At 39.7% G+C, this 144,179-nt stretch overlaps 3 protein-coding genes across 7 annotated transcripts; 2 read left to right on the forward strand and 1 right to left on the reverse strand.

The window, feature by feature from the left end:
* Window positions 1-20,198: 20,198 nt before the first annotated feature.
* On the forward strand, window positions 20,199-37,646 carry LOC115036166 (mitogen-activated protein kinase kinase kinase 7-like). 5 transcript variants are annotated; one of them, XM_029494303.1, is made up of 15 exons: window positions 20,281-20,408; window positions 21,176-21,296; window positions 22,718-22,828; window positions 24,257-24,322; window positions 24,585-24,630; window positions 24,798-24,936; window positions 25,601-25,725; window positions 25,926-26,054; window positions 31,538-31,668; window positions 33,243-33,327; window positions 33,427-33,557; window positions 33,663-33,801; window positions 34,196-34,257; window positions 34,772-34,887; window positions 36,578-37,646. In XM_029494303.1, exons 2-15 carry the CDS (start codon window positions 21,294-21,296, stop codon window positions 36,747-36,749), a joined length of 1,455 nt encoding a protein of 484 aa, XP_029350163.1. In that variant the 5' UTR covers window positions 20,281-20,408; window positions 21,176-21,293; the 3' UTR covers window positions 36,750-37,646. The 5 variants fall into 5 exon arrangements, 4 of the variants coding, with proteins under 4 accessions (XP_029350162.1, XP_029350163.1, XP_029350164.1 ...); XM_029494304.1 differs by having other exon boundaries at window positions 20,330-20,408; window positions 21,241-21,296; XM_029494302.1 differs by lacking the exon at window positions 21,176-21,296 and having other exon boundaries at window positions 20,199-20,408.
* Window positions 37,647-42,346: 4,700 nt separating this feature from the next.
* Window positions 42,347-107,011, forward strand: LOC115036111 (transcription regulator protein BACH2-like). The gene is made up of 5 exons (XM_029494238.1): window positions 42,347-42,477; window positions 94,503-94,785; window positions 97,823-99,220; window positions 105,142-105,348; window positions 106,591-107,011. Exons 2-5 carry the CDS (start codon window positions 94,519-94,521, stop codon window positions 107,005-107,007), a joined length of 2,289 nt encoding a protein of 762 aa, XP_029350098.1. The 5' UTR covers window positions 42,347-42,477; window positions 94,503-94,518; the 3' UTR covers window positions 107,008-107,011.
* Window positions 107,012-114,516: 7,505 nt separating this feature from the next.
* On the reverse strand, window positions 114,517-116,639 carry LOC115035724 (gap junction alpha-10 protein-like). Its single transcript, XM_029493696.1, has 2 exons — window positions 115,272-116,639; window positions 114,517-114,555 (listed from the first exon to the last, which is right to left on the reverse strand). The coding sequence occupies exons 1-2, from the start codon at window positions 116,637-116,639 to the stop codon at window positions 114,517-114,519; spliced, it is 1,407 nt and encodes a 468-aa protein (XP_029349556.1).
* Between the last annotated feature and the right edge of the window lie 27,540 nt (window positions 116,640-144,179).

A 144,179-nucleotide genomic window follows, 5' to 3' on the forward strand; every position in this document is an offset into this window, starting at 1 on the left:
AAAAGCATTGTGGCAAGAAGGAGGCATAAGTGCAATGATAGACAACAGAGAAAGATAATCTTCCGTGCGCATCAACGTATTTGGTCTATCAGAAATAAAGATGGTAGAAAGATATCGTCTATCCAGCAATGCCATTTTTGAACTGCTGCATGACCTGATTTGGAGTCACTCACAAAAAGGAGCCATGTATATCTCCAATGGTAAAACTCCTTGCAACACTGCATTTCTTGCGCCTGCATCAATAAATGTAATTTTAATGGACCATTGTGCCAAACTCCATGATGAAAGCCGGTAGCACACGCATACTCATTTAAATAGGGCAGTCCACACCACTTTTGCACCATCAATTGCGCACATAATCATAAAAGTTTACCGCAAAGGGCCCACTAATAGCACATGCATTTTTTTTTTTGTTTGCGCAAGCAGTTTAGCGCTTGTTATATGGGATGTTAGTAGGTCAGGCCCTTAATGGCTGAAAATATTACAGTGTTATTGTTATTATTTATTTATAATACGAAAGTGTCATTGATCTGAGAAAAAAACAAAACAGTTGACAGAAAAAACAGAAAAAATTAATAACTTGCATTATTTATTATCAGAATACGAGTGCACAGCAGATTCACGTTTATTATGATACTTAGAAAATAGCACAGTTTTTATGCCGATGGTATAATTTTAGTTTGTTGCATTTATCTGCCACACCTTTAAGGCCAGCCCGTGGAAATATTGTCTGACATTAAACCGGTCCGTGGAAAAAAATGGTTGGGGACCACTGGCTTCGTGTATATTCTTTATTTTAGTTGTCTGATGTTTTCTGCTTTAAATGGAGAATGTCCACCGAGAGAAATATTGTTATTTTCAGGTAAACATGAAACATTAAGTGATTAACAAGTTTAAATTAAGAATTGATGTTATACTGTTCTAGTTAAAATGTGAACCTACCTTTTTGAAACACTGGTCTTTGAGTGAGGCTATATTGTGTAGGCAGTCATTTAAGCACAACAGTAGTTTTCTGGTCAAATGCTAAGAGCAGGTTTACTTGGAGGCCCTACAAATCAAGATGGAGGTTATGAATACCTTTAGGTATTGCATAGACCACCCACAAATCCACTCCAATACAGTAAATCATCTACTTATTCCAAAATTTCCTGGGGGAGGTCCTTTAGTCATGTCTTTGCACAAAATGTAACAAATTGTCCATCTCCAATAGGCAGCCCCACAAACCAACACGATATAGGGTAAAACATGTAACAAATCAAATTTATTACAATCCTCCAATGTAAGACTAACCAAGTTGTAGCTGCATGTGTGGCAAAGTTTTGGTCACCTCCACCAAATCTGACTCCAAGGTTAGCAAAGTGTTGTAAATGATCACAGAGACTTCTAGATTTATTTTCACAATTTAAGCGTTGATTTGTAGATATGGGCAAATGCCATTATTTTGAAAGCATGAGACCAACAGAAAAAGGAAGTTGTGTGAGAGAGTAATATGTACACCTTCTCGTCAAACTTGACAGGTCCTTTGATCTTAGTTGAACTTTTGACCCCTCCGGTCTCGACCAATGAGAGCGTTTCCTGCGCGTAACCACTCCCCTGGTGTTTTCCACGCCCCTGGCGATGAGGTCACAACCAATCAGTTCATTTGAGGGCGGGGCCGAGCAGAATGGCAGCAAATTAATTTCCAGGTTGACGGGCTAAGAGGGAGGACGTGTTTTGCCAGAGTGAAAGGAGTAGATTGAGTATGTATTTAAAAGTGTTTCTCTCTCTCTCTACGAAGAGGGAGTACAAAACAATGGTTTTAAATCATCTGAAAGTTGTGTTTTCTCCCTGTGAAGGGGTTACTTACTAGGGTCTTTTGTAATTTTCGTCCGTTGTTCAAACCTCTGTTGTAATGAGAGGAGAGGATATTGACGGTGATATTCACATGACACATAGCGTTTTTGTCTTGATGCAAACCTTACAAAGAACAAGTCCATCTTCTCATTCCAAGAAAGGACAAGACCCTGACTCTGATGTGTTTATTACACTGGGTAAAAAGTTTTGTTTATATATGGAGGGTTAAAAAACTATCAGGGTGAGTATGGAGGGACTCTAACGTGTTTATTACATATCGTAAAAAACAGTGTGAATGAAAGGTTAAGGGACTCTGTCTTCACATTACAAGATAGACAGAGTGTGTTAAATCATCTGAAATTTGTGTTTCTCTGTAGGCAAAACTTTCAAAAACAAAAAAGTAAGAATCAAAGGTCTGAAGAAGCTGCCTTCACATTACAAGATAGACAGAGTGTGTTGAATAAGAGTCATTTTTAGACTAATCTGAAAGTTGTTATTCTCTTTATGCAAACCTTACAAAGAACTAGTCCATCTTCTCATTCCAAGAAAGGACAAGACCCTGACTCTGCTGTGTTTATTACATATGGTAAAAAGTTTTGTTTATCTATGAAGGGTAAAAAAAAAAAAATCAGGGTGTGTCTGGAGGGACAAAATCTCGGACTCTGCGTTTACCAGAAAAAACACTCAATTGATCGTCAATCACAGATGAGTTACACCGACGTGACAGGGAGGGGTTTAAAAAACCAAGAAGCACACAGAGGGCCACAGCGAGCACAGCCTGTGTATTGACAAAGCGATCGATTGACAAGTTGTGATCAGTTGACCACTCGGAGTGACGGAAGAAAGAAATGAACAACAGTAAGTCATTTTAAGATTACGCAGTTAATTGATTGTTTCTGAATAATTTTTTTTTTGTGATGTGTATATTTTCTTAAAAGACTTGTTTTTACAGGCGGTCTTTTAGAGGGTGAGTTGGAGTGTCTGACTTTTGATGATTTTCCTGATGGTAAGTGTTGCGTCTTTATCGAGATTATATTCATATTATTATTTTTATTTTTTACGGTATTTTTTTGAAGCTCTAACGAATGCTGTAAATGAACTTTGTTCTGTAATAAACGATTTAACTATAGAAAATGATTCTGCGACTGAGCCCCCCGTCTCTCCTCATTTCTTTCGGCTTGATTCACCTTCTCCACCGGTTGTTTCACACACAGAGTGTTTGAATGCCATAGACAGGGTCGTACACCTGTTAGAAATTCAAGAGGGGGGAAACGCGGGTGTAGTTTCAGAGGCTGAGGAGAGGGAGGGGGACAGAGGGGTAGAGCTGGAGGAGGAGGAGGGCCGAGGGGCAGAGCTTGTGGAGGATGAGAGGGAGGGGGGCAGAGGGGGAGAGGGGGTTGTGATTAGAAATAGATTCAATAATATAGAAATCAGGCAAATTTTAAATTTCCCGACTCCGACGGGCATAGCCAATTATGGAGAATTTTACGGCTCTGTGATGGGAGCCGCTCATGACCTGTTTGAAGGAGCATTCTCACAAGCACAGCCTCGTGACGTTGTACAGATGGAGCTGAGAGGGGACAGACTGAGTAAGAGCATGTCCTCCATAGTCAGAGCTGAGAACGCTGACGGGGGTCTCTCCGCCTTTCGGAGTCTCCTGGACGAACTGGTTCAGTCCAACATATCTGTCATGACGGACGCCGATCTTGAATTAGTGGTGCAGTTGATTCGATACCCTCGCGGCGGAGTGAAAAGAAGTGTAGATAAAATGTTGGACGAAGAGGTTTTGAAAAAGAGGAGAAGATTTTTGTACGTGGTGGAAAATCTCCACAACAAAATGTGCTTTGCTATTAATTTGGCACACCTGCTGCATCCCCATCTCTGCGATAGAGAGGCTGAGAGAAAGGCCAGAGAGTTTCAGACGGCTGTAGGTTTCGATGATCAGACGGAGGTGACGTTTGATGATGTTTCAAAGTTTGAGAGGGTCTTGGATTGTAAAATTGTAGTTTTTTATAGAAACAAAGGCACACGAGCCCTCTCCAAATTCCTCACCCCTAACCCTAGAAACGACAAAACTGTGTTTATGTTTTTACACCAGAATCACTATTATGGCATAAAAAATTTACAATCTTTTCTAGGAGCCCGTCACGTGTGTGAGTACTGTTACATGGGGTATGACAGCGTTTGCAGCCACCGCTGTCCAGGGCGGTGCTCCATGTGTTTGGACGGCTCCTGTTATAAAGTCAGGTTCAAGCCCGTCCTTTGTGTAGATTGTAACAGAACGTGTCGGTCTGCCTACTGTCTGAGTAAACACAAGGAGCCTACTGAGAGAATAGGGTTTGGGTCGTATGCCAGTCAATGTGAGATGTACAAACAGTGTGAAAAATGTCACAGACTGTGGTACGTCGCAATGAACGGCAAGAGCAAACCTCACGTGTGTCCAAAATTCAAATGCAACATATGCAGGGAGGTCACCGGGAAGGAGGAGTCAGGGAGCGAGGAGCATCTCTGTTACATGCAGCCTTTACAGGCAGACACGGATCATAACCAGAAAATAGTCTTATGATTTTGAAACCTTCACAAACGACCAGGACGTGCACGTGCCATATCTGGTGTGCACAAAAACCTTAGACGGCGTCAGATGGAACGCCCACGGCGTGACAGAGTTTGTCAGACATTTCAGAAAGGCCTCTTATCAGAAAGCCTTGGTCATGCAGGGTAGTAAAGTGATTTGTTTTTCAGAAAGGGATTACGGTCATAAATACATAGATTCCCTGAGTTTTCTGCCCATGTCTCTCTCCGCCATGCCCAAAGCTTTAGGTTTTGCTGATAAAACCAAAGGCTATTTAGCTGGTTTTAGTTCTGAGCAGCGTTTGAAGTATGAAGGCGTGGTACGAAACGGTCAGGGGCGGAGTCTTTAACTTTGAAAAAGAAGCGCTGTTTTATTGTCAAAACGGTGTTGACATTCTCTCTGAGGCTTGTGCCGTTTTCAGAAATGGTTACATCCAGGAAACGGTTCTGGATAGTTTCAGCAGGTCGATCATAGCCTCGGCCGGCATGAAAGTATTTCTTACTAATTTTTCTCAGGCCCAGAACCTTAGCCATTCCTCCGAGAGCTCCACTCTAGCATAGTGAGGAGACTAGAGAGGTTGCGTTCGGAGCACGGCGTCACACCTGTCGTCATGACGGAGCACAGGTGGGCAGAGATGAAAAAAAACTCACAACGGGGTGAAAGATTTTCTCAGACGTTATGACGCTCCTCAGCCTCTGTCACCCCGCTAGGCTTTGTACGGAGGCAGGACGTGTGCAGCTGAGCCTGACGAGACCGTCCGTTACGTAGACGTGACCTCCCTGTATCCCTATGTAAATTGCAGTTTCCCTTATCCTCTGGGTCACCCTGAAATAATCCTTAAAGATTTTGAACACCCCAGCAGCTACTTTGGGCTAATCAAAGCCGTAGTGTATCCGCCCAGAGGTTTGCTATTTCTCGTACTACCGTACAGAACTCTTTCCGGTAAACTGGTGTTTACTCTGTGCCGCGCCTGCGCAGAGATGAATTTTCAGCAGGGGGCGTGCACTCACAGTGACGAGGCCAGGGCTTTAAAGGGGGTCTGGGTCACACCAGAGTTTAACAAGGCTTTGGAGATGGGCTATCGTTTGGCCAAGATCACAGAAGTGTGGCATTTCGATCGCAGGGACGACACCGTCTTTCTAAACTACATGCAGACATTTTTGAAAGGTAAACAGGAGGCTTCGGGTTACTCGCCCGAGGTCGTAGATGAGTAGAGCAGGGAAATATATATCGGGGACTATCAGATACACCCTCATCAGAGGAGGACAAGAGGAAGAAGGGGAGAGAGAAAAAGGTCAAGAAGTCAAAGAAAATGGAAACAAAAACACATAAGAGATAACATAAAGATGCTACATGTACTTAAATCACTTTCTACTCATTGGGGAAGTAATTATTGAGTGGAGAAATGTAGCAGACAAATAAATTGTGTTATTTTTCACTGTTGTGCACACAAACTTGCATTTAAACTCTAATTTATTTAAATAATTTCCTTGGATTTCAAGGAATGAATGGGGCTTTGTTTTGCCTGCCCATTGTATTGTATTCTTTGCTATCATTACTTGTCTAAAGACTATGTCTTTAATTATATATTCAAAATACTATTTCTTTTTCTTGTTATTTGATTTAGCAAATTAGCTCCCTAATTTGCAATATATTTGGCGGATTTTAAGCCATACAGATAAGCTATTAATTTTGCTTGTTTACGCTCATGCATCCTTCAACTCTTCATCTAATCATGGTGTGCTTGCATTTTTATTGTGTATTTCTTTAATTGTGCAATTTTTTATACTATTGACTATTACTATCTTGCTCTGGCATTTTTTGAACCAATTTATGTCTTCAACAAATTAATCTTGGTGAAATGCTTGCCGCATTCAAGATTGTTGGGGTGGACCGGAACATGGTTGCTGCTAGTGCTCCAATCGCGGAGCTGTTCATTGCTGCACCCAGTAAATATAAGGAACTCCTTGAAAACTACTACAGTCAGGTAGAACTCTATCTAGGTATAGCAGGAACACTTAAAGTCTACAAGGTTTCTGGCAAACAGCTTCCCCTAAAAAAAGTAAGCTATAGTACTAAATCAACACAGATAGTGTTAAATGTAGAATTTTCGAAAGTTCACTGTTGAATTTGACATTTCTTAAGATTTTCTTCTGCTTTTTCACAAGTTTTATTTGTATTATTATTTTATAAGGTGTTGAATATATTTTATCTTCCTGAATCATTTTTGAGACTTTTCTCTGAGATAGGATTTAAAATTACACTAAATAAGGACAGTGAAACCCTTTTATTTTTGATACTGGAAGAATATATTTTTTTTTAAATCAAAGATTTAATTTGTGTACTTGAATTTTCTGTGATGCACAGTTGGTGTTGGCAAGGTTTTATACAGCTATGTTTACCTTGTTCATGTTTTCCAGGCACAATATGCTGATAAACTGCAATAAATATGAATGCAATACATTCTATATCCTTTTGTGTTGTGTCTTCACTTCAACTCTTAAGATGACTGGGACTTTTGTGTGTCTGAAGGCATTCCCAGCTTTGAAATCACATTTATAAATGTTTTATGCATGATGCTCACTTTAAATCAAATCAAATCTGATTTATTTGTATAGCGCCAAATCATAACAAAGTTACATCAAGGCATTTTACATATAGACCAGGTCTAGAACAAGTTAGTTTCAGAGAACTAAAACATGATGGACCGCAGTTGAGTTGCCCAATAGTACCACTTGATGTTTGGGCACTGAAGGCCCTCACGATCATATGGTAGATAATAATAATAAAGATAAACGTAGTCTTGGACGTTTTTTCCAAAGCTAGTAAACAGAGACAAGAGAGGGGGCAGAGGAATCTTAAAATAAATAAAGGAGTCTAGGAAGGATGTTAATTTTTAGGATATTCATCCTGCCAATTAATGAGATTGGTAGTGATGTCCAGTGTTCTAAAGATGAGGTTATAGTTTCCTGGAGTGAGTCATATTTTTTTTCACTTCAAACAGATATGACCATTCAACGCAGTCAAAGGCTTTCTCCATGTCGAGTGAAAGCAAGGTTATGTTCTTCACTGCTCTTTGGCTTTGTAGGATATTCAGTACTCGCCTAACATTGTGAAACCCTTGTCTACCTATGATAAATTCATTTTGATCTCCTCCCACCAGCTGGGGCAGCTAGCCCTCCATTCTTCTTGCAAGAATTGTACATAGTATTTTTGTATCTGCGTTTAGGAAACTAATTAGCCTCATATTTTCACATTTTGTGTTTGGTTTACCAGGTTTCGGGAGTAATGTAATTAGGGCAGCTCTCATAGAAGTAGGACGAATGCCATTCTTGAAAGATTCCTGAAACATCTCCTACGGTGTCAGTAGTTTGGACTGGAATGATTTATGGGGATGCTGTCACAGCCTGCTGCTTTCCCAGTCTGCACAGAGCTTATCGCATCTGCTATCTCCTGTTTTGTTAATACTTCATCTCATGTTCTACTCTCTTCTTCAGAGAGTTTGGGAATATTGAGGTCATTTAAAAATGTTGTCTGTTCGCCCAGGTTAGAAGAGCATTCAGAGGGTTAGGATTCACAATAATTTTCCCATTTGGAGCTTCTATGTAGTTAATTGACCTTTCTGTTTGTTGTTGCCTAATGAACCACTTTCCCAGACCTTTCCCCATGTTCAGAGTACAATTGTTTGAGTTTCAATAAGTTAGTAGCTACTTTGTTGGCTGAAAGTTCATTATACTGAGATCGAAGTGCAAGAAGTTCTGTATGCTTTTCTGGTGAGCTTGATTTTTTGATAGAGATCTGTTTCAAGTTTTTTAATTTTCCCTTCTAGCGTCTTCATTTCAAGTTGTGCTCTCTTTTTTTTTGAGATTGTGAATAATAAAAGTATAATAATAAAAAAAATGAAATATTGAGAACCCCCCCCCCCCCGAGCTGTGTTGCCATGTTGCCATGTTGCCATGTTGCTATTGAAACTTTCCCTCCCTTTCTTCATAAACCACCGCTTTTGAACTGCTGGTCCGAACACGCGACCGCCTATCGCTAACCAGCTCAGCTCTAACTGCTGATAGCTGCAATACTACTCTAACCATTTTAACTCTAGATCTTACTCTGAACACTGACAAAATGTGCATATCAGTGTAACCTGTCACATAACCTTTATAAATTTATAAAGAGTTTGGTCTAGACCTGCTCTATATGTAAAGTGCCTTGATATAACTTTGTTATGATTTGGCACTGTACAAATAAATCTGATTTGATAATCGTCAATGAGGATGGGTAAGTTTCTCAAGTTACTAAATACTTAGCTGTTGTTGGTATTTTCCTCCCTCTCTCTCCCCCCTTCCAGTCCTAGTCCTTAAGTACAGTTCGTTTTTAATCGAGTCTTCACGATGTGGATAAACAAAAGCCTTGGCCATAGTATAGAAAAAGGAGAGAAAGAAAGCAGGAAAAGGGAAAAAATCAAACATGACCTTCTTTCCTCTCGTTCTTTCTAATACCTCAGAGACTGGAGAAAGTTGTCTGCTTCAGCCAGAGTTTGGATGTTAGATCAGTCATCATATGTCACCAGGAGCTGTGCTGGGATCCTTTGTTTGCTGATTCCCTTGTCACGCAGCTTCTTTTGCACCTCATCATAACTGCGCTGCATTTTTTGAACTCCAGCTGTAAGATCTGGGTGGAAGAAGACTTGCTCGTTGTCATATAGGATTTTCCCTTTGATACGTGCTGCATTTAGCACTCGCTCCTTGTCCCTGAAATTCAAGAATTTCATTATGAGAGTCCTTGGATGTCCTGTGCTTGAGTTGGAGGAAGGAGTGCCAAGTCTGTGCACCCATTTGATTACCGGTGCCCCCCACGGCTCCAGCCCCAGGGCTCCCGGCAACCACCTTTCCAGAAATGCTGTGGTGTCTTGGCCCTCTGTTTGCTCTGTGAGACTTTTCACAGTCTTTTCAAGTGTGTCGACTTTGGTTAATAGTTAATTAATGTTATCTTCTACATCTGAAATGCGTTGCTCAGCATGTGCAATTCCCCCCCAATGCATTCCTGCACTTGATTTTTTACATCAGATAGTTGCACATTGTTGATTTTCTTGTAAAGACCACTTTTCAGTGACATTATTGCTTTCATGATATCTTAATTTGTTTTCTCATCGGATTTGGATGCTTTGCTGGCGTCTTCTTCCACAACGTCATCCACCATGAGCGACATGGCGTCGATTTCTTCTCCCTTGGAGTGTTCATCTTCTTGTTGAGGCCTTTGTCTATCTTTTTTCTTGCCCTTTAGTGACATTTTTACATCCAAATGCTCTGATATTCTCGTTTAACTCAATTTTCGGTTAGTTTTGTCGGATTAATTACAAGCTAGCAGCAGAGCTCAAAAAGTTGTGACTGCCTAGCTCCTTGAGGTCAGGGCTTTGTGAAGGCCACTCCTTGTTCTGCTGAAACCATTTTGAAACATCTCTTCAGGTAGTTGATCTTTTTTTCTTCCTCCTCCACCAACAGAAGCACCAGCAACAGCGTTTGTTTTCCTAGTGGTAAGTATCTTTTTTTTTTTTTTTCTTTTTAGCTCTGGTTGTTATCAAATCTATAAAACATCCACCATTACTTCAAACTGCGTACCTGCATTAATCGCCCGAAACAGAGTGGAGCTGATGTCATATCTGTTATGACTAAGCGGGTCTAGGGTATTAAACACTCAACTGATGGCAGTCCTAACCTGGAGTGTATATGAAAAGAAATAAAACAGAGGGGAACGGAAAGAAAGACTGGTCTGCAAGGAGTGCGAGTGGAGTGAGGTGGGTTATTTTACCGGGCCACGGGGGATTGGAGGACTTGCCTCGACTGCAGGTCTCTGTTCCGGGATGAGCGGACAGCTCCGCCTGGATTTGTTGTTCAGTTGATGTTTTTTTTTTTTTTTTCAAAGAAGAGGGATCAGGGACTGGTTTAACCTAACTTATCAAGCATAACCTCCTGTTGCCTAGCTAAATCAAGGAAAGTTTCACTTGATTTGCATTGCAGAGACCAGAACCTCTGATGGTAGGCTTCAGGCACCACCTCATAAGCTGCCAAAACCGCCCTCCTAACCATATCATACTCTCTGCTGTCTGGCGCATTTATTGCGGCGTAAGCCTCCTGGGCTCTACCCTCAAGCACACTCTGAATGAGCAATAACCAATTATCCTCAGGCCAATCGAGCTCTTTAGCAAAAAAAGACAGAGCCCATGTCATCACGGTTAAATTTTGGCATGAGTCTCAGACAACTGGAAACATCAAAATGAGCTTCATGCTTACGTTGTGCTGTTGTTATGCTGAATGTTGAGCTTTTCTTGCTCAAGTGCCAACTTTGCCAACTCAAGCTTCTTCTCTTGCTCCACTGCAGCCACTTTTGCTAACTCTCTCTCTTGCATAGGGTCCTGCAGGTGCAGCTCTGAGATAAGGATTTCTATAATGTCTGGCTTTTTAGTCTCCAGAGTGACATCTACCTCGAAATACTGAGCTACTGCAAGAAACTCTTCCTTCTTAGGCTTGTGCAGCTCACTGCACCCAAATTCACTTCCGCAAAACTCCTCTACCATGAAGATTGCCATGGTTACTGTAACCATGTAAAACCGTAAAAAAGAGGAATTTTCACAAAATTACCCTAAAGGTAATTAACCCCAAAAGCCTGAACAAAACGGATAACCAATGAAGGAGTAAGCTACTGTCCAAAAAGTGTACAAACACAAGCCTCACACAGCACGTTCATAAACAAAAATGTTTGGATGTAACTCACTGACTATATTGCAATATAATCAGTAACCGGCTTTATCGAATGTTAGAGCTCAAGTAAATCCCGGACGAGTGTCCAAATTATGTTATGGAGTAAGCAGGTCTAGAGTATTAAACGCTCAACTGATGGTAGTCCTAATCTGGAGTGTGTATGAAAAGAAATAAAACAAATGGAAAGAAAGACTGGTCTGCTAGGAGTGCGAGTGGAGTGAGGTGGGTTATTTTACCGGGCCACGGGGGATTGGAGGACTTGCCTCGACTGTAGGTCTCTGTTCCAGGATGAGCGGACAGCTCCGCCTGGATTTGTTGTTCAGTTGATGTTTTTTTTTTTTTTATTTATTTTTTTTTTCAAAGAAGAGGGATCAGGGACTGGTTTAACCAAAGAGGAGGTTCTTCTCCAAAAGCCTGTGGTGTGTTGCGTGGCTCTCATGTTCATCATGGTGGCGTCTCCAATCCCAGTCCACACCTGAGCCTCATCAAGCCACTGGCGGAGAGATGCACCTCACAGACACCCTGCCCACAACTCAACCACACCTCCTTATCTCCATGGCAACCATTCAAAACTAAAATTTAAGAGAAGGGAGAGGAGAGAAAAGGGAACTACAAACCCCCTATCATTCCTAACATTATCTGCCATTGCTTCAGCTGTGTATAGCTCAGAGGGAAATAAAATAAAAATTAAAAAGTAAAAATTATTTGCATAAACAGATATTTCTTGTAATATTTTTCAGACTATAGGAAGGGGAAGAGGAGGAATTTGCGCCACAGAAGAGGTAGATCACCATCCAGAAGAGACAGATCAAAATCCAAAAGACCCAGATCGCCCCACAGAACCCAATCACCCTACAGAGGAGCCAGCTTGTCCCACAGAAGGGAGGAACGAATACCTAGATTAGATGATAGAGCTGGGCATAAAGCCGTCTCTGGTCATGCAGGGCAGCAAAGTCATTTGTTTTTCAGAAAGGGATTACGGTCATAAATACATAGATTCCGTGAGTTTTCTGACCATGCCTCTCTCCGCCATGCCCAAAGCTTTAGGTTTTTCAGATAAAAGCAAAGGCTATTTTCCTCACGGTTTTAGCTCTGAGCAGCACTTGAACTACGTAGGTCCTTACCCTTGGGCTGAGGCCTACTGCACAGAGTGCATGACCGCTGCGGGCAAGCAAGAACAAGAAGCTCTGTTTTACTGTCAAAACGATGTGGACATTCTCTCTGAGGCTTGTACTGTTTTCAGAAACGGTTACATTCAGGAAATGGGTGTGGATCCTTTCAGACGGTCAACCACAGCCTCAGCCTGCATGCAAGTATGCAAGTCTCACCATTTTTCTCAGGCCCAAAACCTTTGACATTCCTCCTCCCGACCTTTACAAACTTCAGTTTAAATCTTATTTGCACGACAACAAACAGTGGTTAGAATGGGTTTCTAGCACCTGAGGCATATTTATACAGCATGCCGTTGAAAAATAGCTGGGAAACTACTTTGTAGACGGTTACGCTGAAGCAGGAGGTGTGAAGTATGTCTCAAGAACGCTTTCCTCTAATGGGGACAACATTTGAGGAGCTCCATTCTAGAACCATGAGAAGAATAGAGAGGTTACGATCGGTTCACGGCGTAACACTGGTTGTCATGGTGGAGCACAGGTGGGTGGAGATGAAAAAAACACGAGGGGGTTAAAGATTTCCTCAGACGTTACGATGCTCCTCAGCTTCTGTCACCCTGTGAGGATTTGTAAGAAGGCAGGACGTGCGCCGTGAAGCTGAGGCACACAGCAGAGCCTGACGAGACGCTACGTGGACTTCTCCCTGTATGCCTGTGTGAATTGCAGTTACCCTTATCCTCTGGATCACCCTAAATAAATAATCCTGAAAGATTTTGAACATCCCAGCAGCTACTTTAATCAAGGCTGTAGTGTACCCACCCAGAGGTTTATTTTTCCTCGTTTTACCTTACAGAACTCTCTCCGGTAAACTGGTGTTTACGCTGTGCCGCACCTGCGCTGAGATGAATTTTCAACAGGAGTCGTGCACGCACGGCAACGAGGCCAAAGATTTTAAGGGGGTTTGGGTCACACGAGTTTAACAAGGCTTTGGAGATGGGTTATCGTTTGGCCAAGATCACAGAAGTGTGGCATTTTGATCGCGAGGACGACACCGTCTTTCTAAAGTACATGCAAACCTTTTTGAAAGGTAAACAGGAAGCTTCGGGCTACCCTCCCAAGGCCGTAGACGAGAAGAGCAGGGAAAGATACATCAGGGACTATCAGACTCATCAGGGTATTTTGCTGGATGTCTCTCAAATTAAACTGAATTCCGCAAAAAGACAAATCTCTAAACTGTGTCTCAACAGCTTCTGGGGAACGTTTACTCAGAGAATCACAGAACCCGAAGAGTTTTTCTCTTTTATGTTTTCAGAGAAACACAAGGTCAAATACTTTAACTTCATCAATGACAGAGTGGCTCTGATCCAGTGGGTGCACGCCTTGTTGAAGAAATTGATTTTGATCCTAGATTGGTCTTGCCTTTTTCATGCCAGATTGTGGGACCCAGCAGATGTGGAAAACTTTTTTTGTAAAAAATGTATTGGAACATTTTCAACATGTTATGAATCGTGTACCTGGGAATATTGTATGGATTTATACTTCTTTTCAAAACATGTACGAAGAACTGCAAAAGAAAAATAAAAATATTAAATTTGTCGAAGGACTGCTGGATTCTTTTGAACATGTTCACCAAAGCCATCTCATTATATTGGACGTTATATTGGATGACGCAAACAAGGGGATTTGATGAAACAGTCTGGAGGTTTTCTTTTACCTCTGCTCTCCGCTGTGGTGCCCATGTTTGGTCGGCTTCTCGGCAGTCTGATTCACAATCACGGTCATGATGTTTCTACTGAATCCTCGGCAGCTGACCCGACTGATGCAGATGTCAAGCCCGGTCAACTCGCGCTCAAACCAGGATACGTGCGGCCGAAACTGATTTGGATGAAAAAATGAGGGCTGTATTAAACGAGTCGGGACTAAGCCCCTATGAGAAAATTAAAAAATACAACACCCTATTGCAAAGATATCTCACCCTCGTCAAACAAGATGACAGAGAGGCGGCAGCGGTGAAGAGACAACCTACACCTGCTGCTGAAGAAGAAGAGGTGGAACCACTGCAGCAACAGGGTGAGACAGTCTCTGAAGTACTGCAAAACCTTGCTCCTTGCCACCGTAAAAATGTCCCCTATATCATGAAGAAATTAAGCAAGAGCAACGGTGAATGGACTTCAAAGGTTGAATTTTTTTATAAGGGAAAGACTGAGAGGTTCTCATATAGTGGACCTGTTTAAACATTTGTCCACATCTTTAATAAAAAATTCCCAGAGACCGATAGTTTATAGTTTTTGGGGGTTTTTTTCTGTGTGCGTCTTTCTTTTTTTTATTGTCCAACTTGTAACAATCTTTAAACATTTGTAAAGAACAGAACAGTGTGGTGAGAGTCTTTATGACTCCTTGTATAGCTTTGATATTTTTTCACAAAACGAGTTGGTTTTATAACACGGTTTTGCAACGTTTTTCTAAAAATGTTAAAATGTGTTTAGGTTAGTATATAAAATTGGGAGGGAATCCAAAAGAGTCGAAAAAAGTCCCTGTTCCATCTTCTTTCAGAATAAGAGTCAGCCAGTGTTCTCTGGGCTCGTGTCCTGGATGCGTGTTCACAATCATGTACTCTACTATAGTTTTGCAATCATGTAGGCTGGAAATCTGAAAGATGACGTCAGTAAAGGCAACTGGCACAGGCCTTTGTTGGGCCAGTTGGTGACAGCCACAGAGTCCATAACTCCCGCCGTACCTTTGTAGAATGGTCTGGCGCTGAACTGACTTTTTAAGGCGTCTTCTGAAAAGTTGAGTAATGTTTCTATCATGGCCCTGTACAGGTGTTCAACCTGTACATACATCTCTTTTGAACTACAAGAAGAAACTGAAGTAGCAGGAGGGGACCCACACAGAGAGAACAGAACATTATTAAACTAAGCAATGTTGATTGTTTGGTTCATCTACTATAGTTTTGACAGTTTTTCTTCTTTCTCACTCACTTCCCTTGTTATTTCTGTGCAATTTGAACCAGACCTAGTCTGTACTGGATCAGCCTCCACTCCACTTACCAAGACCCTCTTTCCAATTTTTCATCCATTATATTTCATTATAAACTATAGAGATTTCTCAGAGCTAAAGTACTGGTTTTGGAGCCAACTATTGCATTGACCAAATTGCAAGATTTAGTTAAAGATAGATACAAACCTCACAAGTTTCACTAAATATAATCACAAAATAATAATTACTCTCCTTTTTTAAATTTGACTTTGAAGCAGTCCTGCCATTTAGGGCCTGCACAGGATTAAATTTGCTTTTCTTTTCCTTTGCTTTCTTTTCTCAATGTTCAACAAAAATACAAAACAATCAAACTTGCTGGAAATAGAGGGTTAGACACTGCATGTCTATTAAATCAGTTAAAGAATGTTTTGCACTGGCTGTTCCATGGCAGCTTGGAAGGCCTCAGAGCTGGTAGCCTGCCTGTAGCCTAACTGGCCTTGGGGATCCATGATGGACACCTCACTCAGAACACAGCCTCTGGTGCGCATGATGAATCTGAACATTTGGGGGATTTCAATCTCTACCTGAAGGTAGGTAACAGTCAATAGAGAGGTAGCCTAGATATGTATCAAGGAAACAGACAGAATGGCACACATATCAGTCGCTTGCCTGGCAAGAAACTTTAAGGCCATTCCTGAGGTTTGCATTGTCCACCACACCATTTCTGTTCTCTGTTGTATACTGATTTACATATTTCTTATAAACCTTGAAACCTGATGCCACTGTAATAAGATAATTGTATCACATGGTTATAATGATTCTCACAATCCACAAAAAAACAACAACAAATCTCACTCTTCTCTCACCCATGACCATTACTAAATACATTTATCCCTACTATTCTACTATAAACTACATTCTTATGAAGTACTGGTTACTTTGACCAGAAGTTAGTAGAAGGAAATTATGCAAGAAATTACCTTATCTCCAGACATTTTGGAAAGCAAGAAAGATAATTTGTGTTTTAAAAATCAATCAACCCAACTTCATCACCGCCTAAAGAGAAAGAAACATAAATATTACTACATATGTTTAGCAATTTTCAAGACCAGGCTTAAAACTTTCCTGTATGACAGAGCTTATAGTTAAAAAGTTAGTCCTCTACTCTTTAGCTATACTGCTGTAGGCCTAGGCTACTGAGGGAAGGACTGAGCTTCTCTCTCTTGCTCTCTCTGTCTGTCTCTCCCTGTCACCCTCTCTCCCCCTCTCCGTCTTTCTCTCTCCCTCCCTCACGCTCGCTCTCCCTTTCTCCCCCCTTGCAAGCACTGATAAGAACCATCCTTCTTAAAAAACACAGTTTCACCCAGTTCTACGCATTTATACTGCATTTACAAACCATGTTCTGCCAAAGTCTCTGTCTCTCCCAGTTCCTCTTCTCTCTCTCCCTGTCCTCATCCTGCAGGTGGTGACTCATCGGCATCCCATGTTCCTGCAACACCTGCTGGTCCCATATCTTCATGAATTACTACTACAGCTTACTACAGCTCAACTCCATGAACTTTATGCAGCCACATGTTCCTGCCTATACCGCACCCCCCCCCCCCCCCCCCCCCCCCCCCATGCCTATCTCACTCTCTCTCTCCCACTCTCAACCCAACCGGTCGAGGCAGATGGCCGCCCCCCCTGAGCCTGGTTCTGCCCGAGGTTTCTGCCTCTTAAAGGAAGTTTTTACTTGCCACTGTTGCCAAGTGCGGGTTAGGGCTATATTTCTTATAAGTAGCTCCTGATGCTATCTCCAGACAACAAGTTATGTGTTCATCAGTTTCATCATAGCGCTGCAAGTAAATCAATGAGTCTGCATTATGGATCAGTCTTTACCCTCTACCTTCTGTCATATGTACAGACAATTCTGACCAGGTACACAGAGTATCATTCCCCTTATTAGGACTGACAAAGTCTGAAGTTTTTTGAAATCTGAATAATTCAAATCCATTGGAAAAGTGCAATATAAAATTTTGCAATAATATGATATGCTATGAAACTAAAATAAAATAAAGAAATCAACTTACACAGGCATGTTGAAGCTTGTCCATTGTTATCAGTGGTTTAATCTGGAGAGCACAAAGAGTGAATGTTCATATATTTATGACTGATTTCTAATATTCATGTAGTGAACTAAATAATTATCAAACTGCCAACTGTCTTGAGAGGACATGACCAGAAAGAGACACTCAGTTACATGAGACCTGGCAAAAGCATATTAATCGATTACAAATTTACAAACTTACTGAACAACGTCCAACAATGAAAACACAGACTATTAAGACTTTTTAGGCGAATTTTAATTGTGTAACTGCTCAGCAGCAGTAACAGACACAGATTCCTGTAACCCATTATAGGCTAATTGTTTCCCTTGTTTTCTTCAAACGCTCTTGACAACCAACTTCAGCCAAATCTTTTATAAAGCCTGTTCCTGTCCTTCCATATCCCAGTCCTGCTGATACCTGAGCTACACAAATAGTAAAGCCTTGGAGATTGTCCAAAGTTCAAACTGGTTTTGGGGCAAAAAGAGAACTATTCAATACCATAAAAAGTAGTTGGTTTGTTTATTCCAACAAGGTCGTTAAATTCCTGAATAAGATCTAATAACCTGAAAATAAAAGCACGTGTTAAAATATATCATGTTTAATGTAACCTTACATTGTAAGTTGCATACTATCATATGCTCAGTAAACCCACACACTGAGCCTTCACATACTTCACATACATAAACATCACTACTTTGCGAGGGAAAGTCATTAATTACATTACATTACATTAATGTCCCAGTATTTGAAAAAATATTAATTATTAATATTGAAAAACTGATTTATTTTATATCATATATTAACACATTACATAATAATGTCTGTGCTTCCAATTTGTAAATGCTACCTTTGAATTGTGTGTTCATGGGGTTTGTGGTCCATGTGTTAACCTCTGTCCACTTGTGCTTCTGTTTGACTTACCAAGAAATTTAACTGAGCAAAAAAGAGTTTGTGGTGACAAGAGTTCAATAAACTCAGTTACTGTAATGCTTCCCTTATAATTGTTAGTAACAGTAATAACATTGTAACGACAGAAACCCAGATTACCCATTACTCAAAAAAAGTTAAGATGTTATTCTCATCTGTGTTATGAACTGGGCATCCCCATGGCTCACAAAAAAATTTAAATTGATTAGATTCAAGATAGTTTGTGGTTAAATATGGTTAACATATTTTCTCTTGAAATTAAGATTGACCAACTTTATTATTTATTGTTAGCAATACAGTGTATGTTTCTACTCTGTCTTTCACTGCAACTTGATTTTGTAATTTGAATACATTTTTAGTCAATGCACACAAACAACTGAATAAAGCAATTCTTGGTCATTCTCACCTAAAACATATTCCAGTATAATTAGGGGGCTAAACTGGATTACGTGATCTTGCTGGTTTTGATATTTCTTTACCCCTTGAAATATAGCCATAACTATTATGGCCTGAGAAGCATATGATTGTTTAATAGTATCTGTGCTTTCGAAGCGCACAACTGGGTAACGTTGCTGTCCAAGCCTTCACAAAAATTGAGATGATGACACAACATGTACAAAAGCTTAGTATTTTTACCTGCTGTACTTAACTAAAACTTGTAATTGGCCAAAATGTGATAGTCCCAACAAACATATCAGTCTGGTTTTAGAAGAAGCCTTTGGCACTGATGAAAGAAAATATTTGTACAGTACAAATTGCAGGATTGTCAACATCAATTTTGATTCACTGTTTGTCCAATCTAAAGAAAAACTAAACATTAAACATTATGTTTATGATCTAGAGAATGTTTATCAGTTTGAATTGCAGTTAGTGGATTTGTTCAACAGCAGGTGATATCGGCTCTTAAGCCGTCTTCACTTGTAACACAAAAATAATGCAACTGTGCCAAGGTTGATCCTCAAACGTCCCCTGGTTTCAGACATGATAAATCCACCAAAAGTTGGAACTTATGTGAGTGTCTGGCTAAGGAGTGGGTTGGCTGCATGTGATCTCACTCCAGCTACTGCGCTCCTGCACGGAGGGTTTTTTCCTTCATAAAAACACTGAAAACAAATCAAATATAGGGGCAAACATTGTTTTACATCAGTTTTTATTATTATTGCTACTTTTTTTAATTACACAACAAATATTCATTTTAAAGTTAGAGTTTTTAATCATTCCCTCAGAATGCTCATTTTAGGCTGAGTATACCAGCCACCTAATTTCTGTCATTCATATGTTACATATGTCAAATTCAATTACAACCCTGGCCTCCTTTTACCTAGTTCCCGGTTCAACATATTTCCATTACAGGGCTGCGAGAACCAAATAATATGATGCCAACACCGAAAACTCCGAGTTTCTCTAAGTATTTGCTTGTCATAATCTTCACATTCACTCAACTCATCTCAGTTGGACCTGGTTCCCCCAAAGTAGCTAAACTTCAGGACAAAAGAAAGAAATTTGCGATTAATATGGCAAAGAATGTGTGTGTGTGTGTGTGTGTGTGTCAGTGAAGTGTATTAGGCATGGAAACAGTGTGTCGCCCCTGGTGGAAACTCTGCAGAAACAAAACAAAGCTGCATTCAAGAGCGTGAAACAGGCAGAACACTAGTGATGTGACGAGGTCTTTGAAAAAAAAAAAAAAAAAAAAAAAAAAGTCTTGGTTAAGGATTTGAGTCACAGGCACCTTTACTGTACATATAATACCTGCTCTATACAGTTCGATCAAAGTGTCACATACTCCGTCGTGTAACCACATCATGAACCGTAGAGGAGTTGGTTGCGTCCCTGCCGGTGCTCCGCTCTGTCTTTCGCGCAGAACGGGTGGGATGTTCAAGAGCGCGACGCCCCACTGCGTAATTAATAGCCCTGCTGCTGCTGGTTCCTACTTCCTGAATTCACAGCAACAGATGAAAAACGGTGTTAGAAGCGAACATCCAAACATCGAAGCGGGTCGTTCTCCCAGAAAACCACGGGCTCATCTTCGTGTTTCAGAAGTAGCGTCTCCTGCCTTGAGGAGAGTTGCCGCTCCGCTGACATGGTGGAGGCTCCCGCTGGCTGTCTGTTCGAAGACATCCAGTACGAGGACATTCAAGTTGAAGCGGTAAACTTACTGACCAGCAACAGAACCTCTGATGTCAGCGTTGTGTTTGTGAGGGAACTTGCCACTGTTGACATTTTCTCTCTATTCAAGAGATTTAAAAAGAAAAAAATAGAAGCTCCGGACTGCTGTTCTACCTGAACAGCGTACTGTCCTGTGATGAGACAGAGTTTATTACAGACAGGCCTAATCAAAACATCAAACATGACAGCGTTTACTGCTGGAAACCCTTCAGGCATTTTTACAAGCAGAACAAGGCCCAGAGCCGTAGACGTGTCGTTAAAAGCCTGGAACTTAGATGAAGGGCTGTGACTATGATTGCTAACTCTGTAGTAGTTTGCATTATGAGCTTTTTTGATACTGCCGGCGGTGTCCTGATTTCCATAGACATGTGAACCTCTTTGGGGGTCTTGGGCAAATAACGAGTGGGCCCGCCCCTAATTAACCCCAACACCACCCTGGAGTTTCCTGATCTGTTGTGTGTTGCTGGGTACTTGCACCCAACTATACTTAGGACACAGCAGCCTACATGTGGCTTCTCTGACCTTCTTGCTGTTAGAAATATGTTGTGTCTGAAGCTGTTGGCTGTAGTTTTTGTCTGGTTGCATTGAAACCTGAGTTTTCCAGTCATGTTATGAATCCAGTTCAGGGTCAATGTCAAGCACTGGGTTAGACCAAATGACTATATCTTTTTATGTTTAGTTGTGTCTGAAATATAATTCTGCCAGTTGTGATTCACATCCCATGGTCTTGTTAAATTTCTCCCTCAGATTTCCCAGCTTGATCTCATAGTGCGAGTTACAGAATGTGTATCTCTTATGGGGCTCACCTTCAGGTTGAGACTGGCATCAAACCCATAGTTCCAAGCCCGTGAGGATGCATTGAGCCATGGTAAAAATTATGCTCCAAATCATATCAGGGCACTTGTGAGGTTTTTCTTTCTTTCTTTCTTTCTTTCTCTCTTTTTTTTTTAAACAAACGATTCTTGTAGTACTGCACATTGAGGTTGAGTGAATCTGCCCACTGCCATGGCAGGGATGCCAAGAGCTTGCGGTGGAACATGGCCTGGGTTCCTCATGCAGATTGCATACTGTTTTGATGAGCCTCTCATTAGACAGTTCACAGAAATACAATTGACAAAGCCACAGTGCTGGGTTACTTAGAATATATCTTTTCTCCTAAGAGCTGATTTCACTGTGGCCCTCTCTTGTTTTTGGTGAGTCCCAAATTTCAAGAGTTGAGCGACACAAACAATGGGGCACTTCATGCCTTTGGTTTAGAGAACTTGGAAAGCGTTTCCTTTTTTGCAAAGCCAGTTGTCTGAGCCATGGGCAACATTGACACTGATGTAAGTAGGAAGTAGCCAAACCACAAATATTTGTGTCTCAGTAAAGGTAATATCCAATGGAAAATATTAATCATGCCATTAAGTGAGTAATTGTGCCAGGCAAGGAGAGGCAAACCATTATCCCCATTTAGATTGAGGAAAGAACAACTTCACAGCAATGGAGAGACTCTGTCAAAGTATGTTCCAACCTAAGTTTATGTCATGCTACAATGGATGTGGACACATCCTGGCAGCAATGAAGGGGAGATAAGTGGTCCTGAACATATCTTTGAGATTCAGAAAACCATGAGAGGTTAGATTGTGATCTATCAGGACTGTGCTAGCTTCAGGTACTGAATTAGATTGGTTCCTTAACACTAATAAGTAATCCCTAACCCCTAACCCTAAACCACTTGATGCAAAGAAGAAATGAAGCTCAATGGACATAACAGCGATAACTATAGCTCTGTCATTTCCTTGATGACTGCCTGTGTTGATGGTCAGTCGAAATCTTTCAGGGCAGTATCCTGATTGACTGAACCTAGGTTACCAAATACTATTTGCAATTACCCATGCACGTAAGTGTTAGATTTTATGGAAGTATTAGATTTTATTTGTGGAAGTGGTCAATTTTATTTGTTTATTTTTATTTTATTTATATTGTAGTTTTATCTCTATTTATTCTACAATTTAGCATCTTCTGATGCTCATGCATCTGAATTACTTAATTACTGTTCTTTTCCCTTGTCAAGCTGCTCTAAATGTGAATTTCTCTTGGAGATTAATCAAAGTAGTAAGTAGTAATAAATCAAAGTATCTATCTTTCTATCTTTCTATCTATCTATCTATCTATCTATCTATCTATCTATCTAATCTATCTAATCTATCTACCCTACAAGTCCCACACATGACTGTTTCTGAATGTGAGAGGAATTCACAAAACTATAATTACCTTTGTAAATGCTGTTATATTGTCTTTTTTCAGGCTGTTGGCAGAGGGACGTTTGGAGTTGTCTTTAAGGCCATATGGAAAGGAAAGGATGTAGCAATCAAGACCATTGAGAGTGAAAATGAAAGGAATGCTTTCCTTGTTGAGGTATGACTCACCTTTTGTTGCTCTGCTGAGAGTGTATCTGCACTGTACTCCAAAACAAACAAACAAAAAAAAATGTGAAGGAGAAGATGAATTTCACCAGGCATAAAGGACATTCTTGGACATTTTTTTAAATTATTTTTTAACTACTTTTTTCCCAATGTGAACTAAAGACAATACAACCTCTGAGGCAAAATAGAAACTACAACTGATCAAAGTAATAAGTAGTAATAGATCAAAGTATCTATTTATCTATTTAACTATCTATCATCTATCTATCTATCTATCTATCTATCTAGCTATCTATCTATCTATCTATCTATCTGATCAACAACTGATCCAAACTTTAGATGTGAATGCACAGCTAATTACCATTTTATTAATTAAGGAAATTGAAAAATATTAAATTGTGGAAAAAATAAAGGCCTTAGCATTTTTTAAGTGAGTGCTGAAAAGGATACCCCCTCCCGTGGCAGATATGATAACTTAGATATACTTTTCATAGCGGCTCATTCAGTATAGTTAATGATTCAGGGTTTTTTAGTGAATGAAATGTGTTTGAATTTATAGAAGCGGTTCACAGTTCATTTTGCTTTGGATTCTTGTCCAATAGAAGGCAACCTATTTTCAAGAATCTGCCATATTTAGTGTGTTGTATTATTCCCTCTGTCATTGCAGTGTTCCCTACATCACTAACAACCACAAAACAATAATGCCCCCATGTTTAACAATTAAATAGGTATTCTTTTTTTATCAATTACTGCACCTTTTCCTCGAACTTGTGGCGGCTGAGTCCAAAGAGCTTTAATACAACTGGAATTATCCACAGCCATTGGTTGCAAAACATCTATTAATTATCCAGATGCTGCTCTGTAGACCTCAGCTTTTGATTTCTTTGATGTAGTGGTAAAAACAGTTCCCTTCTCATGTCTCCATGTGTGGCTTTTGCTTTTCCTTGTCAATTAAAATTTTGCAGATGGCACAATTATTGTTGAATACATTTTTTACAACCATGATTTACAGTACCACAGAACATGAAAATTTTGCTGCACGGCTGTATTTTGTTGTCTTCAAAAATCATCCAAATGTGGAGTTTGTCCAGAAGTGAGAGTCTTCAAATCTTAGTCCTAAAACTCATGTTAAAACTGTTGTATAAACGGTTGTACCAGGTGATGACTGATTGAATGAGAACTGATGGAAAAGTTTAATCCAGAATGACTCCACCATAATTGAACAGTGAAACATGATATCATAGGCTCTCATCTGAAATCTGTAACAGAGAAATTCCTTCTAAGTTATAGGTTCTCACCACTGGTTTTATCCATTTGGACCGCCTTGTTGTTGGGAATTTTGTCATGTGGATCAGTTCACATTTGTGTCTTGAAATCATGGTAATATGTGTTTTTCCTACCTATTCGCTCTGTCCCACAGCTCCGTCAGCTCTCCCGAGTAAATCACCCCAACATTGTGAAGCTCTATGGCTCCTGTGAAAATCCAGTAAGCAAACAAAGGTTAATTACTTAAAGATATCCGAACCTTTCTCTTATGATTTTGGTAAAGGCCAAACCTCTTTTTCAGAACTCTCCCAACGTTGTTCTTATTCAGGACCTTTAGAACATGAAATCTATTCAGTTTCTAACAAAACTGTCATCTTTGCCTTGTGACTCAGTACCAACCCTTGCATGATGTTGGGTTTGTGGTGGTGGGTCAGTGTTTATGTGTGGAGAAAGTTACAGATAACCAAGGTCTGTATTCTCAGGTGTGTCTGGTGATGGAGTACGCGGAATGTGGATCCTTGTATAACCGTAAGTTGTGCCAGTATGATATAGTGTCATCATCAAGCAATATCAGCAGTCTAGATCTGGCCAGAACACTTTTCATTCACAGCCTGAATGTGTTTGTGTGTGTGTGTGCGTGCGTGCATCCATGCTTGTGTGTCTCTCTCTTTTTTCCCCTCTGCTCAACCCTCCAGTCCTGCACAGTGCAGACCCACAGCCCCACTACACAGCTTCCCACGCTATGAGCTGGTGTCTGCAGTGTGCCCAGGGAGTCGCTTACCTTCATGCCATGAAGCCGAAAGCCTTAATTCATCGGGACCTCAAACCGCCAAAGTAAGATATCACTGTCAATAGAGTCAGGGTTCAGGTTCTCTGTTCCACATTTACCAATTAGACACGAATCTTCTCTGACCTGGTTCCCATTCTTTAGTGTTTTTATAAATTAAAGATTGTCTGACCCACAACTTCCAGTGGACCAATTGTGTGCTTGTGAATGATCTGCATTTTTACTGTGAATAATGCTGGTTTTTGCATCATGACAAATGTGATAATTTTTACCTCTGGGGCCTCATATGCCAGGGGCCTTGAATTGAATGAATTCCATTTTAATCTAGCAAAATATTGCTCTGTTGAACAGTCTTAAAATACCTCATTACTCTGTATAAATGTCAATGCAACATTTGAGATTCTACTTGAAATCCAGAATTTAGTTTTTTAAGATCACAATTACAAAATTGCAGGTTAAAGGAAACACACCTAATAATTCTTAAAAAAAAAAAAAAAAAAAGGTGCTACAGCTTTGTTTTTCTTATCTGTATTCTATGAGATTGATTCATGCTCTATCTCAACTTGAGCCAAGTGCTGAAAAAGGTTCCCTCTGGATTTGAGGGAAAATTAAATTAAGGTGTCTCTGTGCTCAGCCACTTCCTTTAGATAGTGTTTGTCATCACTGGTATCCCTACTTTCGTAAGTGTCAGGTCCCTGTCCTGTTTTGCAGTCTGCTCCTTGTGGCTCGTGGCACGGTGCTGAAGATATGTGATTTTGGCACAGCCTGTGATATTCAGACCTACATGACGAACAATAAAGGCAGCGCAGCCTGGATGGCACCAGAAGTGTTTGAAGGTGAGAGTCTGCTCTTATTTCTCCCTCTGAGTTAATATCATCCTCTTTTGGGATGGCTTTCACAGACTATACGTCACTCGATATGAGAGTGGTGGTGGTTTCAGTGGCTTGCTACATAGATTTCATCCCAATTTTCATTTAGCAAGTAGATAATGTGAAACTTTGGACTCAATCTCATGTTGCTCTGTGTCCCGGCTCAGGCAGTAACTACAGTGAGAAGTGTGACGTGTTCAGTTGGGGAATCATCCTTTGGGAGGTCATCACTCGCAAGAAACCCTTTGATGAAATTGGTGGCTCAGCGTTCTGTATTATGTGGGCGGTCCATAGAGGTAAGCCACAGCAGTTGTCAATTGTAAAGGCATAGTCTGTTGTACCTGTTGTCTGTTGTGCCTAGGGTTGTATATTGTATTTGCCTCTTATCAAGTCTCAATCTGGAAGTGATGTTCTTTACTGTGGATTGACTTAAGAACAATTACTGAAGGAAGAAGTATACCAATGCCTTAATTTATTAAGGCATATATATATATATTCAGAACTTCCCCCAGAACTCCACCAAATTCAAGGCCGCCTAAAATTTCATTTTGACAACTTTTATTTTGGGGCCGACCCATGGGTGGTCCAATCGAATTTCTCCCTTCAGCTTCATGGCATAGCCAGGGCGGTGTTTGGATTGTAACTACGCCTTTCATTCACTCTATATATATATATATATATATATATATATAAACAAAGATAAATGTATCATTTGGTTAAGTACAGTTTTCTCTGCTTGTTGTGGTTACTTTGGTGGACAAGGTTTTATCTGATTCACTGTAAAGCACAATTAAATGGTTATTAGGTAATCACGACATCAGAGACCACACAAACAAATGAACGAAGAGAAGAACATGTTAATGCATGTCTGGTCTGGCTGTAGAAAATCAGAAACGTATGATTACGGACTGTGTATGAAGTTTCTTTTTTTACAGAACAGTTATAGGCAACAACCAAGCACATAGATTACGCTGCTCAGACAATATGCCACCGGTTCTGGTGGTTTGTCATTCAGGTGGCGCTATTGTTACATAATTGGAATAGTTCCTTGTCCGGTGCAAATTCTATCTCAGCCAAACTATCTTGTAGAAAAATGGTTTGAACAGTGGTGAAGTCCTCTTCTCACGGGGGAATCAGTTTGGCATTTTTGCAGTCTCCTATTTGATCGGAATATCCAATTTCTTATTATATCAAATTTTGTGTCCTTGTTGGCCTGTATGCATTCCAGAGTGGCAATTTGCATCCGTTGCCTGATAATGTTATCAGGCCGACCCGAGTGGAGGGTCAGAGAAGGGGTACCTCTCTGCGGGGTTAGTCAGGTTTATGCTGATTTATGGCATGGACTGCAATTTATTATTTGATAAAGGTCCAGGATGGCACTTAGCAGAGATCTGGGAAATCTCTGTGGAGGCAACAGTCTCTTCAGAGATCGGAATCTCCACCCCCCCCTTTCCAGACCTCACCACAAGGTCATAAGGGAGGGCCATTTTAAATCAGTTCTTAAAACTAATTTTATATACTAGATATGATGGCAAATTCTTAGACTTTTTTACTTATATATATTTTTTATATAATAATTTTTTATAATATTTTTTACTTTTTATACTGTTATCCTTTTGATAATCATTTATTGTATTTTTATTGGTTATGTATATCAAAGTAGTGTTGCGATCGCCTCCTACGTGCTTTAAAAAGAACAATAGAGAGGTCTACATGCCCCTCCTGAAGCCTGAGCCAGAGTTGTCTGCCTGTTTGAAAATGGCGCCACGACCCCAGGATCCACCCCTACAGTGTTCTGAGTTTGAACAGGAGGGCAATGGCTGGACACCAGCGCCCTGGTCACCAACCCGGTGACGTTTTTTCTCCTGCCCCAGTTGCAGTAGAGAGCTGTCCCAGCTTTCGTCTCAACCGGATCGCCGAAGCGAGCAATGCTAAACATTTGGATCCTGCCACCACAAAATCCTGGGTCACAGTCTTCAACTCGCGGGACGAGCGCAGACTGCTGTTTTTCCTTTTTGTTTTTTTCCCCCTCCTCAAACTCAGTGTGGACTGCCGCGCGACCAGCTGGTCTACGCGCTGAGAGGACCAGCACGCCAACTTTGTTACCAGAAGCTAACAAAGAACAATCATCTTCAGTGATTTTCCCCACTGCCGCTGAGGGATTCATCACATCGCCGTTGTCTGAGGAAAACACGGACAGCTCGACCGAGCTGAAGAATGCATTGTGGACACTCAGAGTGGATCTCTCTCTCTTTATCTCCCTCAACTCCACCATCTGGCTGGTGCTGAAGCCCACAAAAAAATGGCGCTTGACTATTGACTACAGGCCATTAAACAAATAGGTTCCACTTTCTCGCTGGCCCATGATCCACCTAGACCAGGAACTGTCTAAGGTAAAAGGGGCCTGCTTCTTCTCCACGGTGGACATCTCCAACGGTTTCTGGACCAAGAAAGTCGATACAGCAGGCCAATACAAATTGGCCTTCTCCTTTGACAACCACCAGTACACTTGGAACCGCTGCCCATTTGGGTATGCTAACTCGCCAGCAGAGTTCAACGTCTTTCTCCACAAGACGATGAGCGATGGACCGATGAGGTGGGTCGTCTCAGCCAACCATAGCGGTCACCGTGGCTACAAAGCCACCCTCGTGACACTACAGCAGGTTGCGTACCGGCTGTCAATGGCTCTTGATACTAAGGCATACATTTAGGGATGCCTCACTTGCTGTCAATTCCAGCTGACCCAACCTGGGCCCGCTCCAGGTAAGGGGGGTCGCCTTTCCATGGTCCCACCTCCAAGTTGATTGGATTGGCCCAGTCCCCAAATCTTCTCGAAGTAACAAGTGCCTCCTCACAGTTACCTGTGCATTACTGCACCAAACGACATAGCCGTCATGACTGCAGTCTTGCTGCTGAAACACGTTTTCAGCCGAAATGTGAGCAGAATGTTGGATGGGTTATCTGTGGACAACCGCACCGTTCTTCACATACAAGAAGTATGTGAGCAACAATGGTAAGGATTGAGACGTGAAACTTCCATTGGTTTTGATGGCTATCAGGGCCACTTCACACTGCACCACAGGGGTCACGCCCTTTGAGATGATGACTGGGCGACAGATGACACTTCTACTGCACCTCTTGTACCATCCTGAGGATGCCAGTGTGGCCACTGCCTATACTGTCCACCAGTATGTAGCTGACCTGCACAAATACCTTCGGGCCACGTTCGTATTTGCCTAGAAAACCTTGAGGCCGGTGCAAAGGGTTCTAAATCACACTATGACAGAAATGCATCCAACTGTGAATATGAAGTAGCTGAAAAGGTCTTCTATTTCTAGTTCACCCGACCAGCAGGAATGTCACAGAAATTCCTTCCCAGCTGAACATGTCACGTGCCAGTCAAAGGGGGGACCCCGAAATGCAGAGGCAGCGGCAACAAAGTCTTTTCAAAAAAATTTTATTTAACCCACATTGGGTGCAAAAATCAACAAAAGGTGCAGCACTGGAGGAATAGGCTGAAGCCACACTGGCGTGGTTGGCGGCGTAGACCGAAGCTGAGCACAAGAAACGCTGATCGCAGAAGCAGAGTCCACAGGAGACCAGAGAACACACCGGCAACGCGTATCATGGGGTGAACCAGCACTGGAGTGAAGACTGCGCAGCTATTTATGGCACTGGATTATTGGTGTGATGAGGAACAGGTGAGTGTAGAGTGCGCAGCCAGCCAGCTCCACCCACTCGCACTGCCAGGAGAAAAAACCAGAGGACGGAAGAACGAAAGGAGAGGAGGGGGAGGGAAGTAGAAAACAAACACAAGAAAAAATACAACAAAACCAGAATAACAACTAAACATGACAGAACAGGCCCCTTTGAGGTGGTAGCGAAACTGTCGCCAGTAGCCTATTAAAGAATTTCAAAAACGAGACTGCCTCCAACATATAAATGGGTCTATGTCAATCAGATCAAATCCTACAAGCCGTCCACAATCTTGGGAGTTGCAGCAGTCCCTGCACCAACGAGGGGAGTACTGCCCCAAACCCAGAGAAATAAAGACGCTGATTATATTATACATAGTAGGGGCATGCCCTCAACTCACCCATTGGCATGCGCTAACACCCCTCTAACACACCACACTCCAACAAAAGACCCAACCACTGATTCACTATACCTCTCTTCTGTCCTCCTTTTTCTCCCTCTCTACGCGTTGTACTTATGTTAATGTTTGATGTGTATGTTGTTTTTCTTTTTTTCTTGGTGAAATAATGTATTACAGTAGGTTGGGATGTCATATTCATTTTGACGTCTCTGCCTAGGCCTTGCCTCAACTCTGCCCAGACATGATAGCCTCTATGAACGTGAAACTTTGAACTGTTTAACCTGTGCCTATCCACTAGACAGGATAGGAAGGATATACTAAGGATTATCACCCCTTGCGCATGAACTGTTCGACCCTAGAGTTGCTTCGAAGACTGTGGCCAGCACCCCACTCTTCAGGGGTGCTGGCCACAGTCACAGGGGTGATGAGGGATTCATCACGTCGCCGTTGTCGGAGGATAACACTGACAGCTCGACTGAGCTGAAGAATGTGTTGCGGACATTCAGAGTGGATCTCTCTCTCTATATCCCCCTCACTCCGGCGGAGCAGAGCAACCAAAATAAGAGGCTCGTATGGGCAGAGACAATTAGAATAGTGTGCATTGCATTTTGTTTTCCCATGTCTTTTGTTTATTTGGGATTCAGTTTATCTGTTTGCTTTGTTTATTTTTCTAAATTGCAAGAGTGCTACAGACCTCGTGTTAGCCATCACGTGACCGGTGATTGCGCAATCTCTCTAGTTGAACAACCAATACCCGACCCATGAACTCCGTTCGCCGGCTCAGCTATTGTGTAGTAATATTGTAACAATCAACTGTGGTGACGTCGTCTGCGATCTCTTTCTCCGTCCTTCCCCTCACACACATTCACACGCAGTGATCAGCCGCCATCTTGGCTCCGATGGGTGCATAATCGATGTCACCCCATTGCTATCTTGGCTCCGACGAGTGTGTAGCCAATGCCACTCCGCCGCCATCTTGGCCATTGCAGTGGTCACTCACGTGATTCTCTTATGCTCACACACACACACACACCCACCATCACCCTCACCCTCACCCTCACCCTCAAGATCCATAGATGGACTGGTGCAATTGCGATTGCTGTTGCTGTGCTATTGTGATTGTCATTGCTATCACTATAGCTATCATCATCGCTAAGGCTATCCATATTATTAACCCATTCTTATTACATGTGTGTTATCTGTTGTAGATTAGTTGCTGATGTGTGTCATTGAATAATCAAACTACAACAGCCTATTTATCCAGAGTGATCTTATTTTGAATTATTGCTGTGAATAAATTTTGTTATATGTTAAACCGTCATTGTTTGTGATTATTGTGGCTATAATTGTGACAATTGCTGGATTTATAACAGCAAGTGCCCGGATTTACTCTTTCTGTTAACCCTTTTGAGACTTGATATTGATTTTGCTAATTTGGACATTGGTCCCTGGTAACAGGGTGGTGCCCGAAATGTACTACTTATAGTAAATATTTTTAGATATCAATAATCTGCTTCATAATCATTGATATTAATTGCCAATCTCCAAATTACTCCTACTAGTGTACAACAATAGCAATGTGTTTGTGCTTGTCTGTTTCTATTTACATTAGGCCTGACAACTAGGGCTCATTCCATTTACATGTTCCAGGTTTCCAACTGACTGAGTGTTTCTGTGATGCAGGTACACGGCCCCCTATGATCAAAGACCTCCCAGAACCTATAGAGACTCTGATGACTCGCTGCTGGGACAAGGAGCCCAGTCAGAGACCGTCAATGGAGGAGGTCAAGAACACCATGAACCACCTCATGAAGGTACTCGCCTTTCATTTAATAATTTTAGTTTTAAAGTCTCTTCTTCTACGTTTCCCCTTATTTCTACATTCTGGAGTTTTTAGCCCCTAAAACAAAGACTCTCAGAAACACTACACAACCTTTGTCATTTTGAAACGTCCATGGCTGTGCTGTCGTCTGTACAGAAATAGAACCTTTGGAAACTGTGAGGTAGGTCCTATTAGCTTGTACGACCACTTGAGAAAAATCATTAAATTTAGTAGATAATCAGGAAATTGAAGTGTTACTGACCTTTTCATTTTTGTAGCTGTTGTACATTGTCATTCTGTTCTTTAGTGTTATAACGGTCTGTACTGTTCCTGTGAATCTACAACTGCAGTTTGCAGTTTTACACCAGCTTGCACATGCCTAGAATATGTGAATGGCCATGTGATGTGCTAGTTTGGACAGAAATACTTATCTGGATGGAGATTTTTTTTTTCTCTGAAATGTAGCATATTGGTCAAAAGTGAATTCACAAACTAAATTCTTCACACAGTCAGTAAAACAGAAGTCCATGTGGACCAAACGGTTGTCTATTTTCAGTGCTTTAATCAAAAATGCATTTAAAGATCACATTTTCCAAAATCCATGAATTTCATACTGCATTGCCAAATCACTTCATTTTCAGCACACTTTAGAATGGTTCTGTATGAATATACTCAGGACAAGAACAACAAAGAAAGACAAAATAAGGATCAATGACCAGCCATCCATACTGGATGCCATGAGCGTGAGATGCGGAGACTGTTCACCATCAAGGATTTTCTTTTTCTCAAGTTACTCTGTGGTGAATTTACTTCGATGTTTAGCATCATTGTTTTGGGTGTATCAACAGCTTCTACTAAGTTTCAGCTGAGGAATAGAGATTCTTTCATTTTCTTGGAGGATTCCTTAAACTTGAGAATTAATTATCCCCTACATAGTGGTTAGCTGTCCAGACCCTGAGGGATCAATGCTGTTTTTATAGTTTTGCTAAATGTACTCACACACAAACATTGTAAGTGTGTGATACTGATATATTTTTTTATTTACTGACATGGCAGCACTACGCTTCCGTATCATTTAATTAAATTTATAATTTTACATTTTACAAGCCCAAATAAGCAACCACGCTTTAAAAAACAAGCCCAAAAACCAGCGACTGACAATATTTGCAAGCAACTTTACAGAACAACAAGTCCAAAGTCGCTTATAACAAGCGGACCTGACAACACTGTACCTGGGTGCCTGACGTGATGTCACTTTCAAGACCGTGCTGTCGCGAGTAAATAACGTTGTATCAACTCCAACAGACTTGTGAGCTCATCACCAGGCTGTGCTGTGAAGGTGGAGAAATGCGGCAGTGGTGCACTTGCGGAAAAAAAAAAAAAATGTAATTAAGGAACATAGAGGAATCACTGAATAATAATGAGGAGAAGAAGAAGAAAAATAAATGCGTAGGATAACAATAGTGACTCTGTGCAGGGCCCTGAGGCACTAACAAGGTTTTATGAATTACGTGGAACTGTGGTGATGCTTATTAAAGATCGGGGTGGTGTGTTTGGGTCTTTCAGTACTTTCCAGGTTCAGATGACCCACTCAAACTTCCTCACCAGTCCTCAGCCAACAGAAGTGGCTCCTCATTAGCCGCAAGCACTGGTGAATATCATTTTTTTAGCTTTTTATTAGTAATACATAATTGTTGCTTTTGTCAACAGTTCAGTGTTCAGTGTATGCATGTGTCTTTGCTGGCTACAGGGTTGCACGTTGATTACACAAACAACAGTAACAGAAGTGATGACAACACAGAACACAGAAACTCAGTGGGTAGAGAAGAAACATTGAAGAGCTTCGAGGCTAAGATTCCTCTGCAATTCAAGCCTGTAAAGGTAAAGCAGAACACAATATGGTCAGATTACATTGGAGGAAGAAACTGTTAAGACTCTGTTTACTTCATGATTCTAACCATTCCTTTTTCATTATTATACCTTTAGACTGCCACATTGCGTACAGGTCTGTCTAGAGTGTCCAGCATGGACAGTCAACCAGGACGCTCACAAAGCCCAACTTACTGTACCAGCCCTTTGACCACAACTGGCCAATCAGAACTACGAATGACATTCAGTCCTCCTGGTAAGCAATCATAGGCGAAGGGAAAGATTATTCAATAAGAGGGAGAAGAATTTAGCCTGACTGAAATTTACGTAGAGCTGGAGCACTCTGTGAATAAGGTCAGGTACCAGAGAGTCGCTGGTTCAGTTGAGCCAATAACTTAATTTCATAGTATTTAGTATGAACAAATCAAGGTCTTCAGAGATGAGAGAGTGGTTTTTGTTGCATCTGTGTGTTTGACAGTGAAGGGAGAAGGTCCTTATTAGTCCTCATATTTAAACAACATATTCTGTATTCTGGTATATTAATATATCAATGGTAGGTCAGCAGTTTGTGTTTGACCAGACCAACACACTTAATCACATCTCTGAATTGAGCTACACTGACAGTGATGTGTGTTTTTGTGTGTTTTCAGCCACCAATGGTTTAGACAGCTCCATTCCCATGGCCTACCTAAAACTAGACCATCAGTTACAGGTAAATTGGAAGATGGATTAACCTTTCTTTGACTTTGTTATGTTACTCTTCCTCTTCTTCAGTAGGAGATCAATGCATATGATAAAAAACATTGAGCCCATATTTAGTATCTTCATATTTGTAGCGGTCAGTACTGTCACCTCACAGGATGAATCCCAATGGTTTGAACCTGGGCCTGGGGCCTTTCTGTCTGGAGCTTTCCCTGTGTCAGATGAGATTAATTTGGTACAGATTATGGAAGGAGATAGCAAGTTTTTGATCACACTCAGGCCAAATATTATTGATTCACATTCTGATTGGATTGTTACATCAGTGCATTTAACTTGTGTTTTTTCAGTTGTGAAAATATTCTTGATCATTCTAAATGACAAATGGGCACAGTTTGATGGATAATTCCTGTCTCGGACATGGTTGCAGTTTGAATTAATCACTGTGTTTTCTGTTGATCGGAAACCTGTGTTACATCTCGTTATTGAATGGCATATTGAACACTGATGATTGCCTGTACTTTCAGCCTCTGGCTCCATGTCCAAACTCCAAAGAGTCCATGGCCGTATTTGAGCAACACATCAGGATGGCTCAGGAATACCTCAAGGTCCAGTCTGAGATTGCTCACCTTGTCCGAAGGAAGTAAGTAAAATCATGTTAGTATCTTTCTTAAAACTTAAACTTAATACATTTGTAGGGATTTTGTAGAAGTTATAACTTAACCAACAATAATACAGGGTTTTAGCAGGTCTTTAAAAAACTATTAAATTCTATCCACACAAGTATTACATAATTTTTTAATTGTAAAATGTGGACATTGTTGAGAAATTGCTCTGCGCAGAACAGTTTGATCGGCAGTCTGTCCTCAGCAGGTGCATTAATTAGCATGACTCAGGATGTTTGGATAGCGGAATGCTGAAAGCGTGGATGAGCTGAAGTGGAGCAGAGAAATTCAACTATTGGGAAAAAGGAGAAATGCAAATTCTAGTACAAGTGGACGGAAGAAGATTAATTTAGGACCTGGTTATAGCCCATTGATGGGAAACCTAGAGAGGGTTTTTCCACGTATGTAAAAAGGTCTGCACAATGGGCGTCAATGCCATTTGTGGACTAAAGAAGCTAAAGCTTTGGAAAATGTGCTGGAAGAGCAGAGAGTAAAGTAAAGTGCAGTGTTTATGGAGGTGTGTGCCAGCATTCAGAAGACTGCTGAACAACTTGCTGATCAAGCTGAAAACAAATCTGGCACACTCATAGCTCAGATGATTACAAAGTCAAAACACTGTAAGGTATGTAAAAGGTATTAAAAAGATATTAAAAAGCATTAAATCACATTTTCTGATACATGCAGAAACACTGTAATAAGATCAGTTGGTTGTCATGGTGATATATGTGCAGGGGTATTGTTCAGTCATTTAAAAAGTTAGGAGTTTTCTGTGTGTCAGGTCCAATCATGAGCAGTTGATCCATGACTCTGTGACACCAAAGCAGGTTAACATCAAAATGACCAAAACTGTCCTAACTTCTGATGTCCTGAAAAAATTTCAAGACATCAGTGATGTCATACTCGCTGAGTCCATCATAGACCATGAAGGCTGTCATGAAATTGGACAATTAACACTATATGTGCTGGAACTTCACATCTAGACTGCTTGAACAGCTATGAATGGTCATTTTGATTTTCAGTAAGTTAAAAATGTCATGACGGTGTTTGACCTACCCAAAATTCAGCTACCCGGTGTCCACAACAAGAATCAGCAGCACTATGTTTGTCAGTAGTAATGAAAACATACCCTGGACTTTCATTGATTTGGGTTTTCATTGAAAAAGCAAGGAGAACGGATTTGAAGATATAACAGCACTGAGCGGACAAACTGATGTCCTGATTATCAACTTGGGAAAAGTGGATTGTCCAAACTAATCAATTAAAAAAGTGCAGAGAGCTTGTTCAGTTTTAATGTTAGTAATGCTTATGCTTCCATTTATCACTCAGCGACTGCAACATCTAGTCCTATCAAGCAATCTAATAGTGCCAACCTAAGGCTCTTTGTGAGTGCTCAGCCCTGTTAAACAGAGTGCAATTTTAGGACACTTATGCAGTGGCTTCACTTTACAACCTTGGTTTCCATGTCCACTTTAATCGACAGCCTCTGCTGTCAAAATTAACCATAGAGAACTGGATAGATAATAAGTATTTCATTGTCATCTCACTGTGATTACAAAGTAAAATGAAGCTAATAAGCCAACTTCTAAGCCAGAACGTTTGACCCATAGCAATGCCCTTTGCTATAAAAGTATACCTGATGCAGTAACGTGCTATGTTGGGTCTCTCTAGACAGGAATTAATGTCTGAGCTGGAGCAGGACCAAAGGGAGCAGCAGACTTCATCTCGACTAATCCAGGAGCACAGAAAGCTTTTGGAGGACAATAGCCACCTGTCAGGTTACCATCAGGACCTGAAGAGTAAACTGAGCCTCATCAAGACTCAGAACCAGCACCACAGTTAGGACAGTAGGCTAGGCAATGTCAAACCTCTCACGGTTTTAGTCTGTCTTGTTGACTGATTTGAGTTACAGAGCTAAAATGAAGCAATGGAGACAGCAGCTGAAAATAAATGATAAAACAAACTGAGCCTTACAGGTTATCAAACACCAACAAGCAAAATTAATTTCAATTCAGTTTTAACCATATTGATAAAACCCAGTAACAGATTTTTTTTTTTTTATTATTATTTTAAAATACAGATGTCCTTTCTTTGCACGTGTTAGCCATAAAATGCAATCCCAGCTTCCTCAGTCTCATTCATCCTATGGAATGGACATGATGGGATCAATGAGACTTCACATGGATTTTAATTCTGAAAGGGACCTGTACACCCATAAAAACAAAGACTTTGAGAGGGAGTCTGTGTGATAACTTTCCTTTTAACCGGTAAATTTTACTTAAATAACTCTGATTTGTAATGACTTTTATAGCATCAATTTATGCCCCAACCCATTTTTTACTATGTTTTATGAAAAGAGGAACAGTATGCGGCGCTGTATTATTTTAAACCTGTCTGACTGTGAATGCATGTGTTACCAAAGGAGCTCTGCTGCTTAAATGCCTCAGATCAGAAGAAAAGCTTTGTTGAAAATGGAATTGACTTTACAACCATGAGTAATGAACCTGAGAAATTTTTCAAATATGTTTATTTGGAGTTTTCTTAAATTACTTCTTCAACAGCCACATTTTACTGAATCATATTAACTTTCTGCACTGGGCCAGAGGAAACCTTCAGCATTTGTTGTACCCTCACTTTATTTTGATTGTTGTTTAAATGCTTTGTTAAACAGTTGCCTTCAGATTGTTCCTGTACAGCTCTGTTTTCTCATGTTACTTTTCATTAAAAGGCTTTTAAGTCATTTTTAAGGAAATCTATACTTTAAGAAAGTTCTTTAAAAGAAAGTGTTTTGTTTGGTCTAATTTGTCAGTAATTTTTCAGTAATTGTATATAACAACTATTTAAGGCCTTCACCAAGCAGCTGAAAAATTGTTGGTCATATGAAATTAGTATTTAGTTCACAAGTTCATGTGTTATAGCAGGAAAATGGTCAAGTGTAAGAATGTGAGAAAATTGAAAAACTGATGTGAGGATGATCAAGTTGCAGCATCTTCAACACTGTAGCTCCTAAGGTTGTTTCTGGCCTACAGGGGTCAGGACCTACCAGAAGTTGAATATGGAAGGAAAACTGCTGAACATAGAAAGTGTCATGGGCAGCAAGAGCTCTTGGATTGTTGTGGAGAGTCAAAGCTGTACTGCTGGGCATGGGTACCTCATAACTGAACAATGGAGCAATGGAAGAAGCGTTCTGGTCTGCAGGGCACTGCTAGTCCCGTTGATACTGAGGAGGAAGCAATACCTCTCCTTATATCTGATCTCTGAGCTCCTTTCTGGTTACTGCTTACCTGTATTGGCAACAAAGTGTTATCTCTGTGAAGCCAGCTTGAATTCATTGCAACTATCATTTTTGCACCTCTGACTGTGTCCTATTGACAAAGGCTAAAGACTGGCAAAAGAAGAGAAGAGCACCTTCATTTGGGGATTGGCTCATGCACATTGAGGGCAATCATGGGATAATTGACTAGGCATTAGCTACAGTTAAAATGTGCTTAATGACTTACACTAGACACAATTATTTAAAAAAAATTGTGTTACTTTTACTACGCACAAAATAAATACAAAAAAAAAATAAGTTGCCAACTATTAAAACAGAGCATGAAACAAAAAGTAGTAAAACATTTTGCTTCTTGATAATCATCCAAAAATACCTGGAAATATATAGCTGAACCCTTACACTTTTCTTCAAATTCACATGGTACATTTGGAGATTACAAAGTGAAATGCACTGCTTGCTATTGTCAAACAGAAATTAATGTTAAATCTGCACAGCTTCTCTTGTAATAGGGTACAAGAGCAATGCAGCTTCAACATTAACATTACCATATAATTGCAAACACAGTTGCTGAGAGCAAAGCCCCACTGGAAATAGACTCTAGTAGCACCTAAACCAAACCATTTTGTTTAAAATATTGGTTAAATTCTTTGCATGCCTAGACAGGAACATTTGACAAGACCTGCACATTCGCCGTTTCATCAACATTGACATTTTCTGCATTGTGGTGTAAGCCTACTGTGACGACGCCCATAAATTTGTGAGCTGCCATATTATAACCTTTGTGTTGTCTGTGGTCCCATGAATTCAGAGTAAACACAAGAAACTTGTGTGACAAAAAATGGACAAGATTCAGTGATTAACTCCCAAACAACAAACTTTCGCCCTGCTCTATGTGGCCTAAAGATAATATCTAGTTAGGCCAGTGAGCAGTGATAGCTAACATGTCTTTGGGGTCATCAGATGGGAACATCCTGTTTTGTCTTGTTTGTCTTAGCCTCCTGGAGGTGTCATGGGACTGTGATCACTGGCGTCCCAAAGTCACCCCCCTAAAGCCAGCCATCACCGCTCCTCACGTCAAGACAACTCTCAAACAGCACTACTGGGAGCTGAAGTATGCCTTTCCCATACAGTGCCACAGTACTTAAACATCTCTGAACACCTAGCCACTTCCTAATGTAAAAGCCTTTCCATTTTCTTTGCAGCAGATATTGGAATGTGATATACCGACAGTGGCCATATGAACCCGGGAAATAATCCAATGTGCAAACACCAGAGCTTCAACTTTCATGGAAGCCCTGATTTGTCTATTCAATCCAGTCCCACAGCAACATCCTTCCGCAACTGCACTACTCCGTCATGCAAATCTGCCTTGTACCACCTACCTAGACGCTATACTGGTTTTCCCTAATTATTGGAATTTGCTCTTCATCTATTGCAAACTTTTGATCATTTAATCTCCCTCTACTTATTGAGATACTTGTAGACTTACTAGCCTTGATTTCACACTTATTAAGTCTTTGAAGTACTCTTTTCATACATGGCACCGTTACAGTTACCAACGTCACATGAAAGTAGAGCTGAGATCTTACCTGCTTCCTGCTTTCCCTGGCTATGTTCAATTTCTGGTCCAGTCTATCAGTCACGCAGTAGCCACACCCTTGTAAGTGATGACTTGTAGCTATTTACCGAGACCATAAAGTAAAGAAAAACCATTTTCAAGCAGCCCTCAATACATTCTGACTTCCAGTGGAGACACCTCCATTTTGAACACACAATGAATTTTTAAGGCTCATCAGTAGCGGCTTCAGTTTTCAAACATGGAAACAATGTAAACAGCCACCATGACGAACTTGGAGTGACATAAACATGACATGACTCATTGCTTCCATCAAGAGACCAAAGTCTGCAATGATCATTGATGATGTGGTGTTGCCCTTCAAATCAGCTTCACAATTTCTTTCGATTTGGCAAATGTTCTCACGAATCAATCAACAAGAACCATAGCTTTTAAACACCTTAAAAACTAACTCCCTAACTGGAAAATTTGTGGATTTACTGTCCACATACACTTCTTAGATACATACATGGCCAAAAATAATGGCACTTTACACTAGACTCAAATAATGCAACGATTCTCCTCCAACTTAATATTTTGGTAAAATATCCTTTGGAATGGATAACTGAAAGGAATCACTTCATCTGATGGACAACAAACTCTCTAATACTGGGCTCTACATTGTGCCCCAAAATTCATTGATATTCTTTTATTGTCATCAGATTTCATGAATATTAAGTTGAGATTGCCCAAAATCTTGTTCAGTCCATTTGAGTTTTGTGTGGAATAAAATTGAATTGGGCTTTTTTTTTCTCAGCCTTTTGTGTGACTTCAACTCAATACAAATAAAAGAAATGAACATGTGAATACCAAAGCTTTTCCCAGCATGTGAATGAACCCACTGACTGCTTCAATCATATCCTTGATCTTGTTCTAGCATACAGTATCTCACAAAAGTGAGTGCACCCCTCACATTTCTGCAAATATTTCATTGTATCTTTTCACGGGACAACACTGAAATGGCACTTTGATATAATGTAAAATAGTCAGTGTACAGCTTGTATAACTGTGTAAATGTACTGTCCCCTCAAAATAACTCAACACACAGCCATCAATGTCTTAAGTGCAGGCAGCAAAAGTGAGTACACCCCTAAGTGAAAATGTCCGTAGGAGGTCAGACAGAAGAAGCTGACTAACTGCTAATGCATCAAACATGGCAAAGTCTGCAGCAACAGTTATTTTTGGATGGATAAAGAAATTAATGTGCGAGCTCACTGGTCTTTTTCTTTCCGCCTCTGTTGTGGTGTTTGACATCATAGATCAATCGGTAGAGGCCCATTACCCACAAGCCGAAAAAGTCCATATTGCCACCTATGGTAGCGGAGCCGACATGATTTCAACAAATAAATCGATTTCACTCCAGTGCATGTATAATGGGACAAGGACAGAAGTCTGATGAGGTGGCTCTATCGGGCTACAACCATAGCTCGACTTAACTGTGCATGTAAACGTGCTTACTGAAGCAGGGTCACTGGCAGAGAATTTGCTCCTCAGCTTCTCAGAGTAGCTCTAATTAGCTGCTCCAGTTTCCCTTGTCAGTGTGTTCTTGGCCTGCTTGTACAGGGCACGGTCCCTGCTTCTGTAAGCCTCAGACTTGGCCTGGCTCAGTTTTCACAGTTTGGTGTTAAACCATGGTTTGTTGTTGTAGTATGTGCAGAAACAGAAACTGATGTACGATGTCACAGTGTCAGTCAGTTTGTTGCGATCCACTGCTGTGGATTCAAAGGCACTCCAATCAGTGCAGTCAAAGCAGGCCGGTCCATCTCTTCACTGTCCAGAGGGACAGTGACACCTTCATTCCCTGGTTGCCCTGGTTCCCCTGGTTTTCCCCACTCATCTCCACACTCGAGGGCTCATTCCCATCATTCCTCTAGTACCTATACCAGTCCATTTCCCTAAAGTCTATATTGCTTTTTTTTTTTTTTTTTTGCCTAGCTTTCCAGTGTTTGCTATACCTGTCTGTTACCTGAACCCCGCCTGTTTACCCAGTCTGAAGTTCCTGCCTTGCCCTCTAGATTTGTCTGCACGCTCTATCTGCCTGCCTGGCTTCTGACCCCTGATTATTACTCGGATTGATTAAAGTTTATTGGACTCTGCTCCTGTCTCTGTGCATTTTGGTTCCTCTGTTCTGAGATCTGATAACGATTAAGACATAGGTGTAAATCATAAATACAGAAACCAAAAATATCAAAAAAATCCTGAATGAACACGTTTATAAATAAATGTGAAATTTTCTAAAAAATAAATGTGAAAGCATATGTGTATATTCAAAACTAAATTTTCAATTTAATAAAAAGTATTATGGGGTCTTACCATTTGGTGAAACAATGAATTTGCAATAAGAGCTGACCTCAGCATTGCCTTCTTATTAAAATACTTGAATATAACCGATAAATTGTGTAACAGTAGTAAGGCTGCAGACACGGTGTGATTGTGTGTGTGTGTGTGTGTGTGGGGGGGGGGTGTTGTGAACGAGGGCCAGCATGACGTCAGGAAGCCAATGTCAACAATGCAGCTCCTGGAGGAGAAAAGGCGTTTCATCCTAACACACACACTGAAGACCCATCCAGCACACAACAACCAATACTCATGGTCATGGCTGTCGGAGGGCTGCAGACGTGAAAACACAATGTGGATTCACGCTTATTTATGAAGACCGCAGCAGACAAACAGGAAGCGAGGGTAAGTCTGTAACTCTAGGTCTTTATTCCACTGGGATTAAGTGGACTAAGGGAGTCGCTTGGCAGCTCATACCTGTCTGTCCGCTCCGGTCTAAATCGGCATGGTTACAGGAGAGGAACGACCGTTAGTTTGGCCGGTTGTCGCCGAGTTGTGTGTGAGGCTGACCTAGCTAACTCAGCCTGTTTTGAGATTATGTCAACAAAGTGTGTTTCGGTCCCCTGCAAATTCAAAAACACCGTGCCAGTGCTCATGTGTGCAGTATTTGCACTCCTCCAGCTGTGGAATAGTGAAACGTCTGTTGAGCAGTAGGCGCATGTTATTCACAGGAGGTAGAGGCTGCCACAGCCGGGCCACGCGTTCCTGTCAAGCTGATGGGGTTTGCAGAGGGACAAAGGACCCAGCCCTCCTCCCGGCCTCAGGCGCTCAACAATCGCTTTAGTAAACACCCACATCCAAATGTCAGTGTGGATGGCTGCAGGGGGGATGTGTCTGATTTAACTGTGTTCACCTCCACCACTGTTGGACCTCGGAGATCTCTAACATTAATAATTTTGCTTCTCTGTTAGGAGAGCAGATGCATATAGTAGTAGAGATATGTTGTTAATCAGTGAGCCTTTCTCCTAGAGTGAATCAGTGGCTGTGTATGGGACTGCTTTCATCCTTTGTGCTGATGGTTGGTTGTGAACACATCAGCTCTTTGTTACCCTCCTATCTCCCAGGCTATTGAGCCATTCTCCCCTTGTCCATTCTCTACCTGATGGGGAAAGATTGAGCTTGGAGTGTCTGCATCACTTGGGTGTGATTCGACAGGAAGATCTCCACTGTCATGGTTTACATACAGTTCAGCTGAACACAGCAAAGCAGAGTTGACTGAAGCTGAAGAAACATTTCCAACCTTGGTTGTAGACTATGAGACAGATTACTCACTGTATGAACTGAACTATTAAAGGACTAGATTAGGTGTAGGTAGATAGCTTTATTTACAACTCAGGATAAATTAGGATAAAATTAAACACATACACAAAAATGTATTAATTAAACATACTACTTTAAACATATGTTACTGCAGCTGAAATTCACTTTTTGTCATAATTTAAAATAGAGTCTGTGTTCGCTGTGACTGTCTGTAAAAGGATGCTGGGTTGAATTGTGAGAGAATTATTGCTCTTTCTTGACAGACTGTAAAGCATGCACTAGAAAAAAGATAAAAATTATTTCTACAAATACACTGTAGAGTAAGATCATCAAGGTGTTGCCCATGTGGAAATAGGACCTATTCCACAGACACTCAGAAATGCTTCATCTTCCTATCTTCTCAAAAATAATTTTGAAGTTTTATTAAGTTTGAGAAAACCACAAAGACCTAGATTTGTATCACAAGCTGGATGGGTGGACTTAAAAAGAACCATTAAAAAAATGGACATTTACATGGCAGGGTCCTCAGACAAAAGATGTGCATCATGAATAATGAGGCATTAAGCCTCTTGGCCATGAGGACAGTCTTTTTTCAGTTATCTTGTAAGAGCAGGTCGAAAGTTACTCTGAAGAACAAAACAAAAGCACAGACCTACACACGTTTATTTGTCATTCCTGGCACTGCCACAAGACAGCGCTTAAATAAAAATTAAGAAAGAAAATGGTGGCATTAAATGGGTGATCCAACCCATAATGAAATACCATATGTGCTCCGTAGATTGTGTATGGGAAAGTGTTCTCAGATACACAGGGTAAATTACCATAGAATGCCACTTTTCTTGGGGTTTGATTACAATTGATTAATATCCATTGAGAGATCCAGATCCTAGTGCTCCCTCCCTCATGAAAACGTGATGCACCCTTGCTTCCACTGTAGGAGGGTGTTTTCGTGAAGGTCTGCAGAGGCCTAGTCATACCAGACATACACCTGTATGTTATTCAGACAGTCCACCCTAAGTCTTATTAGTCCATCACACACGTTCCACTTGCGTGGTGGAGGTTCATGATGCTAAAACCTCCTCTGTAGTGTCCATGGCAACAGGACTCCATGTTCCAAGATCCATGACGCTCTCAGATTCAAATCTTCTTCTTCATTGTCAGACCTTGAAATCTTTGATGTGATGCCTGGTCTAGATCAGTGAATGCTTTTTTAAGCTTTTCCGACTCACAACCTTTAATCCAATTGCATTGAGTGGACTCTAGAGGTCTGTACTGCAGAGTTCAAGAAGGCATCTATCTGTATCTATCGTCTCTTACTGTCCACACCTCACCCAATGTCTGTCTTCTCTGACTTTGGTGTGACAAACAGGGTACCGTAATTTCCAGACTATAAAGCGCACCTGAATATGAGCAGCACCTGCTAAATTTAAACACTTTTGTACATATATAGGCCACACTTGTTTATAAGCTGCAGGTGTCAGAAATATGGGAGGAAATTGCATATGGCAGGAATAATGCTACACAGAAAGATTTCGCCTTTTCGCCAGATCGATCTTTAACTTGATAGCTGCATCATTTGCATTGCTTCGTGTGTTTTCCATGATAAGGGTGTGCATGAAGTGCAAAATAAATGAATGATCTGAAGAATTTAGTGTGGGTGCGTTTAATTTGAACATTTTCATTGTTCTACTGTGACCTGTTGGGTAATTTCATTGGTCTGATGTGACGCTAAATGTAATGCATGAAGCCCATTACCTGTAAAAATCTGCTGTTATAGGCAGGTAATAAAACAAACTGGATTTTCTCCATTTTCTATTAACTTGAACCACATATACTAGTGATTGTGTGTCAGCTCTAAAAGATAGATTTTTAATGGTGCCAATGACAGTCTCAAAACACACCAAGAGTTCCTGCTCCTTTAGTCAATGGTTTGCTTCCCTAGAAGTTCACAGCAAGTCCAAGGCAGAATTTCTTTTCCAGTCTGACTCTTCAGGCAATCTTGGTCTGTCTTTCCTGAGATTGACAACCTCACAAGCTTGCTGAAAGTTTCCACTGTGACTTGACAGTTATGTAACAGTTCAGATATCTGTTGTTACTGACCAGTTACATAAACACAATAACAATGGCCATGTTTTAGAGCAGCATACTCCATGCCATTACTGTTGATCGATGACTTAATTACTCTTCAGAAGGAATATACTGGTCATAGCCGCAGACTCAAAAAAAAAAAAAAAAGAAAACAAAGAAAGAAATAGTCTAGGGGAAAAAGAAAGCTAAGTGTGAATATGAATCTGTGTCAATTGATGAATCAATGATAATCAATGAATCAATTGATCAGTGTTTAGAACAATTACAGAGGTGCAAGTGTAGAGTGTGAATGCTCTTTATTCCCTCATAATCCCATCATTCCCCAGTGAAATGAAGGTGTCTCAATCTGTTTCTGAATGTATTGTTATGTCTCAACTTTTATGGAGGTGATGGGTGATGATTTTTAGTTTCTGTTCTCAGCCACCAGTTTATTTAACCAGCCCCAGACCAACAACAGCCTGAAAGAGCATTATGTTGTGGACAGGGAGCTAGCTCCTGAGGATGTCGAAGCTATTAAGGCCCTTCCTGTTTTTTTTTTTTTTTTAGTTTTTTATTTGTTTATTTATTTATTTACGTCTACCTATAATTTTTGCAATTTACCTCAGCAGAAGTATTTTAGCAGAAGATTGAGAAAGATTGGTGTACCCGCCAATAGCTGTAGACTTCCATTTACTCGGGGCAGAGCCCATGGTCTAAATTTTATTACTCGCATTTCTTATTCTTATTATTTTTCCTCTTCTGCTAAAATTTCAAATTGCCACTTGTCCGAGGGATTCCAGAAAAACCCATTGAATTATGTATCAAAGTTGTAGCTCACTCTTGATCATTGTCCAGATGTGCATTTTTGCCAATGTAGACAGCGAAGATGCAGCCAAAAAATGGATGGGTGTCAATTATGTTTGTGTATTTGTGTGTAGTTCGACTGTCAAATTTCACAGAATGTTCAGTTAATATAAGTTCATTAAGTGTGCCGTTTGGCTAGAGTGGACAACTGATCAGAAAAGATCTGAAAAAATGTCTCTTACTAACCCTTGTCCTAACCCGAACCCAACCCTAACCCTATGAGCACATTCACCATTTTTTCCAAAGTAGTAAAGATCCTGGGCAGCATGGTGGTGTATTGGTTAGCACTGTTGTCCCACAGTAAGAAAGATGGGGCCGGGGGCCTTTTTATGTGGAGTTTGCATGTTCTCCCCGTTCTTGTCTGGGTTTCCTCCCACCGTCCAAAGACATGCATGTTTGGGTTAGGTGGTGACTAAATTGTCCATAGGTCTGAGTGTGAGTGTGAGTGGTTGTTTGTCTGTCTCTGTGATGGACTGGCGACCTGTCCAGGGTGTACCCCATCCTAACCCCATATTAGCTGGGATTGGCTCCAGCACTCCCTTAACCCAGAAATTGATAAGCTGTAGAACAGTGATTCTCACTATTTTTTTCAAGAGCCACATTGGCAGAGCCATATCAAGGGGAGAGACACTTTTTTGACAACATACAGAGTCACCTTTGCAAATTGCATTTCTACATATAAATTGGAAATCCCACAAAAAACAAAAAACACAGCCAATACATTTTCAATTGAGACTGTATTTAACTTCCTGCTGGAATGAGTGGAAGCTGAATCCCTCACAGTGAGGGATTCAAGATGAGCATGGGTCAGTTGTCTGTTTCCTCTTGATAGTGTTCATGGTTGAAAATGTTGACGCACAGGTGTATGTGCTCATGAAGAAAGACATCAATTTCTGTGCAAGTGGTTTCAAAGTGGGAAAGCCAGCTTCGGAAACCAAACTCCAAAAGTGGCCAACACCTGCTCTGAGTTCAACTTGGAGAATGGTATTTGTTTGGAGCTCAATTACTTTCCAGAGCAACGGGATTACCAAGGCAGAGCTGTGTGATGGTTGGAGTGAGTGAGCAAACATCCACATGGAAGGGGTTTTCAATAAAATTGAAAATCTCATTATGTCCAGTCACATCACTGAATCTGGATTCAGACTCACCCTTCAGCTCCTCCAAAACCTTTCTTTGTTAGGTAATCTGGGAACCCGGAAGCTTGTCTCTCCCGTGGAGCTGCAAGTTGAGAGCGTTCAGGTGACAGGTAATGTCAGTAAGGAGGGCCAGCTGTATGATCCAGTGTGGGTCTTTTAACTCTGGCTGGTGTTTTCCCTTGCCGTCCAAGAAAGTGATGATTTCAGGAAGGAGACTCAGGAACCGCTCCAGCACCTTTCCGTGGGACAACCGTCTTACTTCACTATGCAACACTAAATTGCTGTACTCTGTGTCATAGACTTGAATTAACTGTCTGAATGGTCGTTGGTGTAGTGCTCTTGAAACAATGTAATTGACCACATGCACAGCCCTTTGCATCACATTTTGGAATTCATTGCTCCTTAGATTTGATATCAGTGCCTCCTGATGGATGATGCAGTGGAAGCTGATGAAATTGGGCATTTCATCCCTTTTTTCATGAGGCCAACAAGACCCTTGTCTTTGCCTCGCATGCTTGGGGCACCATCAGTACACACACACACTAAGTTTGGACTAGCTGAGATGATTTTCCTCAAAAAATCCCAAAAGCACACTCAGAATGTCCTGACCTCTAGTTTGGCCATGGAGTGGTAGTAAGGATAACATTTCCTCTCGAAAAGAGTTTTCTTTTGGGAACCTCACCCAAATGCACAGCTGAGCAACATCAGTGATGTCTGTGCTTACGTCCACTGCAATGCTGAAACAAGGTGCCGTGCGCTGATCAGCCAACAACTTGTCACGCATGTCCTTTCTGATGTCTTTAATCCACCTCATTATTGTCAAATCAGATCACTGTAATCCCTTTATTTGTTTCAGGATGATGTCCTTGTTGTCAAAGTCTGTGAACAGTATTTCTGCTGAAGCCAAGAAGCAGTCTAACTATTTCTGAGTCTGAGAATGTTTTTTTGGCCCGTGCCAAAATTCACGCTATCTCAAAAGATGCCTATGTTAACACTAGAACGGCCAAGATGGTCATTTTGACCGTTTTGAAATTTCTATGTGCAATAACTTTGTCGAATAATAAGCAACAATCCTGCTGGTACTTGACTTTTCCTAAAAGTGTCTGTATTTTAATTTAAAATGTTTTTTATATAAATAACACAAACGACAAAGCAGATATGATAATTTTTACCTATTTCGTCCATAAGCGGTCATATTGACCGCACGGAATTTCACGGTATTGAAATTCATATTTCCCGCGATTTATGTCGCAGTTTTAGTTGCTCAGCAACTATCACTGTCTGTCAAGTCACGATTTGTCTTGGATTATTTGTATTGTATTTGTACCATTCTATATATCAAAGTTTGGAGTAAGGAGACCAGACAATGTCTAAAATAAATGAGCGAAGGAAGAGAAAGATGACAGCTGCCATGGCCTTGGAAATGCTTCAAAACTTGGACAGCGACCTACATGAAAATAGGTCTCTACTGAAGAAAAGGAGTCGACTTTCATTGGATACTGTGGATCCAGATGTTCTCTTCACGGCTGACGTGGGCCAGGTGAGCACCGCTGTACTGTGTTTTTCTCCTGCTGCTCCACTGTTATGTCCTGTGCTGCCTTTTTCTCCGCGACCCTTTCACTATTACTATTATTATTATTATTATTATTGTAATTAGCCGATTCTTGTTCTTCTTATTATTGTTGTTGTTGTTATAGGGACTCCAGAACCAGTATATACCCCTGAGCCAACTGTGTCCAGTCTGCCCTCTCTTCTCGGCCGGAGGCAGCTAGCCCCACAGCGCACACAAAGCGCAGTATTGAGGATGCGCTCCTTTTTATGTGTTCCATGATGGCATGCTGAAGAACGTCAGGGACGACTGTTTTGTTACAAATGTTAAAATAAAATGTTTAACTATCATATATAATACTTAAAATTTTTGTATTCGTGTTCTACGTTATGTTGAATTCTATCGAGGAAAAAATGCAATAATTACGATTTACAATGCTATAAATGTATAATTAAACTTGTTAAAATATACATCTTGGTGTTATATTGTTTTTTTTAAGATATCATAACACAATTAATGAATTCATGTTTAACTGGGTATTTTTCATGAGAGATTATAGAGTTTGGAATCAAGCGGTCAAAATGACTGTTTACGGCAGTTCTAGTAGTTATGGAATTCCGGCTCCTCTAGTGTTAAACGCTCTGCAGTGGAGGTTGTCCTGTGGATAAGTTTTTGCTGCTCACAAAGTGAAGCAGTGATGTTTCTTGCTTTCCTCTTTCTTAGCTCACTGCCAGGCGGATAACTTTGATTGAATTTTGGATGCGCCATTTTGAAGTGGCGTTCCATGTTGCTTTGTTTGAAACAGGCAGGGGTATATTTGCATATTAAGCACAAAATGTTCATATCGCGCAGAACAATTAAGAATTTGTCTATCCCCGCTCATCCCCTCTCTGGCATCTTCTTGCTTATTTTTGTTTGCTGCATCCTCAGGCTGTTTTTGCTCACTACTTGCTAGAACACTGTGTGTCTGTCTGTCTGTCTGGTTTTTTTTTTGCTGGTTTCTGCCCTTTTTTAATTAAAAAACTATAAATTTTTGCCTTCATCTCATGCACTGAGGTCAAGTGTGTGACAGTGTTTCAAACAATGCCATAGGCTGGCTGCGTTGCCAGGTTTGACGGTGCATCCTATAGGAAACACCGTTAATTAAACATATGTTTGTGTCTTTGTAGTGTAGTGTTCACTGTATATTTATTTTGCACATTGCCACATTGTTATAAGCTACCATGCGAGCCAATTAAAGCTTGACGAGCCGCACAATGAGTGTCTGGGCTGTCGAAGATGAATGAATGAATGAGTAGAGATTTTTGTCCTGTTTCAGACAATGTGTCTAACATTGAGTCACACAGAATTTGATCTGTGAGCCTCTGAAGGACATGTCCATCATCTCTGTCCCCGATTCACTCCAATACAATTTCTCAGGAGAACAGCAAAAATGTTTATTTTTTGCTGTCTTGTACACAATTTACGCTGTAACCAAAAGAAACATACTGCCTCAGGAACTTGTTATAGTGGTCACCGTCTGGTCAGTTCTCTGATAGGAGTTATTGTTTTGTCATAAATCGCCGCATTTTGAGGGCTTCACTGAGCCAAAAAATCGTTTTTGGGCTCTCTGTCTCCCTGTCAACCCTGGAGCTGCAGGTCACTGTATGTGTGCTGCAAGTGCAGACTCCTCTGATATCAGAGCTGTTTATCAGCTGACGTTGACATACACACATGTAGACACTTACACACATATACACACACACACACACACACACACACAGAAACAAGCTCATATAGTGAGTAGGGTCGAGTAGCTAGAGAATGAGAGCAGGAGGAGGGGATATTCAATACAGGTGCAGGCAGGAACATATGATGCTGCATGAAATTTATAGAAATGATGCTGTAAAATTAATGTTCTCCTCCCTGATTAATAATCTTAAAAGTGACCTTCAGAAGTGGAGCGTTCTAAACCTAACCATAGCAGGAAAAATAGCATGTATTAAAATGCACATATTGCTCTTTCAGAGTATTCCAGTCTTCCCTCCTAAGTCATTTTTCAGACTTGTGAATGAACTGTCTTCATTTCTATGGGGTAGCAAACATCCCAGAATTTGTAAGGATTTCCTTCAGAGGCATAAGTCAGAGGGGGGTATGGCTCTGCCCTATGATGTTTTATTATCTGGCAGCAAACCTACAAAAAATTTGATTGGATTCAAAGACCCAGATGCTGATTGGTGCCAATCAGAAATCAATGCCTGTATATCATCATCACTCCCTGCATTAGTCACCTCAAAGCTCCCCTTCTTTCCTAAACAATACTCATGTCCGATTGTAATCTCCACTTTGAAAATTTGGTCACAATTTTGACAAAATCTGACAGATATCTCTCTTTATAGTCCCATCTGCAATAATGATGTCTTTCTCCCAGCCAAATTAGATGTATTTGCTCAATGGCAGAGGGTAGGCTTAAGTTAATTCGGTAATCTCCACATAAATGGTACTATTGCCACAATTGATGCTCTCGCCACCAAGTTTAATTTACAGCGCTCTAACCTTTTCTGCTATCTCTAGATTTGGAGACTCTAGGAACCACAAGTAAACATCCATCTAGAGAGTGGAGTGGCCCACTGGGAAAGAAAAGAACTATGAGTTCTCTGAGATGAGGTTTGGGATTTGTTAGGATTTTAACAATTCAGATTACTTACCGATTTCTATATATATATATATGTGTGTGTGTGTGTGTGTGTGTGTGTGTGTGTAAGTAAATAATAAACAGAAATGCAGTCTTACAAATAAAAAAACTTTATTGTAACTGTTGCACAGTACAGTCATGAGGTAGTAGGCTGATGAAACGTCTCCTAAAACACAACGTTAATCTCAGTGAATGTACCGTGTTCGTCAGCCAGAAAAAACATGCACCTAACCCTAACCCTAACCCAACGCTGCAGTTTCATCATAATGGATTTGCTACCATCAGTCCTAACTCTAACCCTAACCCATTGCACTTAATACACTTTACCTTGTTTTCTTTAAAATTGTTAAAATACAATCACACTTTAGATGTTGTCTGTCTTGCTTTGCTTTGGACTACTCAGTCACTTGTGTCCCTGAACGTAAACTATGCAGTGACGTAGCAAGTGGTGTCCCAATTCCTAGGGAAGATTACAAAGCCTTACCCCTTGTGGCTTCCTTTCGAGGGTGAAGGGGGAGTGGATGAGGGCTAGTGGTAGTGAGTAGGGAGAACATTGGGAGTGGGCCTTACTCGAGGAATCATCTACTCACTAATGTGCAGACAACGTTAACCATATAACAAAGGAGGTGAGCCGTCCATACCGAGGCAGCCAAGCAGGGGCAAAAGGTAAGGCTAGGGTTCTGGAGAAGTGGTGAAAGTCCATATTACTTGCCATGGGAGTTCAAGACTGCCATCATACTTTGCGTTTATATACGACCATAAGCACTGGCTGAAACTGCATGTGACGTCATTCACACAACCATCACAAGACTTCAGGCTCAGTGCATAGAAGCCTACATCGCCATCTTGGAAGACTTGAGTCATGTCACACTGCACTCTATCTTCACTGCCTTTCAACATTATGTTTCCAACCAGGATAAACAAAACTATACACCACCACTCCTCTGCCACCGCTTGGGAAGTCAGATCACAATCTCGTCTTCCTTCAAACACAATACACACCCCTCGTATGCAGGCAACAGTACATCATGCGTTCCTTCAGGAAGTGGACTCCAGAGGTGGAGGAGGCTATGAGGGACTGCTTTGAGTCAACTGAATGGAGTGTGCTGCAGGATTCATATGGTGAATGAATCCTGCATATGATGATCCTAAATATGATGACATTGAGGGATCAAGACCCTCTCTAATAAGAAGGAACAGATGTTTAAGGAGGGAGATATGACAGAGATAAAGCGTGTTTAAAGGGAGCTGAAAGTCAGGCTGAGAGAGGCCAAGGAGCAATACAGGAGGAAGATTGAGCAGATGCAGAGAAACAGCATAAGAGGGGTTTCAGATGCAATGAAAGCAGTTACTGGTAGCAAAAGTGATGTGGCCAAAGCTAATGAGCTTAACCATTTCTACACTTCACATCTCTACTTTGGCTGCTACAGTGGTCTGCCCAGCTCACCTCATCCCCGTCAACACCTCTCATCTATCTGCCCATTCCCCAGGACACAAATGGAGTGACTCCACTTGCCATGGCCAACCCACCGACATCGACACTCTCACCCCACCACCACTCTCACCGACCCCCACTCCCACCTCCCAAACTAACCATGGACAGGCGTACACACATCAAAACAGCCCCCCCTACCTCCAACCACTCAGGACAGCTGAGGGGACTGGCAAAGCAGCCGGAATGACAAGGTATATCAAGGTATAACAACTGAAAGTCTGTGCTAGCAAACAGGGGGTGCCCTTACAGTATGTGTTCAATCTAAGCCTCCAACTGGGGAACGTACCAAAACTGTGGAAGACCAGTCCCCAAGAAACCACATCCAAGCCAGCTTCATGACTTCAGGCCAGTCGCTTGAACATCACACATGATGAAGGTCGTGGAGCGATTGCTCCTCAGCATCCTCAGTCAAATGAGTGGCTCCTGATCAGACTTCAGCAGAGCTTGATGATGAGCATGTAAAACATGCAGGACAGTGGCCCTCCAGGACCGGATTTGGACACCTCTGACTTTGATAATAAACTGGCCTGGTCAGTCAACATCGATGTTGACTGTTGTCAAAGAGAGGAGAGGACCTTGGAGAGACAGAGACTTTGGGATGTTGACTGTGGTCAACATTGATGTTGACTGACCAGGCCAGAAAGCTGGCTTTACTTTCTGAGAAGGCTGTGGCCCTTCAATGTCTGCAGTGAGCTAAGTAAGATATTTTATCAGTCTGTCAGTCAAATTAAATCAATCAAAATCAGATTTATTTATATAGCAATAAATCATAAAAGTTACATCAAGGCACTTTACATATAGAGCAGGTCTAGAGCGAACTCTTTTATTTATTTAAAGGGACCCAACATATCCCCTGAAGAGATGAGGACAGGGAGAGAGAGGAGAGGACCTGGGAGAGACAGAGGGTATTTACTAACAATGTTTGGGAAACATTGTTAGGAAATACAGTACACATGCTTAGAACTGGGAGCAACAGGGTTTTAGGAGAAGCATAGTTATTGATATGTCGGCACATGAAAGGGGTAGAGGGAGAGAGGTGCTCAGTCCTTCCCCAGCAGTCTAGGCTTGGGCCAGTGTGCTCTCCTATGCTGCAGTGTGTTGGGAAGGCAGCGCTAAGAATAAGGATACTAGGCGATTGGACAGGCTGGTGAGAAAAGCTAGCTCTCATGTTGGCATGGAGCTGGAGGGCATCACTTCGATAGCAGAAAACAGGACACTGAGCAGAATGCTGGTCATTCTGGACAATGACCACAACCCACTCTACAATACATTCAACAAACAGAAGAGCATTTTCATTTGCATTGTTGATGCCTTGCAAAACGGATAGGCTGTGGAAGTCCTTTGTCCTGTGGGCCATCCAGCTATTCAACACCACACAAAAAGGAAAGAGAGATATGGATTTCTTAGTGTAACCCTCTCTCTAGCATTCTCTACTGGTGACAAGACTACACTCACCGGCCACTTTATTAGGTACGGACAGGTGTACCTAATAAACTGCTCGTTAACACTTAATTTCTAATCAGCCAATCACATGGCGGCAACTCAGTGCATTTAGGGATGTAGAAATGGTCAAGACAATCTCCTGCAGTTCAAACCGAGCATCAGTATGGGGAAGAAAGGTGATTTGAGTGACTTTGAACGTGGAATGGTTGTTGGTGCCAGAAGGGCTGGTCTGAGTATTTCAGAAACTGCTGATCTACTGGGATTTTCACGCACAACCATCTCTGGGGTTTACAGAGAATGGTCCGAAAGAGAAAAAATATCCAGTGAGCGGCAGTTCTGTGGGCGGAAATGCCTTGTTGATGCCAGAGGTCAGAGGAGAATGGCCAGACTGGTTCGAGCTGATAGAAAGGCAACAGTGACTCAAATAACCACCCGTTACAACCAAGGTAGGCAGAAGAGCGTCTCTGAACGCACAGTACGTCGAACTTTTAGGCAGATGGGCTACAGCAGCAGAAGACCACACCGGCTGCCACTCCTTTCAGCTAAGAACAGGAAACTGAGGCTACAATTTGCACAAGCTCATCGAAATTGGGCAATAGAAGATTGGAAAAACGTTGCCTGGTCTGATGAGTCTCGATTTCTGCTGCGACATTCGGATGGTAGGGTCAGAATTTGGCATCAACAACATGAAAGCATGGATCCATCCTGCCTTGTATCAACGGTTCAGGCTGGTGGTGGTGGTGTAATGGTGTGGGGAATATTTTCTTGGCACTCTTTGGGCCCCTTGGTACCAATTGAGCATCGTTGCAACGCCACAGCCTACCTGAGTATTGTTGCTGACCATGTCCATCCCTTTATGACCACAATGTACCCAACTTCTGATGGCTACTTTCAGCAGGATAATGCGCCATGTCATAAAGCTGGAATCATCTCAGACTGGTTTCTTCCTCCACAGTCCTCCACAGTCACCAGATCTCAATCTAATAGAGCATCTTTGGGATGTGGTGGAACGGGAGATTCGCATCATGGATGTGCAGCCGACAAATCTGCGGCAACTGTGTGATGCCATCATGTCAATATGGACCAAACTCTCTGAGGAATGCTTCCAGCACCTTGTTGAATCTATGCCACGAAGAATTGAGGCAGTTCTGAAGGCAAAAGGGGGTCCAACCCGTTACTAGCATGGTGTACCTAATAAAGTGGCTGGTGAGTGTATTTTTAGCCCCCCTACCTGGACTGTGGTTATAAATCCTGCTGACTTTTCAATCTACATCTCCAATTCATTTTAGCAATCCGTTGTTCTCATCATAGTTCCTAAAGCTATTCATGTTCCTACTCCTGTTCTCACCACATTTGCATATGTATATATGTTTATGTTGCGGAGATGGAGAGACACTGTGAATTTTAGATAGGGTGGATTTGGTATTGAGGAGGAGGATTTCAGTTTTATTGCAGTCTAATTTAAGGAAGTTTGAGGTAAATCAGTATAGGGTGTGAGGAGGATTAGGAATGGAGACAAAACCAGAGTCAGCTGCGATGAGGCATTGGTGAATTTGGTGAATTTGATTAAAGCAGTCTCTGTGCTGTGACGTGGGTGGAAACCACGTCATAGAGTGAGTGGAGGGATAAGTGGGAGTGAAGTTGGGTGGATAAATTTTTTAGTGTTAGTGAAGCAGGTGCTGTAAAGAGCGACCAGTTCATCAGGGTTGGAGAGAGAGTCTGGGATCAGAAAACTGTCAATGGTAATATTTATTTATTATGAAATGAAATTAAATGAGACAGGGAGATTTGATTTTAGAGAGGCGGAGTACGGTGTTAAAATTGAGGAGGAAGTGATCCGTTACAGGAAAAACATCAGCAGTGGGCTTGAAGGGGGTGAGACCAGAGCAGCAGACTAAGTTTATGGCGAGGCATTTTATACAGATCTACCGGCTTCAGGGCGTAATAAGATTTTGGTTCGCAAGAGGACTACACCAATAGGGTAGCTGCATTTGATAAACAGAAAACCAAGATGGCTGCCAGCAGAGTTTCATCTAGCAGTACAGAAGAAGAGAAAACTCACCAGAAAGTGGGAATAAAGTGAAATCTTTGGGACATAAACAGTGCTATATGCACATAGATTCTGTGAAGCACGAAAAAAGTCATGATTTAAGACTCGCAGGGTGGAATACTTAGAGGAACAGCCTACGATGGTGGCTCGAGTTGAGGGGTGAGTGCCGAGACGTAGCTGAAAACTACAAACACTGCCTTGATTCTGAGTTTGAAAGCATTACCGAGGACTCTGCCTTCCATCCCACGTGCTACTGGAGGTTTATTTACAAGAGCGTAATTGCAAAAGTGGAAAAGCATCTCATGCGTGTGAGAGTGAGGGAGAGAGAGATGCTACAGAAGACCCCTCAAGAAGCGAGGCCATCACATCAACATTGAGCAGGACAACAAGTCTGACAAAGAAACTTAGATCCAGGTCAGGCCTGCCTATCTCGAGCTCTGGCCCCGTCCTTTCTGCTCTGTGCATAATATGCGTGGCAAGGCACGATGGCATGGCAGTCATTCAGGCTATTTGATCCAGACCAGGTACATTTGGACAGCTTGCAGAGGCCATACTGCAGTGCATAATCCAACTTCTTTGCAGCACAAGTGTCCAAGCATTGACTTTGTCACTGACCAATACCCACAAATAAGCATTAAAAACCTAGAACGGTCACGTAGAGCTGATGGAGGATCACAACGCTTGCAAGTGAAAAAAAATTCTCTCTGAAAGAACAAATAAAAAAGCATTTGTTGAATTCTTGTATATTGCATGGGAAAATGCAGACCTTTCAGGATTGGACAAAAACCTTGTACATAATACATTGAGATAACTCACTCTGTGACTTTAATGGAGGGTGTACAATCTGTTCATGCTGTTGAAGACCTGCAGTCTGATCATGAAGAATGTGACACAAGGGTGTTTTTACATGCAAACCATGCTGCACAGGAGCATACAACTGTCATAATTATGAGCTCTGACAGAGATGTGGCAGTTGTTGCTATCTGCAGACAAATTTACTATGCAGCTTATATTTTTTCACAGGGACGGGCAACAGGACACACATCATTGACATAACCAAGGTGTCATCAGCTCTCAGAGCAAGTGTGTGTTGATTGGGATATATATTCTGCACAAGTGACTCCACTGATGAATTTTATGGTAAAGGCAAAAGAAATACATTTTCTACAGCATGTGAGAAAGATGAGTACCTGAAGGCTTTTAAAAATCTGGGTACTGACTTGGACCACTCAACATTTGCACTACTTTGCAAATATGTATGCCACCTGTACAATCAGCCAGCTGCTGAAAATATCAATGAGGCTAGGAACAAGGTTTTCTGTATGGCATCAACGGCCTTGCAAGAATTATCTATTCCTCCTACAAGTGATGCACTGCATCTGCAAAAGGACAAATTATCAGGCTGCAATCATGAGGTCCTGTGTCAAACAAAAGATAGGTGCTCCATCACCCACTGGATATGGTTGGCATCTGGAAGATGGAAATGTACAAGTCACGTGGATGACGAGGAATTCGGCTCCTGACAGTGTTTTGCATGTGATACACTGCAGTTGCAAAGAGAATCCCTGTGAGAGAGGCAGATGTTCCTGTGTCTCTGCAGGACTCTGTTGCACAGACTTGTGCAGGTGTTGCAACTGTTCAAACACAAAGGAAATCGAGGAGAAGGAAGATGCCCTGACACTGACAGTGAGGACTAGCATGTCATGTGGTATAGCCTCACAATTGTATTGCATTGGTTGCATTGGTAACATTACCATTACCATTATTCTTATGCTGTTTTATACATTGTACATATCAAATCAAATCAAAATCAAATCAGATTTATCTGTATAGCGCCAAATCATAACATAGGCACTTTTAATATAGAGCAGCTCTAGACCAAACTCTTTCTTAAAATTATTTAAAGAGACCAAACAGTTCTCCCGATGAGCAAGCACTTGGCGACAGTGGCAAGGAAAAACTTCCTTTAAGAGGCAGAAACATCAGACAGAACCAGGCTCAGGTGGGGCGGCCATCTGCCTCGACCGGTTGGGTTGAGAGTGGTAGGAGAGAGAGAGAGAGAGGGAGAAAGAAAGAGAGTGAAAGAGGCATGGGGAGGTGTAGTGTAGGGTCAGAATGAGAGCAGGAGAGGGGGATATTCAAAACAGCTGTAGGTAGGAACATGATGCTGCATGAAAGTCATGATGAGCTGTAATATGGAATTCATGAAGATACGAGAGCAGCAGGAGTTGCAGCAACATAGGATGGCCATGAGTCACCACCTGCAGGCTGAGAACAGGGAGAAAGAGGAGAGGAGCTGGGAGTGATAGAGACTTTGGGAAAACGTGGTTAGTAAATGCAGTACACATGCTTAAAGCTGGGAGAAACAGTGATTTTTTTTTTTTTTTCTTTTAGAAGCGTGGTTATTGTCAGCACATGCAAGGCGGAGGGAGAGAAAGAGAGAGAGATGCTCAGTCCTTCCCCCAGTAGCCTAGGCCTATAGCAGCATAGGTAAAGAGTAGATGGACTTTAACTTTTTAACTATAAGCTCTGTCATACAAAAATGTTTTAAGCCTGATCTTGAAAATTGCTTAAGAGTCTGTCCCCTGGACCGATACTAGAAGTTGGTTCCACAGAAGAGGAGCCTGATAACTGAAAGATCTGCCTCCAGATTTATTCTTGGAGACTCTAGGAACCACAAGTAAACCTCCATCTAGAGAGCGGAGTGGTCTACTAGGAGAGTAAGGGACAATGAGCTCTCTGAGATATGATGGAGCTTGGCCATTATTCTACTCTGTATATTACCAGCCAATGAAGAGCAGCTAACACAGGAGAGAAGTGATCTCTTTTCCTAGTTCCTGTTAATATTCGTGCAGCAGCGTTATGAATCGACTGCAGGCCTTTTAGAGATTTGTTTGGACATCCAGATAGTAATGAGTTACAGTAGTCCAGCCTATAAGTTACAAATGCATGGACTAGTTTTTCTGCATCATCCTGAGTGAGGCTGTTTCTGATTTTCCTAATGTTTCTCAGGTGGAGGAAAGCTGCCCTACTGGCTTGTTTTATGTGAGGGACGAAGGACATGTCCTGGTCAAAAGTTACTCCAAGGTTTCTTACAGTGGAGCAGGAAGCCAAACTAATGCCGTCCAGACTGATTAGATGATTAGACAGTATTTCTCTGAGGTGCTTAGGGCTGAGTACAATAACTTCACTTTTGTCAGAGTTGAGAAGTAAAAAATTATATGTATATATGTTTTTCATGCAGATTGTTTGTATGATTGATCAGTGTTGCATTTAGTTATGAGCGAATAAATTAACCAATCAATAAATGAATGGTCCTTGTCATTGATAACAATTATTTTCTTTTATTGATCAAAATCACATAAAACCTCTTCGTGCAGTCCCCCTAGTGGTTGGGACGCCAGTGTCCGAAACTAATAAACATATGAAAGGCATCCTCTATACAGCGACAGTAGGCAGGGTTTAATGAAAATTTCAACGCAGACGTTTTTAACACACTTTCAGCTACATGCACAAAAATGTTGACATTTCTGGGTGCTCCGGTTTTATCATAGTCACTGAAAATGTGTTGGACAGAAGGAGACAACGGCAAGACAACAATTTTATAAAGAGGTTGGTCTCGACCCGCTCTATATGTAAAGTGCCTTGATGTAACTTTGTTATGATTTGGCGCTGTACAAATAAATCTGATTTGATTTGATTTTGATTTGAAGCGGCATCACGTCAACAACAAAGAGACTGTAAACGTGTACTATCTTTACCCTGTTTCTTTCACCTCCAAAAAAGCGTATACTCTCATAGAAACAACACCAAAGTGCAAAAATTTAGTCTATTTCCCAATAAAGGTTTCAACAAGCCTGCTCACCAACAACAAAAAAAGTTGCACGTCGTTTTCTATCTCCGTGAAATGCGAAAATTCTTCGATCAAACCCTGACTAAAACATTGAATAAAACCACAAGCTTGGCCTCATTTTAAAGCTGATGATGTGCCCAACAATAATCCGTGGTTCAATTTTATTCATCATGTCCAGTTAATCTGACATTTTGTCTTTTTTCCCCTCTGGGCAAACGCAAATTTAAAGGTCCATCAGACTGCACATCTACTACGCACAGGCAGCGTATCCTGTCAATCAAAGTTACGATGAAAACAATCTTTCCCTCCAATAGCAGAGGCCCTGAGGTTTCCTCAGGGCCTCTGCTATTGGATGTATAACAATCCCTGATTGGGCCGTTTTTCCCCCCAAATAAGGGCTGCGTAATGGGACCAGAGCCGCACAGTACATACACACAGTGACGCACACACGCGGTGACGCACCTAGACGGCCCAGATGTCCCTTTAACTCTGTGTTTAATCGGTTTCTACCGTCGTTTTTGTTACTGTCGTAGAGAAGGTTGACACTTTTTTTAACACAACATGGAGAATATGGTGTTTACACTGACGGAGCTGCTGCTAATGTTGTACAGTAAGGACGAAAAGGACGGTAGCGTCGACGATGGCCGCCTGCAGCCAGCTGGTCCCTTTGTTTACTCTCTGCTCCATGTCAACAAGCAAACAATGGACATTTCGACTAAAAGTGTGTTTTTACTGCCCCAAGTTTTAATGTAATTATGAAATTTAAAGACAGTACAGGAAATTTCATAAATTCATATTTTGAAGGTCTTTGTTAATTTCAGTCATCCCTGATAGTTGTGGGTTTACGTCTGGAGTTATAAACCTTCAAAATAACAACAAAAAAGAGGCAAAAATAGGCCAAATTCGTGTTTGGATAGGTTTTGGACACTGTATATTCAGCCCTATAAATGCAATTTTCAAATGAAATTTTACTTTTGTAAGTGGTGTTCCTAAAAGCAGTGTGTATTTTAGACAAATTGGACCATTTTAGATAGGTTTGGCACACTGGAGATCGCCAAGGGACACTATTTGGTAAAAACTCTATAGTTCCTCAGTAGGTTTACCTATCAACCTAAAATTTGGTACACATGTGGACAGGGAGTGTCCATATATGTAAAATTCAACCTGTCTCATAGTGAATTTTGAGATATCGCTGTTTTCACAAAAAATTTCTAACTCGTTTTTTATTTTTCCCCAAAATATAGTTATTTCAATGGCCCTATTTTTTAGGGAATGACTCAATTCAATATTTTAATAGATCAATAGATGTAAAGGTACAGATGTCTTCTTTCATTTAAGCCATCAGCCATAGTTCTGGGATTAGTACATCAGAAGTTAAAAAGTTTTATTTGCAGCTATACCAAAACAGGTGGAAATTGCCAAAAAGATCCTCTCCGTAAAGGGGTTAACATAAAAAGTTCACCTTATCGTCTGCCTCATTGTTCTTCATGGAGGCAGCTATGTATAAAGCACTGTTTAGAATCCATTTGGCCCACTTTAGAAGACTTTTGGGAAAATTCCTCTATATTGGTAACATTGAATTAAAACCATGGAGGCCAGCATGTTGCCGGCCTTTTCTCATAAATCAGCTACTCTATTGGTCTAGCACGATCACGTGACAACTCGTGCCACCACTTGCAAACCAAAATCTCATGATGGCCCTGAAGAAACTAGTCTGCATGAAATGCCTCGCCATAAAGAATGGGCAGGATTTTTTGCGACAAACTTTTTGTTGTAAGCTTAACATAACTTTTTTTATGAACCAAAGATTGTGTAGTTCGCAGATATCGGAGCGAGATGATCACCTTACACCCTAATGTGTTCCAGACTGATCAGGGCAGCAACTTTCCAAACTCTTCAAGCAGGTCCTCAAAACTATCATCCTGAGACCCAGGGTGCGCTGGAACGGTTGCATCTGATGTTATAATCAGTGCTCATAATTATGACTTTTTATCTCATAATTTCAATTAATTTCATAATTTTGATTTAAATATGTCTTTTTTTTCTATCAAGGCAAAGTTTCATCTTTTTCTTTTTTTACTGGCGGAAATGGGCTTCCATAAGTTCAGGTAACGCAGTCTCTGATAAATATCTCCTGGATGGTAAAGTATGCCTTGGCTGCAGGTGTTTTATCAAGCTGCAAAGCCCCACATTTTGCACCACTGATAACTGTTGGTCATCAAGTACAATGAAGACGAGCAACTTACGGTAATTCCTTTAGCTTTCGCGTTGTCTACTGGAAGTTTACTCTGCTTTTGAAATGACTTTTGGCCTGTACTGTAATACTGTGAGACACAGTTGACGAACACAGAGACAGACCGACACAAAAACATACAGGGAATCACAGAATGTGGGTTGCATAGTGGTTAGCACAATTTAGAGTAAACACAAGAAACTTGTGCGACAAAAAATGGACCAGACTTATTGACTAACTCACCTAATAACAAACTTTTGCCCTGCCCTATGTGACAAAACAAAAAGGAGGACGGGAACAGAACTCTGCTCAGTGGCTGTGGTTGCCAAGGCAACTTGGGATGCCAAGCCTGGGTACAGTGCAGCCGAACTGTCGGTCTCTACTACGAGTCAAACTTAGCCTCCCTTGGCAAGTGGCCAAGTTTAGACTTTTGAGTGTCTAACTGTAACTGTTTGTTTTAGCTCTCCTTTCTCTGACTTTTTCCCAACTTCTGCCGATGATAAAATTTTGTATTGACTAGTTATTGTGGGCCAAACCACGGGGGTGGTCTGGTTGTCGGCGCAAATTTGGTCCAATCAAATTTCTCCCTCTAGCTTCACGGCATCACAAGGGCGGTTTTGAAATTTAACTGTGCCTTTCATTCACCCAAGTTTAAAATTATATCTTAAACAAACAGAAATGTGTCGTTTTAATGAGTACAGTTTTCTCTATTCGCTATGGTTGATTCGGTGGGCACGGGTTATATCATCCTCTGCAAAACACAATCAAATGGTTATTCCTTGCTAACATTATCACAGAACACACAAACAAATAAACAGAGAAAAAAAAATTGGGTCTCTTGATTGGCTGTGGAAAATCCAAATTGCATGACTATGGATTGTGTATTATTGTAATTTCTTTTTTTTTTATAGACCTTATAGACTTTTTATAGACCATAGCTTACGGTGTTATGGCAATACACAGTCAGCTGTACCTGGTTCGCCATCAGTTAGTGCTGTGGTTCCATGATTGGAATAGTCCATTGTCCGGTGTAAATTCTATCTCCACCAAATTAGCTCATAGAAAACTGCACCTAACTCTAACAGCTATGAAGTCTTCTTCTTGCAGAGAACCCAGTTCAGCATGTTTGCAGTCTCTTATTTTATTGGAATATTTTTCATGACAAAGAAACCTAAAAAGGAGGAAGAGCCCGAGAAAAAGGTTAATCATGAAAAGAATAAGGAAGCCGAAGAAGCTGGTAAAGCGGTGGCGGTGGCTACAGGGTTACAGGTTACAGTCCAAGAAAGAGACGAGACATCATCATCGAAATCATCAAAGATTTATGGAAGGTTATTACAGAATCGCCACGCAATTTGCGGACGAGTTCAACATGTTTCTTAGACGTATTGACGTCGGACATTCGGACATTAAACTAGTCTTTAACAAGAGATTACAAGAGATTTGAATATCAGGCCGGGGATTAGGTTCATCTTCGTTTTTTTCTACCTGTGGCTTACATCATGGGCGTAAAGCCCGGAGAATGGAACGTGAGGATGGCTCCTTATCTGGTGGATATACAGGTGGGGATGTCCCACCTCTACTGTTACACAGACATGGCACAATACCAGGTGGTGGGCAACATTTACGCGCCTCTCTTGAGAATTGTCGATGTACAAGGAACGTAAGGGGACGTGATCACACAATATTTCAACCCCACTTACTATCTGCCCGTTGCCACAAATCACATTGAAAACATTTGCATAGAAATTAAATCCGATCAAAACCTGTCTCACCTTTGGCAAGACAGTGACAGTTGACAATGACAGTTACATTTCAGACCCGTCAAAACTCTTTCTGCTGTATAAAGAAAAAAAAAGAAAAAGAAAAAATTATTCAGGCTCTCAAAACAGACCCTCACTGTTTTGTAAGTTATTATGAAAATCAAGTAGGGGGATCGCTTCCCGGCTTTTTATTGGTCCCTCGTGATGTATAGGCTCTGTATTTAGCAAGTTATTTTGTTTTGTAGCGCCTTTGGTGAGAGAGGGCTTTGCCGTCATATCAAAACGGCTGCTAAAAACATAGCCTGCAAAGTGTTTACCCATGCTATGGGTAAATTAGCCGGTTTTAGCCAGAAGACCTAGGAGGAGACCTCCCGGGGAGCGTGTTGTTTCAGGAGGTACCGCGGTAAAAAACACAGAGGAGGCGTCAAGAAGAAATCAGTTGGAAGAAACCGCGCTAAAGGGAGGAACTCACGCTCCAGAGATATATTTCTGTAATAAAGGATGGCCTTATTACACCACAGATTGACCGAATGCAATATGGCGGAGCTGGATTTATTTTCAGCGCCCATGACCCAGCTGTCTATCGATGAAAAACTCTATATTTAGGTCTTGCCTTTATCCACGATTACGGACAGCGGCCCCATAGAGTTTTTTATACCGGGAAACGGTGAGAAATATCTGGATCTGAACGACACCTTGTGAAAATCACCAACACGGGCCCACGATGCCTGCGTGAGCCTGAATTCTCAAATATGTAACCTAGAGAATCTATTTCTGGGGACCATGCCCACATATGTTGTTTTGGCTATGGTGCACCACGAAGCTTTCACAGGTAGAAGAGACTTGTCTCTTTTCAATTTTATCCACAATGACGTGGAATGCCTGGCCCCTGTGTCGCGACGGGAGACAAATTCTGGCTAAAGCTTTTCAACCTCAATTTAATGGAGGGGTGTCCGTCAGAGAGTTTTAGAACATGTTTACCGCCATGGGGAGACATTTGAAAGAGTTACCTCTGAGCATCAACAGGGTAGAATTTGAGTAGGGCCACTCTCTGTTTGTCTTTAACCTCAGCGCACCTGAAGACACTGATGCCTTGTCCCCCGTTTCCAACAGAAATTTAAGGCTGGAAATAAATTTCAAGGTGGCGTTACCTGATCGTTTACGCTTCCTACGAATCTATTTCCAAACGTACTGGTGGACGACTACTAAAGGGACCCACTCGCGCGCACGCGCACCCACACAAACACACACACACACATAAAAATTAATAACCTTCAACTGGAAAGTCTCATGAATTATTTACTGGGAAATGTTTGGGCCTTGGTCCAGTTGCCCTTACTGTCATCTTTCATGCTTCCAGCCCACATGATTGTGAACAAGCATCCGGGACACAAGCCCGGAGAACACTGGCTGGCTCTTACTCTGGAAGAAGACAGAACAGGGACTTTTTTAGACTCTTTTGGATTCCCTCCCAGTTTTATATACTACCCTAAAGACATTTTAACATTTTTAGAAAAATGTTGCAAAGCTGTGCTATATCATGGTAGACAGCTGGAACACACCCTGTCTACGGCCTGCAGTCAGCATTGTGTTTATTATTAATGTCACAGAGCCTGCGGTTTAACTTTTGAAACTTTTTACGGAGGTGAAGACAAGGCCTTAAAAAATTACGACATGGTGACTTGTTTTGTGAAAAAATATCAAAGCTTTACGAGGAGTTGTAAAAACTCACCACACCGTCTGATCTTTACAAAGTTTAAAGAATGTTACAAGTTGGATAAGAAATAAAAAGAAAGCACACAGAAAAAAAAAAACAGTCTCAAGCATGCTTTGTTTTTTCAACTATAATCTTTATTATTTAGCGAGAAAATTTATCCACAGAGGTTTCTTCTTCTCCTTTTTATATTTTTTCCGACCGAGGTTGTTTCTTCTTCATCATCATCATCATCTTTTCTCTCTTCGGGGGGGGCATGCTCCATCGCGGGGATAGGATTATTTTCTTCTGAGCGGTTTCAAAACCACTCTCTTATTCTTCCTCGTCATCCCCCTTTCTGAGTCTGTATGGTTTGTGAGAATGAGGGTTATTAACGGAGCATAGGGGTATGTTGACCTCCTTCAGAGTATTTAAAAAAACCATCCAGCCCCAGTGTCTGGGATTTTTTATTATAAGATGCGGACAAATGTTTAAACAGGTACACTATATGAGAACCTCTCACAGTCCTTCACTTATAAACAAATTCACCCTTTGGAGTCCATCCGCTGTTGCTCTTGCTTAATTTCTTTATGATATAGGAGGCATTTTTATGGTCACAAAGAGCAAGGTTTTGCAGTACTTCAGAGACCGTCACATCCTGTTGTTGTTATTGTTGTCGCAGCGGCTCCGCCTCTTCTTCATCAGCAGCAGGTGTAGGTTGTCTCTTCAGCACCACCACCTCTCTGTCATCTTGTTTGACGAGGGTGAGATATCTTTGCAATAAACAGTTGTATTTTTTTACATTTTCTCATAGGGTGTTCGTCCCGGCTCGTTTAATACAGACCTCATTTTTTATCCAAATCACTTTCGGCTGTACGTGTCATGGTTTGAGCCGCAGTTTCCATATCCACTGTGACCTTCGGGCCTGGCTTCTGCGTCAGTTGGCTCAACTGCTGAGGGTTCAGCAGAATGTATTGACAAGCATTCAACGGCACGTTGCATTTTAATACGTTTAAACAGAGCCCACAGAGACACAGAAGAAAGTCTGAGGAACAGTGCTTGAGAATATCTTTACGTTTCTGCGGCATGGCGTGACACAATGCCCTCAGTAAAGGAGCATTCATTTTTATACGCTCTGACATAGCTTCTTTTTTTTTTTTAAACATATAATGATTTCACAGGCGGGTGTGAGGTCCGGCAATAAATAACCAAAAGGATCTTGAGTAGCGTCTTTAAAACTTTGAATAAAAAAAATATATATTTTTGACCGGGACATATTTAAGCCAATACCTTGATTTGCAATTTATCCCGTGGATTTTTAAACAGCATCAGGTAATTACTGTTTAAGCTGATGGTACAACTGTATTAACTTTTGTAAAATACATTTTGGGTCAGCAGCATCATGCTCATATTTTTGTGGTGTGTGTATTGCATGAAAATTCTTACCACTTCCGGATGATCCGCCGCTTGTAATAACATGTCGTCCAATATAGTGATATGGCCTTGGTGAGGGGGAAATAATTGAGCGTTTTCAAAAGAATCCAGCAGTCCTTCAACAAATTTAATATTTTTATTTTTATTTGGCAGTTCTTCATACAAATTCTTGTATGTTGTCACCTTCTAATTCGTCCATCAAAGTAAAGAACTCTGCATAGGTTGCAAATAACTGTACAATTTTAAGCGACCGAGAGCAAAATGCCCTGATGATTCTGATAGTCCCTGACGTATCTTTCCCTGCTCTCCTCGTCTACAGCCTCGGGAGGGTAGCCCGGAGCTTCCTGTTTACCTTTCAAAAATGTCTGCATGTACTTTAGAAAGACGGTGTCGTCCCTGCAATCAAAATGCCACATGGAGATAACCCGTCTCCAAAGACCCCCTTTAAAGCTCTGGCCTCGTCGCCGTGAGCACATGACCCCTGCTGAAAATGAATCTAGGCGCAGGTGCGGCACAGAGTAAAAACCAGTTTATCGGAGAGAGTTCTGTAAGGTAAAATAGGGAAAAACAAACCTCTTGGCGGATACACTACGGCTCAGATTAACCCAAAGTAGCTGCTGGGATGTTCAAAATCTTTCAGGATTATTTTAGGGTGACCCAGAGGATATGAGTAACTGCAATTCACATAGGGATACAGGTCAAGTCCATGTAGTGGATGGTCTCGTCAGGCTCCTCCATATGCCTCAGCTTCACGGCGCACTGTATAAAGATGCCCCTGGTGCTAGAAACCCATTCTTACCACTGCTTGCTGTTGTGCGAATAAGATTTTAACTGACGTTTGTAATGGTCGGGAGGAGGAATGGCTAAGGTTTTGGGCCTGAGAAAATTGGTGAGAAATACTTTCATGCAGGCCGAGGCTATGGTCGACCGGCTGAAAGGATCCATTGCCGTTTCCTGAATTTCCTTTGGGGCGAGGGTAAGGACCTACGTAGTTCAAATGCTGCTCAGAGCTAAAACCATGAGGAAAATAGCCTTTGCTTTTATCTGCAAAACCTAAAGCTTTGGGCATGGCGGAGAGAGGCATGGTCAGAAAACTCAGGGAATCTATGTATTTATGACCGTAATCCCTTTCTGAAAAACAAATCACTTTGCTGCCCTGCATGACCAGAGACGGCTTTATGCCCAGCTCTATCATGGCGTTGAAGACCAAGTAGCTGTCAAAACCTTTAGAATTGTGAGCTATAAAGACGGTTTTCCTATAAGAGGCTGTCCTGAAATGCCCGACAAACTCTAAGGTGCACGTCATGCTGCTGGCGCTCCATCTGATGCTGTCTAAGGTTTTTGCGCACACCAGATATGGCATGCCCTGCTCATTCGCAAAGGTTTCAAAATCATAAAAGACTATTTTTTTGTTATGATCCATGTCTGCCTGTAAAGGCTGCATGTAACACATGCTTCTTGCTCACTGACTCCCCCCTCACCCCTCCTCCTCCTCACCGGTGACCTGTCCGCATATTTTACATTTTAACTTTTTAGACACGTGAGGCTTGCCCTTACCGTTTTACCGTTCATAGCGACGTACCACAGTCTGTGACATTTTTCACACTACTTGTACAACTCGCATTGACTGGCGTACGACCCCGACCCTACTCTCTCTACGATCTTTTTGTGTTTACTCAGACAGTAAGCCAACCGACATGTTCTGTTACAATCTACACAAACCTGACTTTACAGCATGAGCCGTCCAGACACATGGAGCACCGCCCTCGACAGCAGTGACTGCAACCGTCGTCATACCCTGTGTAACAGTACTCGCACACATGATGGGCCCCTAGAAAAGATTTAAGATTTTTTATACCATAATAGTGATTTTGATGTAAAAACATAAACACAGCTTTGTCTCTTCTAGGGTTAGGGGTGAGGAATTCAGAGAGGGGCCGTGTGCCTTTGTTTCCGTAAAACACATTTTACAATCCAGGGCCTTCTCAAATTTTGACACATTATCAAAAGTCTGTCTGATCATCAAAACCTACAGCCGTCTGAATCTCTCTAGCCTTTCACTCTGCCTCTCTGGGGATGCAGCAGGTGTGTCAAATTAATAGCAAAACACATTTTGTTGTGGGGATTTTCCACCACGTACAAAAATCTTCTCCTCTTTTTCAAAACCTTCTCGTCCAACATTTTATCTACGTTTCTTTTCCCTCTGCTGCGAGGATTGCGAATCTCCTGCACCACTAATTCAAGACCGCCGTCCGTCATGACAGACATGTTGGACTGCGCAAGTTCGTTTATGAGATTCTGAAAGACGGAGAGACCCCTGTCAGAGCTCTCTCCTCTGACGACAAGCTCTTACTCAGCCTGTCCCCTCTCAGCTCCATCTGTACAACATCACAAGGCTGTGCTTGTGCCCCTCCTCCTCCTCTCCCCCTCTTCTCCCACTTTCAACCCAACCGGTCGAGGCAGATGGCCGCCCCCCCGAGCCTGGTTCTGCTTGAGGTTTCTGCCTCTTAAAGGAAGATTTTCCTTGCACCTGTCACCAAGTGCTTGCTCATCAGGGGATCCGTTGGGTCTCTTTAAATAATTTTATAAAGAGTTTGGTCTAGACCTGCTCTATATGTAAAGTGCCTTGATGTAACTTTGTTATGATTTGGCGCTATACAAATAAATCTGATTTCATTTGATTTGACTCTGTCCCCCTCCCTCTCCTCCTCTAGCTCTCCCCCTCTGCCCCTGAAACTACAATGGCATTTCCCCCATCCTGAGTCTGAACATTCAACAGTTGTATGGCCCTGTCTATGGCATTAAAGCATTCTGTGTGTGAAACAACCAGAGGAGAAGGTGAATCAAGCTGAGAGAAATGAGGAGAGAGTGAAGGCTCAATCGCAGATTAATTATTTTATTACAGATTGTAATTGATTCAGAGTATTCCCGACAGTTTGAGAATGATTCAGCTCATCTATGGCAAGGTTTATAGCGATAAAGGGGTCCTCTGAAAAAGTATTTCTTCTACAGGGTTCTACATGTCACACCTTTTTTTTTATTTTAGAAAGAAAAGAAAAAAAAAAACATATTAAAACATCATGCGCTCACGTGCCAGTGCAAACAACCTGTCAAAGAATCTATCGAGGTCTGCGCAGTCGCTGCACGGAATCCTCCAGTGGGAGTGCAATATAGCTGTTCGTTCCTTCCTTTTGTAGCACAATCTGGCTCCTCTGTAGGGCGACCGGGTCTTTTGGATGTTGATCTGGGTGTGGACGCTGATCAGCCTCTGGTACACAGTTTGAAGTAATGGGGGATGTTTTTTAGAGTTGGAAACAACCAGAGTTAAAAAGATATTTACGACTCGGAAAACAAACGCTGTTGCTGGTGCTTCTCTTTGTGAAGGAGGAAGAACTGCCTGAAGTGCTGCTTGAAAATTTGCAGGATCTTTTCCCGGCTTCTTCTCTAGTTTCTGATCAGCATTCCTCCGGTCTTGAGACCTTGGTGTCCTGAAATGATTTTTTACCCCTGTACAGACCCATTTCTTCGGCCACGGGTTTCTGGAAGCCTTTGATCTCTGTTACGGCCTCGGCTGCTGCGTGAGAACTTTCTCTGAAAACTCTCTTGATTTCGTCCAGTTCCTGCGTACATACTTCTGGGTGGAAAAAAAAAAACTGTAAGAAATAACATGAAAAAATATCACAAAAACATTTTCCTAACCCTAACCCACAAAAACATTTTCTGAAATATTCAATTCAGTGCGTTATCTTAGAATTACTTACTGTGCTTCATTTTTTTTTTTTCCTTCCGCAGGGTCCGAGTGCAGTTAGCTGATCACAACTTGTCGATTGTCCACCGGGTCCGTGTGGTCGTATGTCAATGCACAAGGTTGTGCTGGTTTTAAACCCCATCTTGTCACAGTCAGTGTGTTTCTGGTAAACACATTAGAGTCCGAGATCTTGTCCCTCAAGACTCACCCTGACAGTTTTTTTTTTTTTACCCTTCATACATAAGCAAAAACTTTTTACCAAGTGTAATAAACATGTCAGAGTCAGGGTCTTGTCCTTTCTTGGAATGAGAAGACAGACTAGTTCTTTGTAAACCTTATGGAGAGAAAAACACAAGATTCAGATTATTTTACAAGCTCTGTCTATCTTGTATTATGAAGACAGACTTACCGGTCATTTCATCTTAACCGGTTCTTTGTAAACTTCATGGAGAGAAACACATTATTTAACACACTCTGTCTACCTTGTATTGTGAATATCATTGTTTTTTAAATACATACTCTTGAAGTCAAGGCTTTCTTCTCCCTTCACAGATAAACACATTAGAGTCCCTCAAGACTCTCCCCGACAGTTTTTTTTTTTTTACCCTTCATAGATTTTTCCCAAAGTTATTCCCAAAAAACCATTTTCACATGAAAAGTAAACTTTTCGAACTACGAGCGTTCAAAGGAGTAGTCCAAATCACTTTTTCGTCAAAGCTAGAGTGGAGCTGCTCGTTAACTTCAGTGAGAGAAGCATGAAAACATAACCTTCATTTTCATTTTTATCTCGAGCTCACGGCCAAACCACACAAAAGAGACAAATAATTTTTTGGCAAAATGTAGACATAGGTGTTGGGATTCATAAAATGTGATTTTGAGAGGTGAGCTCCTCACAAAATTTGAACGGGGGGGCCCAGATCAACAGCAACACCTGTTTCTGTCCCAATTGAACATAATATAATCCGAGGTTTTTTTCAAAATAATCTCACTCTGTCTTCGCACTGAGTTTTTGATTCAAATAAAGACTGTCAGAATCTGCAGGCGATTCTGTCTCTTACAGTGTTTTCAATTGTCATACAGGAGCTATGGTTTGCTCACAATTCGCAATAGAGCAGGACCTGGTCAGAATCCACAAGACTTTGAACTCTGTTGGTGACTTTCTGATAGCTACTACGCTTATTACACAATCACAGTTCAAGTCTTGTGCTCATCTCACCTCATTTCTGCTTAAAATTTCAATTTCCCATGTGTTTGTGTGTATTGCGTAGAATCCTAATTTGAACTATGCCCCTCTAAAGGATATGCTCACCCCTCGTCTCTGCTATTTCTCCCCATGTATTTTTGTCAGGCAGGAAGGAGAGCCGTCAAAATTTTCATATATTTTTAAATCTCTCCCTTGTCCACATTTTGCATCCTAAAAACACAGAAATACAGACGTAGCTTCACACACTTGTGGCGCTCTACATCTTCTCCGTTTTCTGTTTTGTCACAAATTGCCTCAGAGTGAGAGGCTTGCCTAAAGAAATTAATCTGTTTTGTAATGGGCTTTCTGAGAAGGATGATGCAATCCAAGCTCAGACACACAGCTACAGTCAATGATGTCATCAGACTGCTGATCAGCTGTTACTACTGATATTTGTGTTAGACGGACACACAAAAGCATAGCCAGACACATACAAACAGAAACATATATACAGTCATACAGACAAACATATACAGAGAGGCATGCACACAATAACACTTACATGCAGACATGCACATATACACACATATAGACACACACACAGAGACAAATAGCTTTTCAAACTCATTTGTTCACTCTCATTCTGTGCATATTCTCCTTCCTCCAGGTGATAGTCATATCTGTAAAACAATTGAATCGAACGCAATCAGTTCTCCAAACCAAAATGTGATAGGGGTGACTTTTGTTCTCATCCGGGCAACAGGCCCTGTGGCACTTAAAAATTTCCCTGGAATGTTCTACTTTATTATTATTTTTCTGCCAAATTTCAGTGCATAACTTGGCCCGCAGCTTTGAGAAAACCCCAGCAATATATACCCTGATATGTGCAGCAATTGGTGGGGAAAAAAAAAAAAAAAAAAAAAGGTGCTTACATTTGGTGTTGATATTCCTATTATTCCCAATGTTATTACCAAAAATCCAGTAAGAATTTTCCATAGGAAATTAATGGGAATTAAAATGAAAAAACTATGCATAAAACCTCACCTTTTTTCAACTTGCTCTCTCATGCCTGTACGTAGAATGGTGTTTTGGGGAAAGCAGAAGTTTTCCTCCATTTCAACGTTTCAATGGCATAACTGTTTTAACATAAAAAGGATACTTTTCAAACTATGAGTTCTCAAAGGAGGAGTGTAAATCATGTTTTCATCAAAGCCAGAGTGTGGAGTGACAGTTAGATTGGGAGAAGCACTAAGATATAACCTTCATTTTTATTTTTAACTCAAGCTCACGGACAAACCATAATTTTTGTCAGTATGTAGCCATAGGGGTCAGGATTCATAAAATGTGACTTTGACAGGTGGGGTCTGCACGAAATTTAAATTGGGGGGGCTGAGATCGGCAGTAACAACTGTGTTGGTCCCAGTTGAACATAATGCAATCCAACATTTTATTTCAAAGAATCTCACTCTGTCTTCACACTGAGCTTACTCACTCATTTTAAGTATTGAGTATCGGATTTAAATAAAGACTGTCAGAATCTGTTGGCTTCTCTGTCTCTCACTGTGTTTTTACTTTTTGGACAGACACTCCCTATGACCTAGTTGTTGCAAAAGAGTGAGCAACACACTGAGAAAATCTATTTTGAAACCTGAATATCAGTTGTTTTCAGATCTGTTTCTTGGATCAGAGCAATGGAGATCTCTTTACGTTTAAGGAATTCTAAGCATTTGGTGCGTTAATTTGGAGAACTTAGGCCCTGTACATTCCACAACATTACAAAATATAAAGGAGTTATTCATATTCAAGTTTTTGCCATCTTATCACAAGTAGGTTTACACAAAACAGTATCTACATTAATGGCAAGACTTTGGCAGCAAACACAGAACAATTACAACAAAACATTCCATCCGCAAGAGATAAGAAATGGTGTCTTACGACGGAGAAAACTATAAAAAAAATAATAATGATAATATTATATGTATACAGTGGGTAAATGCAGCAGGTAAAATAAGTCTTGAACAAGTCACCATTTTACTCGGTTTGAAAGTTTGAAATCAATAGCTGTGTGCCCCTAGAGAAAATTACTTTATGGACGCAGAAAAGAACAAAAACTTTTTACAAAATGTGGCAACCATTTTTAATATATTTAGATATATATAGAAAATTTACCAGCACACCAGGTTGACTAATTTCCCTGTATTCGAGCTTAGCTTGGCATGACCTAAGCAGTGATGTCTGTATTTTCTATTATTACATCATGTATTTTATTTATGAATTTATTACCATTACTATTATGATTATTACTATTATTATTATTGTTTGTTTTGTTTTGGGTTTTCTATCACTGGCTTTTGTCCTGTCATTGTGACTTCATTTCATTTTTCCACCTTGTGGATATTGACTTTTTCCTTGATTTGATTTTGTTTTGTCTTGTCAATGTAACAAATAAAATATAAAAAAAAGATGCACATAGTGATAGATTGAAAGAACAGCTCAGCCCATTTTTGGCAAGATCTATCAATTCTTCATGAGGTGTATATTAAGAAATAGTAAGAATATCAGAGTAAGAATACAATGTAATGCCAGAATGACATAACAATTGACTTATTCACATATGCATCATTAGACAGTCCATCAAAGCATTTAAGATCGAAGGCAAAGTGATACAGCAAAGGACAATAATAATTAGCAATAAATATCAATGTCATACACACACAGAATCTAAAGTTCAGTCCATGCAAGAAACAGGTTGAACAACTACTAAATAGTTCATCATCTGATTCCTCCAGCCTCTAAAATTACAGAAACATTGTGTTTGTCAGCATTAAGTCAAAAACACTTGTTTTCCATCTCACAGCAGTTATAATGAACCTTGGTGAGAGTGGAGCTTATATGATCTCTCTGACAAAGACAAAGCAAAAAAAAAAAGAAAACCCTCATCTTTACTTCAGTGTTTGTATGAGGCTTGCTCCTAATTGATACATGACTGTGTCATGCTAAACAGTGAAAGGTGTGAAATATATATTTTTTTCTGTTGTGTTGTGATCCTATTGCTTCAGTTGGCTGTCTTCCTCATGTAGTGGATTTTAATTTGTGTAGTTTTATATCTTGGGCATGACTCATGAGCAAGACCCAGCTTCACTTTCCCTGAAACCCAACAACACTGATCCAATTTACGGTAAAATAGCTGCTTGAGGCAGAGTGATGTCAAATCAAATCAAATCTGATTTATTTGTATAGCGCCAAATCATAACAAAGTTCCATCAAGGTACTTTACATATAGAGCAGGTCTAGACCAAACTCTATAAAATTACTTAAAGAGACCCAACTGTTCAAGAGTAAGCACTTGGCGAGAGAGGCAAGGAAAAATTTCCTTTAAGAGGCAGAGACCTCGGACAGTACTGGGCTTGGGGGGAGCATCTGCCTTGACTGGTTGGGTTGAGAGAGGGAGAGCAAGACAGAGGTTATCCACATTTATTCTTTGCATTTGCACTGGCATCTCTGAGAGAGAGAAATGATGGGGTGGCAAATTTAAGTAGAGTAGGGTGAGAATGAGAGCAGGATCAGGGGATATTCAATACAGGTGCAGGCAGGAACATGATGCTGCATGGAATTCATCAAGATATGGGAGTAGCAGGCGTTGCAGGAACATGGGGTGGTGATGATTCACCACCTGTAGGATGAGGACAGGGAGAGAGAGGAGAGGAGCTGCGAGAGACAGACTTTGGGAAACATTGTTAGTAAATACAGTACACATGCTTAGAACTGGGAGCAACAGGGTTTTAGGAGAAGCATAGTTATTGATATGTCGGCACATGAAAGGGGTAGAGGGAGAGAGGTGCTCAGTCCTTCCCCCAGTAGCCTAGGCCTGGAGCAACATAGCTAAAGACTAAATTAACTTTTTAATGATAATCCTGGTCTTGAAAATTGCTCAAGAGTCCGCCCCCCGAGTCGATACTGGAAGTTGGTTCCATAGAAGAGGAGTCTGACAACTGAAAGATCTGCCTCCCCATTTACTCTTGGGAGACTCTGGGAACCACAAATAAACCTCCATCTAGAGAGCGGGGTGGCCTACTCAAAGTAAGGAAATATGAGCTTTTAACAGCAGCCAATGAAGAGCAGCTAACACAGGAGAGATGTGATCCCTTCTCCTGCTTCCCGTTAATATTCTTGCAGCAGCATTCTAAATCTGAGTAAAAAATTTTGGGTCATCCAGACTTTTATGTCTACAAGACATGTCTGCAGTCTGACTAATTTCATTTGGCTTCATTGATAGGTACAGCTGACTGTCGTTTGCATGGTAGTCACCATTTTCATATTCTTTAGTGCTCCCAAGTCTCTCTTGATGCTCATGTCGAGTCAACAGCATCACAATTCAGTTATTTATATAGTGTTTTGTGTGTGTGTGTTTGTGTATATAGTGGTTTTTGTGTGTGATTGGTTTCCATGTGGCAACTAAATGTGTTTGTATGTGTGTGTGATAAATGTGTTTGCATGACATAACAGGATAAAAGGTGAAGATATTAATGGAGAGTGGGAAGGCCTGAGCCTCTTCAGCATGTATAACCAAATAATTGGATAGAACTGTACACACATACTCTGCCCTCGGCAACCCTTGCTCATTACACTATCAATGTTGCATGGTTATCATCCAGGCTCTTGCAGTCCATTTACAGCTACTAATCCCTCTTCCCTGTAGCAGGCCACTTGTCCTTCAAAATGCACATTTGTCCCGGATGAAAAGTTTAATTTATATCAACTCCAACTCCACTTGGCAATGCCAAGAAGAGTTATACCAGGTTAAAGGAGGCTGAGGGATGAGCAAACACTGCTAACAATGACCTCAGAGATCATTTGTCAGGATCTTAGTACCCACTGTACAAGTGAGAGCTTCCCCAGAGCAGCTCTCTCAACAAAGATTTATCGTTGAAAAGAAGAAGCAGATGTCATTTTGGTGTATTTCCAGAGCCCAGGAAGTCCCAATGGAGGGCATCTGTAATGTAGCCAGGACTGAGAACTATCTTTAACTGTTCATTACATGTTGGCATTTATTTGTGAGACCCTTTGATTATTCCATGAAATTTAGATTGAGAAAATATCTCTATTTTAAATAGTTGGCTTTGAAATTTGAAGCTGTCAAAAATTTTTGTTTTTCAAACCAGTAAAAATGTTGGACAGCTGAACCTTTGTGTCCAACCTAATAAAAAAAAAATTCTATGTATTATTCCAAATATGGTTTTGTTGTTGGGGGGGGTGCCAGAGACAATCCTTGAAAATATTCGGGGCGAGGGCAAGGTGATGTTTGACAAATCATTAGTCCACAGTAGAGCCAAGTCATAGAGACATACAGAGGGAAACAACAACGCACACTTTTATGCTTACAGGCAATTTAGAGTCAACCAGTCAACCTTGATGTGCATATCTTTGGACTGTGGGAATGTATCTGCGGTTTTAGCCCCACTCGCCATTTGCCCCTTTTTTCATTGAAACCAAGACACAAAAAAGTCATGATAGTGTCAGACAGAGAATGGTTGATGTTATGGAGTTCTGCCAACCTGTGAGGGGGTGTGTCTGTGTCTGTGTCTGTGTCTGTGTGTGTGTCTGTGTGTGTGTGTGTGTGTGTGTGTGTGTGTGTGTGTGTGTGTGTGTATGTGCGTGTGTGTGTAGGTGGAGTCCTGGCTCCTGTTTCTTGATTTGGTCTGACGGCTTTAAATGACATTCCCAACCAAGATGGCCTCTCCACCTTTCTCACTGCAGCAGAGCCAGCTTCCTGTGTCTATTGTCTATCTGTGAAATGTGTGTCTTTATTGGTTACAGGAGAGATAGGGGTGACAAACTTTTTATTTCCAAAGTTTCATACTGTATGTATCAATGGAGATTAAAGCTATTCAGTTTGGGTAAGGTATTTCCTACATTTTCCTTCAATTCTAACCATCATTCAAAGTCAAATTGTCCTGTACATTGTGTCAAACGAAACATCACCTGATTTGTTAATTATAATCTAGGCCACTTCTTTGTATATCTTTAATTATAAAAGCATACAGTGTGTATGCAGTGTGTAACTGCATACACTCAACTCTGGTATAAATTAAATTCATAAAACGAGAAATGTGTGACAAGGTAATGCAAGAGAAGAGCAGCTCAAGGAGTGTTGAATGTAGCTCTTTTGTTTTACTGATGGAATTATTTGCTGTTAGAAAGCCCGACAGACACTATTAGATGAACACCAGAAATAATCAGGGCAGGGGATGTGGCAGTAAAGTAGGCCATAGAAAAAGAATTGGTGAATTATTAGTGTTTGTTAATTAATACTTTTTTGGTTAAGCAGCAGCAGTTGTGGGAGAAGATCCCTCCCTGGCCTTGGGGTATGTTACTCCTGTGATGAGTAATATCCACAGATGTTTCTTCACTGCCTGCTGGGATGTGCGTTATATGTGTTTTTTCTAGGAAGTTGGAATAGCTGATATGTGTGTGTGTGTGTGATTGATGTTTCTCCTTGGTTGAATGTAGGCTAACAGAGCAACTGATTGATGAGGATAAGGTTCTGAGTGGCCACAGAGAGGTCCATCATGAAAAATACTAGCAGTGCTGCTTGGACAGGAGAATACAAATGCTGCTCTGGTGTACTGGGGTTTAGCCTGTTGATCCTGTAGCTACAGCTACAGTAGGCATTCTTCCACTATTTGGGCATAGCCCTTCTCTGTCAGTGTCAGGGCTCTGTTTCCAAATGCCACAGGCTTACTTCTCTGTGTAAGGGCAGCTCCTCGTCCTGTTTCAGATGCATTACAAGTGCAGCATCAGCTCTTCCTGCTGTTTCTAGTATTTCAGGACAGGTGCATTGGCTATTTTCTCCTTTAGCCCTCTTTGTGTACATCAGTCCGTTCCCATATCTTTTGCTTGTGTGTGAGTTGTCTCAAAACCTCACAGCCATCTGAGAGGTGCTCATAGAATTTCGACATGGTCATTTACCATAGTCACCAATCTCGGTATGCCTTTCACATCTGCTGACATCTGCATTTCTGTGACTGGTCACACTTTTTCTGGGTCAACTCACAGTCCCTCAGTGGTCAACAGGAGTCCTATGTTAGACACTTCAGGGGGTCGCAGCTTGAATTTGCCTCTGTTCAGCTTTGCCTTTGTTAGCTTCCTCCTATCATGCCCCTTCCCCTGTGATTGACACATCCTCAGCTATGATATATACTCCAGGTAAGTCTTCCAGTTCATGCGTAAGTTTCCCTTGGAAACCCTCGGGCACTGGGCTTATTCCCATTGGCAATATGAACCACAGCGGCCAAATGGGGTCAAGAATGTGGTGAGGTAGTTTTGCTCCTCTAGTCTGATGTGCCAGAAACCATGCTTCACATCACAGACAGTGTATACTTTTGCATTTGAAAGTTGTGGCGGGATGTCGTCAATGATCAGGAGGGGAAGACAGCTCCTTCTGAGTGACCAATTCAGTGGCTTAGGGCCTATGCAGATACTCAACTTTCCTTTAGGTTTAGTTACTGAGACCAATCTACTGATCCAGGCCATATTTCACTCCACTGGTGCAATGGTCTCTCTTCCCACCAGATCCTCAAGTTCCACCTTGAGAGGTGTCTTCGGAGCAACTGACACTCTTCGCTTTGGTTCTGGTGGTACATTGTTTTTTTTATTTCGATACTGTATTCCGTTTCCATATAGCCGTCACCAGTAAAAACATTCTCATACTCTGTTGCTACCATCTCCATAATCATGCACTGTTTTTCACATTTGTCACAGGCCCCAGTTTTGTCACAATGCTGTCTACAACCATTATGTTTTCATACTGTATCTTAGTCAGCCTCATGCGCTCACTGGCCTTTCTGCCCAGGATCCTCCATTTGAATGTGTTATTATCAGGTTGTTCAATATCAAGTAAATCACTGTCTTTCATGTTTATACCAAACGCAATACTGGCTTTTGTGAGGGAAGCACGATTTTGGTTGATCGCTAGTCCTGCAGATCCTCCCAGAATGCCACTATGATGCAGCCTGACCAGAGTGGCTGGTCATTCGGTAGGAGGCAGAGACAAGAAACCTTGTTCAGGTATCACAAGGTGGTTTATTTACAAAAAGTGGGACCATTCTATACATGTAACAAAAAAAAAAAGAAATACGTACAAAAACACTAATAGTTAACTGATCAAAACTCAAATTAACTGTCATCATGTGCACACAGTTACACACTGATGCCCTAACCCTCCTGACAGCTAAAAAGCAACTGCTTACTGTAAATAGCCCTTCCATCAGCAGTCCATCAGAGGCAACTGGACTGTACCATTTCTGCAGGGATATAACATGTCTCTCCTATACACAAAAGGTAAAACAATCTCACCAAGTTCCATGGTGAACCTTTTTCCATTACTTACTGCGTAACTCACAACCATCCATAAACAAATCAACATCACAGTAAATAACTGACTAATAATCGTTTCCTCAGTAATTCTTTGGATGGATAAACATTACTCAAAATTTTTAAATGATCTACTTTTGTTTTGGGGCTTACGGAATAAGTGATGTGTTTTTGTTTTTTTTTTTGTTTTTTTTATTATTATTTCTTTGTCTGTTTCAGAAAATAGTTGGTTAATGGAGTTCCTATTTTATCATACGAGGAATAATAAATTGGTTAGCTGATTATGTATTATTTTGTTTGAGTTTCCATCTGCCAAAAAGTTGTTGTCATTAAATTGAAGCTTTGGTAGATCTATTACACATGACTGATTGTCTATGTTCTGAATTAAGACCTTAACTGATCCAGGAACTGCTTTGATTACTTTATCTAATTGAGCATGTGTACAGATGACACCATATTTTTAACAGAAGTTTTCGTATGATAGCCAGTTCCTTTGGTCATTTCGAACAGCGGTCCCCAACCCCCAGGCCACGGACCGTGGGTCTTTTGAACCGGGTGACACAGGAAGAATAAATAACTTACATTATTTATGTTTTATTTATTATCTGAATCTGAACTATGTTTTATTTAGAAAAATGACCAGATTCTCTGCGTTACATCCGTCTATGACTCACTCACTCAATATATATATATATATATACACACACATGTACATGTATATATATATATATATTTATGTAGTGAATCTAATTTTTCCAGATAAAATTTAAATTCAATTTGTTAATGGTTTTAATCTAATTATCAGGCATGGCAATTGAATATGCTGGGTAAATACATCTTGAAAGGATTTCCATTTTAGTTAGGTATGTTCTTCCAAAAGGTTGCTTTGTAACTATATATTCAGCCTGGATTTACATTCAAGAATTTTATGTTTTGAAGTGCTTTTGGCTGTGGGAGATGGTGGCAGACTAATGGTGGCATCTCCTTTACTCCTGAAATTGAATTAAAAAGGTAATTCGACCTGGCAAAGTAACGGTTTAATATTGTATATCTTCTTGACTGTTGCTGATTTTGATCTTCAGGTCATGTAATCATTTTACCTAATAAGAAGAAAATCATTGTTGACTTTTAGTGACGCTACAAAGATTAGAATGATAGTGGACTAACTATGATTTAGAGGGAGAGGGAAGAAAGGAGCCTGCCTATCTTACATTTTAGGTTTTCTTTTCGTTCTAAGTAGAACACAGATTACACATGCAACAAGATCTGCGTAGCTAAAAATGTTGCTTCTCAGGTCCCAGAGTAGAATATCAGGAAGCTAAATATTAAAAATTGATTTCAAGGGTATGACTATACTGCATATGTTTTTTTGCTGTAGTTGTTATTGTTGTTTGTTTTAACTCTTCAGAGCTGAATAATTGCATGGGAAAAAATTTAAATCCTCCCTAAACACTCTAAACGTTGTAAGACTGTCTAAAATAGAATATTTAATCTTGCCTATGTACCCTTACTTCAGAAACATATGGGTGTTTTGTAAATGGACTTAATAATTGTATCAAAAGAAAGAAAATTCTACAGCAATTGAAAAAGATGACATATTATTTCTTCAAGAAACACATTTAACACGAGAGGAACATAAGAAGTTCGGTAGAATTGCAAATGCTCAGGTTTTTTCTTCCTCTTAGAGCTCATCAAAGAGAGGAGAAGCCATTATTACAAAAAAGTTACATACCCTTTCAGAAGATAAATAGCATAACAGATAGGGAAGGTCACTTTGTTTTGGTGATGGGCAAAATAGAAAGCATAGATCTCTCATAAACATTTATTATCCACCAGATGAGGACACTGAACTCAGGAACCAACTTATTGATTTAATAATAACGGAAGGAAAAGGAACATTTATTATTGGGGGTTATTGGAATCTTCTAAACCCTGTCTTTGATTCAACATCAAGAACTAAACATAAGCCCGAGAAAAGTGTAAAAAACTTGTCAGGAAGCATGTAAGGAATTGGGGATGATAGATGTTTGGAGAAAATGACATCCAAGAACAAAAGATTATACATATTATTCTAATAGACACTCCGCATACAACAGATTGGACTACTTCTTCATGTTAAACAAAGAAATATTGACTGTTGAAAATTGTACTATTGGAACAACATTATCAGATCACGCCATAGTTATTTTAGGGGAAATATTTGTAGAAGATGAACAACTCACTTCTACTAGATGGAGGTTGTAAATAGATAAAAAATAATAATAAAAACTATTATAAAAAACACTTAATGACTATTTGGATACTGACAAAATTAATAATATAATCTTGTGAGAAGTGGCAAAAGCTGTCTTTAGAGGGGAAATAATCTGATTTTCATCAATAAGGACAAGACAGCAAAAAACTAAAACAGAAGAAGTAGAGAAAACATTAATATTTACTAAACAAACACATTATGATGGAGTATAAAGAGGAATTGTATAAAGATGATACTGACAACACAGACACAAAACAAACTGGTGAGAAACTTGAGAAAGTTAAAACAAGTGTCATCATTGCAAAATATTAATCTTGCTAAGATAATAACAGAAGAGGAAATATTACAACAAAAATTAAGAAACTATAAAATTCATTAGCATAGTCATCATTTTCTGGGCACTTATACTTGTACTGGGCACTTGTACAGAATTACTTGTACCTTTCTTACATAGACCTTATAATTTTGCATTAGAATCAGGCACCTGGGCATCAACATGGAATTCATCTGTAACCATTGTCACTCAAAAAAAATATTACCAGAGACCTAAAGACATCATGCCAGATAATGACAAGTCAAGTTTTATCCCTAACAGATTCTTATCAGACAATATATTTGTTGTGCCTTGGATTGTGTATAGTGTTGCCTTTTATCAAACCTCAATCTAGACGGGATGTTCTTTACTGTGCATTGATTTAAGAACAATTACTGAAGGAAGGAGTGTAACAATGGCTTAATTTATGGGGGTTTTTATTAATTAAAAAAAAAAGGGAAATAAAATGTGTTCATTATATACAGGTGCAAGTCAAAGCATGAAGTAGGTGAAACAGGTGAGCTTGGATATGTAAAGATGCTAGAGATGCTGGAGGCTGAGTGCTGTGCAGCCAAACTTGTTCCGGTCTCCAGCAGCTTCAGCTTCAAGTTGGAATTTAGCCCTTGTAGCTTAGCAGCTAAATTCTGACTTCTGAGTTTCTTTTTCTGTTGTGGTTGTTATTGCTTCGTCAGGTCTCCTGGGGAAGCTCTCCTCTTCAGAACTTCCCCAGAACTCTACCAAGACTTGCAGAAAAAATTTCATTTTGACTACTTTTATTTGGAGGCTGACCCATGGGTGTGGTCTGGTTGGTCCGTGGTCCGTGAATTTGGTCCAATTGAATTTCTCCCTTAAGCTTCAGGGCGTAGCAAGGGCAGTGTTTGGATTTTAACTACGCCTTTCATTCACCCAAATCTGAAGTTATATGTAAAACAAGGATAAATGTATCGTTTGATAAGTACAGTTCTCTCTGCTTGTTGTGGTTACTTCGGTGGACATGGTTTATCTGATTCACTGTAAAACACAATTAAATGGTTATTAGACAACCATGACATCACAGAGCACACAAACATATTAACTAAGAAAAGAAGATTTTCATGAATATGTTGACTGGCTGTGGAAAATCAGAGATGTGGCTATGGACAGTGTATGAAGTCTTTTTTTTTTTTTTTTTCTCTCAGACATTTATTAGTGGAATTCAAGTACGTAGGTTATGGTGTGGTGGCAACACGCCATTGGTTCCAATGGCTCGCCATCAGGTGGTGCTGTGGCTTAGTGATTGGAGTAGTTAATTATTCAGTGAAAGTCCTATCTCTGAAGCTTTTCGAACCGTTTTTCTACAAGCTAATTTGGCAAAGTCCTCTTTTTGCAGAGAGGTCAGTTCGGCGTCTTTGCAGTCTCTTACTTGATCAGAGTATCCTATTTCTTATTATATTAACTCTTGTGGCCTTATGAGTATGGATGCATTCCAGAGCGGCAATTTGCGTTTGCTGCCTGATAAGGTTATCAAGTCAGCCTGAGTGGAGGGTCAGAGAAGGGGTACTTCTCTGCAGAATGAGGCAGGTTCATGCTGATTTGTGGCGCTGACTGCAATCTGTTGTCGTGGGAAAGCAGGGTCTCTAGATGCTAGGTTCAGATAAGGGTCCAGGACAGCACTTAACAGAGACCTGGGAAATCTCTGTTGGAGGGAATAGTCTCTTAGAAGTTTAAGGGGTGTGGGGGAATCTCCACCCCCCCTTACTTAGGACCTCACAACATATTACTCGCAAATGAATAGAAACAATTTAGTTCTGCTGTGGCCATTTATTTTTTCAACAGTTAAAGCATTTGGTTTTCATCTGACTTTTGTTTCATGGTTAAAATTAATGTCTCAAAACCCAGTTTTGACCCTAACCCCAACCCTAACCAGTTCAAGTAAGAGTGAATGATACTCTATCACGACAATTTCATATCGCTATTTTCAGATTTATTTGTATAGCACCAAATCATAACAAAGCTACATCAAGGCATTTTAAATATAGAGCAGGTCTAGACCAAACTCTGAATAAAATGATTTAAAGACACCCAGCAGATCCCCCGACGAGCAAGCACTTGGCGACAATGGCAAGGGAAAACTTCCTGTAAGAGGCAGAGACCTCAGGCAGAACCAAGCTTGTTGGGGTGGCCATAGGCCTCAACTGGTTGGGTTGAGAGAGGGAGGGAGAGAGAGAAAGAGCGACAAAGATGAGTAGAGTAGGGAGAGAAGGAGAGCAGGAGGAGGGGATATTCAATACAGATAAAGGCAGGAACATGATGCTACAAGACGTTCATAGAAATGATGTGTGTGGAGTTCATGAAGATATGGGAGCAGCAGGAACATGGGGTGATTCACCACCTGCAGGATGAGGACTCTCTGCACTTATCTTTGCTTTATGCATGGAACCGCTTTCTGAAAGACAGCAAGGTAAAATAAAAGTAGTAACTATAGATCAAGAATGCCATAAATTGGCACTATATGCTGACTATATTATTCTATACTTTACATCACCTGAATACTTGCTCCCAGAATTAATTAAAATAACAAAAGAATATAGTGATCACGCAGGATACAAAATCAATTAAAGTAAATGTGAGGCTATGTGTAGAGGTAAACATTTTATAGATGAACTTAAGGGAAACCCCAGATTTAAAAGGAATCAAAGTGCAATAAAATATTTAGGGGTAATAATCCATAATGATACTGACTTCAATCCCTCCACAAAGTTTCAGAAGATGGAATAATAATAATAATAACTGACTTTATTTGGAACAATAAAAAGAAAAGGGTAAAATTGAAAGCGTGAAGTGGATTAGCACTTTCAGATTTACAAATTTACTTTCATTCCACACAAATCTGCACCATAATGAAGTGGACACATGATAATACAAATGCCAAATAGTTAGATAGATAGAAAAATAGAACTAGTTCCACTTTCAATAAAAACCTTACCCTTCATAGAAAAAAAAAAAAAAAATAATACATTGTACAACTGAAAGGACAGAACAGATGGACCAACTATATGTTACATAATATAGATATGTTACATGGAAACAAGTTTGTAAAAGATATAAAATAAATAATGAATTACTTTATCTAAGAGAAATGGCATGCGATCCTCAGTGTAAACCAAGTAAAATAGATGTGTTAAAGGTTTGGGCAACAAAACGTCTGCAAATATACTCACATATAGTAAATAACAATGACATTGATTCATTTTAGGCTAGATCAAAGAAATTTTATCTAGAGCAGCAAATTTGCAACTTGGAAATTCCAATTTTCAGAAAAGAGAAGTGAACTAAGAGCAGCATCAGTTAATATGATTCATGAAACAAAATTATAATATAAATATGAAAAATACCCTTTCTATAATAATAGGAGAGGTGTGAAGAAACACAAGATTCAGTTAGGACAAAGTGGAATTTAGAGTTGGGTGTACACCTGGAAGAAGACAACTGGAAAAATGCATATAATGCAATACATAAAACAACAAGTTCTAGATATTGGAGAGATTACACCAGAAATAAAGTCTGAGATCTTAGTGTCTCAGAGGAGCAGCCTAACCCTAACCCTAACCCACTTACACATTTTCTCCTTTTGCTCATTACTAAAACCATTCTGGAAAACATTTATAGAAACTATTATTTTGATTTTCCAGATTAAGAACAGAAGACAATTGAACTACTACTACAGAATACTGCAGCTCTGAAACAGGTAAAGAGAAACAGGCTAAAGCCATTTTACCTTCTTTTAATAACTGGAAACTAACTAAGACTATACTGTCTTTAACAATATATATATATATACACTCACCGGCCACTTTATTAGGTACACCTGTCCAACTGCTTGTTAACACTTAATTTCTAATCAGCCAATCACATGGCGGCAACTCAGTGCATTTAGGCATGTAGATATGGTCAAGACAATCTCCTGCAGTTCAAACCGAGCATCAGTATGGGGAAGAAGGGTGATTTGAGTGACTTTGAACGTGGCATGGTTGTTGGTGCCAGAAGGGCTGGTCTGAGTATTTCAGAAACTGCTGATCTACTGGGATTTTCACGCACAACCATCTCTAGGGTTTACAGAGAATGGTCCGAAAAAGAAAAAATATCCAGTGAGCGGCAGTTCTGTGGGCGGAAATGCCTTGTTGATGCCAGAGGTCAGAGGAGAATGGCCAGACTGGTTCGAGCTGATAGAAAGGCAACAGTGACTCAAATAACCACCCGTTACAACCAAGGTAGGCAGAAGAGCATCTCTGAACGCACAGTACGTCGAACTTTGAGGCAGATGGGCTACAGCAGCAGAAGACCACACCGGGTGCCACTCCTTTCAGCTAAGAACAGGAAACTGAGGCTACAATTTGCACAAGCTCATGGAAATTGGACAATAGAAGATTGGAAAAACGTTGCCTGATCTGATGAGTCTCGATTTCTTCTGCGACATTCGGATGGTAGGGTCAGAATTTGGCGTCAACAACATGAAAGCATGGAACCATCCTGCCTTGTATCAATGGTTCAGGCTGGTGGTGGTGGTGTAATGGTGTGGGGAATATTTTCTTGGCACCAATTGAGCATCGTTGCAACGCCACAGCCTACCTGAGTATTGTTGCTGACCATGTCCATCCCTTTATGACCACAATGTACCCAACTTCTGATGGCTACTTTCAGCAGGATAATGTGCCACGTCATAAAGCTGGAATCATCTCAGACTGGTTTCTTGAACATGACAATGAGTTCACTGTACTCAAATGGCCTCCACAGTCACCAGATCTCAATCCAATAGAGCATCTTTGGGATGTGGTGGAACGGGAGATTCGCATCATGGATGTGCAGCCGACAAATCTGCAGCAACTGTGTGATGCCATCATTTCAATATGGACCAAACTCTCTGTGGAATGCTTCCAGCACCTTGTTGAATCTATGCCACGAAGAATTGAGGCAGTTCTGAAGGCAAAAAGGGGTCCAACCCGTTACTAGCATGGTGTACCTAATAAAGTGGCCGGTGAGTGTATATATATATATATATATATAATACATATATATATATATATATATATAAACAAACCCTGTTTGTGTTTCACAAATTATTTGATCCAGTCCTCTTTTTAATCTGTTTGCGGAAATGTAGGTTAATAGTTTGTAATCTAAATTTAATAATCACATTGGATGATAGTTTGTTAAAAATAAAAGCTTGTTATTTTTCCCTCCTGACTTTGGAATTAATGTAGTGATGCCTTGGTTCATGCTAGTTGGTAATGAGGGATTTGTTATGTTTTCTCCAAATACTTGAAAGAGAAATTCCCTAAGCAAGTCCCAAAAGTGTCTGTAAAAGTTGAAAGACAGGCCATCAGTACCTGGAGATTTATCTGATTTCAAACGAATGACTGCTTTGTCGAATTCTTCCCTGAAGCTGTCTTCAATTAGGGGGACAGAATCTTTTTTTTTTTTTTATAAAAAGATTAACTGTACAGGTTTTGGTAGAGTGCCATTTCTTTTGTGTCCTACTGGGCATCAGTGATCAGTAATCAATGCCATCAATTGTGAGAATTTTGATAGAGTTTCTCTTGTCTTTTTTTTTTTCAAGTCTATAGAAATAACCAAAATTATTTTCTCTTTCCTCAATCCATTTCGATCTTGACCTAATGTATGTTCTTCTAGCCTTCTTTTCATAAATATTATTAATTTTGGATTATAGGGAGGATAGTTTAATCCTGTCACTTTCTGTTAAGATTGTTTTGATGTTCACTGAATGTACAGTATACCTTTAATGATGTTATCCTCATCTAAATTGTGGATTTTCTTCATGTATTTGCTGAAAGGAAGTGAGTGCTGACAAGTTTTGCATAAAAAATATATATATATTGATTTATGGAGTTATGGAGTTATCTTTTAAGACACCTTGAATAAGGTTTTTAATACCATTGAGAAATTCAACATAATTAAGTAGATTAGCCAGTATCCTTTTTTTTTCCTGGCATATAGCAATATAGGGGTTTCAGATAATTCAGCACAACAGTGATTCAGTGAATGTTGTAGGGACTATTTTACAATTTGAAATCTGATTAAGCATTGTATTTGCCACAAACCAGTAATCTAATCTGGATTTAGTTGAGCATTTCGTTTGAACCAAGATAATTGTTTATAATTTGGATTTTCTTTTCCCCCTACAAGGGCCATGAATTTTTAAGGTTTTGCAAAAATTTAATCATTACCATGTTAAGATGAGGATTTAGCTGGGGAATCTGTCAGTCCATTTATCCAAAACCATAGTCCAGTCACTCCCTATTCTTCTACCTATTGGGTGAACCAGAAATTTTCATCCCGTTGTGCACCCCCACAACGGGAGCATTCAACTGACTGTAATGACTTGCCTGGGTTCTCCTTAAACACACAACACAACAGTCCCTGGCTGCACATTGCTGTTAGCTTTCTGGATGTTCTTACTGTTTACTCCAGTTTCCATACTTTGAGCGATCTCAAAGCACTTTTCTGAAAGTTAGTGTGGCTTCACCTAACAACCAGCGTTGCATGCCGTCGTCACTTATGCCACACACTAACCTGTCGCTCAGCACGTTGTCCATCGCATCTCCAAACTCACAGCGTTCAGATAGTTGTCGCAACTCCACCATGAATGCAGCCACTGAAACCGAAACTGGCTTGTGAGAATGTGTGTGGAACTTGAAGCGCTGAACAATCACAGAGGGCCTTGGGTTATGATGATTCTGCGCCAAAGTCACCAGCTCCCTGAAACTGATATCACCCGGGTTCTGCGGCTAAATTCCATATCAGTTTTTTTAAGCTTTAGTCCCGCACACAGTGAGGAGAATTCATTTTTTCTTTTCTTCTTCCGTGATGTCATTTGCAAGGAAAAAGTGTTAAAAGTCTTCCTATCCAATCACTGTCCCTCTCAGCGAATTCACTGGGCGAATCAACCATAGCCATATCTGCAAACACGCAACTTCTTCGACCTACCGCAGGAAGGCAGTTTTATCCTCGTCGCCAGTGCTGTAGCCCTTAAATTAAAGGATACATGCAGACATTAGGTTGGTTTAATCCATTTCTCTCATTATGAGACTGTTCTGACTCCATAGAAACCACCCTTTCACTACCTATATAGGGAGATGAATGTAGTGTACTATATAGTAAACTAATTCATAAAATGAACAACCACAGAAAAAAAAAACAATTTTGTTTATCACTGCATTTTGTTAAAGGCCTTTGATAATCTTGCACTGCACTGTAATTTTTATTCTCATATTAGTCTTTTTTTTTTATTATCATATTTTATTTTCTATTCTCTTGGCTCTTAGGTAACAGTTTTTAATTGTAATCTAACGTTACCTGAATGTCTGATTATACTGTGTTTAGCACAATGTTAATGATCTTTACATCCATGTAAACAGTACAGATTGCCTTGCTTTTGAAATGTGCTATACAATAAACTGTTCTATTCAGCTGGAATTGCCATTTTTGCCGTGAGTGCAATGCATCATGGGATATCTTGCTTGGGTTAGTGACCATCAGCTTTTTCACTACTTTTCACAATGCATTTTGGGATACTTTGAGTGCACTACATTTTGTTGCGAAACATTCGGACACCACTATAAAATGATAAGCTCACTATAAAGAGATTAGGGGGTGGTTTCAGACAGCCTAGGTCTGTGCTGGGTCTGTGTCGCCTCAATGCATGTCAGGCTATGCCTCCCTACCCTAGTAGGTAAAGTGTTAATTTAACCCAGGACCATAAACCAGGCTTTATTGTTTCCAGTGTGATGATGGTCTGAAGCTCTTAACACTTTGGTCAATAGCCAGATAACATATCTGCTCCTTCTTTCCAGATCTCTTTTGTACTCCCCATATTTAAGGCCTATATTAAACTCCCTTCCAGTTTTCAGGGCCTCTCTACTGATGACTGTCAGGTTTAAGCCACCTAGAACATTATTAAACACACAGGGAAGAAAGACAAAGGACAACAGCGCTCATTTTACTTGCAAGGAGAACAGACAGAGATATGTTCAGTTACATTCTCTACCTGCTCTGACGTATCTCTTCTGTTCTCCCATCTTTATTTCCTTAGGGTGGTCGTTAGTTACATGACGTTGCAGCTCTAAAGGGTGGGGAACACACAGCTGCAACGTAGTGGATAGATGCTTGTTGTATAATCATATTCAAGTTACGCCTTTGAAACATGACTTATGAAACAGTTTGAGAAGCTAGTTCATAACCGAAGTAATCTGGTTTCCGCGTCCTCCCTGTCTTCATGTTCCTCTTCGAAGGTCGTTGCTTATCTCCGGAGGTATGATCTCAGTTCCTGGAAGAAAAACACAAGTTTCTGCATTCCTGCAGGGTTAGTAAAAGTAGAGCAATACTGTGATAATCATTTTATGTACATTTATTCTAACAATGACCTTAAAGTATTTTGTAAGTAATGCATAGCCAGGGTAACCATGGGCTAAGAGATTGTAGTCTACCCTGGTGATGTTCAGTCAAAATGGAAATGACACAAAAAGATAAGGCAGTACATTTCAGATAAAAAATACCAAACTACAGTCAAGTTATGTTGGGAAGGTTCTGCAGTGATATATTGGCTTCTCAACTTATACCTTTGAAATCAGAATGTTGTGTGTGGTACAAACAAAACAGTAACTATACTGGATCCAAGTGGGCTGACCTTGGAGCTGGGCTTGGGGCCTGGCTGCTTTGTTGACATCACTAAGTTACAGACTTCCTGATGGTTGGTTTTAAGGCTTGGTTTCTAAATACAAACTGACGATTTCTCTGTTGACAGAGACCTTTGAGGCTTTCACTGTATTAATATGGATCTTAGACCTGATTTATGATCAAAAAACACATTAACATCTACTTCCATAGTTTATGGACCTTTATGAGATGAAGCTAAAAAAATTGGTAATGGTTTCCCACTTCACACATTCAGGTCCTCTTTCAGGTAAAAAAAAAAAAAATCCTCTTGTGTAACATGTTGGTTGATGGCATGGCTTTCTGTAGCTTGATGAAAGTGTGGTTAGTTTCATTAGACCCTTAATCATACAGTTAACACATGTTGGTTAGTAGTGTATACAGTAGAACACAAACAATGCATTCCTCTTAACAACTTTTATGAGGTATACAGTAGATGACAAGACTTCAGTGTGAGCGAATATGGCCTCCTCTTTCTTTTGCCTTACAGATAAAAACAAAGAAGCACAGTGTACAAACAGCATTTGTGAACACTTTTCAACAGTTGAGAATAGTGAGAGCCTGAAGTACTCCTCGGGGGAGGTAGAAAATGATCTAAAATGCTGAGATGATTGGCCCTTGGGCCATTGGGAGAAAAGTCGACAAACCCCCATTGCTGCTCTCTGCTTATTCAAAAATCATGAATCAGCAGGTAGTAGCGCCCATTTCTGCCTGCAGTCACATGCACATACAGTACACACCCACACTGAGCCCATGGCTGATGAGACAGACAGACTGCAGGCTCAGCTGTCTGTTGGAGTTTTAGGTTGAACAGGATTGAAATGAAACACAATGAAAAGCCTTTGGATTAGGGCTGAAACAATTCAGCGAATAACTTCAGTACCTTGATTACAAAAAATTTTCAAGAAATTTCCTCTGCCTCAAAGAATCGTTTTTTGAATTTTTACAGAGCATAGAGACAGAGTGCAACGTACCATACTCCAAAGGCCATGCCCACAGAGGGGAAAATGGTCAAGAACTCTCCATTGACTTTGTATTGTGTGAAGGTGTCTCTTGTCACTTTCTGATTGCCAGCAAACACAGACAAATGGCCAAAAGCTGATGTGTGGTAGGGTGATCTACTAACAGGGTAAAGAACCCTGGTGTAAGTTTTTAGAAGCTGCCGAACAGAAAAAAATGCCTTTAAGACAAGAGAAATTGATACAGGCAGTAAGACAAGAGGCGTCGGCTACACATCAGCCATGAAGACCGGGCAGTCAGAGTTGGCTGGGTTATGCTTCCTACTACATTATTTTAAAATAGCTATTCATAATCCAAACATTTCAAATCTGCCCCACTTCATGGGGTTAAAATGTAGTTGATGGATGTATGTTAGCCTTGGTTAGTAGCTTCAACTCCTACAGTTAATCCAACTCCCCCATTGGAGGCAACAGTCTCTTTGAAATCTGAGGGGTGTGGGAGATGGGAATCTCCACCCCCTTTTCCAGACCTCACAACATCTTCTTCAGTATCTGTAAATATCTTATCCATAAATACAAACTAATCTTGTAGCATGTTTGTTTTGTTTTTAGATTTTTGATTATTTACCATTGCCCTGTGCTGTTGTCTTCATTGCTTGTTTGTGGTTAGAGATTGGTCTAAGATGGGCATACAAAAAACACGACAACACAATAACATTTTATAAATAATAAACCACACAAAAGTTGTTGTTTAATTAATTTATTTCTTGACTAATTGATTAATATGTACATGAAGCTCAGGATTAGCGTAGCTAAAATTCTCATATTTTATATTTTATATTTTAGCATAGAATCTATGCTAACCCACAAACTGAAATATCTTACCAACTGCTGTATCATCTCTTAATAAGAAATTTAATGTACTATCATTCTTCTATGTATTATGTGTTCTCCCATGTGACACACGGGAGAACCCATAAGATGAAGTTTGTCAGGTAGAAATTGAATCACCAGAGTTCTTTAATATCCACAAACAATTTCATGCCAACAGACAGATAAATTCTGGATGTAATATATAATTGAAACAGGAATGTATCCCTACTCTCATGAGTTGAAATTGAGGGGCTAAGACTGCCACACCCCCTCAAGCTTTTATTAAACTAATTCTCCACAATTGAAATTAGCCTTTTATTTTGGCAATAATCCTGCTGTTTAATCAACATCTTCATGTCAAGATCAAGACTCAAAAAGTTAGTGATATGTGTGTCCTTGTAGAAGGCTAACATGATATTCTTTCTCTCTGTCCTTGTTTCTGTGCAGAGTCCCAGAGGGAGTGATGTTGGCAGAAGAGGAGCAGGACAGTGAGGCAACATCGCCCATGTACATCTATGAATCTAAAATTCACTGTTCCAATGTGCTGTTGAGCCTAGAGGAGCAGTGGCGACAGGAGGTCCTCTGTGACGTGACCGTGCTGGTGGAAGGTAGGAAGGTCAGAGCACATAGGGCTGTCCTCGCTGCAAGTAGCCGTTACTTCCTTCAAGCACTCTTGGGTCATAACAGGCTGCCCAGGGAAGCGGAACCCATCATTAACCTGCCAGACAAGGTAAACCATCACAAACATCACTTCCATAGGTGGCAATCTGAGTTCATTATAATGCATAAAGGTTACAGAGGAATTCAAACCACGTTTGGGGAACAACCTGCAGAGATCCTGATGACAACTTGAACAGAAAACAGATAGTTTGTATAGACTGCAAGAAAGGGGTCCTCCTCAGAGAAGAGGACCACAACCCTTCCTTGCCATTTAAACAAAATTCTTACTGTGTCTCGGGAGACACAAAGATTAGATGTTCATCGGTTCAGATCAGAGGCAAACCAATGAATAACCTGTATAGATCTGACATGTTTAGGATCTAGAAAGAGCCAGTGTAAGGTAACAGTCTGTTGTCAGTGTTTGATACTTCACAGCCTGCTGTTAACTGGTGACATTTTGCTTGGACCACACGTTTGAGAAAAGCTGGTTGAGAAGAACAGTACACATTGTCTGTGTTTGCCTGATGCAGACAAAATAATTACAGTCTACTTAGACCAAATTAACTTTAATCAAATGAAATGAATCAAAATCAAATTTATTTATGTATCGCCAAATCATAACAAAGTTAGATCAAGGCACTTTACACATAGAGCAGGTCTTGTTGTTAAAGAGACCCAACATATCCCTCCAAGAGCAAGCACATGGCACCAGTGGCAAGGGAATACTTCCTTTAAGAGGCAGAAAACCTTGAACAGAACAAAACACACACACACTACAGGAAGAAACAAAGTTAAAGACGTGCAATGTTGTAATATACATCTATGGGAGAGAGAGAGAGAGAGAGAGAGAGATAGCCATAAAGAGACAGAGAGAGGGGGAGGGAGAAAGAGGGAGAGACACAACTAGACTTGCATTGGTGTTGAATGGGACCAACTCCTGATACCAGGGCTGCTCGGCCCTATAGTGCTCCAGATCTGTCTTATAAATTAACATGTCTCTTTGACTCTTATGTTATACGGTTATAAATCATATTGGCCTGCACCACTTTACGAATCAAACTCCATCTCCTAATGGCTCTGAACATGGTTTAATATTCTTCAGTCTTTCTACCCTTCTACAGTCCATTCTCTCAACTGCTTGGAAATTTAGTGTCACTCAGGACAAAGCAAATGTGAAGATATGTGAAGATCAGATGTGCTTACTGTAAGAACGCAGCATTAGCAAATAATTGATGCATGCATTAGGTTTAAGAAAGTTGAGACAGAATGAAAGTAGAGAAACTCTTTTTTGCAATAGCTCAGTATAAAGGACATTTGTGTTGAGAGAGGGAGAGTGCTGATGTTCCAACCTGAAGGAAAAAGTTAAAAGTTTGCAGTGTAGCTGTTAACGTATACAAATGTATGTGGGCTGAATTATTGACACATCCCCTGTGCTAGACTACAGTACAGATGATGAGACATGAAAAGTTCAGAGCACTGAGGACTATTTTGTTCTTTTTATTTATTCATTTATTTGTTTTATTTACTAAGACGGGGTAACACTTAATTGTAAATTGTTCTGTGTTTTATATATAATGTGAATGAGGCAAGACCTCCTTGTTTAAAAGTATACCAACTGAGCTGGGAAAGCTAAGCTAAAGGATAAAAATCTTTTCTACCATTGATCCTAATGGGATATAACACTGGTTTACAAATGGGATTACAAGCAAACCTCTCTCTCTCTCACTGTCCTCCCTCCCTCAACCCAATCGGCAGATGGGCGCCCCCCCAAGCCTGGTTCCACCCGAGGTTTCTGCCTCTTAAAGGAAGTTTTTCCTTCCATTTTATGGCGTGACACAAAAAAGCAGGCAATAAGGTGGAAGGTAAACTAAGGGTTTGGCTGCGTGTGTGGTCAGTGCAGGGATGTGCTAGAGCTACAGACATGGAGAAAATATTTGGTACCCTACTGTTAAAGAAAGAACAACCCACAATGGCCACTGAAATAAATTGAAACTAATAAAAGTAATAATACATAAACATTTACTGAAAACTGACTAATGAAAATCAGACATTGCTTTTGAATTGTGGTTCAACAGAATCATTTTAAACGACAAACTAATGGAACTGGTCTGGACAAAAATGATGATTCCCCAAGAAAAGATTGAAAATAATTTGACCATCATGGCATGTTAAACAAAGGCGTGTCCTGTAATTAGCATCACGGGTGCCTTCAATCTTCAAATCAGTCAGTCTGCCTATTTAAAGGGTGAAAAGTAGTCACTGTGCTGTTTGGTATCGTGATCTGCACCACACTGTACATGGACCAGAGAAAGCTGTTTGTTTTGTTTTCATTGTTTGCTTTTTAATATGATTCTGAACCACACTTTGAAACAGTCTCTGATTTTCCTTAGTTACTTTTCAGTAAATTTTTATTTATTATTTTGTATGTTTTAAATGATTTCAGTGACCATTGTATGTTTTTTTTTCTTTAACGTAAGGGTACCAACAATTCTGTCCACATCTGTATGTGTGTGAACAAAGAAAAAAAACTTATCAGTGGCTAACCATCAATCTAAGTAGATACAGCAACAACAATGCTCAGTAGATACAGTAAACAAATCTTGTACATCCACAGTCGGCTATTCTGTGCTTAGACATGAGTGCGATGGTATAATGGTTTAGGTCAACTTCACTGGTCCTTGGGACTTTCCTTTTCATTTGATTGGTACTGTATATGTATACACAAATTTATCTGTGTGCGTGTGTTTCCATCCATTTACTTCATGTTAGATGGTTAATGTTAACGATCAGGCATAATCACTGATCACTCCCATTTCTCCGTGTGCCATCTACGTCTGCTGGGTTAGGGTTCCTGGCTTTGGTAGGCATCTCCTGGTAGATTTCTGCACAGGAGGCAGCAGCTGCTGATGCTACCTGGAAATAGGATAACGTTCACAGTACTCACATCACATTTCATGTGACTTGGTTGGACACTTTTAATAATAGAAGAATGCTCAATAACATAATCTATGAAACATGTAGGCACCTTTCTAATGTATGTAAACACTAACAATAAAAAAAAAATTCCATTCATTGAACTGAATTGAAATTTGTTCTCTTGTCTACAGGTGACAGCGAAGGGTTTTGCCCCACTACTTCAATTTGCCTACACAGCTAAGCTGGTTTTAAGTCAGGAGAACATCCATGATGTAATCCTGTGTGCTGATTTCCTTGGTGTTCACAATCTGGAGGACTCTTGTTTTCGGTTCCTTCAAGAGCAACTACAGAATGATAGCCAACAAGCCATTAATGGCATGGTGGACTATGATGAAGAAATCACAGCCAAAGATACAGTGTTTTCTGAAACGACATCCTTGGATGATTCTGGAGACGCAAGGCATCATGTAGCTAGTACTTCGCCACTTCCCACTGACCTTGATCAATGTTCTAAATCTAGGAAAGCTCACCACCAGATCAGTGACATCAATGGAGAAAACCATCCTGGCAGTGATGATGTCATATTGGCCAATAACACCTCAGTCAGCCCTGTGAGGTCGCAGAATGCTGACAGCAGTGCTACTCCACATATTCTGCTAGCATCCTCCAGAATCAAAGAAGAATTCTTTGTGTTTGAGGAAGGAAAAGAAAACAATTGTTGCAATGCAGAGTTGGGCACTGAAGAAGTTCTGGAGATGGAGTTAGAGGTAGAAGAGGTTCCAGTAGCAACTGAGCACTTACCAAACCAAGGCTCCCCTCCTTCCTGTCTGCGCTCATATATTCAGAGAGGTGGCCTGGATTTCAACAGCATGCCAAGTGCCACCATCCAGCAGCTGCTCACCAACAGACTTTCCCTCAACCACCATAGGGAAATTGTCAAAGACAGGCAGAGAGATAAGAGGGAATCTGGATTATGTGGACATGTGAATCTCAAAACAGATGCAATACCAGCTGGTCTTTGTGGAAATATGGAGATACCAGTCTTCAAAGCATCCTCCTCTAAACTTGAAGGGGAGCTAGACAGACACAGTGTCATTTTCTCCTCACTAGCTGGTGAGCAACAATTGATGGCAAATTCTTATATTGACAAGAAGTTTAGAGAAAAAGTCACAACCCTGATGCAGGTAGAGCGTCTACCCTTGAGCCGATCATGTCACACCAACAGCTTCCCTGTTCCCATCAGAACATCAGCCCACTCTCCTCCTCCCTTTGAACTACGAGCCCAAACCTCCATTTCTCGTTCATCATTCTCATACCCAGGTTACGCAGGCAGCAGTAGCTCACCTTCTAGCCTGCCCCACTTTGACTTCTCCTCATCTCCACACTTAGGATGTATCTCTGGGCTGTCTCAGTGTCCAAGGACAGAGCAGAGCAACCCTGACGCCGGAGAGGTGGTCTTTTCTCAAGGTTGCACCAAGATCAAAAGTGAGCGGGGATTTGGTGCCAGTGTTGGTAACTCCAGTGATGAATCAGGCTCTTTCTCAGAGGGCGACAGTGAAAGTGGCATGTCCAGAGTCTCAGGTCCTGAGGTTAGTGAAGTCGTCTATTATAATTTCTTGAGCAGTATGTTTTTACTGTTAGCATTGATGTAAATTCATCTTACAACTGATGAAAACTGATCTGGTCTTTGTCTGACACTGATGTGAGGGTTTTGTTCAAGCCAAATTCTGCAGCTTCTGTTGAACAGAATTCACCAAAGTGGTGGTCAAGTAATATTCTTTATTTTCATGAGTCTGTTATTATGAATATAGTATAACTTAAAAAACAAATGAGTAAATAGATCATTAATTACTTACACAATAGTATTATATTGCGCATGCTAGTAAAATCAACTCCCTTAGCATACTGTTAATAGAGCATGATTGACAGAACGACTGAGTCATAACTCCTCAAAACACATACAAACTATACTCAGGATAAACATCATAAAATCTGCTTAGAGATCAGTAGTAGCAGTAACTGAGTTTTAATTATGCAGATTTACCCAAATGTTAACAAATTTAGACTCAGGGGATTTTACAGTTAATTAACTGACTCCAAAGTAACATTATACCTCCTATTTACCTTAATGCCTTGATGGGACCCCTATGAGCAAAAGCAATGCTGGTCTGGCAGGGTTAGGGAAGGGTTAGTCTGGCAGTTGATCAGTCATCAATGTCTAAATACAGTACAGCCTAATGGAGCTGCTAGCATGGCTTCAGACTTTTAGTCCTGATAAATTTTCCCATGGAAGATGCCATGTTTCCTTTTCAGTCAGTATGGATTAGCTCTGGCTAATAATTAGCTTCTTTTGAAAACCTTTAAAACATATTCCCATTATTTTGGCTGGATCACTGAATTACAGCAATGACTATAATTTTCCTGTCAGAAGAAATGATGCAAACACCTGTATGTATCTGTATGGTTGTCACGGTGATTATCTAGTTACAAGCAACATCTGAAGAGATGTGAGATTGGTTTTATACTGGAGATCTCTCTCTCTCTCTCAACCACACATGGGATGTTAGCTTTATTAGATGTGATTGTTTACTCATCCACAGGCCAGACGCCATAACCAGAGATCCTACTATATTAATGTTGAGGATCTTTTGCTATGCCACCCTGGCTTTTTTTACACTGAAGCAGACATAGCTGATACACTTGTAATATGTGTGTCTTTAGCATGTCAGTGTTAGCAGCTTCATAACTCTAACACATTGCAGTTATGAGGAATAAAAGTAGATGAACTTATCAAATAGAGATGAATCAGAGCTGGAAGATGTTGCAAAGTTAGATGATCAGTTCCATATGCTGAAACTGACATGAGAACCCCGGCCCATGTATGTCAGATGCTATTTTAATTGTTACTAAATCTAAAAAGAGCCACTGTGTCTGCTGACAAAATCTAATCACACTATTAACTGTAGTGTAATTGACTATTAGTGTAGATTGTAGCTTGTAGCTTGTACTGCCTCCACCTCCTGCACTCTCTATACTTTCATGCCCCCTACCTGAACCAGGGTCTGTATCCCATCCCTACTTTTATCTCCACCTCTTCTATTTCTCCCCCCTACCCGAACCAGGGTCTGTATCCCCACCCCGCTTTCACTGGTGCAATCGGTGAGAGGTTAGAGTAGTTGACAATGGTGTTGTTTGAAATAGTGCTGTGTGTTGGTGCCTTTCGACACCATGCGGTTAGCCTAGGAGAATTGGCCTGTGTTGGAGTGTTGGCTTTGGCTGTTCAGGTGAGTTTGGTTGCTGAATCTGCTGGTGTGCTAGCGTAGCTTGTAGTGCCTCCACTTCCTGCACACTCTATACTCTCATGCCCCCTACCCGAACCAGGGTCTGTATCCCATCCCTACTTTTCTCTCTCTTCTATTTCTCCCCCCTACCCGAACCAGGGTCTGTATCCCCACCCTGCTTTCACTGGTGCAATTGGTGAGAGGTTAGAGTAGTTGACAGTGGTGTTTGAGATTTGTGTTTGTGCCTCTTTGACATCATGCAGTTAGTACAGGTGAGCTGGCCTATGTTGGAGTGTCGTTTGAGTATAAGACCATTTAGGTGAGTTTAGTTGCTGAATCTATTAACGCAGCTTGTATTGCCTCCACCTCCTGCACCCTCTATACTTTCATGCCCCCTACCCGAACCAGGGTCTGTATCCCATCCCTACTTTTTTCTCCACCTCTTCTATTTCTCCCCCCCTACCCGAACCAGGGTCTGTATCCCCACCCTGCTTTCACTGGTGCAGTTGGTGAGAGGTCAGAGTAGGTGATAGTAGTGCTGTTTGAGATAGTTGTCTTTGTGTGAGGAGTGGTGATGGCTGGCATTAGGGGGGTGACGCTGGGACGCCAGTGTTCGCGGTCTAGCCTTCTGGAGGTGTTGTGGGCCTAACTAGACGAAACACCGGTGAAAGGAGGTTCCCACCTGATGACCCCGAAGACATGATAGCTATCACCGCTCACTGGCCTAGTTGGATATCATCTGTAGGGAGCATAGAGCAAATTGAAAATTTGTTGCTAGGAGGGTGTTCACTGAGTTTCTTGTGTTTCTCTAAAAAAAAAAAAAATAATAATCTTGATCATGATGCTGACTGAACGCTAATTAAATTGGCTTAATTTCAAATCACCAGTCAACCTTCCTGTTATGAATTGTCATAGTAAATCCTCCGCTATGATAAGGACAGGTGTAAAGTTTCATATCTCATTCACTGATGTGCTATCAAATGAAATGTTTGTTAAAAATATAATTTTTTCAGCTCTTAATGTCCTGGATCCACCCGATCCACTTTCCTCTGATGCTCTGCTCCATAATGACATGACTGCATCACATCATGTCAGCAGATTTGTTAGCTGCACATTTATGTTCCTTGTCTCCTGTTCTACCACATCCCATAGGTTTTCGACTGGATCCAAGTCTGAACTGAAATCAGTGTCATGTTGATGAAATCAGTTTACGAATTTGTCTATGTGACATGGAGGATTATTTGCAAGTGGTGGCCAACTGTGAAATGTAGACCATACACACCATACAGAGTGCCATGCAGGCAGGTGGAAGATGTCCTATCCATGTTCCCGCCACCATCTGCTGTTCCTGACCCTAGATCTGACCGCTCCAATTAGGCTGGCCTGCCTCCCCGCCCTCCTCCTGCTGCTCCTCCTCTTAATGCTGCAGATTTTCTTTTTCCCCTTATTACTGCAGTAATAAATATTCACATTAGTTGTATCTAGTATTAAGTAGTAAACATACAATCAGTTAAGCAAGGCAGCATAGTGGTTAGCGATGATTCCCAGTCTTTCCGTGTGGAGTTTGCATGTTCTCCCCGAGCTTGCAAAGGTTTCCTCTCACAGTCCAAAGACATGCATGTCTACATTGATTTGTGACTCTAAATTGTCCGTAGGTATGAGTGTGAGTGGAAGTGTGTGTTGGTTCTGCGATGGACTGGCAACCTGTTCAGGGTGTGCCTCTCCCTCACCCATCCAATGTGAGCTGGGATTGGCTCAAGCAACGCTAGAAGATGAATGTTGTGTTGAGGAAGACTTAAAGCTAGATACATGAAACCATAAATTCATTAGGAAAATGTTTATGGAGCTATTAAATCAAGTGAGAAATAGGGCCACTTTCATATACACTTCAATAAAATCTTTCCTTGGGATAGTCATGAGATAGAATGAGTGTAGGGGTCTTCAGCATTGGCTTCACTTCACAATGTCCACTTAAATAAACAGTCTGTGATTGGAGTCCTTCACATTTGCATGAAGTAAAAATCTACTGTCTTTCTGTGCCCTTTCTTACTCGTGACTGTGATATGGAATGGGAAAAAGGGGTATTGAGATTTTCTCCACAGGTGACTGGTCAAAAGATGGAGGGAAAGAAACCACTCTGTGAAAGTTATCTGGGATAGCTACTCCACATTCATATCTGTTTCCTACAATACTGTGAACATCAGCGAATGAAAAACAATGTGTATTCAGAGGTACTAAAAACTTAAACTACTGCATCTGGATTAGGCCTTCTTAAAACAACAAGTCCTGTCATTTGACACCTTGACTGGCATAAAGCTTGATTGTTGTTTTAGCAGAGTGAGCTGTGCTGGCACTGTCAAACTATTCTCTTTTTTTGGTTTATTCCCCAGTCCATAACACAGATATGGCCATAGGTGGAGATAATGATAAAAGTAGGGATGGGATAAAGACCCTGGTTCAAGTAGGGGGTAATGAAAGTGTGGGTGGAGGAGGTGGAAGACAAGATACACTTGCAGATTCAGCAAACAATAGTGATGGGCAAATGATACCAAGGCTTTTGAGCTGTGTCCCTCTTCCTGAAGCAGAGTGATTCGAACCTCTGTGTCGGAGCTTGTATCAAAACACCAGGGTCATGTGACCAATGACGTTCGAAGCATCAAACGTCATTGCTGTTTCGCTCCGCGCTTCATTGCTTCAAAATGTTTCAAAGCTTTTCATTAGCTCATAGTCTTTCAGTGTGTGTCATTGGCTCATGGCGATTCATTGCATTCTCAGCCAATGACAGCTTGACAGGTTTGACAGATTTGAGTGGTTTGGTGCCATACCAGCTATATAAAATGCATCATTATGTTTCAAAATAGGGTTGTGAGGAGACTTGTAAGTATCTGCATTTCCCAGTATCCCAGTATCATCTGTTCCCTGTGAAAGGATATTTTCCAAAGCTGGGGAGCTGGTCAGCCAGAAGAGAAGCCGACTGAAGCCTGCGATAGTAGAAAAAATTACACTTTTTAACCTGTGATTATTATTATGTAATAAATTATAACCTGTGAAGACAAATAACTTGTCTGCTTCTGTGAATAATCATTCCAAATCAACCATACAAGTCCCCAGATAACAAACCATTATCTTTAAAGGTTTTCCTTAAAAACAGTTCACACACACACAAAAAAACAAACAAAAAAAAAAAAAAACTTTGTTTCTGAATTCAAATACCATGATTATTTGCAAAGTAGGAAGGATCTCTAATCCTGTTAGGGACTTTTAGTACAGTTTTTAAATAAAGCTCAAAGCTCAAATAAAACTCTTTTGGTTAATCCGGAATGTGTTTTTGAGTATGGGTGAGAGCATCTGCATATTTTATTGTAATGATGATATAATCATTATTTGGTATGAATGAATAAAACACTTGAATGAACACACAGACTTTTCTGAACTTTTATTGCTGTCATGGGATTGAAACAGTGCCAGTGCTTCAGTTGTGCTCTTTAGAGGTTGCTATGGCTTCAGTTGTCCACCGGATGTCACCAACACTGAATTCTTGAAGCTTTGAATCTTTTTTGGCACAATTGTTAGGAAAGCCTCAGTGCTTCATGAGGCTTCACTTGCCCACCTCTGGCAAACAAACTCACCTAAACAGTCATAATCAGAGACAAAGACATAATACAAGCCAATTCAAGACAATACAGGCAAACGCAGGCCACACCCTCCACTTAAATGCACTTCCTCTTAATGCATTTTTTCTTTCCTTCTCCCAAGATTCTGTTTATCTTAAGAGCTTCCCCTGCTGGGCCCCCAGCAACTATTACTTCTTATAATTCAAATCCACTGACTGGATCTTACTGCCTCATCCGAGATTTCCGTCTCTATTTTCGTCACACTGTCTCCCCTTTCTCCTAACTCCCTCAACAAAGAGACAAAAGACCAGACCCTGCACAAATCGTCTCCATCCTATTTCCACTGGAATAATCCCAACTTTCCATCCTTGCTGCTCTGCTTCCGCCCCTAACTCTACATACCTAAGCTTTTTCCTTTCATATGCTTCTACAACTGAATCCTCCCACAGAACAGTCAGTTAAATGAAATATACTCTCATTCTGCCCCTAGACACAAAATTATACCAGACCTTATCTTTGTACAAGCTAAATATATGTGTGTGTGTGTCTGTGTATGAAAATAATAAAAAAAAGCATAAAGGTATAAAGTAATTCAAGCCCTTGTGGTCTTTATAGGTGAAGCTGCCCTTCCCTGTGGACCAGATCACCAATCTGCCACGCACTGACTTCCAGATCCTCATCAAGTTGCACAAACTGAACTCAGAGCAGCTGGAATTTATCCATGATATCCGCCGCCGCAGCAAGAACCGTATCGCGGCACAGCGCTGCCGTAAGAGGAAGCTGGACTGCATTCAGAACCTGGAGGGCGAGATACGAAAATTAGTGCGTTCATAAACACACACACACACAAATAAATATAGTTTAAAGTCTTAAATTAACGTCTTAACGGCATATTTAATTGCACATTGGATGTAATACCTGGAATCCATACAATACTTGAAAACAAGTGGCAACTCAGCATGACATCAACCATTTTTTATTTTTTAGGAAATGTGAATGAATGCAAGATTGTCATTCCAGAGTTTCCATGTTGAATCACATGTTCAATTGTGTCCAACGCGAAACTGCAGAACAAGCTTAGTTCTGCTTCTGTGTCTGTGCTTCAATTAAATACCTCAAAATGTCATGTGCCCAAAAAGCTACAGTGACAATGGAAACACTGAAGGATAACTGTTAAGTGTTTTGTGGTAACTAACTGAAGATAATTTATTACAAATCCCCACCATGTACAGAACAGGCCAAAAGTTTGGACTCACCTTCTCATTCAAATGAATAGGAAAGTGTGTCCAAATTTTTGGTCTGTACTGTAAATGAAAACATAGAATTCCATACAACTATCCATCAACTATAATACTTATCTGTGCTGGGTTGTGGAGGGGGAGGACTGGAAATTGCAAATGGCAAAAAACAAAAGATTTAAAATGCATGTTTTGCCATGTCTCATGTGCAATTTATATACATACGGATGAAACAGACAGAACACAAAAAGATAAAGATTAAATCCAATCAAATCAAATCAGATTTATTTCTATCACGCACAAAGTTACATCAAGGCACTTTACATATAGAGCAGGTCTACACCACACTCTTTAGAGTAAAGAATCTTCCAATTTGTTCCATTCTGGAATGGTATTTTTCGTATCATTACTATTATTAATAATTTGTTGAGACACTGAAGGTCAGTGATAAAATGGTAACACAGTTGTGCAATCCATCGTAGTTTACAACCAACTCCAAACAACAAGATGAAACTTTTGGCCCAGCATGTGTTTTGATGCTGTACCTGGATGAAGCAGAGCTTGAAATCTCCTTTAAGACAGAGCGATACATATTTTTCCAAACGGATCAATTAGAAAACTATGATATATATATATAGACAATGTTTAGGCTTTAGATAAAAAACATAACCGTATGCTTGGTTATAGTCAGAGAAGATTGGACTAAAATTGCTGCATTTAATTACCAAAGTTATGTAACCTTTTTTATGAGTTTTATTAAAAATGCAGAGTTGGCTCTTATGTATGTTCACCATATTCCTCTTATGACTTTGTCTTATGAACTCAGATGTGTGAAAAGGAGAAGCTGATGAGTGAGCGCAACCAGTTGAAGGTTTGTATGTCGGAGCTGTGGCAGAACCTCGCTTTCCTTTCCCAGCAAGTGTGCCGGGAGGTTCAGGGCAGCCAGCTGCCTCCCATCTCCTCCAGCATCAACCTCACAGCACCTTCCTCTGATGACATCTCATCGCAGCCCAGGTCACCCATGTCACCCATGTCACAGCAAAGTGAGGCTGTCTGTCTGTCTGATGTGTGTCTCGGTCTTGGATGGCAGTGCAGAGTAGAGGATTTGGGGCAGAAGACTACAGAGTGTGAACTGGTGCAAACAACTGAGGAAACATGTAGCCCCACTGTGACAGTGGATTTCTGTCAGGAAATGACAGAGAAATGCACAACAGAGGAGCAGGAGAGACAGGACTGTTCCTAAAGTGTGGTTTGGTTGAGGACACCACTGTCCTGTCTGTACATTGATATTTGAAGTATTTTTTCTTCTTTGTAAAGGATTATACAAGTGTTATCCTTACAGCAATACTGTTCTACAGGTATTTTTGGACTTCTACGAAATAGAAGCACTGGCAGCTTTTTCTCTTTATCAACCTGACTTCTTCCTGTCAACTCCCCATCTCTCGTGCATCACGGGAGGATAAACTCAGGAAATCCACAGAATGTTCAGTAATGTCCCTGTTCACATGTGCATGCACTTTACTTTACAGTCCTGTCAAAGCTTGATAGTTACTGTGGTATGTAAGGTTCATTGGCAGTAGATTATTTATATTTTACATTTTTATCTGTTTTTTTATGCAAAACCCTGTCACCTCTGGTTCACCAAAGGCTCAACAATTTGGTGGAAATGTTTTTTTTATACTATATGCCAAACTCAAATCTGTGCTGTCCAGGATGACAGGACATACATTACATGAATCGCTGCACCAGCTCTGGATGTATAATTGCCAGCTGAGGATGTGTCTGGTAGTTACAGGTTGAACACAGGAGATCTAGAGGTGCCTCTACCCATACAGCTCCACCTTGGTGACGCAGCCAAGCTAGAGAGATTAATGGCTCAGCACATTACCCTCACCTCTTATTTAACAACTCAACTTTTGACTTTGACAACTCAACTTTTGACTCAACTTCTGAACCTATGAATATATAAGAATATATATAAGTGATTTTTGAGTGACACAGGACTTTAAAGTAAAATGCTACCAAAGGATTTGTATGTGTAAAACTTTACACTAGCTGAAAACGCTAAAATCAATTCTCATTATGCAAAGTTTCACTAAAATTACTCTTATTTCTTGGTTACTTTTCTTGTACTCAGATGGACATTTTTAAATCCTTCTCTTCTGCCTTTTCTTCTGGGCTTAGAGAGAACGTTACAGAAACAAATCACTGCCCAGCACCTCTGAGAGGTCAAACCTGGCACTAAATCATGCCCAAATAGAGTAAAGGACAACACCAGGGCCAGTTTAGATTTCTGCTGACCATTTTCTAAAGCATGCTACAGTGGTTCATCAGCTTACAGTGGATACAGAAATTTTTGCTAATTTATTAAAGAACAAAAACTGAAATATCACATGGACATACGCTTCAGACTATTTGTTCAGTATGGATTTGAAGCAACCTTTTGAGCTAATACAGCCATGAATCTTCTTGGAAATGATGCAACAAGTTCTTCACACCTAGATTTGGTGTTCCCCTGCCATTCCCTCTTGCAGACCCTCTCCAGTTCTGTTAGGTTTGATGGTGAACATCTGGAGAGCCATTTTCAGGTCTCACCAGAGACGCTCAATTGGGTTGTCTAGGCCATTCAAGAACAGTCACAAAGTTGTTCTTAAGACACTCCATCGTTATTTTAGCTGCGTGTTTAGGGTTGTCTTGTCTTGTCTTGTTGGAAGGAGAACCTTTGGCCCAGTCTGAGGTCCTGAGTACTCTGTAAAAAGTTTTCTTCCAGGATATTTCTGTACTTGGCTGCATTCATTCACGTTCTTTCCTTCACTTGCAACAAGTTGTCCTGTCCCTGCAGCTGAAAAACAACCCCACAGCATGATGCTGCTACCACGCTACACTGTGGGGGTTGTATTGGGCAGGTGATTATCAGTGCCTGTTTTTTTTTTTTTTAACCACACATACCACTTAGAATTAAGGCCAAAAAGTTCAATCTTGGTGTCATCAGACCAGAGAATCTTATTTCTCATAATCTGGGAGTCCTTCATGTGTTTTTTTTGGCAAACTCTGTGCTTTTAGGGCACCTAAAAGGGCTTTTATGTGTCTTGCACTGAGGAGAGGCTTCCGTCGGGCCAATCTGCCATAAAGCCCCTGACAGGTGAAGGACTGCAGTGATGGTTGACTTTCTAGAACTTTCTCCAATCTCTCCACTGCATCTCTGGAGTTTTTGGTTCTTTACCTCTCTCACCAAGGTTCTTCTCCCCCAGTTGCTCAGCTTGGCCAGACGGCCAGCACTAGGAAGAGCTCTGGTCATCCTAAATGTCTTCGGTTTAAGGATTATGGAGGCTCTTAGGAACATTAAGTGTAGCAGAAATTCTTTTCAGTTCCTTTGACCTCATGATTCTCATTTGCTCTGACTGTGAGCCATAAAGTCTTAGGGGATGTGCTGGGGTGTGCCTTTCCTAATCACTTCAAATCAATTAAACACAGCTGTAGAACCTGTGGATGATCAGAAGAAATGGACAGCACCTGAGTTAAATATTCAAGTGTCACAGCACGGGGTCTGAATACTTATAGCAATGTGATATTTCAGTTTTTTTTTTTTCTTCAATAAATTAGCAAAAATGTCCAAATTTCTGTGTTTCTCTGTCAAAATGGGGTGCTGTGTTTACATTTAAGAGGAAAAAAAATCTATTTAAATGATTTTTAGCAAGTGGCTGCAATGTAACAAAGAGTGAAAAATTGAAGGGGGTCTGAATACTTTCAGTACACACTGTATATGTCAGCTTATGGTTAAAGTGAGTGATGCTTCATTTCCCCAAGCAGCTGTTTATGTGGAACCAAAGATCCTTTTGAATAATGTATTATCAGAAGAGGGTTAATACACACTATTATATACACGCTTATACACATATTATATGCACGCCTTGCATACTATTTTTGTAGGTTTAACTGGAAATTGATAAAGCTTTGCTTCAGTCTTCTTGTTGTTATCCATAATGAGCCTTTTCTCTGGCTCCAAACTGTGCTCTTTAACTATCTTGGAGTCAACCTGTGGTATACTGAGCTGAGTTCACGGAGGCTCACATCTTCTCTGCCAGGTAAATCACATTGCTAGTCAGGACTTGGATTTTCAATAATAAAAAAAAGACCCTGAAAAACAAGTATGAAACATGACACTAATGTATTTATGGACCAATCTGCAGCCTGAACCCTGAACAACCCTCTGATACTCACAGCTGTGCCTCCTGAAGTAGAGTCCTTACAGCCGCGTGGTTCCAGTAATAAACACATTCTCTGGAAAAAGGACCTGCCCTCATCACCACAGTTATTATAATAGCAGATATGTCTTGGTTAGGTTTAACAGAAGAAAATTTGGGTAAAATAAGCATTCAACATTAGATGATCTTTGCCATCGTGGTTACAAAAAAGCAACATACTAAAAGTGATGAAAACAACATAAACTGCTAAGTGGAATCAAACACTGCTCTTTTATGCCATATTGCTGTGTTTTGTTGAACAGTACATCCACCACTCCTGCTGATGGGGACTCTGTTGCTCTATGTCCATACTTCTGCACGAGATGTTGCAGGGCAAAAAAGCCTAACTATGGGTCATAATAACCTCTTGACAGGTTTTAAAATAATAAAGTATTTATTATTATGGGGTGAGCAGAATGGAAACCAGTGTCTGCCCATAAGGCGGTAAGAAATGCTCAGAACTCTAAAACACTGTGTCATGCTTTGGAAAATGCATGGTAGTATCGTAAAGCGAAGATCATTTGTTTTAAATGGGTACATTTGAAATGGTAGTTAGGTTAATTTAAACAATACCTTAAATGAGTCATAAGTGCTTTATCACCCATTTATTTGCTGTCTTAAAATTTTGTAAATTCATACTTATGGCTATCATGTATTTAGCTACAATACACTGTCCTGTATGATAGTTAAACATTTACTAAAAGTATTTGGAACAGTAAGTCGGTGTAAGACACATTTTTTAACCCACATGTATGATATGAATTTGTTCAAACACAAAGTAAAAGAACGTGTCCCTAAACACAATTCAGTATCCTAATTCTGTGCTGTGTGAGGCACAGAGCTCCAAATAAAATACACTGGTATATTATTGATTTAGGGAGATGCCAAATTCATCTGCTGTTGAAATGTCGATTGTGAGGCACGTGGCAGGGATGTGTGCTGCGTGCTCCTCTTTTAACTTCATGGTGGACATGAAGTGGAGTCGCTTTTGTCGCATGGGGATCAAACTAGGATCTGAAACTACATTTGACACAATTTCATTGCACTTGAGTTTTTACAAAGGAATCGTTAATGACCCTATGAACACAGAGCTGCTATTTCCCTGTGTCTTTTTTGTCAAGGAATCACCAATCAGCAGCAGCTCAACTGTGCATCTTCAAAAAGAGAAATGAACTGGTCTTGAGACATCATCACTGGACACTGTAAGCCAATGATAATCTGATTCGATTATCTTTGACTTTGATTATCATTGTTCAGCTGTTCCAGCTCTTCATACACTTGCATTCCTTGATGTGAGCTTCTTTTTTTGGTCTCTTGTTTGGGGTTGGATTTGGTATGGGTCTGGGATGTGGGTAGGCTGTAGAGGATTTGCATAGATGTAAAGTGTAGGTGGCTACCCTTTCTTAGAATGTACTTTTTTATTGTTGTATTTTGTTATTGTTGAAAATTTCATGAAAAATAAGTCTTGATTTACAAGTCACATTACAAGTTAAGTTGTAATAACTTAAAGGGAAGTGTTTGAAATTTTGTGTATTACCTGTTTTTGTTTTGTGGAGAGAGAAGAGAATTAAGAGCTGCAAACTCATTTGAATAGATAATCTGCTGAAGCTATTTTATTTAATTTTAATTGTTGATGATGGAATCTGCCAAATGCAGCTACAATTTCTTGCCTTAGAGGGCGCAGAGGTCAAACTATCCAGTAAAGGAGCAAAGGACGCTGCTTTAAGAAACTGTATTGTAACAGCATCACAGACAGGGAAGATTTTAATTTCCGTGACATTTCAGACTTTCAGCTTCCCAATTTTCCAAAGCTTCCTCTCATAAAATCAACAGATTGCATATCACCTACACAAAATTTGGTGATCCAATGTTACCACCATTAAGTAAATGAATTCAGTGTTGTGGAATACATATATGGATAACATCAGGCAAAATGTGTTAAATAATCAGGAACATTGCACAGAATTTAAAATTTGGTGTAAAGTAAAGACATGCCATAAATTATTGTTTTGAAACAAAGGTGATAAGCTTCTAATATATGATATTGATTTAGTTTCCTGGTTGCATCATATATTTTGTACACATTTATGATATATTATTTCTATTCACATTGGCCCCTGTGGGTCTTGATATTGAAGAGCTAAATACTCTTCTAAGTGTCAGCTTGGAGTATGAGTGGACCAACTATTAAACGGAAGAAAATGAATTTGTTGCTAAAGGTTGAAAACAAAATAAGCAACACCTGAGAATGAGGCACCAAAACATTTTGTTGTTTTGCTCGACAGAGCAAAATATGCCGACTGATAAACTTGGATATCGAAAAGATCTCTTTTTTTTCACTGTGCAGAACATAAGGTGGAGGAATAATTACCATGTTATAATTTTGTGCCCTTTGAGCTTGAGCTTTCCAGTAAAACACTTTCCCCTTTTCTTTCTCCTTAAGGAAACATGCTGTTTTAACGAAATGCTGCAGGTCAGAGTTGTGAAAAAGTTGTATTGAATTGTTTAAGCAAAACTCAGAGAAGTCTGTCTACAACATGGATGCACATGCACATGCACAATATTCCTCATTCATATAACAATAACAGATCAAAGCTGTAAAATTACAGTAACAGGTGTTTGGAGGGAAAAGGTAAATTTGGGAACAAATTAATATTGAAATTATTTTGCCTTCTCCAGCAATACAGCGATAACTGTAACTGTCTATAACTGTAAACATCAGCACTGACATTATTAGTTGACTAGTTAGCATGGAGCATATGTTACAACCATTATCTGTTCATCAAATCAGATTTATCAGATTCTATTTGTATAGCGCCAAATCATAACAAAGTTACAACAAGGTACTTTACATATAGAGCAGGTGTAGACCAAACTCTTTATAAAATTATTTAGAGACCCTACAGATTCCCCCATGAGCAGGCACTTGGTGACAGTGGCAAGAAAAAACTTCCTTTAACAGGCAGAAACCTTAGGCAGAACCTGGCTCAGGTGGCGACCATCTACCTTGACCAATTGGGTAAGGGGGAGGGAGAGAGAGAGTGAGAGAGCCGGGGATCGGGGGGGTCAAAGTTGAGTGGAGTAGGGAGAGATGGGAACAGGAGGAGGGGTTATTGAATACAGGTGCAGGCAGGAACACATGATGCTGCATGAAGTTCATAGAAATTATGCTGTATAGAGTTCATGAAGATAAGGGAGCAGCAGGCATTACAGGAACATGGTGGTGGCGATGATTCACCACCTGCAGGATGAGGACAGGTAGAGAGAGGAGAGGAAACATGGTTAGTAAATACAGTACACATGCTTAGAACTGAGAGAAATAGGGACTTTGAAGCATTCAGCATTCCTAAACTGCTATAGAATACAATTAGCCCATCGACGAAACCTGGGACTGACACACTTTTCTAGTCAACTGAACAGTGAGAGATTTCTCAATACTTTACAACTTTTCCACCATATCTGAACGCAACATTAATCCAGGTCCTGGCTCTAAATTAGAGCTGTAGTTTTCAGTGAAAGGGATGTTATTGTTTTGAGGCCTTCGGTGTGCATTCACACAACATAACAGCAGATGAAAGAAAGCACTTATGTTATCTAATTTGTTTACAGAAGTTTATATATATATATATATATATTTTTTTTTTTTTTTTGTTCAAAACTTATGTTGGACAGACTTTTAACACTTATCTACCTGGAAAACTCAGTATACCTCCTTTTATGGGTAAGAACTGTATGATACAAGTGTAGAAAGTTTCAATTGCATTATTTATAACTTTTTACAGTGGTTACTGCATTGTTTCTGTGGAATTTGGTGAGCCATTTTCATGTTTTTTTTCCAAGTACCTGCAACATAACTATATATGCTACATACAGATTTAGCATTTTTTGTTTCTTTACTTTAATTGTTCTGTTTAGCATCTTTTTTTTTTTGTTAGATTTTCTTTGTAAATATTGTGCAACATATTCTTTTGTTTATTTGATATGAAAAATAAAAGTTTTTCTCTCAAGAAATTTTGCTGAGAAATAAAACAAAACACATGTAAAGTCTGGTTTGGTGTTGTGTCAAGTATCTGTTGAAAAGGTTCTTTGTTTTGTCAAGAAGCATTTAATATGAATATAATATAAAGTATTGTGTCTCTTGAATTGACTGTATATAGTGTGCACACCTTCTAATCAACGTTTTGACTCAGAAAATAAACTTTAAGCTTACAAATTCAAATTTCCACAAGCAAACAGATGTTTGCCAACACATGGAAGATGTCCATATGGCTGAAAAAGATACAATTCTTTCTCTCTGTCAGTACCCACATGGAGGTGCTCTAAGGTGCTTCAAATCCAAAACATACTGGGCTTAGGCTGTCTCATCATGTCTAAACTGTTTGACTGGCTTTGGCCCCATGTGACTTGTGATCAATGTTGATGGATGAATCTCTGATACAATTTCCCCATGTGTGAACCAGCTCTGCAGTGGAAAACAACTGTGATGGACACGATGAAGCCTGCTCTGTTCACTTCTTCATTATGGAGGAGATATCCAGAAACATACTCTGTGGAAGACAGTAAGACAAAAACATGGAAATGTCATTGCTGCATTAGTCACAACTTAGAAATTGTTTAAGATATCATATATCATATGACCAAGGAAAACGACAAAAAAAAAATATTCCTGCAACTGCACTTAAAAATTTTTAATCCTTCCCTGGGCCATTCCCCATCATTCAAGCTAGTTTGGGGAATATGATTTAAGGATTTTTATAATCCTTTATAAACTGCTGTCAAACAAACAAATGAACAAAACACACAAAGAGACATGGGAGAAAAAGGCAGTAAAAATGAAAATCTCTCTTCATAATGATTTATGGCCAAGGTTTCTAGTGCGTGTTGAGTGTGGGCCTGATGAAATGTACGAAAAACTGGTGTATTGTAGAATCTGATCCCAAAATGTAATGCATTTTTAATTCTCCAAATTATGCATAAATTACACAGGCCAATCATCTTAAATTAATAAATATTAGATTAATTTATTTTCTTGTATTTGCTAATATGAAGTCTATATATGATTAGCCAGTTTTCCTGGTTATATTATTTATTTGATTTCATTACCTAACTGTTTGTTTTGACGTCTGTAACATTACATGAGCTTTATATCATCAATAAAGATTATATTAGAGCCATGCTAAGTCTGTGGTAGATGAAACCTTTGCTCTGAACAGGATCTGTCTACTGATGCCATGATTCTGACACAAAGTCTGTATGTACTTGCCATTGACATCCTCCGACCTCCAGCAGGTGGCATCATGGGCATTTCTCCCTGCAGGGATCCTAATTCATCTGACTCCTCTGAGCTATGCAAGGAAGGACTTGTGGAGCCACTGATGGAAGACAGACTCTCAGAGGGCGGTCTAATCATGAAACTGGTCTTTCTGGGATTAGGGATCAGGATCTCACTCCCCAGTGATTCCCTTCTCTCGTTTTCATCAATGTCTGCGATAGTACCAGGCTTGAACATGTTAGTGGACAGCAGTGCTTCCAAATGGCTGTTGTGAGGATGGTCTCTCTCAAGATGGCTTGTAGATCTTTCCTCTGCATCAGACCCAGCTGAGGCCCAAGGTGGACGGTGGTCCACCATAGTGTTGAGACTCACTGGACCTTCATGGGTTTGGGAGGCTTGCATTGCACAATCCTGGTCAGACATGGGTAGCATCCTAGGTTGAAGGCAGATATAGGTGGTTTGACTGTATCCCAGGTGAGGAGGCTTCATGTCTGCCTCTGGTATCACTTTGAAGGTCTGAGTCAAAGGCCCGTTGTGAGGTGATAAATTTCTCATTACACAAAGCTGTGGCAAAGAAGCCTTCTTCTTGTTCTTGTAAATCAAACTGTCATTATCTGCGTACCTTTCTCCATACAGCATCTGTTTGATTTTTTGAATGCCCAGGTGAGATATTTCCAGAATGTTAAGGAATAGTGACACCCCAGCAATGGCGATCATGAAGACCATGAAAATGGTCTTCTCTGTGGGCCTGGAGATATAACAGTCTACACTGTTGGGGCAAGGAAGCCTCTCACATTTATACAGTGGCTCCAGTTGGATGCCATAGAGTATGTATTGACCCAGGATAAAGCAGACCTCCACCACAGATCGTGTAAGGATATGGATGATATAAGTTCTTAACAAAGAGCCTCTAAGAGGTACCTTTTTTACCTTCCTCTGCTCGTCTAGCTTTCTCAGCTCTCTCTCCATGCGTTTGTGTTCATCCACTGCCAACTCAGCTTCGTCCAACTCCTCCTTCAGCTGGACCCGTCTTCGGTGGCGTTCCTTCTCCAGTGATCGAATACAGTACAGAGCATGACCCATGTAGACCAGTGAGGGTGCAGACACAAAGATGACCTGCAAAACCCAGAAGCGAATGAGGGAGATGGGGAAGGCACGGTCATAGCAGACTGCCTTGCAGCCTGGCTGATCAGTGTTACAAACAAACTCAGACTGCTCATCATCCCACACATCTTCAGCTGCTGCGCCCAGGATCAGCATGCGGAAGATGAAGAGTATGGTAAGCCAGATCTTGCCCACAATGGTTGAATGAATGTGGACCTCTTCTAGGATGCTGCCCAGCAGGTTCCAGTCACCCATGGTCAGCTTCTCACCACTTCACTGCCACATTTCCTCAAACTGCTGAGACACAGCATGCATGATTATGAGAATGTGGTAGATATCAAAAAAGTAAATAGGACATAGGTTAGGACCCCAGGCTATAGGACAATTTGTAAGGTTTGTGTTTAATTCTTTGTATTTCTTTGTGTTTGTTTTGTGTATCTAACTGAGCTCTTGGAAGTTCAAACAAGAATAATTGATTACATTAAATTTTTTATGCCGCAGCCACGATGCAATTCAACACTTTGATGTTTCCAGCCAAGGATAGGTTAGCTGTATAATCCATCCATTGAAGAGTGCACTGCATTAGCCCAAAAAGCCAGACTACATATTGGGTAAGTAGTCCTTTTTAAATTTAGGCTGACGGGTTTGATTGGGTGATTGTTTATGACCTCTCTGAATATCAGTTTGTTGTTTTTGTTTACATTGACTAGCACAATGTAATAAGAACAGGTAAAACTCTTCTCTCCACAACATATAAACAGGATTAAATCTGGTTGGAAACAGAATAAAACTTATTAATGTAAAAGATCAGTGTTTCCCTGTGGTTGTTATTGGGGACAGGGCGTCTCTTGCTGTGTCAGAGCCAAATGACTGAACAGGGCTGGAGGAGAACCTACTACTTTTGGGGTTGATCTGCGACATTTACTCTGATTGTGATTTTTTTCTCTGAAGCCTGGTGTGTGTTTGACATTTAACTTAAGGGTCTGTGTGAGAGCCTTTCCAGCTGTTGACTATTTTCAGAGTCAGATTGATCCCCATATGGTGCTGTAGTGAGTATGGAGTAATGTGATGTGGGAATGTAGGATTGAGTCCAATAAAATAGTTTGTTATATCTGTGGCAGCGGTCATGTTAATATTTGAAAAAAGACTTTTAGATGAGATTGGTCAAATTTTGTTTGACAAAATTGAACCATGGGGTTACAGGTCTTAGACTGTTTTAAGTACCCAGTGTGATTTTATATATTCAATAGATCATAAGATCTCATTATAATGGTGCAGCCTCAGAAGACATTGTCACGACAGTCTAAGATCCAAAAATAAGATGACCACCACAGTCATCCTCTTTTCAAATTACATTACAGTGGCTTATTTCACTTTGCACAATAAACCTAGACTGTGTAGTCTCATAAAAATGTGATAATTATTTTTATCCTGGATTTTCCCCTCCCCTAGAAATATACTTTCTGTCGTTAATAATGACAAATGGAAGTACAGTACAGGCCAAAAGTTTGGGCACACCTTCTCATTCAAATGAAAAGGAAAGTGTGTCCAAACTTTTGGCCTGTACTGTCTGAAGAAAACTTTTTTACATGAAAAAACAAGATGACTCCATGTCAAGATGAAACCATATCAGCATCACTTACATATCACTGATGTGGATTCCTCTTGATGCACTTCCCCATGTTCATTTAGGCATCTTGGAAATCCTGGACAGTGTCTTTATGGCTACCCCATCAAAAGTTTTAAAGGTTCTTTTGTGCCGGTTCCAAACTCCCGTCAACATCCCTTCTTTGCTCCCCTCTGCCTATTCTCTGTGTATCTGTGTGTGCTGTTGCAGCAGGATGTGTGTTGTAAGTGCTCTCCCGTTATAAACACAAAGTTCACAGGATGTAAGCATTGATCCCCTCCTGATGGGACTATGCCCCCCAACACCCTCCCCTCTCCAACGCCAGCAATACCAACTCCAACCTTTGCCATCAATATCATCCTCTGTCACAGAGGGGTTGATGTGGTTTTCCAAATAAGGCCTTGGACTACACCACAAAAATGTTAATGAGCAAGTCGAGAAGTCTTTATATCTAAATGCAGCTCAGTTCACAGACCTCAGGGGGAAGATATGCTTTTATTTAAACTGTCCTCTGGCACAAAGCTTTAAATTAGGTGCATTGGGGATATTCATATTTGCATGACTGTCTGGCATCCGTGCTATGTAAATTCAATACAACATATATGTTATGTATGTAGAAGGACATAGTAAAAGTCTTCACGTGACAACAACACAGTAGTGAAAAAACACATGAAGGTCACAGAGGTACTTTGACATGATCTGGTTTTTCATTATAAATAAATACATTTTTATCAACTTATGAATATTTTTTTATTCCCAAAAGTTCAACACAGAGAAAGAGACAAGAATTTTTACTTTGTCATGTTTGTGTGTTGAATACCAAGATTAAGCCCCTGAATCTCCCAGCAAGCTTCTGTAACTATTTCTATTCTATTTTGCTATTTTTCTGTAACGCACAAACAGTTATGTTGAAGAAATGTAATAATTTGTCCCTCTCAATGTCGCTGCTAAACAGCGACATGTATGTAAGCCAAGACGTGATATAGGAATGTGTTTTTAGCATATTGTATGCCGGTATTGTCCTGCTTGGTAGAGCAATAGTACATAGTACTGGTTTGATTTGAGAGCCCTGGCTCTTGGCTTCATAAAATGACCAGCTATACCTAGAGGGCATTTAATTAGGTTTCCAGCATGTTCTGACACAGTCAATGTAGCATTGATTTAATTTTCCCTTCAGAAGCCACTGCTGTGGTTGCTGAGGCCAAATGCCAGATGTCACACCAGGATCATTGTATTACACAACCAATGGCTACTTCATCAGGCGCTCCACCCAATAGCAGTGATGGCTGAACTCTGTCTCATCAGTTCATTTAAAAAGATCAATATTTACTCTTGCATTAACTTCACTTAAATATATCTAATTTATTCTAAATAGCATTTACAAAAAATGTCATGTATTTCGGTTTAAAATTACTGATTCCATTTTAACAACAATTTATTTCACGAATCTTAAAATCGAATAACGAATCTAGTTATTACTTTCAAATTTGAAAAATTGAATGGCGTAAAACTTAGTATAATATAATGTCTGCCTTTATTTGACAACATTCAGTTTATAGAGAAGAAGGGAAGACGCTGATGCTTAGTCAAGGCAGAAAGCATGATTATAGAGAATAGGGCTACCCAAGCGTGTGGGTGACGAGGCACATGACGAGGCACACACATAAGTACCAGCTAGGCTCTTTGTTTTCTGGCTCTTCCCGTTTAAGGGTTTTTAAAGGTTTTTAAGTTAAGTATGATTAGTTCAATCTCAACAGCTGTAACACTAGAATAATATTATTCGGTAATGCATTAGTAAGAACAATCTGGCGATGCAATCTTGGTAATTTGTAAAATAGCTTATGTATTTTGCCTTTGATTGCCTGCAGACAACTTAGAGAGAGACAGGACACAGACTGTCAGAGAAGGGGAGGATATATTACAAAGAACCAGAATCAAACTGTTCCAGTCCAAACCATATTTGGACAGTTGCATAGTTATTCTTTTTCAGACTTCAATTTTAATTAAAATAATGGATACATGAATGAAGTGTCAAATCCAAACTTAAATTTTGCTGTAATTTTATGCAGTTTTGCATTCATTCATTCATTTGTCTTATACTACTTATCCATTTCTGGGTCGCTGGGGTGCTGGAACCAATCCCAGCTCACATTGAGCGAAGGCGGGGTACACCCCGAATAGGTCACCAGTCCATCACAGGGCCAACACATAGAGACAGATAACGACAAACAACCTCAGATCTGTGGACAATTTAGAGTCACCAATGAACCCAAACATGATGTCTTTGGATGGTGCGAGGAAACCCATGGGGAGAACATGCAAACTCCTCACAGAAAGGCCCCAGGCCAGAGAACCAAACTTGCGACCCTCTGGTTGCAGCACTAATCGCTATGCCGCTATACTGCCAGGCTGACATCAAAAAAATAAATAAATAACTGTTTTGGAGATACAGCTCTCTTTAATCTCCAGTGACCGAATTGTTACAGTTTTGGGTTAGGGTCATTATTTAAAACCTTCTGGAAAAAAAAATTGCAATCAAAGACTAACCTGAATACCGTCAGATCATACTTTTCTGATAATGCCCATTATAGGCAGTAAGTTGACTGCAGCTGCCAGACTGAGATCAGATGATTGGCCATGTAGTTCTTTAGTTTCCTTGATTGTATGTTCAGGATTGCTCTCTTGCTGAATGATGAAATCCTGTCTGTTGAGTTTTGATGCATTGTGTTTAATGCACCGACTCATTTAGACCTCTGTATTCATCCAGTGACTTCCATCAGCAACCAAAATGTCAATAAATGCCAGTTCCATTGGCAGCCATCCATGCCCAAACCATAAGAGAACCATTGTGTTTGACATGAGATTTTGCCTTTGCCTCTGGCTCAGGCTTATGCCAGTGCATAGGTGTAAACTAGGCTGAAAGCTTTCTAATACGCAATCCGCATCTAGTTTAAAAATTATGATATTAAAATTAGATTTAAGATACTGCCAAACAGCCAAACTGTGTGTTGCTCTCCCCCACCTGCTCCTGCCAATTAAAAACTCTTTTTGTGTGTAATTGCTGTGTTTGTTGTATCCTGCATTCTGATTGCATGGCCATGACCTGTTCATAAGACAGTTGGAAAAAACCCTGTGAATTCCAACATAATATAGGTATTAGCAAGTAATTAAGCTAGTAGAAGCTTATACGATTCTCCCTCTCAATTCTAGATAGACCAAAGCTCACAGTTACCACAGTTGGACTAAGAGAGAAATTCAAAACATAACATGTCTGACCGTCAACCACATTAGGTGACATTAGTTAAGTATGTGATAATTCAGGCCTTAGGGGTAATGTGGATTTCACTTTTCAGACTCATAGGCAGACTGAGAGATGTCTTGATCCTCTTGTACCAAGCAGGGGATGGAGTTAGCATCAGAGCAGCTGACCCTAGACTACTGATTGTGTTTTCCAAACACAGTGTTGTCTGATTCTGTAACTCAAATAGGATCAAATCTATCATGGAGATGAAGACACAATATATTCCCCTCCACACATGTCACTGTCTGCACTGTGTGTTGTGTTGAGTTTCCAGGAATCTGATGTTGAGAAAAATTAATTATAGCTGCAGTCGCTGATTTACATTTGTTTGATGATGACTCGTAACATCAATGATCCGATAGTTTGAAAGGTTGCATTTCCTCATTATTTTCATGAATGGATTTACGGAGCACATTTACACTTTCTCAGACCTGGTTTCAATCGTTGGACGCGAGCAGGGAAATTTTGAGTGACATGGGGGCTGTTGCTTTCCTCAGTAAGCAAATCAATCAATCAATCAATCAATTGTCAATAATTTATTGACCTTAATTTAATTGTTTTTAATTGTAAAAAGATGTGTTAAAAAGCTACAAATGTCATGCCCTCTGCCTCCTAGCCTTCTCCCCCTCCCTGCAGGTTGCAGCTAATTACTGATGCCGGTCTGCTGTGCTGGATATCCCAGGTGTTACTGATTGGTGATCAGCCCCAGCCTACTTAAGCCCCTTGCGCCAGTCAGTCAACGCTGGACTGTAGACTCTGCAACAGCTAGTGCCACGGCACTGAAAACATTGTTATAGTTTATCTGTTCAGTCTGCAAAATTGCCTGTTGTTCCTAACCTGTTTCTCCACTGCCCAGGACTCCAGCCACCTGCACTCCAGCTCGGCTCTGCCCTCCTGCCTGCCACACTCCTCCAACCATTATCTGCCCCATCATCTGACTCGCACTATAATAGGGGTTAGGGTTAGGGCTAATTATAAAGGAATTCAAATGGTATCAGAGCATAATCATTGAGCAAAAATATAACTCCTTAATATTGTCATGTCATCACAAAAAACATGCTGTGAATTCCACAAACTTTGAGTCTTAAAAACAAATATCTAACATCAGACAATAGTTTAGCACACTCAATATTATAATTTAACATGTTTAAAGAAATAAATAAAAAAAGATAAAATCAGATTCACGTCAAATATTGTGATCACTTGTCTCTGTATTTCCCATGTCTCCAATGTCAGGGGTGCTATCACTACAACAGACAACATTACACATTTACCACAAGGCAGTAGCAGGGATGGATCTAGGTATGGACGACATGGCTGGTCACCAGGGTGTGTGTGTGCAACCCAATCTCATGGGAAATCATGAAACTGTCACGTTTTTAATCTATTGTTTTGTGCGTACCACTACGATTTTCTCCTATTTTTCGTGCTCCCCAGAAAGTTTTTCAAACACATGTATTTCAATTGTGTGTACAAGCACGATAGTCATATGCCACGGCATGCAGAAGGGGGTTGATATTATTTCATTTATGAATCTTGACAGCAACTGAATAATGAATTTATTATGATCTATGGTGTCCAATGCAGCACTAAGATCTAGAAGGAGAAGTATGGAGGCTGATCCATTGTCTGAAGCCATTAGAATGTCATTGGAGACTTTAACCAGTGCTGTTTCTGTGTTATGATGGGCTCTAAATCCTGATTGAAACTGTTAGAACAAACTGTTCCCATCCAGATGGTCGTGTAGTTGTTTTACTACAGCTTTCTCAATGATTTTAGAAATAAATGGAATGTTCGATATGGGTCTATAGTTTGCCAAAACATCTGGATCAGATTAGGCTGTTTAAGCTGGGGTTTGATGGCTGCGGTCTTAAGTGCCTGAGGTACATAACCCAGAAATAAAGTCAGCTTAATCAAATCTAGAATGAAGGCTCAATTAAATAAAAGATCTCTTTAAAGAGGCTAGTTGGTACTGGGTCTAATAGACAGGTTGACGGTCTGGATGATGAAATTAAAGAAGCTAGCTCTGAGAGATTCAGAGGTGAGAATGATTCCAGATGTAAAAGAGGCGTTGCAGCTGATTCTGGAGTTGCTGTATTCAGTCGGAGATTTTTATCTAACGTAGAGAAGAGCTGATAAATTCTTTTTCTGATTGTGAGAATTTTATCTGTAGAAAAGTCCATCAAATAATCACTGCTTAGAGCTAAGGGGATCACTGGTTCAAGTGAACTATAGCTCTCTGTCAGCCAGGCTACAGTGCTGGAGAGAAACCTGGGGTTGTTCTTGTGTTCTTCTATGAGTCCTGAGTAATATTTTCTTATAGCACTGCTGAGAGCTTTTTTAAATGATTTTAGGCTATCATGGGATGTTATCTAGGATTTGGGAATTATACCAGGGAGCCAGCCTCCTCATTTTGAATACTTTCTTTTTGAGAGGGGCGGCATTGTCGAGGAAAACTCATTCACTCTGCATGGTGAATTGCTTGTGGACTCTCGTGAAAAATAGTAAAATAGTAAATTAAGCAATTTCAAGCAGAAGATCAACAGAAAACATATATTTAGCAGTTGTGAAGAGATTTCAGCAACTGAGTTGGATGTTTGTTGAAATGTGAAAAACTCACTCTACATGGTGAATTGCTTTTAACTCCTCTGAAAAATAGTAAGTTAAGCAATTTCCAGAAGAAGATCAACAGAAAGCATGTATTTAGTAGTTTGTGAAGAGATTTGAGCAAATGAGTTGCATTTTAGTTGAAATGTGAGAAACTCACTCTACATGGTGAATTGCTTTTAGCTCCTCTGTAAAATAGTAAAGTAAGCAATTTCCAGAAGAATATCAACAGAAAGCATGTATTTAGTAGTTTGTGAAGAGATTTGAACAAATGAGTTGCATTTTTGTGAGAAACTCACTCTACATGGTGAATTACTTATGAAATCTTGTCAAAATAGTAAATCAAGCGATTTCCAGCAGAAGATCACCAGAAAACATGTATTTAGTAGTTTGTGAAGAGATTTGAGCAATTCCTTCTGAAATCTTATAAAAAGGTTCAATGAAGCAATTTCCAGTAGGAAATTAACAGAAATCATGTATTGAGCACTTTGTGAAGAGATTTGAGCAAGTGAGCTGCATTTTTGATGAAATGTGAAAAACTCACTCGACGTGGTGAATTGTGTTTGGACTGCTGTGAAAAACAGTAATTTAAGCAGTTTCCACCAAGAAATCAAGAGAAATCAACAGAAAAGCACATGGTGAATTGTGTTTGGACTGCTGTGAAAAAGTGAAAATCTCACTCTACATGCTGAATTATGTGTGGACTACTGTGAAAATGTGAAAATTAAGCAGTTTCCAGCAAGAAATCAACAGAAAAGCATGTATTTAGTAGTTTGTGAAGTGATTTCAGCAATTGAGTTACATTTTGTTGAAATGTGAAAATCTCACTCTACATGCTGAATTATGTGTGGACTACTGTGAAAACACTAAATTAAGCAGTTTTCCAGCAAGAAATCAACAGAAAAGCACGTATTTAGTAGTTTGTGAAGTGATTTCAGCAATTGAGTTACATTTTGTTGAAATGTGAAAATCTCACTCTACATGCTGAATTATGTGTGGACTACTGTGAAAATGTGAAAATTAAGCAGTTTCCAGCAAGAAATCAACAGAAAAGCATGTATTTAGTAGTTTGTGAAGTGATTTCAGCAATTGAGTTACATTTTGTTGAAATGTGAAAATCTCACTCTACATGCTGAATTATGTGTGGACTACTGTGAAAACACTAAATTAAGCAGTTTCCAGCAAGAAATCAACAGAAAAGCACGTATTTAGTAGTTTGTGAAGTGATTTCAGCAATTGAGTTACATTTTGTTGAAATGTGAAAATCTCACTCTACATGCTGAATTATGTGTGGACTACTGTGAAAACACTAAATTAAGCAGTTTCCAGCAAGAAATCAACAGAAAAGCACGTATTTAGTAGTTTGTGAAGTGATTTCAGCAATTGAGTTACATTTTGTGAAATGTGAAAATCTCACTCTACATGCTGAATTATGTGTGGACTACTGTGAAAACACTAAATTAAGCAGTTTCCAGCAAGAAATCAACAGAAAAGCACGTATTTAGTAGTTTGTGAAGTGATTTCAGCAATTGAGTTACATTTTGTTGAAATGTGAAAATCTCACTCTACATGCTGAATTATGTGTGGACTACTGTGAAAACATGTGAAAATTAAGCAGTTTCCAGCAAGAAATCAACAGAAAAGCACGTATTTAGTAGTTTGTGAAGTGATTTCAGCAATTGAGTTACATTTTGTTGAAATGTGAAAATCTCACTCTACATGCTGAATTATGTGTGGACTACTGTGAAAAACTGAAATTAAGCAGTTTCCAGCAAGAAATCAACAGAAAAGCATGTATTTAGTAGTTTGTGAAGTGATTTCAGCAATTGAGTTACATTTTGTTGAAATGTGAAAATCTCACTCTACATGCTGAATTATGTGTGGACTACTGTGAAAACACTAAATTAAGCAGTTTCCAGCAAGAAATCAACAGAAAAGCATGTATTTAGTAGTTTGTGAAGTGATTTCAGCAATTGAGTTACATTTTGTTGATATGTGAAAATCTCACTCTACATGCTGAATTATGTGTGGACTACTGTGAAAATGTGAAAATTAAGCAGTTTCCAGCAAGAAATCAACAGAAAAGCACTGTATTTAGTAGTTTGTGAAGTGATTTCAGCAATTGAGTTACATTTTGTAGAAATGTGAAAATCTCACTCTACATGCTGAATTATGTGTGGACTACTGTGAAAACACTAAATTAAGCAGTTTCCAGCAAGAAATCAACAGAAAAGCATGTATTTAGTAGTTTGTGAAGTGATTTCAGCAATTGAGTTACATTTTGTAGAAATGTGAAAATCTCACTCTACATGCTGAATTATGTGTGGACTACTGTGAAAACACTGAAATTAAGCAGTTTCCAGCAAGAAATCAACAGAAAAGCATGTATTTAGTAGTTTGTGAAGTGATTTCAGCAATTGAGTTACATTTTGTAGAAATGTGAAAATCTCACTCTACATGCTGAATTATGTGTGGACTACTGTGAAAATGTGAAAATTAAGCAGTTTCCAGCAAGAAATCAACAGAAAAGCATGTATTTAGTAGTTTGTGAAGTGATTTCAGCAATTGAGTTACATTTTGTAGAAATGTGAAAATCTCACTCTACATGCTGAATTATGTGTGGACTACTGTGAAAACACTAAATTAAGCAGTTTCCAGCAAGAAATCAACAGAAAAGCATGTATTTAGTAGTTTGTGAAGTGATTTCAGCAATTGAGTTACATTTTGTTGAAATGTGAAAATCTCACTCTACATGCTGAATTATGTGTGGACTACTGTGAAAAATGTGAAAATTAAGCAGTTTCCAGCAAGAAATCAACAGAAAAGCATGTATTTAGTAGTTTGTGAAGTGATTTCAGCAATTGAGTTACATTTTGTTGAAATGTGAAAATCTCACTCTACATGCTGAATTATGTGTGGACTACTGTGAAAACACTAAATTAAGCAGTTTCCAGCAAGAAATCAACAGAAAAGCATGTATTTAGTAGTTTGTGAAGTGATTTCAGCAATTGAGTTACATTTTGTTGAAATGTGAAAATCTCACTCTACATGCTGAATTATGTGTGGACTACTGTGAAAACACTAAATTAAGCAGTTTTCCAGCAAGAAATCAACAGAAAAGCATGTATTTAGTAGTTTGTGAAGTGATTTCAGCAATTGAGTTACATTTTGTAGAAATGTGAAAATCTCACTCTACATGCTGAATTATGTGTGGACTACTGTGAAAATGTGAAAATTAAGCAGTTTCCAGCAAGAAATCAACAGAAAAGCACGTATTTAGTAGTTTGTGAAGTGATTTCAGCAATTGAGTTACATTTTGTAGAAATGTGAAAATCTCACTCTACATGCTGAATTATGTGTGGACTACTGTGAAAATGTGAAAATTAAGCAGTTTCCAGCAAGAAATCAACAGAAAAGCATGTATTTAGTAGTTTGTGAAGTGATTTCAGCAATTGAGTTACATTTTGTAGAAATGTGAAAATCTCACTCTACATGCTGAATTATGTGTGGACTACTGTGAAAACACTAAATTAAGCAGTTTCCAGCAAGAAATCAACAGAACAGCACGTATTTAGTAGTTTGTGAAGTGATTTCAGCAATTGAGTTACATTTTGTAGAAATGTGAAAATCTCACTCTACATGCTGAATTATGTGTGGACTACTGTGAAAACACTAAATTAAGCAGTTTCCAGCAAGAAATCAACAGAAAAGCATGTATTTAGTAGTTTGTGAAGTGATTTCAGCAATTGAGTTACATTTTGTAGAAATGTGAAAATCTCACTCTACATGCTGAATTATGTGTGGACTACTGTGAAAATGTGAAAATTAAGCAGTTTCCAGCAAGAAATCAACAGAAAAGCATGTATTTAGTAGTTTGTGAAGTGATTTCAGCAATTGAGTTACATTTTGTAGAAATGTGAAAATCTCACTCTACATGCTGAATTATGTGTGGACTACTGTGAAAACACGAAATTAAGCAGTTTCCAGCAAGAAATCAACAGAAAAGCATGTATTTAGTAGTTTGTGAAGTGATTTCAGCAATTGAGTTACATTTTGTTGAAATGTGAAAATCTCACTCTACATGCTGAATTATGTGTGGACTACTGTGAAAATGTGAAAATTAAGCAGTTTCCAGCAAGAAATCAACAGAAAAGCATGTATTTAGTAGTTTGTGAAGTGATTTCAGCAATTGAGTTACATTTTGTTGAAATGTGAAAATCTCACTCTACATGCTGAATTATGTGTGGACTACTGTGAAAACACTAAATTAAGCAGTTTCCAGCAAGAAATCAACAGAAAAGCATGTATTTAGTAGTTTGTGAAGTGATTTCAGCAATTGAGTTACATTTTGTTAGAAATGTGAAAATCTCACTCTACATGCTGAATTATGTGTGGACTACTGTGAAAAACACTAAATTAAGCAGTTTCCAGCAAGAAATCAACAGAAAAGCATGTATTTAGTAGTTTGTGAAGTGATTTCAGCAATTGAGTTACATTTTGTAGAAATGTGAAAATCTCACTCTACATGCTGAATTATGTGTGGACTACTGTGAAAACATGTGAAAATTAAGCAGTTTCCAGCAAGAAATCAACAGAAAAGCATGTATTTAGTAGTTTGTGAAGTGATTTCAGCAATTGAGTTACATTTTGTTGAAATGTGAAAATCTCACTCTACATGCTGAATTATGTGTGGACTACTGTGAAAAATGTGAAAATTAAGCAGTTTCCAGCAAGAAATCAACAGAAAAGCATGTATTTAGTAGTTTGTGAAGTGATTTCAGCAATTGAGTTACATTTTGTAGAAATGTGAAAATCTCACTCTACATGCTGAATTATGTGTGGACTACTGTGAAAATGTGAAAATTAAGCAGTTTCCAGCAAGAAATCAACAGAAAAGCATGTATTTAGTAGTTTGTGAAGTGATTTCAGCAATTGAGTTACATTTTGTTGAAATGTGAAAATCTCACTCTACATGCTGAATTATGTGTGGACTACTGTGAAAAACACTAAATTAAGCAGTTTCCAGCAAGAAATCAACAGAAAAGCACATATTTAGTAGTTTGTGAAGTGATTTCAGCAATTGAGTTACATTTTGTTGAAATGTGAAAATCTCACTCTACATGCTGAATTATGTGTGGACTACTGTGAAAATGTGAAAATTAAGCAGTTTCCAGCAAGAAATCAACAGAAAAGCATGTATTTAGTAGTTTGTGAAGTGATTTCAGCAATTGAGTTACATTTTGTTAGAAATGTGAAAATCTCACTCTACATGCTGAATTATGTGTGGACTACTGTGAAAAACACTAAATTAAGCAGTTTCCAGCAAGAAATCAACAGAAAAGCATGTATTTAGTAGTTTGTGAAGTGATTTCAGCAATTGAGTTACATTTTGTAGAAATGTGAAAATCTCACTCTACATGCTGAATTATGTGTGGACTACTGTGAAAATGTGAAAATTAAGCAGTTTCCAGCAAGAAATCAACAGAAAAGCATGTATTTAGTAGTTTGTGAAGTGATTTCAGCAATTGAGTTACATTTTGTTAGAAATGTGAAAATCTCACTCTACATGCTGAATTATGTGTGGACTACTGTGAAAATGTGAAAATTAAGCAGTTTCCAGCAAGAAATCAACAGAAAAGCATGTATTTAGTAGTTTGTGAAGTGATTTCAGCAATTGAGTTACATTTTGTAGAAATGTGAAAATCTCACTCTACATGCTGAATTATGTGTGGACTACTGTGAAAACACTAAATTAAGCAGTTTCCAGCAAGAAATCAACAGAAAAGCATGTATTTAGTAGTTTGTGAAGTGATTTCAGCAATTGAGTTACATTTTGTAGAAATGTGAAAATCTCACTCTACATGCTGAATTATGTGTGGACTACTGTAAAAACACTAAATTAAGCAGTTTCCAGCAAGAAATCAACAGAAAAGCATGTATTTAGTAGTTTGTGAAGTGATTTCAGCAATTGAGTTACATTTTGTAGAAATGTGAAAATCTCACTCTACATGCTGAATTATGTGTGGACTACTGTGAAAACACTAAATTAAGCAGTTTCCAGCAAGAAATCAACAGAAAAGCACGTATTTAGTAGTTTGTGAAGTGATTTCAGCAATTGAGTTACATTTTGTAGAAATGTGAAAATCTCACTCTACATGCTGAATTATGTGTGGACTACTGTGAAAATGTGAAAATTAAGCAGTTTCCAGCAAGAAATCAACAGAAAAGCATGTATTTAGTAGTTTGTGAAGTGATTTCAGCAATTGAGTTACATTTTGTAGAAATGTGAAAATCTCACTCTACATGCTGAATTATGTGTGGACTACTGTGAAAACACTAAATTAAGCAGTTTCCAGCAAGAAATCAACAGAAAAGACTGTATTTAGTAGTTTGTGAAGTGATTTCAGCAATTGAGTTACATTTTGTTGAAATGTGAAAATCTCACTCTACATGCTGAATTATGTGTGGACTACTGTGAAAAATGTGAAAATTAAGCAGTTTCCAGCAAGAAATCAACAGAAAAGCATGTATTTAGTAGTTTGTGAAGTGATTTCAGCAATTGAGTTACATTTTGTTGAAATGTGAAAATCTCACTCTACATGCTGAATTATGTGTGGACTACTGTGAAAACACTAAATTAAGCAGTTTCCAGCAAGAAATCAACAGAACAGCACTGTATTTAGTAGTTTGTGAAGTGATTTCAGCAATTGAGTTACATTTTGTTGAAATGTGAAAATCTCACTCTACATGCTGAATTATGTGTGGACTACTGTGAAAACACTAAATTAAGCAGTTTCCAGCAAGAAATCAACAGAAAAGCATGTATTTAGTAGTTTGTGAAGTGATTTCAGCAATTGAGTTACATTTTGTTGAAATGTGAAAATCTCACTCTACATGCTGAATTATGTGTGGACTACTGTGAAAACACTAAATTAAGCAGTTTCCAGCAAGAAATCAACAGAACAGCACTGTATTTAGTAGTTTGTGAAGTGATTTCAGCAATTGAGTTACATTTTGTTGAAATGTGAAAATCTCACTCTACATGCTGAATTATGTGTGGACTACTGTGAAAACAATTAAATTAAGCAGTTTCCAGCAAGAAATCAACAGAAAAGCACTGTATTTAGTAGTTTGTGAAGTGATTTCAGCAATTGAGTTACATTTTGTTGAAATGTGAAAATCTCACTCTACATGCTGAATTATGTGTGGACTACTGTGAAAACACTAAATTAAGCAGTTTCCAGCAAGAAATCAACAGAACAGCACGTATTTAGTAGTTTGTGAAGTGATTTCAGCAATTGAGTTACATTTTGTAGAAATGTGAAAATCTCACTCTACATGCTGAATTATGTGTGGACTACTGTGAAAACACTAAATTAAGCAGTTTCCAGCAAGAAATCAACAGAAAAGCATGTATTTAGTAGTTTGTGAAGTGATTTCAGCAATTGAGTTACATTTTGTTGAAATGTGAAAATCTCACTCTACATGCTGAATTATGTGTGGACTACTGTGAAAAATGTGAAAATTAAGCAGTTTCCAGCAAGAAATCAACAGAAAAGCACTGTATTTAGTAGTTTGTGAAGTGATTTCAGCAATTGAGTTACATTTTGTTGAAATGTGAAAATCTCACTCTACATGCTGAATTATGTGTGGACTACTGTGAAAAACACTAAATTAAGCAGTTTCCAGCAAGAAATCAACAGAAAAGCATGTATTTAGTAGTTTGTGAAGTGATTTCAGCAATTGAGTTACATTTTGTAGAAATGTGAAAATCTCACTCTACATGCTGAATTATGTGTGGACTACTGTGAAAATGTGAAAATTAAGCAGTTTTCAGCAAGAAATCAACAGAAAAGCATGTATTTAGTAGTTTGTGAAGTGATTTCAGCAATTGAGTTACATTTTGTAGAAATGTGAAAATCTCACTCTACATGCTGAATTATGTGTGGACTACTGTGAAAACACTGAAAATTAAGCAGTTTCCAGCAAGAAATCAACAGAAAAGCATGTATTTAGTAGTTTGTGAAGTGATTTCAGCAATTGAGTTACATTTTGTAGAAATGTGAAAATCTCACTCTACATGCTGAATTATGTGTGGACTACTGTGAAAAATGTGAAAATTAAGCAGTTTCCAGCAAGAAATCAACAGAAAAGCATGTATTTAGTAGTTTGTGAAGTGATTTCAGCAATTGAGTTACATTTTGTTGAAATGTGAAAATCTCACTCTACATGCTGAATTATGTGTGGACTACTGTGAAAACTGTGAAATTAAGCAGTTTCCAGCAAGAAATCAACAGAAAAGCATGTATTTAGTAGTTTGTGAAGTGATTTCAGCAATTGAGTTACATTTTGTTGAAATGTGAAAATCTCACTCTACATGCTGAATTATGTGTGGACTACTGTGAAAAATGTGAAAATTAAGCAGTTTCCAGCAAGAAATCAACAGAAAAGCATGTATTTAGTAGTTTGTGAAGTGATTTCAGCAATTGAGTTACATTTTGTAGAAATGTGAAAATCTCACTCTACATGCTGAATTATGTGTGGACTACTGTGAAAACACTAAATTAAGCAGTTTCCAGCAAGAAATCAACAGAAAAGCATGTATTTAGTAGTTTGTGAAGTGATTTCAGCAATTGAGTTACATTTTGTAGAAATGTGAAAATCTCACTCTACATGCTGAATTATGTGTGGACTACTGTGAAAATGTGAAAATTAAGCAGTTTCCAGCAAGAAATCAACAGAAAAGCATGTATTTAGTAGTTTGTGAAGTGATTTCAGCAATTGAGTTACATTTTGTTGAAATGTGAAAATCTCACTCTACATGCTGAATTATGTGTGGACTACTGTGAAAAATGTGAAAATTAAGCAGTTTCCAGCAAGAAATCAACAGAAAAGCATGTATTTAGTAGTTTGTGAAGTGATTTCAGCAATTGAGTTACATTTTGTTGAAATGTGAAAATCTCACTCTACATGCTGAATTATGTGTGGACTACTGTGAAAATGTGAAAATTAAGCAGTTTCCAGCAAGAAATCAACAGAAAAGCATGTATTTAGTAGTTTGTGAAGTGATTTCAGCAATTGAGTTACATTTTGTTGAAATGTGAAAATCTCACTCTACATGCTGAATTATGTGTGGACTACTGTGAAAAACACTAAATTAAGCAGTTTCCAGCAAGAAATCAACAGAAAAGCATGTATTTAGTAGTTTGTGAAGTGATTTCAGCAATTGAGTTACATTTTGTTGAAATGTGAAAATCTCACTCTACATGCTGAATTATGTGTGGACTACTGTGAAAATGTGAAAATTAAGCAGTTTCCAGCAAGAAATCAACAGAAAAGCATGTATTTAGTAGTTTGTGAAGTGATTTCAGCAATTGAGTTACATTTTGTAGAAATGTGAAAATCTCACTCTACATGCTGAATTATGTGTGGACTACTGTGAAAAATGTGAAAATTAAGCAGTTTCCAGCAAGAAATCAACAGAAAAGCATGTATTTAGTAGTTTGTGAAGTGATTTCAGCAATTGAGTTACATTTTGTAGAAATGTGAAAATCTCACTCTACATGCTGAATTATGTGTGGACTACTGTGAAAAAACTGTAAATTAAGCAGTTTCCAGCAAGAAATCAACAGAAAAGCATGTATTTAGTAGTTTGTGAAGTGATTTCAGCAATTGAGTTACATTTTGTAGAAATGTGAAAATCTCACTCTACATGCTGAATTATGTGTGGACTACTGTGAAAATGTGAAAATTAAGCAGTTTCCAGCAAGAAATCAACAGAAAAGCATGTATTTAGTAGTTTGTGAAGTGATTTCAGCAATTGAGTTACATTTTGTTAGAAATGTGAAAATCTCACTCTACATGCTGAATTATGTGTGGACTACTGTGAAAATGTGAAAATTAAGCAGTTTCCAGCAAGAAATCAACAGAAAAGCATGTATTTAGTAGTTTGTGAAGTGATTTCAGCAATTGAGTTACATTTTGTAGAAATGTGAAAATCTCACTCTACATGCTGAATTATGTGTGGACTACTGTGAAAATGTGAAAATTAAGCAGTTTCCAGCAAGAAATCAACAGAAAAGCATGTATTTAGTAGTTTGTGAAGTGATTTCAGCAATTGAGTTACATTTTGTTGAAATGTGAAAATCTCACTCTACATGCTGAATTATGTGTGGACTACTGTGAAAACACTGAAATTAAGCAGTTTCCAGCAAGAAATCAACAGAAAAGCATGTATTTAGTAGTTTGTGAAGTGATTTCAGCAATTGAGTTACATTTTGTAGAAATGTGAAAATCTCACTCTACATGCTGAATTATGTGTGGACTACTGTGAAAACACTGAAATTAAGCAGTTTCCAGCAAGAAATCAACAGAAAAGCATGTATTTAGTAGTTTGTGAAGTGATTTCAGCAATTGAGTTACATTTTGTAGAAATGTGAAAATCTCACTCTACATGCTGAATTATGTGTGGACTACTGTGAAAAACTGAAATTAAGCAGTTTCCAGCAAGAAATCAACAGAAAAGCATGTATTTAGTAGTTTGTGAAGTGATTTCAGCAATTGAGTTACATTTTGTAGAAATGTGAAAATCTCACTCTACATGCTGAATTATGTGTGGACTACTGTGAAAAACTGTAAATTAAGCAGTTTCCAGCAAGAAATCAACAGAAAAGCATGTATTTAGTAGTTTGTGAAGTGATTTCAGCAATTGAGTTACATTTTGTTGAAATGTGAAAATCTCACTCTACATGCTGAATTATGTGTGGACTACTGTGAAAACATGTAAATTAAGCAGTTTCCAGCAAGAAATCAACAGAAAAGCATGTATTTAGTAGTTTGTGAAGTGATTTCAGCAATTGAGTTACATTTTGTTGAAATGTGAAAATCTCACTCTACATGCTGAATTATGTGTGGACTACTGTGAAAATGTGAAATTAAGCAGTTTCCAGCAAGAAATCAACAGAAAAGCATGTATTTAGTAGTTTGTGAAGTGATTTCAGCAATTGAGTTACATTTTGTAGAAATGTGAAAATCTCACTCTACATGCTGAATTATGTGTGGACTACTGTGAAAATGTGAAAATTAAGCAGTTTCCAGCAAGAAATCAACAGAAAAGCATGTATTTAGTAGTTTGTGAAGTGATTTCAGCAATTGAGTTACATTTTGTAGAAATGTGAAAATCTCACTCTACATGCTGAATTATGTGTGGACTACTGTGAAAACACTAAATTAAGCAGTTTCCAGCAAGAAATCAACAGAAAAGCATGTATTTAGTAGTTTGTGAAGTGATTTCAGCAATTGAGTTACATTTTGTAGAAATGTGAAAATCTCACTCTACATGCTGAATTATGTGTGGACTACTGTGAAAAACACTAAATTAAGCAGTTTCCAGCAAGAAATCAACAGAAAAGCATGTATTTAGTAGTTTGTGAAGTGATTTCAGCAATTGAGTTACATTTTGTAGAAATGTGAAAATCTCACTCTACATGCTGAATTATGTGTGGACTACTGTGAAAACACTAAATTAAGCAGTTTCCAGCAAGAAATCAACAGAAAAGCATGTATTTAGTAGTTTGTGAAGTGATTTCAGCAATTGAGTTACATTTTGTTGAAATGTGAAAATCTCACTCTACATGCTGAATTATGTGTGGACTACTGTGAAAAACACTAAATTAAGCAGTTTCCAGCAAGAAATCAACAGAAAAGCATGTATTTAGTAGTTTGTGAAGTGATTTCAGCAATTGAGTTACATTTTGTTGAAATGTGAAAATCTCACTCTACATGCTGAATTATGTGTGGACTACTGTGAAAACACGAAATTAAGCAGTTTCCAGCAAGAAATCAACAGAAAAGCATGTATTTAGTAGTTTGTGAAGTGATTTCAGCAATTGAGTTACATTTTGTAGAAATGTGAAAATCTCACTCTACATGCTGAATTATGTGTGGACTACTGTGAAAATGTGAAAATTAAGCAGTTTCCAGCAAGAAATCAACAGAAAAGCATGTATTTAGTAGTTTGTGAAGTGATTTCAGCAATTGAGTTACATTTTGTTGAAATGTGAAAATCTCACTCTACATGCTGAATTATGTGTGGACTACTGTGAAAACACTAAATTAAGCAGTTTCCAGCAAGAAATCAACAGAAAAGCATGTATTTAGTAGTTTGTGAAGTGATTTCAGCAATTGAGTTACATTTTGTAGAAATGTGAAAATCTCACTCTACATGCTGAATTATGTGTGGACTACTGTGAAAAATGTGAAAATTAAGCAGTTTCCAGCAAGAAATCAACAGAAAAGCATGTATTTAGTAGTTTGTGAAGTGATTTCAGCAATTGAGTTACATTTTGTTGAAATGTGAAAATCTCACTCTACATGCTGAATTATGTGTGGACTACTGTGAAAACATGTAAATTAAGCAGTTTCCAGCAAGAAATCAACAGAAAAGCATGTATTTAGTAGTTTGTGAAGTGATTTCAGCAATTGAGTTACATTTTGTAGAAATGTGAAAATCTCACTCTACATGCTGAATTATGTGTGGACTACTGTGAAAAATGTGAAAATTAAGCAGTTTCCAGCAAGAAATCAACAGAAAAGCATGTATTTAGTAGTTTGTGAAGTGATTTCAGCAATTGAGTTACATTTTGTAGAAATGTGAAAATCTCACTCTACATGCTGAATTATGTGTGGACTACTGTGAAAAATGTGAAAATTAAGCAGTTTCCAGCAAGAAATCAACAGAAAAGCACTGTATTTAGTAGTTTGTGAAGTGATTTCAGCAATTGAGTTACATTTTGTTGAAATGTGAAAATCTCACTCTACATGCTGAATTATGTGTGGACTACTGTGAAAATGTGAAAATTAAGCAGTTTCCAGCAAGAAATCAACAGAAAAGCATGTATTTAGTAGTTTGTGAAGTGATTTCAGCAATTGAGTTACATTTTGTTGAAATGTGAAAATCTCACTCTACATGCTGAATTATGTGTGGACTACTCTGAAAAACACTAAATTAAGCAGTTTCCAGCAAGAAATCAACAGAACAGCACATATTTAGTAGTTTGTGAAGTGATTTCAGCAATTGAGTTACATTTTGTTGATATGTGAAAATCTCACTCTACATGCTGAATTATGTGTGGACTACTGTGAAAACACTAAATTAAGCAGTTTCCAGCAAGAAATCAACAGAAAAGCACTGTATTTAGTAGTTTGTGAAGTGATTTCAGCAATTGAGTTACATTTTGTTGAAATGTGAAAATCTCACTCTACATGCTGAATTATGTGTGGACTACTGTGAAAAACTGAAATTAAGCAGTTTCCAGCAAGAAATCAACAGAAAAGCATGTATTTAGTAGTTTGTGAAGTGATTTCAGCAATTGAGTTACATTTTGTTGAAATGTGAAAATCTCACTCTACATGCTGAATTATGTGTGGACTACTGTGAAAACACTAAATTAAGCAGTTTCCAGCAAGAAATCAACAGAAAAGCATGTATTTAGTAGTTTGTGAAGTGATTTCAGCAATTGAGTTACATTTTGTAGAAATGTGAAAATCTCACTCTACATGCTGAATTATGTGTGGACTACTGTGAAAACACTAAATTAAGCAGTTTCCAGCAAGAAATCAACAGAAAAGCATGTATTTAGTAGTTTGTGAAGTGATTTCAGCAATTGAGTTACATTTTGTAGAAATGTGAAAATCTCACTCTACATGCTGAATTATGTGTGGACTACTGTGAAAACACTAAATTAAGCAGTTTCCAGCAAGAAATCAACAGAAAAGCATGTATTTAGTAGTTTGTGAAGTGATTTCAGCAATTGAGTTACATTTTGTAGAAATGTGAAAATCTCACTCTACATGCTGAATTATGTGTGGACTACTGTGAAAAATGTGAAAATTAAGCAGTTTCCAGCAAGAAATCAACAGAAAAGCATGTATTTAGTAGTTTGTGAAGTGATTTCAGCAATTGAGTTACATTTTGTTGAAATGTGAAAATCTCACTCTACATGCTGAATTATGTGTGGACTACTGTGAAAAACACTAAATTAAGCAGTTTCCAGCAAGAAATCAACAGAAAAGCACATATTTAGTAGTTTGTGAAGTGATTTCAGCAATTGAGTTACATTTTGTTGAAATGTGAAAATCTCACTCTACATGCTGAATTATGTGTGGACTACTGTGAAAACACAGAAATTAAGCAGTTTCCAGCAAGAAATCAACAGAAAAGCACATATTTAGTAGTTTGTGAAGTGATTTCAGCAATTGAGTTACATTTTGTAGAAATGTGAAAATCTCACTCTACATGCTGAATTATGTGTGGACTACTGTGAAAAACACTAAATTAAGCAGTTTCCAGCAAGAAATCAACAGAAAAGCATGTATTTAGTAGTTTGTGAAGTGATTTCAGCAATTGAGTTACATTTTGTTGAAATGTGAAAATCTCACTCTACATGCTGAATTATGTGTGGACTACTGTGAAAACACTAAATTAAGCAGTTTCCAGCAAGAAATCAACAGAAAAGCATGTATTTAGTAGTTTGTGAAGTGATTTCAGCAATTGAGTTACATTTTGTAGAAATGTGAAAATCTCACTCTACATGCTGAATTATGTGTGGACTACTGTGAAAATGTGAAAATTAAGCAGTTTCCAGCAAGAAATCAACAGAAAAGCATGTATTTAGTAGTTTGTGAAGTGATTTCAGCAATTGAGTTACATTTTGTTGAAATGTGAAAATCTCACTCTACATGCTGAATTATGTGTGGACTACTGTGAAAAACATTAAATTAAGCAGTTTCCAGCAAGAAATCAACAGAAAAGCATGTATTTAGTAGTTTGTGAAGTGATTTCAGCAATTGAGTTACATTTTGTTGAAATGTGAAAATCTCACTCTACATGCTGAATTATGTGTGGACTACTGTGAAAACACTAAATTAAGCAGTTTCCAGCAAGAAATCAACAGAAAAGCATGTATTTAGTAGTTTGTGAAGTGATTTCAGCAATTGAGTTACATTTTGTTGAAATGTGAAAATCTCACTCTACATGCTGAATTATGTGTGGACTACTGTGAAAACACTGAAATTAAGCAGTTTCCAGCAAGAAATCAACAGAAAAGCATGTATTTAGTAGTTTGTGAAGTGATTTCAGCAATTGAGTTACATTTTGTAGAAATGTGAAAATCTCACTCTACATGCTGAATTACGTATGGACTACTGTGAAAACACTAAATTAAGCAGTTTCCAGCAAGAAATCAACAGAAAAGCATGTATTTAGTAGTTTGTGAAGTGATTTCAGCAATTGAGTTACATTTTGTAGAAATGTGAAAATCTCACTCTACATGCTGAATTATGTGTGGACTACTGTGAAAATGTGAAAATTAAGCAGTTTCCAGCAAGAAATCAACAGAAAAGCATGTATTTAGTAGTTTGTGAAGTGATTTCAGCAATTGAGTTACATTTTGTAGAAATGTGAAAATCTCACTCTACATGCTGAATTATGTGTGGACTACTGTGAAAATGTGAAAATTAAGCAGTTTCCAGCAAGAAATCAACAGAAAAGCATGTATTTAGTAGTTTGTGAAGTGATTTCAGCAATTGAGTTACATTTTGTAGAAATGTGAAAATCTCACTCTACATGCTGAATTATGTGTGGACTACTGTGAAACACTGAAATTAAGCAGTTTCCAGCAAGAAATCAACAGAAAAGCATGTATTTAGTAGTTTGTGAAGTGATTTCAGCAATTGAGTTACATTTTGTTGAAATGTGAAAATCTCACTCTACATGCTGAATTATGTGTGGACTACTGTGAAAATGTGAAAATTAAGCATTTTCCAGCAAGAAATCAACAGAAAAGCACGTATTTAGTAGTTTGTGAAGTGATTTTAGTACTTGAGTTACATTTTGTTGAAATGTGAAAATCTCACTCTACATGCTGAATTATGTGTGGACTACTGTGAAAATGTGAAAATTAAGCATTTTCCAGCAAGAAATCAACAGAAAAGCACGTTAGAGAGTAATATGTACACCTTCTCGTCAAATTTTGACAGGACCTTTGATCTTAGTTAACCCCTCCCCTCAAACGATCTGATTGGTTCTTTTTCCCCGCCCAGGCGAAGAGGTAACAACCAATGAGATCATTCGAGGGCGGGGTCGAGTAAAATGGCGGCAAATTCATTTTGAGGTTGTTGGTGAAAGAGGGAGGACGTGTTTTGTTAGAGTGAAAGGACCATATTGAGTATGTATTTAAAAATGTATTTCTTTACAAAGAGGGAGTACAAAACCATGTGTTTTATTGGTGTGAAGGGGTTACTTAGTAGGGTGTAATTTTCGTCCGTTGTAATGAAAGGAGAGGAGGAGGATACAGAGTGTTTCTTTTCAAAACAACCATCATGTGTTTTATCCGTGTGAAGGGGTTACTTACTAGGGTGTAATTTTTCGTCCGTTGTTCAAATTTCTGTTGTAATGAAAGGAGAGGAGGATATTCCGACAGAGTGTTTCTCTTTCTGTACTCAGGGTTGACTGGAGAGGAGGTAAGTTTTCACCCACCGATCGGTCCGTAGCCAGCCCCCCTAGTGTGCCCACACCCCTGAGGTTAAAACCAATCAGATCATTCGAGGGCGGGGACGAGTAGAACGGCGCTCGATTCATTTCGAGGGTGATGGGCAAAGAGGGAGGATGTGTTTTACTAGAGTGAAAGGAGTACATTGAGTATGTATTTAAAATATATTCACAGAGTGTTTCTGTCTCTCTCTCTCTCTCTCTACAAAGAGGCAGTACAAAACAATGGTGTTAAATCAAAGTTCTGAAGAAGCTGTCTTCACAAGATAGACAGAGTGTGTTGAATAAGAGTCATTTTTAGATTAATCTGAAAGTTGTTATTCTCTTGATGCAAATCTTATAAAGAACAAGTCCATCTTCTCATTCCAGGAAAGGACAGCACTCTGATTCTAAGGTGTTGACAGCTGATAAATCACAGGGGCGGTGAGTCTAGGGACAAGAAAGTTTTCTATCTATTCTTTTCTATCAGCTTAAGTCTGGGGGCCTGTAATTTATGACATATCGTAAAAAACAGTGCGAATGAAAGGTTAAGGGACTCTGTCTTCACATTACAAGATAGACAGAGTATGTTAAATTAATCTGAAATTTGTGTTTCTCTTTAGGTAAAACTTTCAAAAACATAAAAGTAAGAATAAAAGGTCTTGACATAACAATATAGACAGAGTGTTTCTCTCCAAAGAGGCAGTACAAAACAACGGTTTTAAGAATCAAAGTTCTGAAGAAGCTGTCTTCACAAGATAGACAGAGTGTGTTAAATAATCTGAAATTTGTGTTTCTCTTTAGGCAAAACTTTCAAAAACATAAAAGTAAGAGTAAAAAGGTCTTGACATGACAAGATAGAGTGTTTCTCTCCAAAGAAGGCAGTACAAAACAACGGTGTTAAATCATCCGAAATTTAAGAATAAAAGTCCTGAAGAAGCTGTCTTCACACAACAAGATAGACAGAGTGTTTGTGAAATAAGAGTCATTTTTAGATTAATCTGAAATTTGTGTTTCTCTTGATGCAGACCTTATAAAGAACAAGTCTTTCTCATTCACACCTGACAAACACAGGGGACGCTGAGTCTAGGGACAAGAAAGTTTTGCTTATCTATCAGCTTGACTCTGGAGTCTTGTTTATTACATATCTTAAAAACAGTGTGAATGAAAGGTTAAGGACTCTGTCTTCACATTAAATCAAAATCAAATCAGATTTATTTGTATAGCGCCAAATAATAACAAAGTTACATCAAGACACTTTACATATAGAGCAGGTCTAGACCAAACTCTTTATAAATGTATTTATTTTGAGACCCAACAGATCCCCCGATGAGCAAGCACTGGGCAACAGTGGCAAGGAAAAACTTCCTTTAAAAGACAGAAACCTCGAGCAGAACCAGGCTCAGACAAGATAGACAGAGTGTTTGTGAAATAAGAGTTGTTTTTAGATTAATCTGAAAGTTGTTATTCTCTTGATGTAAACCTATAAAGAACAAGTCAGTCTTCTCATTCCAAAAAAGGACAAGACCCCGAGTCTGATGCGTTTATTACACTTGGTAAAAAAAAAAAGTTTTGCTTATCTATCAGCTCGAGTCTGGAGGGACTGTAATTTGTTTGTTACATATCATAAAACAGCGTGAATGAAAGGGTAAGGGGAATCTGCGTTTACCATAAAAAAAACACTCGCTTGACCATCAATCGCGGATGATTTACAACTACTGGACAGGAAGGAGCTTAAAATACCCAAGATGCATCAGGATGGCCACAACGACCACGGCCTGTTTATTGACAGAGCGACCGATTGACAAGTTGTGATCAGCTGACCGCTCGGATCTAACAAAGAAAAGAAATGAACAACGGTAAGTCATTTAAGACAACGCAGTTAATTGATTATTTCTGAAAAGTTTTTTGTTGTGATGTGTATATTTTCTTAAAAGACTTGTTTTTACAGACGGCGTTTTAGAGAGTGAGTTGGAGTGTCTGGCTTTTGGCGATTTTCCTGAGGGTAAGTCTGGCGTCTTTATCGAGATTATATTCACATTATTATTTTTATTTTTACGATATTTATTCCCGGTAGTTTGTGCACTAGATCTGGACGAAATCGAGAGAGCTTTCAGAGAAAGTTCTCCCGCGCCAGCAGCCGATACAGCCGTGACCGGGCCCGTACCGGAGACAGCTCCAGAGGCCGGAGGCTCCCGGAAAGCCACGGCTGAAGAACCACGACCATACGGGGATAAACAACTATTCCAGGCCCCGGAGGTCTCAAGAACGGAGGAAGCTCAAGGAAAATCTAGGAAAAGAGCCAAGGAGTCAAGGACCCGCTCTTCTTCTTCTTCTTCTTCTTCATCTTTTTCCTCCGCCGCTAGCAGAAGAAAATGTAAGTTTATTTATTTATTTATTATATATATATATATATATATATATATATATATATATTTTACATCAGCATGTACTTCAAACTGTAGAGCAGCATGAACAGTGAAACAGAGCGATATATTATTATTTATTTATTTATTTTTCAGACTATAGAAAGGAGAAGAGGAGGAGGAGGAATTCGCGCTCCAGAAGCAGCAGCAGGTCCCCGCTCAGGAGAGCAAGATCAACCTCATTCAGGAGACCGAGGTCCTACGAGAGAAGGAGGTCCTCCCATAGGTCAACAAGAATTAGGACGCCGTCGCCAAACTGCAGGAGGATACCCTGCCGACACCTCGACAGATTTCTGGACAGACTGTATGAGCTGGCGTATGAGGTTTGACATGGAACAAAAAGAGAGTGCCGAGTGTAGGAGATTTTCAGACGACCCTTTCCTAGCCATAAACCTTGCTATAGAGGAATTGAATCGCCCTGAAACTCTGAACAACGCTGTAAACGATCTTCGTTCTATAATAAACGAACTGAACCTTGAAAATGATTCTGCGACTGTGCCCCCCGTCTCTCCTCATTTCTCTCAGGTTGATTCACCTTCTCCACCGGTTGTTTCACATGCAGAGTGTTTGAATGCTATAGACAGGGCCGTACAGCTGTTAGAGGGAGGAAACGCAGGTGTACTTTCAGGGGCTGAGGAGAGGGAGGGGGAGGGGAGTAGAGAGGCAGAGCAAGAGGAGAGGGAGGGGGAGGGGGGTAGAGAGGTAGAGCAAGAGGAGAGGGAGGGGGAGAGGGTTGTGATTAGAAACAGATTTAATAATATAGAAATTAGGCAATTTTTACATTTTCCGACTCCGACGGGCATACCCGATTATGGAGAATTTTACGGTTCTGTCATGGGAGCCGCTCACGATCTGTTTGAAAGAGCATTCTCGCAAGCGCAGCCTCGTGACATTGTACAGATGGAGCTGAGAGGGGACAGACTGAGCAAAACCGTGTCCTCAATAGTCAGATCTGAGAACGCTGACGATGGTCTCTCCACTTTTCAGAATCTCCTGGACGAGCTGGTTCAGTCCAACATGTCTGTCATGACGGACGCCGGTCTTGAATTAGTGGTGCAGTTGATACGCAACCCTCGAGGCGGAGGCAAGAGAAGCGTAGATAAAATGTTGGATGAGGAGGTTTTGAAAAAGAGGAGAAGATTTTTGTACGTGGTGGAAAATCCCCGCAACAAAATGTGTTTTGCTATTAATTTGGCACACCTGCTGCATCCCCATCTCTGCGATAGAGAGGCTGAGAGAAAGGGCAGAGAGTTTCAGACGGCTGTAGGTTTTGATGATCAGACGGAGGTGACGTTTGATGATGTTT

Source organism: Echeneis naucrates, chromosome 22 (genome assembly GCF_900963305.1).
Source record: "Echeneis naucrates chromosome 22, fEcheNa1.1, whole genome shotgun sequence".
Lineage (NCBI taxonomy): Eukaryota > Metazoa > Chordata > Actinopteri > Carangiformes > Echeneidae > Echeneis > Echeneis naucrates.

What these genes read in the sequence shown, in the direction of transcription:
- LOC115036166 (XM_029494302.1), top strand. Translation starts at nt 20,343, where the DNA reads ATGGTGGAGGCTCCCGCTGGCTGTCTGTTCGAAGACATCCAGTACGAG. An exon ending in ATGGCTCCTGTGAAAATCCA is followed by an intron (nt 24,323 to 24,584) that starts GTAAGCAAACAA and finishes CTGTATTCTCAG; the next exon opens with GTGTGTCTGGTGATGGAGTA. An exon ending in CCATGAACCACCTCATGAAG is followed by an intron (nt 31,669 to 33,242) that starts GTACTCGCCTTT and finishes TGGGTCTTTCAG; the next exon opens with TACTTTCCAGGTTCAGATGA.
- LOC115035724 (XM_029493696.1), bottom strand. Translation starts at nt 116,639, where the DNA reads ATGGGTGACTGGAACCTGCTGGGCAGCATCCTAGAAGAGGTCCACATT. An exon ending in GAGGTCGGAGGATGTCAATG is followed by an intron (nt 114,556 to 115,271) that starts GCAAGTACATAC and finishes TGTCTTCCACAG; the next exon opens with AGTATGTTTCTGGATATCTC.
- LOC115036111 (XM_029494238.1), top strand. Translation starts at nt 94,519, where the DNA reads ATGTTGGCAGAAGAGGAGCAGGACAGTGAGGCAACATCGCCCATGTAC. An exon ending in TCATTAACCTGCCAGACAAG is followed by an intron (nt 94,786 to 97,822) that starts GTAAACCATCAC and finishes TCTTGTCTACAG; the next exon opens with GTGACAGCGAAGGGTTTTGC. An exon ending in CCAGAGTCTCAGGTCCTGAG is followed by an intron (nt 99,221 to 105,141) that starts GTTAGTGAAGTC and finishes TGGTCTTTATAG; the next exon opens with GTGAAGCTGCCCTTCCCTGT.